Source organism: Sceloporus occidentalis, unplaced genomic scaffold (genome assembly GCF_023333645.1).
Source record: "Sceloporus occidentalis isolate IW3139 unplaced genomic scaffold, rSceOcc1.0.p SCAF_5, whole genome shotgun sequence".
Lineage (NCBI taxonomy): Eukaryota > Metazoa > Chordata > Lepidosauria > Squamata > Phrynosomatidae > Sceloporus > Sceloporus occidentalis.
The window spans coordinates 71,863,467-72,007,645 of NW_028316985.1; the positions used below are offsets into that span (position 1 = coordinate 71,863,467).

A 144,179-nucleotide genomic window follows, 5' to 3' on the forward strand; every position below is an offset into this window, starting at 1 on the left:
TTCTTTCTATTACATGCCAAGAATAGCTACAATATGGGAAGGAAGCTACAATATGGAGTTTATGGCATGATATATTTCATATACACCAATAATTTCATCATTCAGAATTAATGCACTCACAGAATATTTTAGAAAATAAGTTAGGAATGGGAGACACACTGGCCATAAACTTAAGAGGACTGGCTCCTTTGTATTTCTAGAAAGGTTACAGTGGTATTTCTACAAATATTTAATACAATATCATTTTGTGACCCTCAGAACAGAGACAAATTACCATTCATAATGAATGCTCATAACTGCAGATACTAACTTCTGCTAACAAGTAAAACCTATACTGATGGGACACTTGTTACTGCAGTATTCAGATTCCTGCTTTATGACCTTCCAAATATCTTGTCTTTGGGACAAAGAAACATAAAGCATAAGAACCCTCCCACTCAACACAGTTTTATACAGTTGTGCCATACAGGTCTATCAGCTTGTGCCTTTAGGAGGGAGAAACATGGAGAAGAGCCAGGTGATCTGTGTTTATAGTCCAGTGTTGTTAACAAGAGAAGGAATGGGTGCCCAGGCTGGATATGTATGGAGATTGTACAAAGGTGCAGCCCATGTCATGATAGCAAGCATGACAACAGCAACTCCAATGATATTTACACCCAGGCCTGCTTTGACCTAAAAAAGGAGATGAGAGGAAAAAGGGAGAAAATCTTACAGACAGAAAGTTAACAGGTTGCTCAATTTTTCCAAATGAATTCTGGTAATCAAATTATATATTTAAAAGCGCTGGTGAAATTTGCTTATTAAGTGTGGTTCAAATCTCAAGCCATGAATCCACTAGGCACTGTCTAAATTTCCTGTTTCTATAGGAACACCCAGGTTTAAATGAGTTGTAACATTCACAGTGTGATCCTTGGGTGGTGTCTTTAAACAGGTGGCAGTTACTGGAGTGAGATATAAGAGTTACAGGGAACACCTTGGCACCCTTTTGGCAAAGGAGAAGGCTCTAGAACTCCCCCTTTAGGTCCTGAGTCTAAGAGAGTAGGCAAAGAGACTACCCTAGGGGCTGGTCTGGGGGCTTTGCCCTGTGATCTGAGGATGGGGTTCCTCAGGTCTGCCTTCCAGTAGGTGAACATAATTATTGGGTTGTCCTAGCAGTGGTGTCCCGCACCAGGGTGTTACCCTGTGTGAGGGGTGGGATTTGGGGCAGAGCTCCCAACTCCTTGTGCCGCACTTTACTTCAGAGTAAAGCCATGCAGGATAGACAGGGGATGGAGTGCCAGGCTCTCTCCCTCCCTGTCCCACATGGCTTTATTCTAAAGTAAAGTTGCATTGGACAATAACTGGGGAGCATGGGGTCCTCTCCCTCTCTGCTGTGCAGGAAGGTGGGGCACTCACTGGGTGTCACTCCCTGTTCTGTGGTATCACCCCCCCCCCTTCAGTGATGTCACCTGGTGCAGTCCACATCCCCTGCACACACCCCAGTGATGCTACTGTGTTCTAGGGGATCAGGTGATACACTCAGAGAAAGGCTGAGGAGCACATCAAGGAAAGACACTTACATCAGCTGATCCCACACTTGGTTGCTGCCCCTTTTACTCCTTAACATATTTAATGCAGTCTAAATAGGTTCTAGGTAAAATAAAGTGGCCATTATTCAATCCAGTTCTCTGTATCTGATCTCATTATTCCATGGTTGGTCACGAATGGGAGAAAACTGTTAAATGCAGCCTTTGCTTTTGCATACTTTCAGGCTGGTAAATAGATTTCTAGAATTCAGGAAATAGAAGTCAGAACTGGAGGGAATTTTTAACTATCCTACTGGAGGTGTTATTATGCTCTTTAAAATTACTGACATGATCTATGAGAAGTGCCTTGAGTGCTGCTTGGGAAAAAGATGCTGCTATTGTCTCTAATATCAAGGATAAAATAATTCCATGATTTGCTGATAACTTACCATATCAATAACTGTCAGGTGACCATATGCAAATACAATTGCATTGGGTGGATTTGCTACAGGTAGCAGGAATGCAAATGAAGTGCAGAGAGTTGTTGGTATCAAGATATACAAGGGATTCACATGGATGGCTTCAGCCTGTTAGACAAATAAACACCATCAAAAATTTGTGTTTCATATTGGCTGAAAGACGTATCAAGCACATTTGGATATAATAAAGAATTACAATGCAAGTTCAAATGTAATAACTCCCATGATTGTAACGTCTAAAGTATGACTATATAGTCACTAGTATTACTAATTAAATAAGAACCTTAAGGTTACCTCACTCCTGAAAGAGCTGGCCAGCGGATCTGTATATAGGTTAAGTCTCCCTTATCCAAAATGTTTGGGACCAGGAGGGTTTCAGATTTTGCATTCCTTTGGATTTTCTAATATTTGCCAGCTGCCTGCTTCTGCCTTGCAACCAAACTACCAGGAGCACCATTGCCTTGAAGGCAGGAGCATGTGGCTAGAGGGCTTCCTGTAGAGTAATCAGATCCCTTATATCAAATAAAATGCTGTAATATTTGTGGAGTGCAGAGAGACATGCCTGGAGAAAGATATGAGATTTTTTTAAAAAACAACAACAACACCCTGCTTTTAAAAAAATGCATGTAAAATATAGTGAATTTATCAATGAGCAGGGCACAGGTGGTGGTAAGGGAAGGTGGTAGGAGGCAGGCTGGGAGGAAGCAAACAGCCCCAGAAGCTGGTGGGTGATAGGATGAAAAAAAAAAAAAACTGGCCTCAGCAGTACTGACAGCCTGTACAGTGATGGGCCCAAAATCTCTGGGGATCCCTCCAGCCACCTGCTTCCACCTTTGAGGTAGTGGTGGCAGTGCTCCTGGTTCTTCATTCACATCTATTTCCATCTATCTATCTCCTCACATACCTGTCTAGCCTCACAAGTGTAAATACTGTGCTATTTGTATTGTAGCTCCAAATGTAGCATTTTGGATTCAGAATTTCGGTTAAGGGAGACTCAGTTTGTATAATGCTACACAGTCAGAATCCACAGTCTTGTCTTTAATTATTAGGATGAGAAATTTGGATTAATTATGACGAAATGCATAAGGGGACCTAGAAAAAGAAATGCATTTCTAATTTATCCCAGAGACTCTCACAGGCTGTATTTTCAGGTCATGTGCCCCTGAATCCCCTGAATAGAATAACTGATGCTTTGTGTTAGACTCCTTGGTATAAATATTTATCTATTATTTCTGCACCTTTTCGTAGAACCTCAGACAGTGCCAACCTATACAGAGAACCACACTTTATTAATCTGGAATTGAGTAAATCATACAACCACCAAAATCCAAGTACATATTGTGATGATAACTTTATTAGGCCAAATACAAGGTGAAAATCCACCATGCTAGATTTCCAAGCCCACATTGTTTTATAGTCAACATGACTACCTCTGCATTTTTTAAATTGAAGGTATCAAACATCTTTGAGTTTGTATTTATGGCTGGTAATTCAGGCTCCTGTTCTTCCCCTTAGCATGTTTAAAAAAGATTGGGAAATCCATCTTTTTATCATTCATATTAAACCAGTCTGATTGTACATAGACTGGTTTAAAAAGAGTTTCAGCATGATTACTCACCAAAGGGGCTAGAATAGGCAAAAAGATCGTTATTGTAGCAGGATTGCTGGCTACTTCTGTGACCGAGGTCACAATCAAGGATGATATTAGGATAATCAGCCATATGGGTAGTGATCCCAGAGGAGTTAATTTGCTTCCTATCCAGGCTGAGAGCTTTGAGACCTGCAAAAAGGAATCTTGTCTTGTTATTAAATATTTTTAAAGTGCAGCATTTATAGAACCTGTTGATGATACTTTGCCCCCAACAAATGAATGTTTTATAGGAATAAGCCTTAGAGTACCAGGAGTCTGTGCATAAAGATCTAAATACAGTACAACTTAAATTATCATATTTTCCCAACCCAAATAACAGGTTTCTGTATCTAGGTTTCCTAGGGCTAAAGACTCTATTACAACCTTCCACATTTCCATATATTTCAGAACAATATTTTTCTTCACTGTAGTGGTTAATTCAAAGTCTGAAAAAAATTACATTTGAAGCACTAAGGTTTTAAAAAGTAGTTAGCTGCATTTTTAAAACTATAAAGAAACACATAGTCAGCTGTCTATATCCACGGATTCTGCATCCATGGATTCCACCACCCATGGCTTGAAAATATTTACACCAAAAAAATTATTCCAAAAAGCAAACCTTGATTTTTATCATTTTATATAAGGGACACCATTTTACTAAACCATTCTATATATATAAAATGGGACTTGAGCATCCAATAGATTTTGAAATCCACAGAAGGTCCTGGAACCAAATCCCAGCAGATATCAAGGTCCAACTATAGTTGCAGTTTTAAAAAGTAGCTCTTTACTTTTAATTGTATGAAACTAAATAAAACATTACTTTTCATTCCTTTTTAAAAATCTAAATGTTACAAGCTGCTGGCCTGAGGTACAATACATCTAAGTCACGTATGTCGTATCAATATGAGATTAAATAAAACAGTTAAATAACTGTTACCAGAAAAGGAGTGAACTTATACCTCATTGCACTGCAATCACAATATAACTTATTTATGCCTTAGTTTTCACCAAAACGAATTATTGACATGAAGCTTACTACTTGTAAAATGTTATTTTCACGCTATGATTTCCTTATTGTTACACTGCTAGAGAAATAACAAGGCATGGAATAACTTTGGAAAGACTTCAGTACTTTCTCTGTAATTTTCTTGAAACTAGCTACAGCATATTAATATTATTACTGTGGAATATGGTGTGGAAATTTGCATTACCTCACAGCCATCTGCCAGCGCAAACCCTCCACCAACAAGAATGGCAATTTCCCAGGGCATGCAGGCCTGAAATTCTTTCCAAGTTATCAGTGGTGTGTAATCAAAAACAACTAGAGGGAGGAAGATTTAAAAAAACATGGAATAAAAGCTTACTGCATTATCTTTGCATTAACATTCTTCTTGCTTTCACACACACAAGCACACACAAATACTCACACACATGGGGGAGAAAGAGAAAGAGAGTGAATATACATAACCTTCCCTGGCTGTTCCTTAAGATGACCAATGTGCCATCTTTGGCAAAGCCCTGCAAGGTCCCAGGAATGGGCGGGGAAGGATCAAGGTCCTCCCAAGAAAAGATAAGGGGAGTGCTGAGCTCCCTGAAATAATCTGGCAATATTTGACCACAAAAACCCCAATAAAGTTGAAGCTTTCCCTGGAATTGTCAATCAGAAGTGTACTAAATATTCAAGCACTAAAAAAGATTAGGGAGTTTAAGGCATGGAATTTTAATGCTGGCCTGGGCATGGGACGGGATCGAGCTAGAATGGGTTAAAACTGATTGTACTGAATGCAAAATTGCTGCTGCGTTGCCACCTGACCATCAACCATCCTCCAGCAGTGCCCTTTCATAACTACCAGAATTGACCTCCAGAGCACTGCTGGAGGACAGGTGATGGTTGGGTGGCAGCACAGCAGCAATTTTGCATGTGGTCATGCAAAAAATCAGTTTCAATTCTTTCTAGCTTGATTCTGTCCAGTGCCAGGGTCAGCGTTAAAATTCCATACAATAAACTCCTAGGGTCTAATCTACATTGAAGAAATAATGCAGTTTGACACTACTTTAACTACCATGGCTCAGTGCTATGGAATTCTAGGATATGTTGTTTTGTGAGATACTTAGCTTTCTATGTCAGAGAGCCCAGCCCACAAAAGCTACAGATCCCAGAATCCCATAGCACTGAGCCATGGCAGTTAAAGCAGTGTCAAACTGCATTATTTCTGACAGATACATTTGGCCTTTCCTACCTACGGATTCTTTATCCACAGATTCAACCATCTACAGTTTGAAAATATTAAAAATGATACAAATTCAAAACAGCAAATCTTGATTTTGCCAATCTATATGAGGGGCACTATTTTACTATGCCATTGTATTTAATGGAACTTTAGCATCCACAGATTTTGGTATCCACAGGGATACTGGGGTCCTCAGTGGATACCAAGGTCCAACTGTATTGTCATTGAGCTCTCCCAGGACTAATATTGGCCAGTAGCTTACTTGGGAGTAAGCTACTTGGGAGTAAGCTACACTGACCAAATGGAAAGCACTTTAAAGTAACACAAGGTGTGAAGTCAAAGGCTTTCATGGCTGGCATCCATAGTTCTCTGTGGATTTTTTTGGCTGTGTGGCTGCATTCTGGAAGAATTTTATTCCTGACATTTTGCCTGCAACTGGAACTGTGGAATGATGCAAACTTCAGGAATAAATTCTTCCAGAACATGGCCACACAACCCGAAAAACTCACAGAAAATTACACAAAGTGCTTCTCAGAATCTTTATATTTAAAGATAATTCAGTGATAATAGATGGAAAAAATAATTTACCCTCCCACTTCAAGCACCCTCAGGTAGGTCAAATAAAGAACAACCGAGGCATAACTGTTTGTGTTAACACTAAAGGCAGTTGGTGCTTCCAGGGAGGGATGATCTCTGAAACATAGGCTACAGTGCCTGATATTTATTCGTGGTCTCCCATTCAAGAACTAACAAGGGCTGACTCTGCTTAGCTTCCAAGATCAGATGGGATCTGGTACCTGTAGGGTATTTACTTTATTTTATACATTGTCAACTGGTACAATTCAGCAGCAGTCAGGGTGAATCTGAAAGAAGCTAATGATACTGATACATAACATGGCCCCCAGTAATCTCATGTAGTCTTACTTTATAAAAAGGCCTGATAAGTATATACTCAACTGTTTTGTCCATTTGATGTTCTAGACAAAGTTTTTGCTGGAATAATGAAGAAGAGGAGGCCAATGATTAAGGCAGCTGTAGAATCTGTAGCAAAACCTGGATATCTGAGGTGAGGAAAAAAAAAACAAGCAGTGTTTGATTTAGACAACAGACACCAAAACATTACAAAAATACACTGTTTAAAACTCTTTAGATAGTATTACTAACCTTTCCTGAATATGTTATAAAGTGATAAGAAATATTTAATTTATATTGAGGAAGCTATGCTAAATCTGTAAGAGTTACCATATGAAAAAATTAGAATGCAATAGTTTAGCTAGAAATAAATACTCTAAAGGGAAGATGAACAGAAATCAAATTCCTCAATAGTTGCACTGAAGCATTTTGTAAAGGAGCTCATCTCTTGACCTGAAAATCTATTCTATATACCTCCTTTCTCACTAGCTGGAAAAACAATCTCAGGGAATGCTGTTCCCGATATATTAGGGAAGCAGAAAGTAAAACAGAAATTAAAAAAAACCTTAGCATGCTTGAGTGTTTTATGATGTCATGCGCTAACTGGTGCATGTTGGCATGTGCCAAGAAGCAGAATGCTCAGTATACTCCTGTGCTATTCAAGACCTTCTGTACCACCCTCTGGCTCTGTTATTTCTGAGTCCTTCCTCCTGTTTTTGTTGGAGAAGGAGGAAGCTTCTAATCATTCTTTCTGGCGGATTTGTATTTCTGTAAGATATGGTGTCACAACATGGCTTTTCTTCAGCAGAAAGACAGCTTGAAATTACATCTTTAAAATATCTGTTTTTCCCCATTTTTGTATACAATTACATCTTGTAATTACAGTTACAAGAAGAACAAGCAACAGACCAGAAATTAAGCTAACCCATAACAATATGAGTTGGACAACAAAGGAGGAGCATTAAATGGTTAATATTCTCCCCTTCTTGTCTGTAGTCTAATGGGAAATTCAAGTTCCACATTGGAGCCAGAAAATGTTTCACACTGTCATTGGTTCACCAGTAGAATTTTACCATTCTATTATTTTCTTTTTTAAAATGGATGTCTCTTTGAAATACTTGGAGGAATAGATCGTAGGGAGGAATACACTGTAGGTGTCCTTCCCACCTACTCTTTCAAGAATTGGCTGGAAAATAAGGTTTTAGGTGCTGTGATATAAAATATCTAAAACCTGTTTTATAGCCAGCAAGCTAATCAGAAATGCCTGTAAGGAATGAGAATCATGGCAAACCTCACACAAGTTCCTCTGTTCAAGTTCTTATAATCACAAGTGTTGCTATAGTAACTCCACAATTTCCAGGAGTAAATATAAATAATGCTCAGAAATCAAATCAGCGCAGGACATTCATGTATTCTTAAGCATATTTATTAGTATATGGAAATGAGCCAAATACTTGAATGAACTCTCAAGTTTGGCACAAAAGTTCACGCTGCAGACAGAATAACAAAGATATTCAGAGGAATACTAACACTTAAAAATTAAACACTCAGGTAGGGGTTTTAAGGAAAATTAAAACAAGGGTAAACAGAGACAAATAAATGCAAGCAGGATCCAGATATTAAAAAAAGAAAAGTGTTTTTCTTTTATCTGGATATTGTAAGTGACTGCAGCCTTCTAATCCTATCAGGTCAATGTGGATATATTATGCTATAAAAACAATTTACTGTAATGCAGAGTGACATATCCTCACATTTTCATCTGAATGAAAACGGACTGTGGGGGAACATTATAGCAGTTAAAAGGATCACACTTTTTTTACTACCTGAAAAATGGAGTTCCCGTTTTACACACACACACACACACACACACACACCTGCCTCTTAAAGAGCTGAAAAAGAAAGCAAGAAAGGTGATTAAACTACAATATGTGGATGTATTGGATATGAATAGTATCCAATATTTGATGGGTAGGGAAAAACTAACACAAAACTCTGCCAAATGTAGGGGATCAGGTTTAGATACAAGTAGGGTTGCCAGGTTTTTAAAACACCAATAACATCCCTGTTGCCCAGCCACTACAAGACTGGGCAATACATGTGAATTAGGCCTATATAAAAACTATCTCAAATGTCATAATAATAAGACCTTTTTTGAGAGAGAGAGAGAGAGAGAGAGAGAGAGAGAGAGTAGGGATATAATTCTTTGCTATTTTTTTCCTGAAAGGTAGCTATGAATAATTTCAGCATTTCCCCCCCACTTCAAGAAAGTCTTCAAAAACCACAGCTTTTGAAGGATATTTGCAATTTAGGACTTATTCTGTGCAAACTTTGCACCTGGTTATTTTGTACAGAAAACATTTTCTCCATAGGAAACAGCATTTTCAGTGTGGAAAGTAATATTTCAATGAACAAATATTAATTCCTGTACAGAAAATCCTGTTTTCTGTGCAAAACAACCAGGTGCAAATTTTGCGCAGAATAAATCCCAAACTAAAAATATATTTTGGAAACTGTGTTTTCTTCTTCTTCTTCTTAAGGTACCATACCTTTAGCCATATGCAGCCCTCAATGCTTCCATCATTAGAAAAGTTTTCTTTTAAAAAGGAAAAGAAAAAAAACCCAGTGAACATTTATCATGTCCGACTTTTTTTTACACTTTCCCATCCATTTTTACCCATTTGTTGAAATGTGAGGAGCAACTAGTATGCAGTTCCATATGCTTCGTGCAATGCCTGTTTTATCACGTACTTTAGAAATATATATATATAGAAAATGTTAGCGGCACTTCCTGTACTCAGTTAAATGTCTAAAGAAATCTGTTTTCTCACCATCATCAATCTGGAATCATTTGCAAATAAGAACTAATGCAAACCTCTCAAAATTGTTCAGTTAGCTTACTCTGGGAAAAAAGAAGCCCAGCCAGGAATGAATCCAGGATCTCGCGTAAACCATAACAGGGCCATTAGAAAAAACAGCACCAGGGTGACAATTTCTGGATAGCTGCAAGAGAAGCACAGTGTCCGTTACTGTCACACTTTGAAGCTTTTTGCTTTGACATCATTGTACCATTCCCCCTGTGGTTTAGCCTTCTGCCTTACCTTATTGGTCCAAGTTTCTTGTATTCTTCTTTAATCACTTGGGCTGAAGCTTGTTCCCTTGCTGACTTTGGCCTGCCACACTGGAACATTTCTTTGAAACTGAAAGGGAAATGGAAACTCAAATAAGAATAACTAGTAAAGGCATCCATATGTTATGTCATATGCTTCTTTTCCTCTGGCTGAGTTGGAAAAGCTACTTGAAGCTTGGGTTTGCTGAAGACTGCATCTACATTGTAGAATTAATGCAGTTTGATACAGTTTTAACTGCCATTGCTCAGTGCTATGGAAATCTGGGATTTGTAGATTTGTGAGATATTTAGGCTTCTCTGTCAGAGAGCTCTGGTGCCACAACAAACTACAAATACCAGGATTCCCAAGGATGGAGGTGTAATAGTTCAAGTGGTGACAAACTACATTAATTCTTCAGCGTGGCAGCAGCCTGGGTGGAATGTTTGACTTTCGCACTTTAAGATCCTCTTCTCTCATTCTGTATCACAAACTGCTTTGGAAGTACATCTCCTTCTCAAAAGGGACTTGATCTATCAACCTAAGCTTTGAAAAACTCAGTTCAAAGCTCTTACATCTCACTTAGAATCAGACTTTCCCTTTGAGATCCAGACTAGCTCTCTGTGGAGGCTTCATTTTATTATCCTATAAAAGGAAGAAGGTTCTTTGTGAAGGCAACTTTACTGTTAGAGTTTTCTAGCTTACTGTGAAAAAATCTTGCTACAAGTGTAGAAGCAAATATTAGTGTCAGAGTACAAGCCTACCTGATGAATGAATTCCAATTAGGACAATGGAATGCTTTTTCTCTCTAGTAATTTCTGGCAAATCTTTATGAAAGAAACCATGCATTCTCTGAGTGATTCTGAAATCATGCTGCTTAACATTCCATGTACCATTCTGACCAACTTGGAAGCAACTAGTTACTAATAAAAAGTTACTTGTGATTAATCCCTTCCTTCAATAACAAAGCCATAACTAAGGGGTAAAACAGACAGGTAAAATAAAGCAGCTTCCAGCCGCTTTGAAGGCAGAGTGTTTATATGATGCACACCTCCAAAGTGAGTGGAAACCGAAACTAAGCTGCACCCTGCGGCTAAAAACTGGAGCAAAAAGAAGCCAAGATACTCCAGCTTAGCTTGGAAAATACACGTTTGTGCCTCCATATAAACAGCCTGGTGCCAGCACGGGACAGCAGCAAAGCAAAGAAATGAAAGTGCAACAACTCAATAGATATAAGTCTGACAGGGGGACATGGAGTGAAGGGGGGTGGTGGTCCATAATTGTGCTTTGCCAATGTATCACTCGCACACCAATCAACTGATGCCCTGAACAGGTGGATCATCACAAGTGCGACTGTGTGGCTGATCAAAGGGGTGGCTGTTCTATGGAAGGTATCTGGGGAGATACTTGGAGGTCGCATGTGGTGTGTTTGTGTGACAGTGTGCATGCATGGGGGGGGGGGAGAAAACAAGAAAACTACCCTGCAGTATGGCTTGACATGCTGCACCATGAGGTTAGACCATGAGTAATAATAATAATAATTTCCCACCTCTCCCAGATGGATCAAGGCGGAATTACAGTCCGCTAAAACACATACATCAGCAATAAAATACATATAAAAATACATCAATAAAAATACAATTACTTAAAAGTGAACTCATTTTCAAGTGGTAATGCAGTAGATTTATAGACTGGTCTGAAGATATCTCTTACATAAGCTCAAGTGGGTAAGCTCGCCGGAAGAGATCTGTCTTAAGTACCCTCTTAAATGCCTCCAAGGAGGTAATAAGACAGAGGTAATATTTGGCCTGTCTTGGGAGCAGGCCATGTGGACAATGGGGTTTCAACCTGTTTTTGAAAAAAACAGGGAGCTGCTTTTTCCTGCCCATCTGCTCCAGCCCTCAATCTCATTGTGAATTAACAGGGAGCAATATTACTCCTCTTGTGATTTAAAGTTTTAACATTAAATTTAATTGTATCATTAAAAGTTATTTTTTATAGCCTCACTAAACAATGGAAGAAGAATATCACCCAATTCAAGGGTTAACTCATACTGTACCTCCTTATCCATTGTGATGGGAGAGCTGGTATATATATTAGAGTGCATTTACACAGTAGAGATAATGCAGTTTGACACCATTTTAAGTGCTGGACTCCATCTTATGGAGTCCTAGGATCACTTGACGATGAGTTTTACAGTATGCCAAAGAGTGCTGGTGTATCACAAAGCTACAAATCCAAGGATTTTGTAGGATGGAGCCATGGCAGTTAAAATGGTGTCAAAGTGCATTATTTCTACAGTGTAGGTGTACTCAATAAGTAGAGAATTGCGAAATAAGAAAAAGCTACCTTTTTAAAAAAATAAACATAATAGTGATAACCTACTTGTGGTGTGTGTGTGAGTAATATTTAATTTCTTCTGAAGGAAATTTCTGAAGCTCTGATTCTAACTTATCTTCAGGTATCTAGATTGCATTGAAGATGTTACTTTTGTCTGTGCTTGCCAAAATGGAAGAGGACTGGTTGGGTGTTTTACCTTTTCCCTGATGACTGCCCTATGTCTCTTCTTACCCTTAGAACACCAAAACTACCTGAATCCCCAAAACAACTTGGTATGTTCTGAATAACTGAAACACTGATACTATCTGCAATGCATGTTTGAAACTTTCTGTCACACAACCATCTTCTTTTCCCAAATCTTACTTACTTTCATTACATCCACTCTTCCCTGCTTCTCATCTCCCATTCCTTCTGTGATGGTTGCTCCCACATCCAGACAACATAGTCAAACATATTTTCCTTTCTTACTCCCTCAAGCTACTTCCCACAACTGAAACTTGATAAATATTACCATTTCTTTTATTGATGCTACGCCAAAGTAGATGTAATTCAAATAATCATAAATTTTGCCCCCATCTCCATTTTTGCCCTTACTCTGTTGGTTATCCATGTCTTTTTCAGATGCCAAATTCCCAAGAATAGGGCCCTGTCCTAACTGTTTTTAGTAGAACTATAATGTATATAGATAATGCAAAAGAAATAGAAGAACAGTACTTACTCAAAACCCAAGAACAGCCACTGGAGCCAAACCCAAGAAAGTAACAATATAATAATAGTAACAGGGATGCAAAGAATAAACCAGGATCCAAAATTGATGCACTGGCAAGCAGGGTACCGCCTGTATGAAAATGAAAAAAAGAAAAGAAACCTAAGACATTAATGTACAGCAAAATGTTTGTTAAACAACAGCCCCTGGGAGTAGCTGCACCTCTTCTACAATTCTTGAGAAAAAACTATCCTGATGATTGGTCACTGCTCTTTCAGGAAGATGGAATACTGTTTCATCATTGTATTCAAGTACAGATAATCTCAAACATCTTCTCCCTATTGGGAGAGATAAACCCCTCCCCAATTTACTGGTGACTTCTTTTTATATCAGGACTTTTGTAAACAAACTAACAGACAAAAAAAACCACCAACCTGGTCTTCATAAAAAGGGGGTTTATGCAACTCTTCCTATATATTATATATATTCTTAAAAATCTTAAATTATTAAAGAAAAATTCACAGTGTGTGGTCATTTCCTTGATAGGGTATCTCAATGTGTCAGGATCCATTTTCTCTTTATGTAGTTTTGCACAAATCCCCCCTTTTTCTGCACAGAAAACAAGTTTTCTAAACAGCTAACAGTATTTTCTGTGCAGAAAACCTGTTCTTTGGTGCAGAAAAAAAAAAGATTTGCGCAAAATCACATGCAAGGATGTTTAAATACCAGGGGGAAAATCATGCAAAATTATCAGTGGTCTATTATTCCTCCTGACAGGCATTGCTATTTTCAACTGGGTAATAAATAATTACAAATATTATTTCATCCCTAGCTTTACTTACCTCTCAGAGAGAGGGGGAAAACCATTATTGCTGCATCTAAAGAATAGTATGGCTATTTCAGGAGGTTGTGACTTTCCTTTTTCAAAAAAGATTTATTTTAAAATGTGTTCATGTTATTATACATGCCGAGGATAGGGGTCAGATCTGTGTTATAGACAGGGTGATATGCTCTTTTATTTAGCGAGTGAGCAGGAGTAAGCAAACTATAGCCTGTGGGTTGTGAAAAGTCATAACTGCTGTTTTTGAACACCTCCCCATGATCCCATGTCTCCAAAACTTTGGGGAGGGGATTTTAACTCCCAGATGGAGAAATGTTTCTCTAAAACTTGGTGTGTGGCTAAGTGTGTGTGTGTGTGTGTGTGTGTGTGTGTGTGTGTGTGTGTAAACAATGGCATAGCTAGTGTATTTGGCACCCGTTGTAGATTATATTTTTAATGTCCACCTCCTCTCTTCAACAGCCTTTTCGGAGAATGGAGTTGCTGCTGGTTGGATGGGAAAGGGAGACTTCCTTTTCTGCCTCGCCAGCAAATCTGTCAGATCTGAAACCAGCTGCTTCCCACCAATGCACCTGATGACATCCCCATCTGAAGTATCATTCAGTGTGATCCACACCCCTGCACCCCATAGTGATGTCCCTGTATGCAAACATACATGGTGCTAGCTAGTTTGCCATGTTTATCTTTCTTGTGTTTTGGGGTCCAGGCCTTTTTTCAAAACAGGAAGTGATCTGACCCCTAAATTAATTCCAAGTTTGAAAAGAAAGGCTTGTAAGGCCTCAAAAAGATTAGAGGGGGCAAAATGCCTATAAAGGTAGCAAAATTATCACTAACATTAACCAGAAGTGATTGCGACTAGATTGTTTAGAGCACAAATAATTTTATTGTCCCCCAAAATTTGGAGGGACTGGACAGAATGGGGAATGCAGCCCTCTAGGATCAGATGTCCTAACTGCAAAAGAGGACAAGACACAGCAAAATATACAACATTCAAGAAAAATGTAGGACATTACAAAATAAAAACTCAAAATGCTCATATAAATGTAAATTCATGCTTCTCGGTCATGCTCCAAATGGAGGACATTTTGAAATTTCTCCTGCACAGAAGATTGCAATATAGGACATGGCCTGGGAAAGGAGAATGGCTTGTCATCCTGTCTAGGATACCCTAACCCCACCTCTTCAGAGGGACAATACCAATATGAGATGGTCAAAAAACACCCTCCTTAAAAATAGCCCCAGCCTCTCTGAAATACTGTATTTTGTACTTGCTGAAATTTTGGTTTTAGATGTTTTTGAATCTTATGGTTATAAAGTAAGACTAGTCTGCAAATTTCAGAGAAAATATAAGCTTAATAATCTATAATAATTATGATGATTAAGAATTAATATTTTAAAATACAATATTTGAGGTACACTGAAATGTTCCAGCATCAGAGCTAATCACATAATTAATTCATGCAGGAATTGGAATCTAATTATTTCAACTACTTATGATGAAACTAGTAGGGGTAGTTACCACTATTCTTGATGCAAGAATTCTTTTCTATATATAGGATCAAATTACCTATCATTCACTGTATGAACATCTAAATCATTCACTGTATGAACATCCAAAACTGACAGGTTAAAAAAAGCACCTGATAAGGAAAACAGATATATAACTAATTATTTTTAAAAGGTATTAAATTGCAAATGGTACCATAGAAAAATAATTTCATTGCTACCAATTTTGAAATCATGGAAACCATATCTTTCTAAGCAATAGGTTATCTATAAGTAATTACATATAATTATAAATAATTAGTTTCAGGAATGCCACCTGCCTGAGGAGAAAAGCGTAAAGCAAGCCACCATGGTCTTTTATAATTCTCTCTTTAACTGTGTGTGACATATAACAACCTTCTAAGACAGGGACATACAAAGTGATGCCTCTGAGAATGTTCCTTATGCATCACCTATTCCATCCTTCTGAATCTCAGTAGCCTGATCTCGCCATGGCTCAAAGCCAGACACAGATCAACAGCTTATCCGAGAAATTTTCTATAATTAGAACAGGTTTCATTAAAAGAAAGGCTGAGTTTGAATTTGTTCAGCTCTTCTGGGTTAAAGGCTTCAGACTTTATTTGAGTGTTCCTGAAAAAGTAAGACATTGGTGAAAACCCTGCATCACAGATGTAGCGATGAATACCTAACTACAGTCGGCCCTCCATATCCATGGAATCTATATGCATGGATTCAACCATCCATGGCTTGAAAAATATTCCAAAAATATATAAATTCCAAAACGCATACCTTGATTATGCCATTTTATATAAGGGACACCATCTTACTACACCACTGTATTTATTAGGACTTGAACATCCATGGATTTTGGTAAATACCAAGGACTCACTGTATATATCCCATTTTGACCCAACTCCTCAAAACTAGCTTAACAGCTAGTAGCTATACCAAGCAATGGAAGTGTATTCTGCTCATGATCAGGGTTGGTGAGGATAACATTTCCTGCCCCTTCAACTGGTGACCTGCATTGGGATGAAGAGTTGCAACAGGGTCATGCTTAGAGTCATAGAATCATAAAGTTGGGAGGGACCTCATCTGACATGGAACCTTACCGCACAGGGGCTCCATGGAACGGGACAAGAATGGAACGGAAGGGGCCGGGAACGAGTGGCGAACGCATTTTACTGCACATAGAAAGTCCCTCACTCATTCCGTTCTCTTCCCTTCTGTTCCCAATCCACCCTAGAGGATGTGATTTTTGAGAACAGTTCTCAAAAACTGCCTCCTCTGGAACGGATTGGGAAGGGAAGGCAAGGGAAGGGAAGGGAATGAGTGAGGGACTCCCTGTGTGAAATAAAATGCATCCCCCCACTTGTTCCATCCCCTTCCCAGCTCCTTTTGGACCGTTCTTGTCCGGTGCCAGGAACCCTGTGTGGTAAGGTCCATGGAGTCCAACTCCCTGCTCAGTGCAAGATCTCTCAGCCTCTACTGCCAAGACTCTGGTCCATGCCCTAGTGGTATTGGGACTAGATTATTGTAACCTTCTTCTGACAGGGCTTCCTCTCTCTCACCTCCATCCTTTAATCTCTGTCCAGCATTCAGCTGCCCGTATTATCACATCCCCTCGCCGCTTTGACCATGTTTCTCCTCTTTTCTCCTCCCTTCATTGGCTCCCCTTCCCCTTCCACATCCGGTACAAGCTTTTGTTGCTGTTGACTTTCAAAGCCCTCCATGGACTGCCCCCTCCTTACTTATCTGAACTTCTTTTTCCTTACATTCCTACTCGTACCCTCTGCTCTGGTAGTCAAGGTCTCATGTCCCAGCGAAGGATTGCCACTGCCCCTCCTGGATTTGTCCCTTCTCACTTGCTGCCCTTTACTCCTGGAACCTTCTTCCACCACGTGCACACCTCATCACTTCTCTACCCAGTTTCAAAATTTAGTTAAAGACTATATTGTTTAGTTAAAGTCTATACTGTCCCAAGATGCCTCATTTTAACTATCCATTAAGAAGCCAAGCCCTCCCTCCAGTCCATCTGCCTTGGTCCAGACCTCGGAGGCAGAGAAGAACTGCTGGACCTGATCCCCTTCCCCGCCACCACTCCCTTCTCCTTTTGTGTCGTGTCTTTTTAGATTGTAAGCCTGCGGGCAGGGAACCGTCTAATTAAAAAGATTGTATGTCCAGCGCTGTGTAAATTTACAGCCCTTTATAAATAAAGGTTAATCATCATCATCATCATCATCATCTCCATCTAAAGCATTCCCAGCAGGTTAGCTTCTACTCTCTTTTTGAAAATGTCAAACGAAAGCAACCCCACCATCAGCAGCAACTGATTCCATTGTTAAACCATTCTTACAGTCAAGAACTTCCTTCTAATGTCCAACTGAAATATACTGTCCTGTAACTTCAGATCATTAGATCTGATCCTACCCTTTGAGTCACCAGTGAATATGTCTCCCTCTCCTCTCTGTGACTGGTTTGAGGTATTTAAAGAGTAAAATCATGTATTCCTCAGTCATATTCACTAAGCTGAATATGCCTTTCTTCATATGTTTTGTTCTCCATACCTCTTATCATCCTCATTGTCCTCCTCTGCACCTGCTCCAATTTGTCTACTTAAACTGAGGTGCCCAGAAAAGAACACAGTACTCCAGATGAGGCCTGACCAATGCAGAATATAGTGGAACTATTACTTCCGTTGACTTAGAATGAATGCTTCTATTTATGCAGACCACAATAGAATTGGCTTTATTCCCCCCCCCCCTTTTTTTTTTTTTTTGCTGCAATATCACATTGCTGGCTCATGTTCAGTTTATGATCAACAATAATCCCAAAGTCATTTTCACAAGTAGTACTGCTGAGCCATGTATCTCCATCCTATATCTTTGCATTTGTTTTTTGTGGCTTAAATGTAGAATTTTGCATTTGTCATTTCATTTTATTTATTGTATAAATATTTATTAATTTCTGCCCAATTTTCTAGTTTATCAAGGTACTTTTGAATGAGATTCCTATCTTCCAATGTGTTAGCCACCCCTCCCAGTTTTGTGTCATCTGTAAACTTGATAAGGATTCTCCCCATTCTGCCATCTAAATCATTGATAAAAATATTGAGGAGTAATGGACAGAACCCTGAGACACTTTACCTGAGACCTACTTCCAGTTTGAAGTGCAGCCATTGATGATGATTCTTTGAGCATGGTTTTCTAAGCTATTATGGATCCATCTGAAAGCAATCCCTTCTATTCCACATTTAATTGGTTTGCTAATGCAAATATTCTGGGGGACCTTATCATATGCTTTGTTGAAATCCAAATAAATGACATCCACAGCGTTCCCACCATCTACTAAATTGAATGACCTGACTGAAAAAAAGATGCAAGATTAGTTTGATAGGATTTGTTCTTGACAAATCCATGCAGGCTTCTACTGATCACTGCATTGTCCTCAAGATACATGCAGACAGACTCCTATATAATCCAGTCTAATATTTTTCCTGGTATTAAGATTGGGCTGCAATTTCCTAGATTGTCTTTTTTGTAGTTTCCTGGATCTTCTTTTTTGCCTTTTCTTTAAAGAGTGGACTACTGCTTGCCCTTCCCCAGTGCTTTGGCACCTCAGCTTTTCTCCAAGATGATGGCAAGGGGTTCAGAGAATACATCAGCAAGTCATTTCAGTACTTTAGGATATAGTTCACCTGGCACTGCAGATTTGAACTCATTTATGTTAACTAGGTGATTCCTGACTAAGGACCTTATCAAACTAGATAAATCCCACTCAGAAATGAGATTTTAGAAGCAGAAAAAACCACAAATGCAGGAGGTTTTCCACACATGTTTCTGCAAACAGAAATAATACAAAAATAAAGTGAACGTAAAGGGGACAAAAATGACACCTTTTTACTTTCGTAACTTCCCGAAAGTAAAAAGGTGTCATTTTTGTCCCCCTGACGGGTCACTTTATTTTCACGTTATTTCTGTTTTGCAGAAACGTCGTGTGAAAAACCTCCCGCATTTGTAGGTTTTTTCTACTTTAAATCTACTTTAAATTCCATTTCAGAGCAGGATTCCTCTGGTGTGATAAGGTCCTATCTCTCTATCAGTCTTGATGCTTGCCAAGGTTGCTGCATGGGAAACAAACAATCCTTTGTGGGACTGAAGCAAAATAGATATTAAGTAGTTCTGCCTTTTCATTGTGATTCCCTAGCAATTTGCCATCCTTACTGAACAGTGGCCCCACTGTCTCCTGGGTCATTCTCTTATTATTATTATTATTAACCTTTATTTATGAAGCGCTGTAAATTTACACAGTGCTGTACATGCAATCTTTTTAGCTAGACGGATCCCTGCCCTCGGGCTTACAATCTAAAAAGACATGACACAGAAGGAGAAGGGAGTGGTGGAGGGAAAGGGTAAGAGGTCCAGCAGTTCCTCTCTACCTCCGAGGCCTGGACCAAGGCAGATGGACTGGAGGGAGGGCTTAGTTTCATAATGGATGGTTAATCTTCCAGGGAAAATACATACACTCAAGTAGGATAATGCATATACAGTACATAGCAATACAGGAAATGGTTTGATAAACAGGCACCAAAAGAACATCAAATAGTAAGCAACAATTATGCAATGCCTGGGAAGGCTTCTCTGAACAGGATGGTTTTCAACTCCGTTTTGAAGCTGGTTAAAGAAGTGATGGCTCTTGCTTGTGGGGGAAGAAGGTTCCAGGAGTGAGGGGCAGCAAGTGAAAAGGGGCGAATCCGGGATGGGGCAGAGGAAATCCTGGGCTGGGACAGCAGACCTTGACTACCAGAACGGAGGGCCCTAGTGGGAAGGTGAGGAGAAAGAAGGTCTGATAAGTAAGGAGGGGCCAGTCCATGGAGGGCTTTGAATGTCGACAGCAGGAGCTTATACTGAATGCGGAAAGGGAGGGGGAACCAGTGAAGGGATGCCAACACAGGAGAGATGTGGTCAGAGCGGTGGGTGGAAGTGATAATTCTCTTGTCCCAAATGTATCTGAAAAAGCCATTTTTGTTGTTCTTTGCTTGCCTAGCCAGTCTCAGTTCATTCTGTGCTTTACCTTTCCTTCATGGCAGTGGGTTGGACTTGATGATCCCTGTGGTCTCTAAGAGTTGGAAGATTCTATGATTCTATGATTCTATGATTCTATGAAAGATATCTTTCACCACTCGAGGGAGCACATGTCTAAGTAAATGTTAAATGTATAGTCTAGTTTGTCCCTGAAATGAATAGATAGCAGGCATTCATCTATCTGTAGCTAAATCTATATCTCAAAGCAACTAGAGATTGGTGAGAACTGAGTTTCAGGTTTTTTAAAATCAGGATTTGATGAGAATTCACAAATGTTCACATATGGGAGGAAATGAAACTGACAAATCTGTCCATTCCTTTTAAAATTTGTTTTTCTGATTAAGAAAGACCCTTCACACGCTGACATCTAGAAGGCCAGTCCATGACAAGTAACATCTACTAAGACGAAAAGTGATCTGTTCTCCATGCTCATTTCTCACCATTTCATTTTTTAAAGTAGTAACCCCTCTACAACATAACTTCCAAATAATACTTCTGCTTCCTGACATTTTCCCAGCAACGCATTTCACACTGTGACATCTGAGATTTAATATGGCCTTGAGGTCTAACAAAAGCTTAAAAGTTCTCTAGGGCATGAGAAAGAAAGAAAAAAAATGTGGAAAATGGCACTGTCACATTAGCCACTTTCCTATGTCACCTTTAGTGAGGAATCTAGGCTTAATTAAACCAAGATGAAAATGGGAAGCATGGTGCTCCCTGCATTCCATTTGTTATTGATTAATTTCTCCCTGTAAGAGCATATGTGAGCAAATCATGAAAGGATAGCTTCATGTTATGTCTGGAACCAGGATTGTGATTAGTAACAGCCAAACAGGCTAGAGCTGTGTAAATCAATGACAATCCCAGGCTGGAAGCTTGTTTACAAATTAGCTTGTTTGCAAATAGAATCAAAATATCAGATATAGGACAAAACGATCCACTCATGTGAAGGTAGAAGTGAATGAACTGCCTGTACAAACCCACATTGTAGTTTATTAAGACAGGATGCTTGACTTAAACTGTCATGTGAGTTCAGCTACAGTGGCCTTAATACAGAGCTTGAAAAAGCTTTGTGTTTGGTTTTTTTTACTGTTGCTCTGAGAATCTTAGCTGGCATGGGCAATGGCCATGTTGGCCTGGGGATACTGGGAGCTGTAGTCCAAAAAAGTAACATTCCAAAACAGTGGGTTAATGTACAATCAAAGCAGGATTAAGCAGCATATGTATATTAGAAAACACACAGCCTATGCTGCCTAGGCTGCCACTATAATGATATTTGATTAGGGTGATGGTAAACCAAACTATGAAAGATTAGCACTCGGTACTGGATCTGAAGCAGTGGGTTTATTTCCACAAAACTCATGCTAAAATAAAAACCAGTTAGTCTTAAAAGTGATGCAAGTCTTAAAAGTGATGCAACATGTCTTTCTTTCTCCCCCTCCCTTCCTCCGTTTTATGCCACAAGAGACTAACATAGGGCCTGTACAGACAGGCCAAAATAAAGCTGCTTTGGGTCACTTTGGAGGTATGCTGTTTAAATGACACACACATCTTAAGAGACCAGAAGCTGGCTCCAGTACTTAGGACTGAAACATGGCTTTGGCATGGCTTCTGGCTTCTTAGGACATGTGTGTCATTTAAACAGCATACCTCCAAAGTGACCCAAAGCAGCTTTATTTTGGCCTGTCTGTACAGGCTCATAGCTACTTCTTTGAACACTATAGAAATTACCATTGCTCAGGTAAGTACCCAACCAACATTTCAGAAAAAACGCTTTCTATCTTCTAATCCTAGAGGCATAGGCTACCACACTTGTTAATACAGTCCTATAGAAACAAGATTGGATTATTTTCTTTTCTTACAGTTTCCTCTTATCTCCATCTTCTTTAATGGTTGTTGCTATGTAATCTGCATATACAAGTTTCTATAGTGAAAATGATTTATCCGTGCAATACTGATAACGGCAAAACTTGATCTATCAGAACAGACCTAGAGATAATTGGCTTTGCAATAGGGTTATTATCTTAACAACATTCATAAGATTTTGTATCACTACATTTTTGAAAAGAACCTAAAAAACTATCAAGAAGAGCGAAACTAAATCACAGTCAAATGGAACACAAGGAAGCAATTATAGAATGGAAGGCTACAGACTCTGATGTTGTTCATGACTATTTGTTATAGTGTGTTCATGTTTGTATGTGTATGTGTTTTAATCCTGCACATTGTAATTTTCTCTTTGCCAGTTCATTGTCTTCCTATATGGCTATTTTACATTGCCTCTTCTGATTCTTGTCCTTTGTCCAGTCTCCATTTCCCACATTTTCTCATTTCTTGTCTCTTTTCATTTTACTCAATCTGTTCATTAGAATCTGAAATATATCTTAGATGGCCAGTTGAAGAATGTGCATGTTTTCTAAAGAGGGAGATGAAGTAGTTCAGCTGTGGCTGCTATCACTTGCTTACTATATATCCGATTAATGTTTCAACAAAATACTGTATAGATTTTAGAACAAATAATTCACTTACTGCTTACTACTTTTTAGACTAATATTTCAACAAAATATTGTGATGCACTGGAGCTCATGAAGCAGCCTTTGTCAGGTGGGATGTGACATGTGAAAGTCCACTCCCAACTACTTCTAAAACCATCAATCTTTTTCCTTTTTCTTTTTTGGTTTTGTTTCCATGTACACCTACATTGTTTATCTAATTTATTCATTATAATTTGGTTCCAAATATTTGACAGTTGCTCTTGACTTTATATATATATTTTAAAAAAATTCAAACTAGCAAACAAAATTAGCACATTTTAAAATGAGGTGATTGCTCAAGTAGTGAAAGATGTGTGTATACTGAATGATTGTCTTTACCTATGTATTTTGAATCTACCATTCTTCATTTTGTGTTCTGTCTTTGGAAAGTAAATGTACTTAATTTTCAACTCTGATTGCTGCAGCAGAAAGAAAAAGCATGCATCTGTGAAGTAATCCTGCTGTGGGACATCAAGTTCCCTTATTCCAAACAGGGGAATATGCCCAACATAAGGGACAAGATACCTTCCTCATGCCCAGGAAAATCAGAGAAGGCTTGACATTCATGTTCTGTTGAATCCAGTAGCATGCCTGACTAAATAGGCATTGGTTTATGCAGCTAGTTTTTTTCCAGAACAGAATCAGATAGAAAGCAGAGGAGATGTAGACCATCTCTGCTATGTTTTTTATTCCCTTGCTTTGTGTGTAATGAAGTTTGAAAGCTTTAATGCTTATTTGATCATGTGCATGCTTCTTCTTTCATTGTTTTAAGGTAACCATGATATACTTTTGTGTGCAAAATTCAGTTTGCCCTGATACAACTTTTAACAAATTACAGGTGGCAGACAGACAATATTCCAGGCAACTAGAAATCATTTTGCTGGGTTAGAAATAGGTGGGATTCAGAGTGATACTGACAGGATACTTATTGATAATGTGATTATTGCCTCAAGTACAAACATTGCATTTTCCTCAAAAATATCATTAAATTAAAACCTATACATCTTCACCTGCAGGAAAACTGTCATGGGGCCAACCTGGACCACCATCATTTATTATATGTTGCTAAACGAAGCCCCAGTGGATGCAATGGGATTGCTAAATAGAAAACTTCAGCTAACTCACACAATTATGGCTATAGCCTCAATTATACATTTGTACTGACATTCTGTTGTACTGGCATTCTGGTCAGGTTAGTATGTTTCAGACATCAAAGTGTATCTCTGTTAATGTCATCTTTATCTCACAAGTTCATGGAGCTCCAGTAGATAAAGTGGTGGATGGGATTTTTGGAGTTCTTACTTTAAATCTACTTTTCTTTGCTCTCAAATTCTTGTTTGTACATTAGAAATGTCAAGACAGGTTTAAGTTAGTTAAATGCTTTTAAATCACACTGACTTCAAAAATAGAGATTTAGGCACATTTTAAAAATGAGCATTAAGAATGCTTAACGTTAGCTAGATCTGTGGTTTCCATGTCTGTGAATCCCTTCTGAATGTCAGTCCAAATTTTAAACAAGTGTCAAACTCCATCCCTCTCAAAAGGTCAAAACCTTAAGTAGCCATAGTTATATAATTCATAGTAATCATATTTATAGGATACATTGGCAGGATCTGAGTTTTAATACTCATAATTTGTTGGCATATTTTGTTGTCTTCTTACTTTATAAAGGCCCAGATAAACGGATTGGGATTGTTGTTAATTAGATGGGGAACAACATAGCACTAGTTTGTAAAAAGGCTGTACTGGAGCTAACCTGTGTAGTCACCATATCACCCAGACAGCAAGTTGATCTGTGGAAGATTTTTATCACTTTGGAATAAGGAGATCAACTGACTTACAAAACCATTGTGTAAGTAGGCTTTATGTATGGTCAGGGAGAACAGCTAAATAAGGCTATTAAAAGGGACACACATTTCCAGATTTGTATACTGAGATTAAGCTTTTGGTCATCCCTAGAAGTGGGATGACAGTAGAGTAATTAATTCCCATTATGTGAGAGTTTATCAAAGCCATTAAAACTGATGTGTTCTTACATGCCTTCAAGTTGACTCCAGCTTATGATGACTCTACCAGGGGATTAACTTGGCAATGTTTATTCAGAGAAAGCTTGCATTGCCTTCCTCTTAGGCCAAGAGAGTGTGACTGACCTAAAGTCATCATGGATTTCCATGGCTGAATGGGGAGTCAAACCTTGAACTCTCAGAGACCTAGTTCAACACTCAAGCCATTACACCATGTTGGCCTTACTAAAACTGATAAAGGAGTCTTAATGTAGAGACGGGATCAGCACAGTGCACAGGAAAAATATAAACCATACTTAAATGAATGAAAGATAGGAAATGGAAAGAATATTCATCTTTAGGAAACAGAATAACTAATAGTCTATTTTCTTACGTATTGAATTGCTCAGCAAATATTAAGTTGGTTGAAGTTCCAGTGATGGTTGTCAGTCCTCCAATGGTAGATGAATAGGCAATACACAGGCACATGACTTTGCATATCATGTGGTCCCTTTGGTTTCGATATTTTCTTTCTGTTTCACTTGGTTCTGGCTTCTGTGAAGATATGAATTTGAAAGGGGGGAAATCACAATGTATTTACATTAGACTATTTATAAGCAAAACTTGCCCATCACCATTGGGAATAGGATGGTTTGAGGAAAATTCTCATAAAATATTCAGCCTTTTCCCAATAATACTTCAAAACTCAGGATGGAGGAAAGACTCCTTTACTTCATGACCTCATTCATCATTCTGTTTTTGTTTTTGCTTTTCTGAAAACTTAGATATTGAGAAGAAGGGGAGGGATCTTTGTTCATGAAGACAGACCCTATGCTCACAATTTGTTCAGCTTTAGGTTTGCTGTGTACCTTCAAGTTATTTCCAACTTATGGCAACCTTATCATGTTTTTTTCCTGGCAAGATTTGTTCTGAGGAGGTTTACCATTGCCTTCCCCTGAGGCTGAGAGCATGTGACTTGCCCAAAGTCACCCAGTGGGTTTCATGGCTGAGCCAGAAACCAAATCCTGGTCTCCAGAGTCAGGTAAATGCTCAAGCCACTATGCCACACTGGCTCTCCTTCAGCTCGAAATATGATAATATATATCTAACCCGATCAAACTCAGAAGGACAATAGATATTCAAATTGTTGCTGAGGTTTGTGAAGATAATTGGAAAAGATAACCCTCAGAGTCCACTGGTCTCATTCTGGTGGTCAATGACCACAATAAAGATCTATTCTATTCTATGGCCTCACTGTCTGAGTGAACTGAAAAGTTTAACTTTTCAAGGCTCTGCTCCTCTAAAACATTACTGGAAGATGCTTTTTCTTACTAAAGTACTACAAAATGGCTGCTCACTAGATTACCACACTACACTCTTATAGCACTGCTATTCCACTTTTACTGCTCTCACCGTCTCCTGTTACATTCTGGGATTTGCAGTCAAGGGAAGGGCATTTAAAATTCTCAGCCACAAATCTCTTAGGTCTCACTGAAGTGCAAACCCCAAAATGCAACAGGAGGCAGCCAGAGCAGCAAAAATGAAATAGCAGCATTATAAGAGTGTAGTGTGGTAATGTGGCAAGTCTCAAATGTGCCAGCACACAATTTCCATACGTTACAAAATAATTAGATCATTCTAGACAAACAAATCAATAACTTGAAGATACAGTGGCAATTTTTATGTGCCTTCAAGCCAACTCCAACTTATAGGAACTATTATGAAGGAGTTTCTTGACAAGACTTATTCAGAGGAGGTTTGCCATTGCCCTCTTTTTAGGCTCAGAGAGTATGACTTGTCAAAGGTCAACCAGTGAGTTCCCATGGTTGAGTGAGGATCTGAAGCCTAATCTCCCAGAGTTTTGGTTGATCTCAAATCATTATACTGCAGTGGATCCCATGGCAAATTTACCAACACATTTATTTATGAATGCCAAAGCAGAGATTAAAATTAGTAATAGCATGGTAAATCCATTTCAAAATTTAAAAACTGAGATAAGAGTAATGTGGATATCCATATCATATACAAACATAGTACAAAATGGATATGTTATACTACTGTAATAAATTTGTTCTAGGACCTTGTAATTGTTATACAGTCGGCCTTCCCTATAGGCGGGCTTGCCTTCTGCGGCTTTGAGCTTAAGTGGAAGGCAAGCCCCGGCAGAAGTAATGGGGTGCGTACCTATGCTGCACTGTTAGAGCACACTCCATTATTTTATATGAAACTTGAGCATATGCTCTTTAGCCCATACATGGGAGGGGGGGGTTGTTATTCCAGAACAGATCCCCTACATATGGGAAAGGTGGACTGTACGTTCAATTAATTTTATGTCTTTGATTTGAAAGATCTGATTATTTTTAAGAATAAGGAGGTTTTATCATGAAGCATCTGAGATGAAGAAGATGTCTATCTAAGTCTGTCAAAAATCCATGTGGCAACCAGTTCATAATGTTGACTGAAGCCAGAGTTTCTGTTTGGCAAAGGAAACGCTAGAGTTATTATGCATGCTAGTGGTAGTCCAGGTTTGGATGTAAAAAGTTGGATCTGAAGAGGCCCAGACCCTAGTTTAGACGTCTTGACATGCATTTTAAAGGACAGATTCTTTTTTGTCAGATATCATCACTTTTTGTTAAAGCAGAGCGTTGAAGACAGCAGAGTATTTGAGCTTTGAGGAAAAGAAGAGGCAGAAATCTTACTTTAAAATTTTCTTATTAGATCTTAGCTGCAATATTGTAGTTAATTGTGTGACCATAATGAAAAATTATATTCTAGTAATATAAAACATGGTAATGTAAATGCTGGATTTTTAGGAATATATTAATATTTTCACTTCAGTTTAGTTCAATTACCTTCCCTTTTGTAGATAAATTGGAAGTGGCAGGGAATAACCTCCCGCTCCAGGATTCACATGCTGTTCTTCAGCTGCAGAGGAATGGCCTGGAGCCAGGGGTTAACGGTGCTGATCGGAAGCTCAAGATAGGCATTCATGACTCATCATTATAAAGCAAGATCAAGGTTAGGTTTGGCACTGCAGACCTTGTTACAAGGTTTGCCAGAAGTTGGCCATTCAGACTTGGGCCAGAGTTGAACTGAGTTCAAAGAGCCAGAAAAAGAAGAGAGCAGCTGCAGAAATTCATGATTTGAAGGCAGTGGAGAGTATTGAGCCAAAACAATTAGTGAGAAGGATTAACAGTTGGAGACCAGAGGTCAAAAGGCAGAGCTTTTCTTTTCTTTTTAAAGTTACAAATCCCATAAAATCTACAGTAAGTCCCAAAGCTTGCTCACAAGCTTCCTTAAAAATTACAGAAGGGTAGAGTCTCAGTAAAAGGCGCAGTACAGACCTCGCAAAAAGGGAGGCCTGCTGGTACCTTTTTTCCCCCCGCAGGGAAGCCGCAGCTGCCAAACCACGCAGCTTCCCTGCAGAGGAAAAAAACCCAGTGAAATGTGGGTTCTTTTGCACCACCACTGTGACCAATGGTGCACTTGTGATGTCACAATTGTGGCGTGGCGTGCGGACGCTATGCACCCATCACATAACAATGGCGGTGCATGTATACACGGGGCGCTGCCATTGTTATGGCGCCATGCCATACTAGGGTTAGGGACCATGTGGTTGCCATACAGCTCCTTAACCCTAGTACGCCACCAGGATGGTGCATTTGGCGCATCTGTATCGCGCCAAAGACACAGAAGAAAATTTTGCCATACTATAAACCTTTCCTAATGAAAAGTCCCCCCCCCAAAAGATTTAGAGAATACAAAAGTTGCATATGATTTTGTGACATTTTCGTTAATATTAAAAAGGCAGATAACAGTGTATTTAGATAATTTAATTACAGTACTTCAGTATCACTTTAACTGCGAAGTCTCCATCCTATGCAATCCCGGGATTTATAGAGTCATCTGTGTACCACACCAAGCTACAAATCCATGGATTTCATAATATGGATCTAAGGCAGTTAAAGTAGTATTAAACTGCCACAATTTATTCTGTCATCTCAGGATTAAACCCCAGTGAGTTCAGTGGCAATTACTCCCAGGCAAATTGGTAAGGGACTGCAGGTTTATTATATTCTAGATTATTATCTATATTGAGAGAAACTGCTTTCTGAAAATATGTGCTGGGAATGATTTCTAAATACCTTTTCCTTGTCAATGTTGCACACAGTGTGAGCGGGATGAGCAGAACCATTGCTGTATCTGGGAAAAAAATTAATTTGCTGTCATTGCTATTCTGTGACCTTCAGCAAAGTGATAATAATGTCAGTGATCAAATATAGACATATTACCCATGAGCTTGTTTTGTTTTCTCTTTCCAGTTAACTGTTTCACAATCATTAATATTTTCTGTAATAAGAGAGAGATTGAGAGCAAGGTTAGTGAAGACTTCAAAACAAGAGCTTCAGTTTAGATGGTCTTTGCTTCAGTTTAGGCATAAATGAAGAATGTGAAAAAGTTCATCCTCTGTGCATACCATCAAGTTCCAGTGCAAGATTGGTGACTCCATTTGTATGCGTCATTTCTACAGCTTCAGCTTCAGCTTCAGCACTGATGATTTGCTGAGCCACGGCCTCTACAATTGGCATTACCATAGCAGCAGTGGAGGTGTTGCTAAGCCACATAGACAAGAATGAACAGCTGATCATGAAGCCAAGGGTGAGCCTGAAACAAGAGACACCTCCATGTATATCTGAGATTAACACCTAATGCAATAGAACAAAAGCAATTACTCTCCATGTTTTTTTTCTTTAATTGACTCTCAGTACACTTTTTAGTTTGTTGTTGTTGTTGTTGTTGTTGTTGTTGTATGCTTTCAAGTTATTTCTGACTTATGGCAACCCTAAGGCAAACCTATCACCAGTTTTCTTGGTGATATTTGTTCAGAGGGAGTTTGCCTTTGCCTTCCTCTGAGGCAGAGAGTGTGTGACTTGACCAAGGTCATCCAATGGGTTTCCATGGCTGAGCAGGGATTCAAATCCTAGGAGCTTATCGTACGGCACTTGGAGGAATGGGAATGGAACGGAACAGAATGGGGGGAAATGTGTGTTACCGCATGGGAGAACACAGCCATTGCCACTGGAAGTCCCCAAGCCGTTCCTCAGCCATTCCATGGCAGCTAATTTTGAAGGACAATTTTGAACTGTTCTTCAAAATCAGCTGCCGGGAATGGCTGGGGAACGGCTCTGGGACTCCCAGTGGCACCAACGACATTCTCCTGTGTGGTTCTCTCCCCCCCCCCCCCCCCGTTCTGTTCTGTTCCATTCCGTTCCATTTCATTGCATTCCATTCCCGTTCCTCCATGTGTTCGATAAGCTCCCTGGTCTCCTATAACACACTGGTATATTGTAAAAACAATTCAGATAATGACCTACAATATAGTTTGGATACCTGGATGCCTTGTTTTTCAAATGGAGTCTAATTATACTAAATATTTAGTCAACTGGTTCTACTGCAAGAGTGACTAATATCTTGATTGCTGAAGTAAATGGCGGGGAAGATTCACACACACATCAGGTCAAACCTTCAAAAGCCAGACCTCTCTTTAGACCAGCTCATCTTCATCTTCTGCTTTTAAATTAAAATGACCTCTTGTGCCTTCTAGAGGCAATGAAGGACAATTTTGCAATGGAGGGAGTCTGGCCTTCTTTCACAATTGGAACTAACCAGAAGCCACTTCTATTTTTGGGAGTGGGGAAACCCTAACATAGCTTGAGGAGATAAAATAAGGTGAAAATTTCCGCCATATCACTTATATGCTGTGAGGAAAAATGAACAAAGAAAGGAGGTGAGGGCATGGGTTGTGAGAATAGGGATGACTGACAAATGTGAATGGAGCCTACAGCTATACTTTGCTCTACTGAGCTGAAAGTTGATGCAGAGGATAATTCCATATTACAAGGTTCCCAGTTGCTGTGACATAACACAAAGTTTGTGCTCATCCTGTGTTGGCATGTCCAGACAAATGAAGCAAGATTATCATGTTCTCACTCTCCTTGCCTCTGAAAATACTTTATTATGGCTCTTGTGACATAATACCTTTAATGTAGCACTCTGGGCCACTTGGGCAGCCATTGTGCCATAAGAAAGGAATCTTAGGAACTTGCTTCAAAGCACATAAGGCTAATCTAAATCAGTATTGTCTAGAAAGATTGACAGTAGCTCTTCAGGATTTCAGGCATAACACAGCCCTACCTGGGATCTGCATGCAAAGCAAGTGCTCAGATGCCAACCTACAGTCTTTTCCTATGCCCAAATGGCTTAGCTCCAGAACTGCCAGAGGTCTTGCTTCCCTACATAAGAATAAGTCAGCATGGCACCAGTCCAATAAAAACAAAGTCCAGGAATGTATATTGAACAGAATAGAAACAAAATCCTGGAATATATTTTGAGAGAGAGAGTGTGTGTGTTCTTGCAAAAATAATTGCCTTTATTCTTCAAAGATCTGATACATTCCAAATTTTAAGCTATGGAGGTCTTTCTCAAGGAAGCTACATCATAATACAGTCATATTATAATTAAGACAATGATTGCTATTTTGCCATAATATATTCGTAAGATATTTGCATATAATGAAACCTGTTTTAAAAGATATTCTGGTTATAATCATCACAGTCTCTGCCCTTGTTTCCTTCCCAAATGAGTGCCTACTACATACAGTGACTGGGCTAAGATACTACTGCCAAGAAGAAAGGAAAGGGATGGCACTACTATTACATAGCAGGTTTGAGAGCAGTGAATTAGGCCAAACCATTTCAAATCATGCAGCTCTTTTCTAGGAGACTTGGTTGAGTCATTCTGAGAATACCATACATATTCCAAAGCAGGCTTGTATACTCAGTATATCTTAGTTTCTATTCTCTAGGAAACACAGCCTAAATTATATTCTAGTGTGCTGCATATTGAAGGATCTGTGTCTGATCCACATTCTGATAAGGCCCAGAGTTTTTAATGAAATTAATATGAAAATGAAAAAAAAACAGCCATTCTGTTATTGTGGTGTGTTTTTTTCTGTAAAAAGGCAACAAAAGGATGGCAAGTACGCAGCTGACTCTTATGTAGGTTTGACACACCAGAGCCAGAGTTGCATCATCAAGGTTTATGATGTGTGAGATTCATTCCTAGGTGAACCATTCTCACTGAACCATTCTAAATTGCCACCATTCACCATATTTAAATCAGTTCAGTTCTTAGAGCTTCTGTCACAGTTCTCACCCCTTGCCTAGTTAACAGGCATCACATTTTAGATCAGGTATTTCTGAGAACAGTAAACTCAGATCCTCTGCCTGGTTAATAAGCATTCTTTGAGCAGATATCAAAAAAGCAAGGGTTAAACAACGCCTTCCCTCTCAGTACCCATTTGTATGTGAGTCTTACAAATTGGTGTTCATTGTACTCCAAATCTCTCTGGTGGCTTCATCTACCATCATCCTGTCACTCCCACATTTAAGACTATGGATTATGAGACTGTAGTTTTACGGCATTCTTGCTGTATATGTTCCTCCTTCTGGCACATATTCCTCTACTTAGCCCAGCTCTCAGAAATATCCACTTCTGTTATCTGCCTTCTGCAATCTATACCTCATCCACTCTGCTTCCTCCATCCTGATCCAGAGAAATCTTTTGCAGATAGAAACTCCATCAATGTTATCCTTCTGGAAGAAATACCGAGACCTTAGAAACATTACTCTTTTGAACTACAACTGCAATCCCAAAGGTACATTGGTAGGAACATGAAAGAGAGGTTCTCAGTAGCTGCCTCCAGGCTCTGGAATTCCCTTTCTAGAGAGGTTAGATTGGCATCCTCCTTACTCTTTCCACAAAAAGGTCAAGACTTTTTTTTATTATTTGACAGGTCTATGAGGACTGATTGTTTCAGTCAGATGGGCTTTGTAAAATGTGTTGTATTTTCCATTTGCTATCTCTGTGTTTGCAGTTGTAGTTTTTGTGGTTTTTGTTTTTAATGCTTCATTTAAAAAAAACAACTTTTGTATTTTGTGAATTTTTAACTCTGTTTCTTAATCAGTTGTAAGATGCCCTGAGTCATGAACTGGGAAAAATCTTGGAGGAGCCTCCTCCTCCTCATCTTAAATAATTTTGTTACCCTGACTAGAGTAGGCCTGCTGAATCAATAGGATTTTCCAATGTGTTGAGTCACCATTCAGTAATTAATTTAATCGGTCCACTCAAGTTTGGACTAACCAACAGGATGCCTAATAACAATGACAATGACAACAATTTCCTAGCCAGTAATTCCCTACAATGGTCCTCCTCCTGCTTCTTTGAAGATTTCACTGTCAAATGCCTTTCTGTTGTCAGGTTCTGAATCTTCTCTTCTTATTGAGACATACTACAGTGGGACCTTGTTATCCACTGGGGTTTGGTTCTAGGACTCCCTATGGATAACAAAATCCGTGGATGCTCACGTCCTATTAAATATAATGGCAGAGCAAAATGGTGTCCCTTATATAAAATGGAAAATCAAGATTTACTATTTGGAATTTATACTTTTTGGGAATTGTTTCAAGCCGTGGATGCTTAAATCCGTGGATAAAAAAACCGTGGATAAGGAGGGCCAACTGTACAGCCTGTCACCTGAGTTTGGCACAACTGACTACCATGGTTCAATTGTTGAAACTGAATCTTAGCTGGGTATTTGTTGCTGTTGTGTGCAAGACATTTCCAACTTATGGTGACCCAAAGGCAACTCTATGATGAAGTTTTCTGGGGCTGAGAGTATGTGACTCACCTAAGGTCACCCAGTGGGTTCCATGGCCAAGTGGGGAATCAAACCCTCATCTCCAGATTCACTCAACAACACTACACCATGCTGGCTCTAGAGGTGTGGATTTCTGTAGCTAGGAACCTTCAGCAAAATGCAGAAGAGGTAGCACAGCACCACTATACAATAATTCACAGAATTATACTCCCCTTGGTATTAGGATAGTCATTTTGGACAGTGTCTTTTCATTATATAGGTAAACACATAGCGTGCTGTTTGAATCAGTGAAAATGGATCCCTGGTGACACCTCAACTTTCTTGTCTACATAATTAATGACTATTATGCAAATGTTTTCGATATGCTCTTCTTCTTTTTCTTTTTAAACTTGACACCAAGTGATCCCAGCATGGATAATATTTACAAAGATCTACAAAGACCTTTGGAATCTACATAGATGAAAAACAGTGCATAAATGTTAATGATTGTTTGACAAAGGGCAGACTTCTTTACAAAATGCAAGATGGATTCACATATTATTTTGTTAGCACTTTCCCTATACAAGCTTAAAGATGAAATAAAACTGTTTGCTTTAGCAAGCACCAAACAAAAATCACGCCATCTCAGTTCTTGACAATCTCTATCTACTTATAATGTTTATTTCTTAGTGAGCATATTACATAATTGTTCATAAATTAGCTGTATATGAGACCAGTTGAACAATTTTACTTTTTTTCTAAAACAAAGAAAAGAAGGCATAAGGAATGAAAGAAAAGAAAGACATGTGTAACATCCAAAATCAGGGATGGATAATACCATATGGCAGTGGTAGTCAAACCTTTTACTCTTGGGACTCTTCTTTATATCTACATTTGAATGTCACCCACCCACCCACTTGACATAATATATGAATAAAAATATGTTGTTTATTTACTGTCCGTATTTTCATTCACACATTCATGTATATACATACTTTTACATTTAATAAGAAAATAACATCATTCAGGTTAGAACAGTTTTAGTTAAGTAAATTCAATATTCAGCTCAAAGCATGTGCAAATTTTACATGTAAAAAAGTTTGGGAAATGCAGGAGAAGGAGGGAACAGAGCCTCCAAGTCTTTCACACATGCCTTTGAGCAACTTTTGCACCACCCCAGGGGTCCCATCCCACCTTATGGGATCCATAAAATATTGGATCTTTTGAATTTGTCAGAACTTTACAATGACTTGCACTGTAGATTAGTCATTGAATTTCTAGTTTGGCTTCATCAGGATTAGCTGGGCTCTGTCCTCTAACAGATAAATGCCTATCTAGATCTGTATTTTAGGTATATTTGTAAGTATTTTTTACTTCTTTTATCCATCCATCCTCAGACTGGGCAATGGGGTTAAAATCCAATAAGAAGGAAAGTTCCACAGATACTCTCCACCCCCATCTTTGTATCATTTGGGAAGGATATCAAGTAGCTCAATGAGCATTTGATTGGGATTGCTGGATCACTGGTCCTGTCATGGAATGAAAAACACTGATAAGCTGTTTCTATTTAACAAAACTTGCAATTCTTCCAAAATAAAAAAGAGGAGAAATAAAGGAACTGCTTCATTACAATTTCTCCTTGATGGCAAATGTTTGATAGACCAGTGTTCAAATGATCATTTTATACACAAGAGTATTAAATTATTCCCATTAGTTTGGTAGATAGAGAATGGATGGTTCTCATTGTAAAGCTGGTTTGAAAAACAGCCAATCTACTTCACCTCATTTTTCGTTCATCTACTCTGCTTACATTAATTTGAAATATGTGCTGAGGCTGGCTTTACTCATTACCAAGGAAGATGTCAATATTTTCGGCCCAGATAAACTGGGTGCCATTTTGGTAAAAAGGTGGGGTTTAAATTAAACCAACCAATCAATAATCTGTCAAATATTTGCAAAACAGAAAGTAGAAAATGTCTGAATTAGTGGAACAAATTCTGAAAGCATTTGGAAACTATAGTTCACAATTATGTGGTAGAAAATTCTATTTTCACCAAGCTACAGATCCCAGGATTACATAGAATAAGGCCAAGTTAGTTAAAGTGGGATCAAATTGCTACAATTGTGCATTGTGGATACACTCTTACTCTGATCATCTACTTGAAAATTCTGGTCTGAATTCTATTGAATTTACAGTGTTGACTTAGTGAATTACCATGACTGACTCAATGGGTCTCCTTCAGTTGGAGCAAAAAATAAGATTAACAACGAAGATAGATATGGATGCCTTAGCAAATTAAACATGTGTTTGCCAGTTCTGAAATTAATTTTTTAAAATTCCCATTATACCCAGAAGAGAGAATTTAAAAATTGGTAAGATATTATGTGGTGGCTTAGTAGTTAAGATGCCAATTCTGATGATTGGAAGACTGCAAGGTTGGCATTTGAGGCCCGAGTGCTGCATGATGGGTTGAGCTCCTGTCACAAGTCCCAGCTTCTGCCAACCTAGCAGTTCAAAAGCATGCAAATGCAAGTAGATAAGTAGGTACCACTTGGGTGAGAAGGTAATAGCGTTTGGTGCAGTCATGCTGGCCACGTGAACACTGGATCTGTCTTTGGACAACTCTGGCTCTTCAGCTTAGTAATGGAGATGAGCATTACCCCTTACAGTCAGTTACAACTAGACATTCATGTCAAGGGACTACCTTTACCCTTTTAAGATATCAAAAAGAAGCCAGGGAAATCTATTTAGGTTGTGGCTGGTATGTTGAACTGCACAAAAACAAACTAATAAGCCTGCAGCCACTGACTATACCAGGAGAATGCTGAGATCTTTCCAATATTGTTGAATTGAAGTTCCCGGAATTTCTCATTCACTATGCTGACAAGGCTGCAGGGAAGCTATAGTTCATCAACAGATTGGGCGCTACCCCATCCCTACTCCTGGTCTTCATCCTCTCTACAGTGCTGTGAACTATGCTGTGTATTGAAAATGCACACAGCATGGATTCAGGCTTGATAAAGTCCTTTGTTGCATTTTTCATTTCTCTTTTCCTTGCTTTTCTTCTTCTAGTGAAAACACCCAAACCTTTGACTAAGAAGAATAAGAAGAAATACTTCCTGGAAACAATGGCTCTTTTCTGCCATTTCTGTTAAACTTATATACAATGTTTAACTCTTTTAGGCTGCACTCCTACACATACATTAGAAGCTAACAATGGAATCCCATACATACCTGTTCAAATATTCCCTGGGTTCAATGGCACTTAGTCTCAGGTAGCTGGTAGATCATTGAAGCCGAAAGCCAGAATCCTCTTGGTGATTTTCATTTGTGTAACTGGGGGTTATGTACAGCCCTTTTTTATGTTATTGCAGAAGGAGATATCCAGTACCTCCTTACACAGTGATTTCGACTTGGTTGAGTAACAGCAGAGGGATGGACGTGGGACATAGTCCTGTCCCCCAGCCCAAATAAGCACTTATTGGCTGCAGGAGTTGGTGCAAAAGCTCCCTGTGTGTACACTACCATTCCAGCAGCAGTCCCCTTCTACCATCATGAATCAGTTTTCCTGCATAAGTATACTGACAGAGCTTTATGAACTGATGCTCAGTGTCAAAGGGGATCTTAGCCCTAGTCTGTACTTTATAGGCATGAGTTTTGTTTTTACTTTTCCTCCTTATAATCATGAAGAGATCCTGGATGTGTCCACACTGCACAATTATAGCTGTTTGATTCCACTTCAGCATCCATGGCCCCATCCTACAGAATCAGGAGATATGTACTTTGGTGAGTTCATAGGAATCTCTAGTCCTCTCCTCTAACCTGCAGCAATGTTTCACAAAATTACAGATCCCAAGATCCCTTATGATGGAGCCAAGTACTATAATTGTATTACCTAGATGCATTCCCCCTTTTGGGGAAAAGAATAATGATACTTCAGGTACTGTGTCCAGCATTTTACACATGGATGTAAAGCCGGTCCCTTAGCTTTGAATCAAGATACCCATCCACTCGCATTTGGAGATGTTGCTACCTTATGTAACTGTGCTAATTTGCTTTCATCAAACCTGCAAGTGACAACTTGTTTGTTTCCCATCACAGGTGCATCTGACAATTCAGAATCATAAAGCCACTTATGCTAGGAAGTTCCTTTTGTCTTGCTGACTGGATTGACAGAGGATGGCTGGAGCTCTCTGACCATTTGTGAACATTTCAAAGGAACACAACATGGTGTTTTACCTCATCCTTCTATTTGTAACAACTGTCAGAAACTTGGGGAAAAGGAGGGGCCATCCTGGGTAAGAAATACTGCTGAAACTACTGTAACTACACACTGAATTATAGCAACATAATGTATGAAATATCTCTCCAGTTGCTTAATATCAGTCATTAAGAATTATGAGTCAGATTTGCTCATTAGTTCATCTGCTGTTTTTTTCTGAGCCATGCACCATGATTGCCAGTAACAGAAGCCTTCCATGTAAGACTCATCTAGTTGCCCCAGAAATGTGGATAATTCAATTTAACAAAAGACTGGTCTTAGCACATTTTCCTCTTCAGCCAAACAGAGATGTAATTTTGCCTTATAAGCAGGCATTACTTCACACCCCAACTTGCCAAAATGTTACCACTTCATTTCTTGTGCCATGCTAACAGTTGCATGGCACAGAAAGAAAAAAACAACAACCAGGAAGACTTCTATTGCCATGGAATTGCAAGGATGAGGAAAACAACACCTGTTGAATTTCCTCCCTCCATAAGATCATTAAAGGAAAATATACGCTTTTAAGAAAAAAAGTGAAACTTTATCTTTATAGGAAAAATATTTCTGGACCAAAGGGATTTTCAGTGCCATTTTTCACTCACTAGTATGCTACATACCATGCAGGGTTAACTCCCACCAACATCACCATTTTCAAGGCTATTCTTTTGTGCAAATTCCATTTTTCTATGGATGTCGCCAAACAAATTACTCCAGTTAATAGCAGGTGAAAATCTTTGAAATAAGCAGATGCCACCTAAAAGCAAGATTCAATTTGTTAGCTAAATGTGTGCTTTTCAGCTACCATTATTCAATCTGAGTGATAGAATACATTGTTCAGTTTGTGTAGGAAAGAGATTTTTGAAAATGGAAATATGTGAAACAGATTGGAGAAATAAAAGATCCACAAGAGCTAAAAGAGATCAGTCCTTATGATCTCCTTTTAAAACCAACTTGATCATGAGTTAATGTTATTTAAAAAAACACTAGTGAAAGTCGGAGGATTGTTTGGGGGAAGCGAGAGGATAGGTTTGTGAGGTCACTTGCATTCCTGCTTTTACTGCAAAGCATGTTTGAGTCATAAAATCAAAATTGAATGCAGATTTGTAGGTTCACTTAGCAAAAGATAATTCTCCCCATAATGCTTAGAGACGTTGCTGAAGTTCATAAACCTTGGGTGCAAAACACAAACCTTTCCAGCCCTCAAATCTCAAACTTTTTACAAACCGAACACAGTGTTCTTCAAAAAATCTCAGGGCCTTGAGCATTAATGTTTTTGTAATGTAACTTTAGTTGTAATGTTTAAAAAAATCCCCACAAACCTCAGGTCAGTTATTGTTATTCTATTGTTACTCTGTTTTACTTTCCTGTGCCTCAAAAGTTACTACAATCATTATTTTCGTTACTTAGGGAGGAAATTGAATGGTTGATACTGAATGTGATATCACACCTCTGCTATTTAGTGAGATAACATCCCTGTAATTATAAAAGTAACTAAAGTTATGTCACACAAGAAGTTATGTTAATTTAAAATTACTATGATATGTAATTATTCCCTAGTTGTTTGGAAGAGGAATTAATTATGAGCTCTTCTGGAAGTCCCCTTGAGGTCAAAATAGATGATCCAATAATTTCACATCTGGTTCATGGATATAGTCAGATGCCTCTATAATCTGCAATCTATTCATTAAGCACAGAATGGCTGTGAGGCATACAATAAATCTGAAGGGGTTTTGGTCATTGTGGAGGGAAGAACCAAAATAAGATTCACAATCACATGGGTGTAAAGTTGTCTTACAGTGGTGTATTCCACTAATGGATGTCAACCTTGGATAGCTTTGAATTATATGACTGTAGTCCAAAATCACTGTAGTGATGTCCTCCTTAGGGGTGACCAATAAAACCCATCCTAAAGCAGATAGCATGAGGTGGCTGGACCTCCTAACCAATATTTTGCAAGCTACCTTGGACTGATGGGAAAGGCAGGATAAATAGATATAAACTTGCATATTGTGTAAAGGAGGAGAAATGGCCCCTTGCTACAGAAAGGAGAGGTAGCAAAGTTGGACCACAGCTCTAAGGAGCTCACCTCCCATGTTGGTTTAGGGATCTTGTGAGCTGTAGTCCCAAAATGATAACATTTTCCAAGCATGGGGTGATAACTGAATGGTGGGTAAAATTTTTGAAAAAATAAATTTAAAAGTGACCAGGACAGGGGACAAACTGTGTATAACATTATTCATTCTCTCTCTTTTCTTCACTGCTGCTGCCTCTTTTTCATGGCAAGAACTTGCCCTAGGAACTGTGAACAGGCAGCCAGCATCCCCTGCCCTTGAATGGATTAGCTGGGGATTACTATAAAGTAAAAATCCCTAGAGTGCACTGTAAACGGTTCATAACTTTAAAGAAATCGGAATGATACTAAAATACACATATAATTAAAGAATGTAAATACAATTGGAATTTGAAACAGAGAAATGAGTGGGGTTGAGAAAGGGAAAGAAAAGAATGAAATGTACCTCTTTGGAAGCCATAATCCCAAACATTGGAAACATCAAAGCAGGAAGCAATGCTGAAACAGCCAAGGGCAAAGCCTCTGTAAGCCAAAAGATGGCCACCACAAACAGTGTGTATGCACATTCTGCTTCCTAGAACAAACAGATGTAATTAAAAACTAAATCAGATTTTTATTATGCAATGCTAATAATCAAATGGCAAAAACAGAAGATTAAAAAAATCAAATTAATATTACAAAACCTGAATAAATGACAGTGTTTACTGGGAAATCTTTCCAGTTGCTTATAAACTAGATATATTATAGACCCCTTTCCAAACACATTTTATTTAACAACAACAACAACAACCACAGAAACTTCAACCTTTTGAAGGATTTCCCAAGAAAAGTCCACTAAAGGCAAGTTTAGCCATCAGACAAGACTATTTGAGTAACCACCACCGAACTCAGAATGTATTTAAGTACTTCAGAATAACTTTTCTCCTTTTGACATTGCTTATATCACTTTTAAGCACCATTTAAGTGATTTTAAAAAAGTTTTATTGCCTTCTTGTCTTTCACCCTTCAGGAAAAATGGGTTCTTAGCACTAGAAAATGAAAAGCCATATTAGCTTTGTTTGTTTAGCTTTGTTGCATTACAATCATGTTTCTTGCTAATGAAATAAAATCACCCAGATGGCAAGCAAAAGAGATGGAGCGCATGAGAAGGTACTGAGCCTGTTCTTATTTCTACTGAGATCCAAACCCATCAAACCAACAACTTTAAAGGAGTTATCTAGGCTGATAAACCTATTTGGGGGGGAATGGGTCAGCATCCTGGATAGCTTCTTGAAAATTCAGACTACAGCACAAGGAAGATTTACCATATCTCTGCATCGACCACAGAACACACACATTCAGATCCAGGTGTAATTTTGGGGTGAGTAGGAAGACCTGGGGACTTTGTGTCAATGGGTGGCTACACTATGGTAAGGGAAATAGCAAATACAGGTTGCGTTCCCCATATCTGAAATACTTGGGACCAAAAGTGTTTTGGATTTTGGAATTTTTCATATTTTAGAATACAGTGGACCCTCTACATTTGCAGGGGTTAGGAGCACAGGTCCCTCATCAAAGTGGAAAACCCACAAATAAAAAAGAACATGATTTTTTTTAAAAAAAAATCACAGAGAACACCTCTCTAGGAATCTCTAGGACTTCCAGGACCATTCTGTGGTCAAGATCTACCAGAGGTTGACTGTAAAATTGTGCATGAGTATCTACAAATGCCTAGATAAGGTTCTCTTTAGGAATCTCTGGGTCCTCCAGCATGACTTGTGGCAGAAGTTGACAATAGAGTCACACTGGAGGACCTAGAGATTCCTAGAGAGAACATATTAATCGAGTCCATGAATAATTAAACCCTCAAAATAAAAACCACAAATGTGGAAGACTGATTGTATTTGCATATATATAATGAGATATCTTGGACATAGAAATCCAAGTCTAAACCTGAAATTCATTTATGTTTCATTTACAACTTATACACATAACCTAAAAGTAATTTCATACACAATATTTTAAAAAAATTCTGCATGAAACAAAGTTTGTGTACACCGAACCATCAGAAAGCAAAGGTGTCACTGTCTCAGCCACCCATGAAAATAGTATTGGTATTTGGAATATTTTGCATTTCAGAATTCTGGATAAGGGCAACTCAACCTGTACCACACAGGAGGCATGTTCCTAACAAGCATTGTTCAATATATGTATTTAATTGCAACACAGTACAACCTTTCCAAGAGATTAGACAATACTGTAGTTTTGTTACTAGTTGTCTTTAGTTATAAAATTCAAGATTCATTTCATTCTAGCTATTCAGATGTATCCACCATTAGGATACAAAACAAACTAGTACAGAGATGGGAATGGTGTGGCCTTCCAAATTTGGGAAGACTGCAATGTCCAGCAGTCTGAGCCAGTACAGCAGTGGTGAGAAATTCTGGCAGCTGCAGTCCAACAATATCTAAAGGCCATGCTGTTGAACTGTATTACAGTCTGGTTACCCAATACTGATTATGATCTCATGAGAGTTCATGTAAGGTACAAGTCCAAAATCATCCAAAGGATTAAAACAGGCATGTTCAGACTGGTATTGTGCATGTTTGCTCATGGCGTTTAGTAGGGTATGTGTACCTAAGAGTTAAGTCCCTATTAGTAACAGCTTTCGATACCATAGACCATGGTATCCTTCTGGAGCGCCTGGCAGAGGTGGGAATCGGGGGCACTGCGCTCCAGTGGTTCCGCTCCTACCTCTCTGGGAGGTTCCAGATGGTGCAGCTGGGAGACGTGTGCTCCGATAAGAGGGCCCTCACAACTGGGGTCCCTCAAGGAGCCATTCTGTCTCCCATGCTATTTAACATTTACATGAAACCGCTGGGAGAGATCATCCGGAGACATGGTGCGCGGGGTTATCAGTACGCTGATGACACCCAAATAGTTTTCTCTATGTCTCCGACTGATGCAGTGACTGAAGATGGCGTCTCTCCTCTCGTGGCCTGTCTGGAGTCGGTAATGGGCTGGATGAGGGAAAACCGACTCAGTCTGAATCCAGAGAAAACGGAGGTACTTGTGATAGGTTCCCCTGGTCCAGGAATGGCGGTGGTTCCACCTGTCCTGAACGGGATCACGCTTCCTGTGAAGGACTCCGTGCGCAGTCTGGGGGTGCTTCTTGATTCGTCGCTTCACCTTACAGCTCAGGTGAATGCGACGGTCAAGAGCACCTGTTATCAGCTTCGGCTTATTCGCCAGCTGCGCCCATACCTGGCCCAGAGAGACCTTGAAACGGTGGTACATGCTCTGGTAACCTCTCGATTGGATTTCTGCAATGCGCTCTACATGGGGCAACCCTTATACCATACCCGGAAGCTACAGATGGTACAGAATATGGCAGCCAGACTGGTCACTGGTACTTCTAGGGCCAGTCATATTACACCTATACTCAAAGATCTGCATTGGCTGCCCATCCGCTTCCGGGCACAGTACAAGGTGTTGATGATAACCTATAAAGCCCTATATGGCTTGGGCCCAGGATACCTGAAGGACCGCCTCTCTCCATACATTCCGCCCCGCACCCTCAGAACCTCTGGGCAGCAACTACTGAGGGTCCCAGGGGCTAGACTAACCTCCACAACGAGGAGGTCATATTCCATTGTCGCCCCGGCCCTCTGGAATACGCTGCCCATAGAGCTCCGCTCGGCCACCTCCCTGGCCCAATTTAAGAAGGAACTAAAAACCTTCTTATTTCAATCTGCATTCCCCGAATAAAGTTCCAGCTGGTCTTCCCCCCCCCCCCCCCGATGACAATGGTGATCGGCTGATGGTGTTTTAATTTTGTTTTTAATATGACTGTATTGTATTTTTATGGTGTTTCTGTATTGTTATTGTGTTGTTCACCGCCCTGATCGATGGAAGGGCGGTATACAAATAAAATTTTTATTTATTATTTATTTATTAACACTCTAATAAGATACATAATATACAGTCGGCTCCGGAGCCAAAAGGGTCATCCTACCGGGCCCCAGAACTTCCCCTCCTGGTAGTAGCACATGGCACCGCTGCCCTCAGTCCTTCCTTGCTCTCAGATCTTCAGCCCCAAGGGAGGCCCAAGGCTCGTGGTTCCTGCCCCCCGTCAGACCTGGATGAGCCCCTCCAACTCCATCCTTCCCTCCCCATGGCACGTGACAGAAAAAGGACAAGGAATTGGAGGAGGAGGAGGAGGAGGAGGAGAGGTAGGCTTCGGGTAGCTGGGGAGGAGCCCCTTTTCCGGTTCAGATCTTCCCTGGGGAGCCTGCTCCTCTTCCCCGCCACCTCTTCCTATTCTTCCTTCTTCCTCTTCCTCTGCTGCCTCCCCTGGCTTTCCATCCATGGATGCTGGAATCTGCAGGTGGAATCTCCATGGATACGGAGGGCCTACTGTATCACACAATGAGGCAATTTTCCTTGTTTTCTGAAATCAAAAGCCTATTGGACTAAATACAACTTAATGTTGGGAAACAGGGAATACCATAGAAGAGTTCCTCCTCCCACAATTCTGCACTTGATCTTGTGGTTCCTAAGCATATTGTAGATGGTATTCCTGCTTACACTACTATTTGTTCTTTGGAAACATCCTGAATACACAAAATCCATCTAGTTGAAAGTAAAATATTGAGAACAGAACTGAAAGTTTAAAGATAACTATTGCAGATTCAGTCACCACAAATGTTCCTTCCTTCCTTAAATAAATGAGTAAGGTCGGTGCAGGTTCAGTAACTTTGACATTACCATGCTGATTTGGTATTAATGAAATATATCCGTTAATGGAAAAGCCACGTCTGGCAGAGGCTTTTCTAGGTTTATAATTTGGCAGAGATGCAATTTTCACTGGATCACATTCTGAGCATGTGAATGTCTAGTCCAGACGTCATGAAATTTCAGTGGAAAATTCCTATGCTAAAAGTGAATAATCAAAGTAGAAGGGATATACTGTATTCATTGCTCTACTGTAATGAGACTTCAAACCTCCCAATAAATGTATCTTTAGTTGCTCCCAACACAGTTTTACAAATATATCTCAGTGCCTTATACTGGGCATAAAGACAGCTGCTTGAAAATAAGTAAAATATTTAGTAGATATAATTACACATATAGAACCCATGTATCTTACAATTTATTGTGAAGTATGTTCACGCTCTGGATAAGGAATGATTGGACTTTGAGCCAAGAGATTTGAAGCCTCATTTCATTGCTGAATCAGTTATGGATTTACTGGCTGACTCTAGGAAAACTAATCCTCAATATCACTTTCCTCATCTCTAAAATGGGCATAAAGTAGAGAAGTGGTGCATCCAGTGCAATGGGGGAAAACAATTAAATCTGAAATAGAATCCTTAATTCAATGTTTAGTTGCAACTGGAATAGATCTGTAGCCTAAGAGCTAGCTCTGAGTCACCTTTCTGTGACCTTTGATATCAAGTCCATATCAAATAGGGATGTCTTAGGCAAGTAGCCCAAATGGGGGCTGTCCAGTGCAGGAAACTATCTATACCAGGTTGATCAGGATAGCTCAGCATGAGAGAAGACGAAGGCACTCAACCATGATGGCATCTCTCTAGATCAGAATCAGCATAATCCCTAGGCTATGGAAAAGTGTTAGCGAGTTGGATTGGGAAATTTTTTGCATATGACAGACAAAGGGAGTTTCCTTTTGGGAATGAAACTCTTTTTGTCTGGGAACATTCACATCGGTCCTGTCATTATTACATATTGCACACCATTCTTCTCCCCTGGAAAGTTGCTTAAGTCAGTCAACTGCTGAAATACTGCCCTTAGGACTCATTTCCATTATATTGGGGCTTGAGTGCGGAGGAGCAGCAGCATGCACCATTCATTTTTCTAACGGAAGGGGGGGGGGTCCGGACCCCAAACCCCCCCCCCCCTTGGCTATGTCCCTGAGACTCCTATAACAAGTATAGTCTCAGAGAGACCCATTTTGGAATCAAAGGTAAAAGGCAACAACTCTTAGAAAAGAGCAGAGACTTTGTGTTGAAAATGATGAACAACTACCACCCCAACAAGAATAAGAACTATCCCTAAAGAAAATATACCACAAACTGGCCATTAGAACTATAAAACAGGACCTGAATCCTTTATTGCTAGCCCAAGGCAGAATGGACACATTAAATCAACTGTTGAATGATATTTCAACACTGATGCAATTGGTCCACTCTAGTTAGAATTCACAATAGGATTCAAAGCTTGAAAATAATGTATGTTGCAAGTAACAGTGTAATGTGTAACAGGTTACTTTGGTTGAAATTCTGTTGGCTAGTTTGAACTAAAGTAAACCCATTGAATTAACTGCTGAAGAGTAAGTAAAAACTTAGGTATATACAACTGATTTAATGCATCTAGTCTAGATGGGGCTAGCAATGGGATTTAGGCTAATATGTAATAGTAAAGTAGTTTTTCTTTTATGAAATAACAAAATGACTCATAATGCCATTAATGTTTTGGTGGAATGAGTCCATTTGACTCATTACTTTCAAAACACTGTTATTGGGGAATCATTTCCCAGGAATTTAGGTAATTTAAAGTGTTTTTTTTAAAGTACAATGGGTCCTGGTTATGGGCTGGGATTTGGTTCCATGATTCCCTGTGGATAACAAAATATGTGGATGTTCAAGTCCCATTAAATACAATGGTATAGAAAAACGGTGTCCCTTATATAAAATAGAAAATCCAGGTTTGCTATTTGGAATTTATACTATATATATATATATATATATATATATATTCAAGGTGTGGATGCTTGAATCCATGGATAAAAACTCTGTGGATAATGATGGCTGACCGTAACTGTGTCAGGAATAATAGGGCCTTCCTGCAACCTATCCTATGCATATTTTCTTACAAGTAAGCTACACTGAACACACAAAAGAGATTTTGAAGTACACATTGTGCTTGTCAGTGTTTTCATATTTAAGAATTTTTCAATGGTAATAGATTAGACCCCCCCCCCCCCGCCCTGCATTTTAAAAACTGTTCTGGAGTCACTGAGAAGTTGTATCTATTGATATGGTGTTGCTGGTGTTTGTTTCAAAAATTGTTCTTGATTTGAAATAATTCAGGGATGTGGCAACAAATGTACATGTTATCTGCAATATGAAAATATAGACAAAATAAATGACAAAGCATGGGCCCATTCCAGCTGTGAATGGGTTATGAAACTGATAGGGGAAATAGTCTTTAAAATATTGTGTTTTTAGACACCTGTTAAGTACCGTCTTTAAATGACAAGCATATATATTAGAATATTTCTTTTTAATACAAACCTTTAAAATAAAGGTTAAATTGCCTCTGTCCATGGTTGAAAAGTGCCCTTTGAAGTTCATCCCTATCTAGTGTACATTCTTTTTCTTTTTTTTAAACTTGACATGTAGAAGACCAGCTTTATATCTAATCTTCCTCTTTGCATTTTTCAAACTGTAGAAAATATTCTGAGTTGTCATTTACTGATGTTGCAGATTAAATGAAGCATAAAAAATTGTTATGATTGCAGAGTCCTGGGGAGGGGAGCCAATAATTGTAGAGTGAAAAAAAGTTTCACCTCCTCTTTCCATTTACATTTTCAAGGTCCCTCTGATAGTAACATATGGTGAATCTGTGAATTACTGTGATCCATAACACACTTTTAATGTTAACACAGGGGCTGAACAGACAGGCCAAAATAAAGCTGTTCTGCGTCACTTTGGAGGTACGCATCTTAAGAGGCCAGAAGCTGTGCTAAAGCTGTGCTCCAGTCCTTAGGACTGGAGCGAGACTTTGGCACAGCTTCTGGACTCTTAAAACACACGCATCATTTAAACAGCATACCTCCAAAGTGACCCAAAGCAGCTTTATTTTGCCCTATCTGTTCAGGCCCACAGTTAAAATAATCAGGAATTCCCCCCTCCCCTTCTATTGTGTGCACAGGGTAGAACACAAAATTTTGCTATGTAGTCATGTTCTACATCACAGTTCAGCTGAGATTTTACTCTTTGGATCATACTATGCAATTACAGTAGTATGATTGCACTTTAACTATCTATGGCATGGTACAGACCATCCAAAAAGGACAGTCTCCTGGTGCCCAGCTTTAGTCTATGGGGAAGCCGCAGCCTCCAGACCATAGGTCTTCCCTGCGAACCAAAAAGAACCTGCAAAAAACGGGTTCTTCTTGCGGTGCCATTATGACACCGCAGTGTGCCAATGGCGCACTCGCAATATCACAATGACGCCATGATGTGCTGACGCTAGGCTTCTGTCATGTAATGATGGGGGCGCCCATCTGTACAGAGCGCCTCCATTTTGATGCTCTCGTCACATACGAGGGGCAAGGAGTGTCTAGAAGCGCCGCCCCTTGCATGTGATGAGTACGTCCTATCACGCCCGTCTGGACCAGGCCATTGTTACATCCTATGGAATCATGAGGTTCATAGCTTGGTGAGTTATTAGAAGAGGCCTCTCACTGAGAATCCTAAATATCTCTTCCTAAACTACAGATTCTAAGATTCTATAGGATGGATGATGGCAGTTAAAGTGGACTCACAGTGCTATAATTGCATTGTGTGGAAGGGCCCCCTGACTAACAAACAACTCAGCAACACAGAAAGTACACATGCCTAATACTTCCTATCTTCTCCATTGAGGTGGGCAACACAGGGATGCAGAGGCCTTTTTTTTGGGGGGGGGGGGGGGCTAACAATTTCTCAATACCCCCAAAAGACCAAGTAAATGTATAAATCAAATCTGAAAGTGGCTGACAATTCATTTCTGTTTTTCTAAACAAACAAATAAACTCTTTTGGTGGTGGTAGTGGCTGAGGAGTGACGGTAGGAGGAAGGAATATCAACAATCTAAGATATGCCGATGACACCATGCCACTAGCAGAAAACATCACAGACCTGGAACAACTACTAAAGAAGGTCAAGGAAGAAAATGCAAAGGCAGGATTACTGCTGAACATAAAGAAAACAAAAGTAATGACCAAAGAGGATCAACACAAATTCAACCTAGACAATGAAGAAATCAAAATAGTAAAAGCATTCCCATATTTTGGATCAAACCTAGATTAGAACAGGGACTGCGATCAAGAATTCAGAAAAAGACTAAGAATGGGAAGGGCAGCTATGAAAGAACTAGAAAATACCCTAAAGAGTAATGATACATAACTGAGCAGAAAAGTTAAAATCATCCAATCAACCATATTCCCCATCAGCAAGTATGGGTACAAGAGCTGGACAGTGAAAAAGATTGATAAGAAGAAAATCAATGCATGTAAGGTGTTGGAGAAGAGTGCTGAGGATGCCCTGGACTGCCAAAAAGACAAACAAATGGGTCCTAGAACAGATAAAGCTGGAAATCTCCCTAGAAGGCAAAATGATCAAGTTGAGGCTGTTGAATTTTGGCCACATCATGAGAAGGCACAACTCATTGCAAAAGACAATAATGCTAGGAAATGTAGAAAGAGAAGAAGACTAGATGCTAGATAGATTTTGCAGCACCTAAGCACAGCCATGGAGAATAGGGAGACTTGAAGTTGCATTCATGGGGTCTCCATGAGTCAGGAATGCCTCAAAGGCAGTTAACAACAATAACAACAAAGTGGATGGTAAAATGTGGTGTAGGAAAGAAGTTTTGGCAAGGAGGTGAAGTATTCAGGAGACTGCAAAAAGGTCCCAGGTGCAACATGCAGGCCATAAACTCCAGGATTTACACAGTGTTCTACACAGTGTTCTACTCCACTTTTCCATTCTTATTGATTGTGGCTTTATTTTTACTGCTCATGACATGGAATTTTAACTCAGAAGGCTTTCTTATGATGACCATACAATGAACAATGAGTGATTATGTGAAGCACAGGCAAACTGCAATAGTGGAGCACAGATGAAAGCATTAATGGCCCATAACATGTGCATCCTTCAAATGTAAACAAGTTCAGCACTTGTTGTCTTCTCCCTAAGAACCTTAGGTATTGCAGTTCGGGGTGAGGGAAAAGCTATGAGTGTAGAAAATAAGGCATATATCCAGTTGGCAGTGGCGTCACTAAGGGCGTGTGGGATGTGTGGACCGTACCAGATGACACCTTAAGGGGGAGGTGACACTGCTCCTCAAACATCTACTTTTTGGCAGAAATGGGCTATGGCATTCATCTGCTTCCCTTTAAAATGCTTTCAAAGATGTTGGGAGTGAGGTGATGCTTAGTGGGAGGAGAAGGGAGAGTCCTCAGAATTTTTAATTTTTTAAATTTTTTTATTCTTTTTAAATTTTGTTTTAAAACATCACATTTTAACCAAATCTTCACTATGCATTATCTAAATGCATTTAGGTTGTGCATATGATATTGTAATTTGAAGGTGTACTTTTAATTTTGCTAGTGTTTATGTTTATGTTTATCTCACAACTATTAGCATTGCATTCAGTGCTATATGGGAATTATGATTTATGAGGAACAATAGTGCAAAACAGCATTGCTAAGGATTCTGTATAATGTGAAATGGGAGGAAATCAATGGGGGGGGGGGTGACACCATGTGTTACCGCACCGGGTGACAGCAACCCTAGAGATATCTGAGGGTATCTGATGGACCGCCTCTCCCCATATAATCCGCCCCGCACCCTCAGAACATCAGGGCAGCAACTTCTAAGAGTTCCGGCGGCTAGACTAGCTTCTACATCAAGGAGGGCATTTACGATCTCGGCCCCCAGCCTCTGGAACTCACCGCCCACAGAGCTCCACGCAGCCACCTCCCTACCCCAATTCAAGAAGGGGCTGAAAACCTATTTATTTGAGCAGGCCTACCCCTGAATACTCCCCTCCAGAATTGTTCACCTCCCCCCCCCCCCTTTTCTCTGCCAGTATAAGAGACTGGCATGAGTTTGTAATGGTTTTAATAAGTTTAGGTGTTTTATTGTGAAATGTTATTTGTAATTGCCTTGTTGTATATTGTATTTGTATAATCTTGTTGTGCACCGCCCTGATTTGAAGAAGGGCGGTATAAAAATAAAACTTTTATTTATTTATTATTTATGCCACTGGCAGTTGGTAAGGTGTTTTAATCTAGATGCTCTACATGGTTCTTCATGATAAACTAAGATTATAATGAGTACTTTCTTTATTTTGCATTGTTTCCATTTTTGGACTTTATTTTTAAACCTATTAAAAATAAAACAAAATATCATAGAAAAAAGTATAAAGACATTCTAGTTTATTTTTACTTAAGACTTAACAGTTTGAAAACCAGTCTACATCTAGACTATCTGAAGCATGTGTCCAGAAAGATAACATTTTCCTTAGACCAGTAATTGGCTCCTGTGGAGAGTGTTGGGGGAATTAGATGGTGATACTTGTAGGCCTTCTGCACAGGTACCTACCATCACCTAAGACAAGGATAAGGCATATGTGGTCCTCCATATGTTGTTACACTGAAGATCCCATAATCCCTCATCATTGGTTAGGGTGGCTTTCAGTCCACCATCTATATGTTTCATTATATGTTTTCTCCACATCTCAATCTGTGAGTAATTTCCTCAAGTGGATTGCTTGTAATCTGGGTAGGGATACTGCAAACTCATGGGTATGGCTAGGAATGGGTGTCTTTCTTCTCTATTTTTCTGTCCTACCAAAGAGAGATGCTGGGGACAACCTTGGGAAAATGGCTGCTACATGATTATGTGTGAAGGAGGCCTAGTATGTGGTTCATAATTTCTAGTTTTTAGAGTTGGTTCCTCTGGAGCAGACTGACATATGGAATAATAATCACACAAATGATCCTGGTTCTGCTCAGTACCAGCTATGATTAAAGTCATCAACAAATCTCAAGTAAACCAAAGTGGAGAAAAATTATCTATGTATTAAAGCTTCTGCAGCGAGTCTTTATTCACCCCACCATTTGAACAATGTCTCAAATGATCATACTGCACAGACGTTATAATAGAGACAAGCTTAGCCAGAAGGATTAGTCATTAGAATAACAGATTGAGCATAGTTCGTTCTCTGTGCCTGAAACTATATTATCCATCTCTTATACAGGGATACATTTCAATAAGATTGTAAACAAGAAAAAAATGTATTAATCTCTCAGTTTTACTGCTGGTAATTCTTTAAAAAACCCACTTGCAACAACTATGTTCTTACACAATTACATTCCTTAAGGGGAAAAAAGAAACAGAGTAGTGTCATTTGTGGAAATTTCTTGCCTTAGGTGTGATGTTAAAACCAGTTATAGACATGGTGTGAATTGCCAGAACCCCCTGTATTTTGAAATCACTACCTTCTCCCTTCTGATCATTCATTCTTAATTGTATAGAGTTGCTAATGAATGGTTAGTTTGCAAACCTAAACTCTGCTATATCACTTCATCTAGTGATGTGCTTAACACGACTGGAAATTCCATGAATGAGAGCTTTGAGGACTAGTATTTGCATATCAAGCATAATACTTAGAATCAATTTGCTTGAACATCATCATCATACAAAGTAGTAGAACAGGGATGGGTGACTTGTGGTGACACATAGATCCAGAGACCATATATTTCTTTCTTCCCCAAGCTCCCCCTACAACTGCAGCGCCAAAATTCAACTGCACATTTTGCTGCTAAAATTTTGTGGCAAGTTGCCAAATTTTATTTTCAAGTTTAAAATAAACAAGACATGCTTCCTTTATAGGGGTTGTTGTGGTTTGTTGGCAAAATATAGTCCTAAACTAGCAAAACTCCTTTCAAAACAAGCACTCTCTGTTTCTTTAAAAGGCTTTTCCCTCCCCTGGCTGTTGAATTTTGACAGCAGGGTTGTGCCCTATGGTAGCTAGGTACCTAGTTTAAGTTGATCACCTCTGTGACAGAGAGCTGCCTTGTGCCAAATCATAATTGGAAGGTTCCACAGGTATGCCCATGGACAAGAATGACTTGTACATGGTAAAGCAAGGGTGACCAGTAGATCTGTTGCCACAAGGGTGATGAATCCATTGTTGGTTTTACATCCTCTCCTCCTGCAACCGCTCCAAGTTGTATAGGTGACATGCAAGTGCTCGAACCTGTTCCCAAGAGAGGTACCAGAAAGACAACCAAACAATCCAAGTATCTGTGGGAGGAGTGGCTGTGAAGCTGACAACTTTTACAGCTGTGGAACCACTAGCCACTCCTATTTTAATGGTACATAATATTGTGTCTATATTTTTCTTCCTTTTATTGCTTAACCTAACAAGCTCCAGCCACTTCAGTTCTAATTACAGTGTAGCTATGGAACAGAGTAGCAACTGGCTTGCATTCACATGCAAGCATTCTGTATGGACCAAAGTTTTTCTTTTCTTTTCTTGGTTTAAGCCAAGTAGTAAGGAAATAAAGACTATTTGAAAAATATTCAACAAAAACGCTGAAAAAAAATGTGTCTCCTGAGTGTCAGGAAAACCTCACCAGGAAAACGGGACTGATGAGAATCTATACATTTCAGAACTTACTCTACACAAAACCTGAATGTTTGGGGCACATTTTCCGTTCCCTGCATATAAAATGCTATTTTGTGCATATGAAAAAAACGCAGCAGAGATCCTGCACTGGGAGACATATGCAGACCATGTCACTAAGTCTCCCTAGCTGCATCTGCTGTGACAGGCATCTGCTCCTCTGATGTGTTATGACAGCCATCTGCAGGAACCTTCAGGGATCCTTGGGAGGTCCCTGCAGATGGCATCCTTTCAGTGCATCTAGCTATAGAAAAAGAGCTGAACACATCTCCACTGATCCCTCCAGTCTCTGACAACACAGAGAGGAAGTACTATTTACAAGGCTGGTTTGGGAGAGATCTTGGTCATTGCAAAGATGCAATGACCAAAGAAGTTAATTGCAGTAGTATTACAATTGACTTACACCTTCATAATTCACTAACAGGATGCTAGCCCATGAGTTGATTAATTCCCCAACTATTGCATTTCCTGTTCAGGAAACAGCATTTTCTATAAATATACCATGGGCAATTTTTGCACAAAATAAATCCCAAACTGTGAATAATCTTCAAAAACTGCCATTTTCAAAGACTCTCACAGCAGGAGGAAGCCTACTAAAATTATTTGTTGCTTCCTTCATGAATGAAATCAGCAAAGAGTTACAAGTGAGATTCAGTTATGGGTTTGCAACCTAGAGTTACAAATTCTTAAAATGAATTTGTATTTGCAAAGGCTACATATTCAATGTTGTGGCACTATTACTATGATTGTAAAAGTCCCCCAAACCTACCTTAACAGCCACCAGACACTGCAAACAATGGAGGTTTGTTCTTCTGTCAATCAGTGTGCAGCAGATGGAGGTTTCCATCTCAAGTCCTGCCAGAGACCTCCTGTGTTTGAAGTAATTGCCATAGGGATTCTGCTTTTGATTGCCATATTGGTGATTGCTGGAAGGAGGAGCGTGGAACATCTGTTTGTTGCAACCCCAATTGATAGGAGAACAGACATCCATCTCTTGCAGCAGCAGCTGATATGTAACTTTGTTAAAAATAACTAAATAGTTGATCTAGGATCTTGACCATCATCTCTACCAAACCACCAAAAAATGTCTGTTTCCAAAGATACAGAATACGACTCTCTAGTTCAGGGGTAGGCAACCTTTTTGAGCCTCAGGTGACTGGGGGGGCCGAAGGTGGGGGGTGGAGCTTCCACCCTCTGGGGGCGGAGCCACGTGCTGGGGTTGGAGCTTCCACCCTTGGGGGCGGAACTGCATGCCGGGGGCGGAGCTTCCACCCTCCGGGAGCCAGGCCTCCTCCTCTTTGCAGGCCCCTAACGGGACCCCAGGCCCCATCAGAGACCAGCAAAAAAGCCGGCAGGGGCTGCCAGCGCTGGAGGCCTCCCCCTCTTTGCCGGCCCCTAATGGGGCCCCAGGCCCCGTCAGAGGCCGGCAAAAAAGCCGTCGGGGGACGCCAGTGCTGGAAGCCTCCTCCTCTTTGCCGGCCCTTTTGCCGTCGCCGGGGCCCTCTTGGAGGGTCCCAGTGATGGCAACCGGCCTCCCAGAGGCCCCCTGCTGCCACCGAGGCCCTCTTGGAGGGCGCCAGCGACGGCAACCAGCCTCCCAGAGGCCACCGCCAATGCCAGCGAAGTCTCGCACGACCTTACTTGTGGTCGCGTGAGACTTCACCTCTAGGCGCCGCCATTTTTTTTCCAAAATGGTGGTGAAGTCTTGTGCAACCATGGGGGAGGTCCCACGAGATTTCGCCGCCATTTTGGAAAAAATGGCGGTGTCCGGGAGCGGAAAAAGCTGCAATTGGCGGCGGCGGCAGTAGGGGAAGGCAGAGGCCGGCGGAAAGGTCTCCGCGGGCCGCATCGGGCCCGCGGGCCAGAGGTTGCCGACCCCTGCTCTAGTTCATACAAAATTGATTTGGATCTTAATCAAGGTGGATATTTTCCCCTCTAGGCATGAGGACATATGAACTTCAACATCAAGAGAGAATCTGAGAGTTCAGACCTAGATTCAATGTGATGGTACTGGAGTAAAGAACTGGAGTAAAGTGTAATTGCTATCCTACTCATGGAATAAAGAGACCAGTAACAAAAGTATGGGTTAAAACAGGGCCATTTATTGACCTATTTATTAAGTTCTTAATGGAATTTGAACTTGTATCATAAGCAAAACAAATGTGGGAGACAGGGAAAGCTGCATACCAGTGTCTTACCTCGGACTACCTCTGCAGCTTATAAAGGATGATAACATCTGGGCCTTCAATGACAGTCCATAAGTTGGGTTGCCGTTGGACAGCCCGCATCATGAAGTCCACCAAGAAGTCCCCCTTCCCAATCTGCAAAGATTAAAGTTGGGGTATATCTTCAAGCCAGACCCAGACTGTCTGGGGGCAATATGACAATCCATCATAGGCCATACCCCCAGAAGCTCAAATGCCATGCAACACTGCCATGGTATGATTTAAACCCTGGTCTCTCACCATTGAAAGGCCAGCAAACAGCCAATCTTAGCTCCACAACCTCTGGTGTGGAGGGGGTGAGATTGCCATTGTGTTGAATTTAAGTGCTGTTACAAACTATTGTACACATGCATTGCCTTGCACAACTGGTTGCCCAATGGAAACTTGATTGGATCCCTCCCTTGTGTGAATGCTAGACATTTATTCATATCATCCAACCATTGTGATTTGTCAGGGACTGTCTTCAATAATTCTCTCTCTTTCCACTCTTTCGGTTGCTTTTGAAACATCCCAGTTTCTCTCTCTTCCTCTCACTTTCCCCTCTTGACCTCACCTTATTTTAGTTGCTACAAGCTGGGTTCAAAATACAAAAGTGGTTTGAATTCAATTAACTCAGCAGGGAGACAGAAGAAGAGGAATAGAATCTTGCCCTTCCAAATAGGCTCAGGCAAAAGCAAATTCCTGCAGCCGCTCCTAGCTTGTCTGTTCTTAATAACTTTTGCTGTCATGAACACACTTTGATGTTACTTGGCCACATGTTTCTGTGGAATATTGGAGGGGAGCCAGTGTGCTATAGTGGTTTGCACATTGGACTACAACTCTGGAGACCAGAGTTCATAGAAACCCACTGGGTACACTTAGACAAATCACACACTCCCAGCCTCATCGGAAGGCAAAAGCAAACCCTGCTCTGAATAATTTTGACAAGGAATCCTCATAATAGATTCACTGGTCACCATAAGTCAGAAATGATTTGAAGGCACAGGGTAATGTTCATTTCCACTACTATACAAAACTTTGTTAAAGCACAATGCTAAACTTATGAAGGGAAACCCTGTGTCAGAACACTTGTGAACTCTGGGTAAAATCTTGTAAAGGGTCTGCCTATTTTTTTAAAAAAAAAACAATGAATGCAAGCTACAGGAAAAGAGATTCCACTTAAACATTAGGAGGAACTTTTTGACAGTAAGAGGTATTCGACAGTGGAACACAGTGCCTTGGAGTGTGGTGGAGTCTCCTTCTTTTGAGGTCTTTAAACAGAGGCTGGATAGCCATCTGTCAGTGGTGCTTTGATTGTGAGTTCCTGCATGGTAGGAGGTTGGACTGGGTGCCCCTTGTGGTCTCTTCCAGCTCTATGATTCTATGAAATACTGACACAACTTAAGGGGAAGGTTGGATGAGGGAAAACAAACTCAAGCTGAATCCAGAGAAAATGGAGGTACTTGTGATAGGCACCCCAAGTCCGGGGAAGGAGTTTTGTCAGCTAGTACTGGACAGGGTCACACTTCCCCTAAAGGACAAAGTTCACAGTTTGGGAGTACTCCTGGATTCATCTCTACAGCTGTCATCCTAAATAGATGCAACAACCAGGAGTGCTTGGTAACCAACTTCAGTTGATACATCAGCTATGTCCCTACCTGGACAAAAAGGACCTTGAAACAATAGTACTTACACTGTTAATCTCTCGTTTAGATTTCTTTAATGCACTCTACATGGGGCTACCTATGTATCAAGTTCGGAAGCTTCAATTGGTTCAAAGAAAGGCAGCCAGATTGGTCACCAGAACACCTAGGTTGGACCATATAACACCTGTGTGAAAAACTCTTCACTGGCTGCCGATTAGCTTCCGGGCACAGTACAAAGTGTTACCTTTAAAGCCCTTCATGGCTTGTGTCCGAGTTACTCTCCCTACACAATCCACCCCGCACTCTCAGAACATCTGGGAATAATTTATTAGAATACCATAAGCCCAGGTTAATGTCAACTTCCCATAGATCATTTACGACCACAGCCCCCAAACTATGGAACAGCCTACCGGAAGAGATCCATCTTAGTACCACCTTAGATGCCTTTAAGAAGGCAATTAAGATGGATTTCTTTTGGCGGGCTTATCCAGCTGATCTCTTATAGGAGATCTTTAAGATAAAATGCTTTACTTCTGGTTATGATGTATATTTTCTAAATGTTTTAGATGTTCTAGATTTTTAGCTATTTTATGGAATTAATAATAATGACAGTGTTTTATTGATTGTATTTTATATCTGTACTGTGTTAATTTGTCGTTCCACAGGGAGAGGTGGGAAAATACAAATAAAAATTATTATTATTATTATTATTATTATTATTATTAAGAGCAGGAACGACATCGCTAATAAATAGCACTGAAACCAATAGCAATGTTGCCTTACATCCATATGCAGCCAAGATTTCAGCCATTAACCTTATTCACTTTCTCACAAAAGTCTTGATTACATAACAAGACAAAAGGTCACACTTCACCAGTAAACAAATTACTATTACTATTACCTACTTAATTTAACCTCCTATGATTAATGAGCATGAAGGTCTTTCATGTAAACACTGCTGTTTCCTACTTAGTTTATCCTTATGTGATTAGTCAACATTTCCAAATAGATGTGAAACATATTTGAATCTTGATTTTAGCCTGTTATTGTATATCATCCATATAGCATGCACACAAAATTAGTTATGCATTCTCTGAAAGTATCAGGTTTCAGAGCAACATGGCAAAAAGAAGTCAATGGCTGCATCTCCACTGCACAAACAATGCAATTTAATACTGCTTTAACAGAAGTCTCTGTGAGGGAGCTCTGGTGCCACAACAAAATACAAATCCCAGAATATAAATAAAGCATAATAATAATAATAATAATAATAATAATAATAATTCCACAGCACTGAGCCATGGCAGTTAAAGCAGCATCAAACTGCATTATTTCTGCAGTGCAGATGCAGCCAATAAGTACTACTAATAATATAATAAAATATTTATTTGTATCCCGCCTCTCCCTTTTGAGGATCGAGGTGGGTACTTTATTCAGTGTGCCACCATTCTCCACCATCCTCCATATAATTGTCTCCATATATGCAGTTGCAATTGAAAAATCAATGTAAGTGGCTGTTTCCCACCTTTAGTATAACAGAAGTAGAGGAGCTAATTTTCATGTGTTTGCTGCAGAATACATTGGGAAATCCTTGATAGTCACAGTGGACAAGGATGGGGAAAACAAAGCATGGGGAAAGGATTTATTAATTATTATTATTATGCTTTATTTATATAGCGCTGTAGATTTACACAACGCTGTACACACAAACAATAAAATAGATAAAGGAAAGTAAAGGAAAGAGTTCACAGCCTGCTAGCTCATAATATGCTGTTGTACTGTGACCGTTTCTGGCTGTGTGAACCAGAGGTGAGGATAGGTGCAAATGATAACAGTAGCAGAGTTGGTATTCATTTTATCAGTTGTTTCACACTGACACGCCTACTGGATTTTATACTTTCAAAAACAGAGATTCTACTATTCTTGAGTCTTTGTTCCTGCAAGCTTAGATTGCATCTGAAAATAGCAAAGCACCTAGGGAAGCCTATTTGGAAAGTCTGCTACATTCTACCAGATGATACCTTGGAGTATTTTGGATTGCAGTTCCCAGAATCCCTTTAGCATGGCCTCTAGGGAGTTGTTGTCCAAAAACCAACAAGTTCTATGTTCTGACCTTTAAACTGCAGACAGAGTAGCTTCAACATCAGCCAATATCCCTCCCCTCTTTCCTTCTAGGGTAGTGAACAATTCTAGAGAACATGAAAGCTTGCACACAATTCTGTGGCATTTTGGTAGACTTTCCAAAAATAGATTGCCATTATACAGATTTTTGGACTTTTCTTATGCTGTTGTTTTTAGCACTTAACTGGTGCTACTGAAATTATGGCTCAAATCTAATAATTCAATCAATAGGATTTACTTATATGTTGGCTCACCACTCCGCAATTAATTAAATGTGTCAACTCTACTTTGGACTAACCAATAAGATATAGGTTTACGGCCCAAAACACACTGCTGAAATAATCCAGTGTGAGACTGCTTTAACTGCCTTGGCTCAATGCTAGGGAATTCTGGGAACTGTCGTTTTGTGAGACATTTAACCTTCTCTATCAGAGAGAGAGCTCTGGTGCCACAATAAACTATAATTTCCAAGATTCCCTAGCACTGAGCCAAGGTAGTTAAATTGGTCTTAAACTGGATTATTTCTGCAGTGTGTTTTGGATCTATATTATATATAAAATCAGCCAGACCTTCTCTTAAAAATGAAAGACCAGTTAAAATGTATATCTTACTCATGTCTCATATATGATCATAAAAAACAAAACGCATCGAGATTTACTCATTTTGTCTTTATGACTGTGTGTGGTGCAATCAGTATGTTCAACCTTTTTATTTACAACAGTGGTCCCCAAACTGGACTCTTTAAGGGATTTTGGACTTCAGCTCCCAGAATCCCAGACTATTGGCCAACATGGCTGAGGCTTCTGGGAGCTGAGGTCCAAAATTGCTTAAAGGGCACAGTTTGGGGACCACTGATTTACAGAGTACTTCCAGACAGAGGATGCCTAATGTTCACAAAAGGTATGTGTGTAGCTGTCCCATCTTTTTAACTTAATAAGGTGTCTTTCCCACTGCACAATTACAGCAATTTAATATCATTTTAATTACCATCAGTCTATCCTTTTAAATCCTGGGATTTGTAGTTTCATGGGATACTTGGAACTCTCAGCTAGAAAGCTCTAGTGCCTCACCAAACGACAAACTACACAATTTTCAACAGGGACACTTAAAGTAGAATCATAGCACCATAATTACATATAAGATTATCACACTAAAGCATTGCTATTCCACTTTAACTGCTCTGGCTGCCTCCTGTTGCATTCTGGGATTTGCAGTTCAAGGAGGGGCATTAAGAGTATTAGGCCAGAGAGCTCTTAGGTCTCACTGAACAACAAACTCCAGAATGCAACAGGAGGCAGCCAGAGCAATTAGAGTGGAATAGCAACGCTTTAAGAGAGTAGTGAGATAATCTCCATAGTGTGAATTACTTTCTTTGTTAAGAAAAAAAAAACTGAAATGAAATGGGCATGGGCTGCTATTGAAGATATCATTGCCTCAAATTCTTTTGGAACTCCCATCAGCTTCCATGAATAAGATAATGCAAGCCTTGTCTGAAAGCATTCTTGGAATGGAATCCTATATGGTCTTTATCCATGTGCAAGCAACATAGTTACAGAGCTACGCAATGAACTGGGGCTCGATCCTGCATCCATCCTTACTGGGAAGCAGCCACTGCATTTGACTGGGGTCTGTTGTCACTCTAGAAGCTGTCATTTGCACCACTTCCATGAGTGATCTCCCTTGCAACAGGCTAAAGAAGGGCCCCTGTTACAATTCCCCCTTGTGCTGGAGATTCCTCACATGCGAAGTGGGTGGGAACAGCTGCCAGCTACTTCCCAAACAACAGAGGAACAGATTCTCATCAGTAACAACAGCTGCTTCATGGTAAGAAGTCCTGGTGGTATACTGCTTAAATGCTGGTACTGCAGCCACAGGGTTGTGAGTTTGATCCGAGGACTCCAAGATTGACTCAGCCTTCCATCCTTTTGTAGGACAATCAAATGAATGCCCAGTTTATTGGGGGCAATTCACTTACAGATTGTAAACCACGTAGAGAGTGTTGAGTTCACTATTCAGCACTATAGAAATGTAAATGCTACTGTTATTGCTAAGTATGGATTGGGGCTTTCATGGTCCCTACATAGCCGCTAAACTATGGGATAGGGGTTGTGAATTCAAAACAAGTGCATAACTCCAGGTTATGCATTCATTACTACCACACATAATTCTGATCATAGTGTCACATGTGGCTTTGATTTGGTTCAAAGGTGAATTTTTTTTTTCAAGATTTGAAATAACCTAGGTGCTGGTCTATCGGTTTTATTCACAAAGAACACACACATACACACATGAAACCACCTCTCAATAATGTTTATTAATTTCATATTGGATGATTTAATACAGAGACCAATACAACAAGAAACACTGGGAGCAAGCAAGAAGGACAGAATAAACATTTGGAATCATAATCATGTAAATCCCCAGTGAGGCACTTACTTTGGTTTTGATGATGAGTGGCAATGGAAGTAGTAGAAAGGGAGTAAAAATAATGAGCAGGAACCGGCGATAGATCAAGAGTTTTCTAAAAATCTTCATTGCTCTGGAACAGCAGCTTAGTTTTTCTGTAGAAAAAGTAAGCAACATCTTTTTACATGGAACCTTAAATAGATGTGTCTGATTAATATTTCTCCAAGCTATCACCTTTAGCCATTGCAACAGAGGCTTTAGTCAAACCAAGTTAAAAATAAATCTTGTCCTTTATTGTTTTAGTGTCTACATTAACATGCGAGATAAAGAAGCATATTCATCAGCAATCGAAGACTCAACATTTGTTCTTCCTTTAAGATAAGATATCTTACTGGGCTCTTTTTATTATTATTACTGCTGTAGACTTTCTTTGCACAAGAACTAGATTCTTGAGAAACCAAAGTTCCACCAGATGTCTGGGAGGTCTTCTTCAACCTTCCCTATAACTGAGCCTGAAGTGCCTTTACTCTGAACTTGAGACTTTATTTAGATTTATTTTTTCAAACTACTATATATAACAAAAGGTAAAATAAACTGAACCAAAACAAACTAAAAATGAAGTGAAATCCAAATTCCACACACACATACACCAAAATCTTTTTACATTGGATCTTAAAAGTTATTCAAAATTCTTATTTCATTTTTATCAACATCATCATACAATGCCCCCTCCATATATTATTTCAAACTGTGAGAAATGCATAATTTAAGTGCTGTGTATTCTGATACCACTGGGCTATGGATCAGCAATAACCATTGTACATTTGGGTTGTGCATATGATACTGTAATTTGAAGGTATAATTTTAATTTTGCTAGTTGTTTATGTCACAGCTATTAGCATCACACTCAGTGCTATATGGGAATTGCAATTTATGACTAATATTAGTGAAAAAAAAGCATTGCTAAGGATTCTGTATGGTGTGAAGTGGAAGGAGGTCAATGGTGTGTGTGTGTGTGTGTCTTTGAAAATGTAATGTATAGTATACAAGATGAGTATTCCTAATCAGAAATTCTGAAATCCAAATACTTCAAAACCCAAAATTGTCCACATGAGTTGCTTTGCTCTATGATAGTTTAGTGTACAGAAACCTTGTTTCATGCACAGAATTAATAATTCTTTTCACCTTTCCACCTAAGCCCTCCCTCTAATACTCCTTTTCTCTCTCTGTTGAGGACATCTCTATTCGACCAGTCCAGGAAGCCCAGAGTCTTGGTTTCATTTTTTATTCTTCTCTGTCATGTATCCTCCAGATCCAGGCCACAGCCAAGGCCTGTAGATTCTTTCTCTACAATATTGCTAAAATCCATCCATTTCTTTTGGTCTCTACTGCCAAGACTCTGGTCCATGCTCCAGTCGTCTCACAACTAGACTATTGTAACCTCCTTCTGGCAGGGCTTCCTCTCTCTTACCTCCATCCTTTAATTTCTGTCCAGCATTAGCTGCATGCATTATTACATTTGCCCACTGCTCCGACCTTATCTCTCCTTTGTTGTCATACCTTCAGTTGGCTCCCCCTCCCTTTCTGTATTCAGTATAAGCTCCTGTTAATGACTTTTAAAGCCCTCCATGGGCTGGCCGCTCATTTATCAGACCTTCTTTCTCCTCACCCTCCGTTCTGGTAGTCAAGGTCTGCTGTCTCAGCCCAGGATTTTCTCTGTCCCATCCCAGATTCGTCCCTTATCACTTGCTACCCCTCACTCCTGGAACCTCCTTCCCCCACAAACATGGGTCATCACCTCTTTAACTAGTTTCAGAACTGAATTAAAGACCATCCTGTTCAGAGAAGCATTCCCAGGCACCGCGTGACTATTATTTGCTATTTGACGTTTTTAATTTGTTGCCTGTTTTATTGAACCCTTTCCTGTATTGTTATTTATTAGTTATATGTATTATGCTATTATTTCTTAGATTGTACGCCATGGGCAGGTTTACTCTTATCTAGTCTATTGTTTTATGTACAGCGCTGTGCGAATCTACAGCGCTATATAAATAAAGCATAATAATAATAATAATAATAATAAGTATAAAATTACCTTCCGGCTATGTGTATAAGGTGGATATGAATCATTAATGAATTTTATGTTTAGACTTGAATCCCATCTGCAAGGTATCTCATTATGGATATGCAAATATTCCAGAATCCAAAATAATCTCAAATCCAAAACACTTCTGCTCCCAAGCATTTCAAATAAGGGAGACTCAGCTTGTACTGTGTAAACCACCAGCTGTTTCCCTCTGTAAAATTGCTTCTACAAAAGGTTTCTGCTATCCACTTGTCTAGCATAGTGTTTGTAATAAATCATTATGTGTAGTAGCAGTGGTAGATGAGAACATGGACTCGTTCAGCATGGAGGGTAATGGCTACCATTTGGGTTGACTGAAATTACCATGAGCATGACTGACCTATTGTACTTTAAGAATGCTGTGTGGGGTATTTTTTTTGGGGGGGGGTGTCAGCAAATGCTTTCAATACTACAAGAAGAGGCTGATTCAGATTAATTGTATAGTAAAACAAAAAACAAAAACACGAAGATGACACGCAAAGGTCTAATTTCAACAATAAATTGAAAGCAACTATTTTGTTAAGATGTAGATATCCAGATATCAAACAGCAACTTTAGTTTGGGTGAGTTGTGTATGGTATTATAAACTGTTCTGTTGAACCTGGAGGTTCTCCCACTCAGTCATGCACATCTCTACACATATGCTGCTAGGAACTTGATATGCCTTAAATGTTCAGTATATCATCTAGTGTTCTGTACAAATACTCTCTTAAGACTAGCAAATTGTTCATGGAGGGAAGTTTGTTTTGTTGGCACTAGCCCAATATGGAGAATTAGGAAAAAATATATGACAAAAAAGGAAAGAAAGTTAAGCTTAGAAAAATCTTAAATATTTTAAGAAAATATTGTTTAATTCCTATGTAACACCTGCCCAATTATGTGCACATGAGGGACAGAATTGCTTCTGCAGAGTTATATAGCTGTGAAACAAGTTTTAAGAGAGAAGCTTAAGAAAAACTGATCTGGAAACCATGAAAATGCATTTCCTATGTTCATTTTTACACTACTGGGAAGTCTATGCAACCACTATACTATACAATTAAGCATGTTCAGCATTTCTAAGTGGAAAGCCTTTCTCAGCTAAATTTGACAACACTGGGCATGTCCCCAAGCTAATGGATATTAAGGTCCTTGAGTTTTCCATAATACTTTGTTCTAGAGTTTGAGGCACAGGCTCAGAGAGTCCAGAGGTACTAGTAACTGCTGTAGCGTGACCTATAATTCATTTCTCTAACCCATCTGTTTTCAGTACAGGGGATGAGAAACATGCCATCCATGTCAGCAAGAGTTAGTTTGAAATTTTTTTCACTTGGAAAGCAAGTTTAACTCTAAAGGGCAATGGTGTAGTCAGTTCTTGTCTGTAACAGGTGAGAATACTTTTCCAATTGGATCTTTTTCCTGAATTAATTCCAATGTGTTGGTTTATTTGCTGAGCTTAGAAAACCTACTTTGGGGCACAGGGGACTAGAGATTCAGGTATTCCTCAGCCTGCAGAGCAACTGACCATTTTGAGTGGCAGATTCCGGGAGACCATACCCTCCAACTGTCCCAGTTTGACAGGGACAGTCCCAATTAATCCTCTATTGTACTACTTTCTCAACTACTTTTAAAATGTCCCAGTTTCTCTCTCTTGCTCCCACTTTCCCTCTTTGTCATCATCTTACTTCAATTGCTGCAAACTAAATTCAAAGTGCAGAAGTAGGTTGCTGTCAATTAACCCAGCAGGGAGGAGAGCAGGGGGTAGAATCTTGTCCTTTTCTGTAGGAAGAGGCAAAAGCAAATAGCTGGAGCCTCTACTAGCATGCATGTTTTTCCTCATTAATACCTTTTGCCATCTGGACCACACTCTGATGTTCCTTGGCCCAATGTGTTCCTGTTTTCATCTGTGAATGGGCATAGGAGTCACAGGGCCTAAAAGAAACTTTTCCAAACTTTACCTTTATTGATACCTTTATTGGATGGACCAAAATTGCACAAAATACATGATACAAGATTTCAACACTTCGAAAGCTTGCACCATATATTTTGTGCATTTTGGTTGGCCCCATAAAACTATCATTGTTTTGTGGATTTGGGATGTTATTGTACTTTGCTATATGGCCAACATGGCTACCCTGAATATGTCTTCTTCAAATTATGTTCCTTTGGCTTTGAACAATCTGTCTCTTGATTCTGATTGATATTCTAAATGATTAGACTTGTTGATTTTTTAGTGAGGAAGAAGAAGAATATCCTTCCAGGGCTTACAGAAGTATTTGGTGAAGTTGTAGAGATCTGCCACTGCATTCAACAGTTGCTAGTGTTTCCTTAAAGCTGGTAAAATGAATGGTTGTAGATAAGTTGTCAAAAGCTGTAGCAGGGCATCATCAATATTCCATTTACAGGAAGGGCCTAACATGTTTTGGGATCATAGAATTATAGAATCATAATCAAGATACATAGTACTCAAGCTGGTTGAGTTACATTGGCACCCAAGACAGAAAATACCAGAAGAGTACATTTGATGTCTATTTGCTTTCTTTTCAAACCATCAGTATTAGCTTGAACTGCTCATCTCACTCTTATACTACACATTTATATCGTTATTACTCCATTATGGCTGCCTCTAGTTGAATCCTGGGATTTGTAGTTAGGGGGACTTAGAATTCTCAGCCAAAGAACTCTTAGGCCTCACTAAACTCTAAATCCCAGAGTTCTACAGGAGGCATTTATAGCAGTTAAAGTGGAATAACAGTGCCATAACAGTGTAGTGTGATATTAGAGACAGGCCACCTCTATAGCTTATACAGATGTATTAGCAATGTACAGAAGCAGCCATGCTGTCTCTTACAAAATATTTTTTTTCACCCCCTGACTTTTTCCAATGCATTCATTTTACAGGCATCTTTTCATCATCAAATAATATTAGTGCATCAACGATATTTATCTGTGAGCCAATATGTTAGTCTTCCTAGAAGTATTTTGCCCGCAACTAAAGTCCAGAAAGTTTTTTTTTAAGTATTTTTTTAAAAAAATTCTAATTCCTTCCAAAACCTGAAAAAGTAATTCACGAATTACACTTTATAGCAACTTATTAAATAATGTAATGTTTGCATGTTACTTTTTATTGCTTTAAAAAACGTAGGTTTGATAAGAAAATGAAAAACAAAATCTCCACACAAAATGCCCAAATATGTCTTTTAAAAACACCCTTTAAAGGTAATATTAAAGTAAATAGAAACTGTTTCTTAGTACATACTTCACAATCACACAGTTCCTACTTGTTATATTATTATTGCTGAAATGTCATATCATAGTCTATTACAAATTGTTAGATTTATACTAATGGTATTATTTGTAACTACTTTCAAGTTCTGCAAGCAGCAATGATCAGCTCTATGCTACATCTTCAGTGGTGAGGGCTTGGGAGAATTGTCTTCCAAAATATTTGAGCAGTGGCAGTTTCCATGCCATTGCAACAGTAAATCCATTCTGGATTTGAGTTCAAACTTTTGAAGAGCTATCCAAGAGGCTGGACCTATTAGCGTATAGGATTCAGCCCTTTGAACAGCTCCTTAAAGGTCCAGATGAAAATCCTAGAGCAGATTAATATCCCACTGAAACAAAAGTTACCAATTGCTGATCTGATTGTTCCTCACAACTAGCAGAAATCATCACAGACCTAGAGCAACTACTAAAGATCAAGAAAGAAAGTGCAAAGGCAGGCTTATTGCTGAACATAAAGAAAACATAAAGAAAACAAAGGCCCGTTACAGATGGGCTAAAAAGTATGCGTGGAGCGCGTACTAGGGTTAAGAGGGGGTGGTGCTTCCGCACCGCCCTAACCCTAGCGCATGCTCTACGCGCACAAAATGGTGGCGGCCGTTCCACACGGCCGCTGCCATCAATATGTGACGACCGCGCCGCCTCCAAACGAGGCGGCGCAGTTGTGACGTATTGGGGTCGCGGCAGAGTGCCTAGGGCACCCTTTCCATGACCCCAGTGGACCAAACGGCCCCTTTCTTCTTCTCCCCACCGCCGCGGGGTGTCCTTGGGGCTTGAAGCCCCAAGGACACTCCTTTCCAGGCTGCGGGGAAGGGGCCTTTTGCTGCTTCCCCGCAGCCCGAAAAGCGGCGGATCGGGGCTTCAGCAGCTGCCGCTCTGGCTGCTGAGGCCCCGATCCGGCGGGGAAAGGTGCACCTACAGGCCGCCCCTAAGGGGCGGTCTGTAACGCACCAAAAATAACTACCACAGAGCATTTACACAAATTCAACCTAGATCAGGGCTGCACAATATATAGCCCACGGACCACAGGTGTCCCCCAGAAGGGTTTTTGGAGGCCTGGGGGCATATAGCCAGGAGGAGGTGGATGTCCTGTGAGTTAAGGGGCCTGTTGGTTTTACTGGGGGGGGGGGGGCAGGGTTGGAGCGACCACCATTGCCACTGCATTTGGTGGGGCAGCCTAGCAAGCTGGAGGCCTGGGCCCTGGTGGCTTCACTTGGGTGCGTATGTGTGTGTATTGGGGAGCCCACCACTTTTCCTGCCGCTGCCACTTTTGGTGGGCAGCATAGCGAGACCTGGCCCCCGTGGCTTCACTGGGGTGTGTGGGGGGTGGGAAGCCCGCTGCCTTTCTCACTGCTGCTAATTTTGTCAGGGTGGCCTAGCCAGGTCCTGGGGCCTTCTCTTGGCTGGTCAGTTGGGAGCGAGATGGAGGAAGAGGCCGGCGGCGGAAGACAGAGAAAATCATCTTTTTCAGCAGAGCCATCTGTCCTGCCATCTCCTGAGTACTTAGGAACAGGCTGACAGCTACAGATTTGACTACCTTTCCTGTAATTATGCCAGCTAATAGGATCTTGGCATTATATTTCTGTTCAGGCCTCAGAACATGCAGGAAGAGTTTCAAGAAGTGGAAAGAGAAAAGGACACACCTTAGATATTCCATATACAAGAGCCATGCGTGACCTGATATTACATGTAAACTGTCCGTCAACCTTTAAACTATTTCTTGCAAATCTTGATCATCTGAAGATTGCCTCCAGATGCCAGGCTGCTGAGCTAGCTTGCCACAGTTTGCCAGTCTATGCTGTTCATATGAACAATTCTCCCCTCCCACTCTCTCATTGCAATCATATATTGCCGAATCACTTTTGCTTCAGTCATCAAACTTTGGCTCAGCCTGCCAGTTAATCCAAATTTTAATTACATTGCAAACACGTGCCCTTGCTGACCCAGGTGCCTGTTCCTCTTTGCCAGCCGTAGCAGCTGCCATAATTTTCTTGTTTACTGATGGATGCCCCATGTTCTTCATCCCTGAGAAGAAAATGTACTGCAGTGAGTGACTACAAAACAGTGGAAATTTTTTTAAAGTTAATTAATCAGATTAATTAACCATTTCAACCAATGTAACCATTTGCTTGCACTGCAATAGTTCCCCATGTCCTCAGTGACTGCAAGATTAATAAAAATTAATTGTTTAACTTGGTTGGCATTGGATGGTCGGCATTGGATGGTCAAGGACAAAGACACAACATTGCACAATACATCTGTAACTATCCTTTAACTCATCACAAAATCTTAATGGGATGCTGTATTTTTTAACATACAGATATTTTTGAAGTTTATGTTTGCTTAGGTATACAGTATATAAAGAACCATATCACAAGCACAGACTGAAAGCTCCTTGCTCATCATGTGATAATGTGAGCTATGTGTTGTTCAGGGTGTTTAAATGCCTTTGTTTCGTGGCAGAACTATTTATACTTTTACTGCATTTTTATCCCATTTTAACTATTTTTAAAAACCTTTCAAGGCAGCTAAGAGTATCATTAAAAACAAATTAAGCAAGGTGACCAATTAAAATTATTATCAAACTATTTAAATAATGCAACTGTTAAAATCACTAATCCCTAAATGTCAAAACAGTTTTGAAGGCCAGTTTTAAAAGGTGGCTCTTCACATCTGCAAATCAAGTTTGAGCTGGGAATCAGGCAGCTGGCACTGTGGCTCAGTATGGTTCCCAGTTCAGCTCCCAAGCCTCCTATATTTCCCCATCACTCTCTCCAAATTTTGTTCATAAAATAGAGAATTGTGCCCCCATTAGCCTCCTGGAGGAGTGTTTCTCCATTTTAAGGCTCCCATGCAGCCATTTACATGTATTTGTGGCCTCTATTTTATTTTATTGTTATTGTTTAATGCATTGCCGTGTTACATTTGTTTTTTAATTCATGTTTATTGTTATTGCCTAGTATTATCCCCTCTGTTGTAAGCCACCCAGATTCCCAGTGATTGGGCAGCATATAAATAAATCCTATTATTATTATTATTATTATTATTATTGATATTTTTCAAATATGGAAGTGACCACTTACAGTTTTGGAAAAATAGGTGGACATCATATGAGGCTTATAGAGGAAAGTAGGAAATAGGATTGGGGTGGCACCTTGACTTTTTGGAGCTGCACACGTCTGAGATGAAAACTATGGCCACTTCTCACAGTGTGATTTCCTTACAAAGAGCTGTAATTAAGCTGCTTTCCAGAATTCTCTCAGCTGTGAATCAGAACGTCAGTCATTCACCAGATGTTCTCTGAATATTTAAACATGTGCCAGATATTTGCTGAATATTTTATACCAATTGCACAGGTGATGATCGTTCAGTTCATTATTTCACTTGGCTATTGAACAATACCTAAGTTGACCCTTTTAAACATTATTCTCCTCATATGATTTGAATTGTGTGAGGGGGAAAATAGAGAAATGTTTGCTAGCACCTGCCCCTCTGTTGCATTCCCAGAAGACACATGTTGGAGGGCAAACATTTGTAGTAGCTAGTCTGATAAACCTATATAGCCCCTTGCAAAATTTGGAACTCTTGTGCTTGTGCCTTCGTGTCAGATTGTATATTTTTGCAGGCATACAGCATGTTTTCTTAGTGGTGGCCCAGTCAACATTTGCTTGGCCCCTTCAAGTCCAGGCATTCAAGAAGACCTTGAAAAGTGATACTCCTTAAATGAATTGATGGTTGTGTGAGCTATGCCATTTTCCATATATGTCTATTAATCGTGACTTGTGCTGACTAACTTACATGTTCTGCCTGATATTCTGTTTCACTTTGAGTATGTTGCTTGATGAGGGCTTGACCCAATCAATGTTTGCAAATGCTGCTTTACTAGATCTGATTTCTCTCTTTATTTCAGATCCAGCATTCTATTTTCATAGTGGCCAACTAGATGGGAAGACCATCACAGGATTATGAGAGCAATAGCTCCTTTCTGCTAGTAGCCCCCCAGTAACTGTTATTCAGAACAAAATTTGGTATTTGCTGGAGGCTTCTGGGAGCTTTGGTCCAAACAAGTAACTTTCCCAAGCTCTGATTCAGAGGCCCATTTTATCTAATACTTCAGCCAGTATTGAGGTTTCATAATGAGAGCTAGCATGGTGCAGTGGTTTGAATGTTGGAATATGACTCTGGAGACCAGCCATGAATACCCACTAGGTGACAAGTCACATTTTCAGCCTTAGAGAAAGGTAAAGGCAAACCCCCTCTGAACCAATCTTGCCAAGGAAACCCCATGTTAGGTTTGCTGTAGGCAGGATACAGACTGCCCAAAAAGGGCTGTCTGCCGCCGCCCTGGTTTGCTGTGCAAGGGAGCTGCAGCAGACAAACCGCGCGGCTCCCTCGCACAGCAAAAAGAACCCGCAAAAACCGGGTTCTTTCTGTGGCACCGTTATGACACCGCAAGGCACCAATAGCGCGCTTGCAGCATCACAAAGTTGCCAGGACGTGCGGACGCTATGTGTATGTCACGTCAAAATGGCGGTGCTCATATGTACAGGACGCCGCCATTTTGATGCCCTCATCATGTGCGAGAGGCGAGTCGCGTGTCGCATTTGGAAGCGCCACCTCTCGCACATCATGACGGCGCCCTGTAGGGCCCATCTATCCAGCACCATAATTAAGAAATGACTTGAAGGCACACTTGAATAACAAAACCATTGGTAGCCTTGTCCTCCATGACTCCATTTAAAAGTCACTGCTATGTGGTTTAACTATGTGGAAGTATGAAAGACTTCTCTTTATCCAAAAGCAGCTGGTGGCTTCCATGTCAGTGGAGTGATGAATCCACACCATGAGCCTTTTCACACTGTCCAGTTCTGGAGCTATGGTTCAGTTTTAACTGCCATGGCAACATCCTATGGAATACTAGGATTTGCATTTTAGAGGTGGGCATTTAAAAGACAGAGTGCTCTAGTACCATACCAAACTACAAGCCAAGGATTCCATAGGATGCTGTCATGGCAGTTAAAGCATAATCACAGTGCAAGCCACTCTCTCTCAGCCTCAGAGGATGGCAATAGCAATCACCCTCTGAAAAACTTGCCAAGAAAATATAATATTTATTTTTTATATTTATTTGTATCCCGCTCTTTTCCAAGGACTGAAGAAAACCCTGTGATATGTTTGCCTTAGGGATGCCATAGGTCAGAAACAATTTGAAGCCACACTGCAACAACAACAGTGCTACAGTTTTGTAGTATGGAAAGTGACTCATGTTTTAGATTGAACTTTAAAGAAACTATCCAGGGTAGCAAACTTATTTTGGCAATAGGCCTCATCACTTTGGATATCTCTTTTAAAGATCAAAACCCCGAGCAGATTCATTTCTTTGTTTGTAAAGAAGTTACCAGCTGTCACTGCAATTACCTATCATGAATTATCACTTTTAAGATTCAGTGGATAACTCTATGGGTTGGATCCTATTAATTAGTTCCAACTAATTTATCCATTGGACCCATTGTTGACTGTGAATCAACAAGTAGGTAAATCCCATTCATTGTATGGTCCAGTCTAGATAGGTCCTGTCTAGTTGGGACTTGGGCTTGTATTCCAATATCCAAGAGAATAGTTTTTTGTGGGTTTTTCAGGCTATGTGGCCATGTTCTCAAAGAGTTTCTTCCTGACGTTTTGCCAGCATTCGCCATAGATGCTGGCAAAACGTCAGGAAGAAACTCTTCGAGAACATGGCCACATAGCCCGAAAAACCCGCAAAATCTATGGATGCTGGCCATGAAAGCCTTCGACTTTACATTCCGAGAGAACCTGACTTGCCCCAATGTGTATACAGTCGGCCCTTCTTATACACGGATTTTTTATACACGGATTTAAGCATACACGGTTTGAAAATGTTCCAAAAAAGTATAAATTTACCTTGATGTTCCATTTTTTATTAGGGATACCATTTTGCTATGTCATTATACTTAATGGGACTTGAGCATACACGGATTTTGTTATACACGGGGGATCTTGGAACCAAACCCCAGCGTATAACAAGGATCCACTGTACTTGTAGCCAGGTGAACAAAATATATGAAAATAAAGAGACCTTTGACTTCAAAATAATTTTAAGAACTCATCAGACTTATTATCCGGGTACCAGAAATTGCCAACAGGTAATGAAAATATCTGCACTGGAGCACCTAACAATCCTCCTGCCCCATGAGATTTTAGGCTTGCTTCTAAAGTTAGATTCCTATTAGGCTGGCGGTATGAAAATTCTAATAGGCTGTCTGTAACAATTTAAGCTATTGTGCAAACAAGTAGGCAGGGAAAGGGGAACATCTTGCTTATGCATATCAGAGAGTGTGGTTTCGATCATGCTGCACTCTTCTTCCCCGTAGAGCTGTTTTTACTTGCTGTCACAATGAATGCACTCACCAATATATTGTATAACAGGTCTCTCTGAATAATTTTGATATAGCACCATTCATTTGGAGTGTCAAAATGAGAAGGAAAATGAATGTGTTCCTATTTTTTGTCTCAGTTCTTGAAACCCAGAGAGGATTATTAGATAATTTGTGATCATGGGGAATAAAAACTAGGACTTGAAGGGGAGAATTGTACAAAAGTTGGCAAATAAAGATTTCATAGATCAGTTCTGACATGTCGATCAAACTGGAGCCATGTTGTGTCCTGGGAATAAAGTTAAATTATACCTGTGCAGACAAATGTTTCCAGTCTCCATATGTTCACTTTTTTCCAATTTTTGTGTATTCACTAAAAGATATGAACTCATCCTACACATCTTGGATGACTCTATAGGTAGAGTGAAACAACTGCCTCAGGCAGCAGATACTGGGAAGGGGGCAGCTTCCTGGCTGTATATCATGAACTCTCTACCTGTTGTCTTCTGCTGGAGGACCAGGCATACCAGACACTCTGTCCTGGGTCTCTTAAACTGGTCTTTTACCTCTGTTTTGCAGGAAATGTTTTGTCCATGCTGAAGTTTCAACTGCCAGGCCCATCAACTTCTTACACAAATAGAGGTGGGTGACAGCTTATCCTTCATTTCAAGCAGTACAACTTGGATGTATAGCTATAGACACAACGAGGAACCCTGACTTTTGCAGCACAAGGTTTTTGCTGTCAATGTGCACCCAGAAAGCCTGGATTTCTTTATGTTGTGGCAATAAAGCTATCAATCTCTGCTTGGGCAATGCATTAGCAAGCCAACAGAGATACAGGTTTTTAGGTGGCTCATTTTCCATAACAAGTAATGAATATAGGTTTCTGGGTAATTTCCTGTTCATCCTCTTTCCACTTATACATATGGTCTGTACGCCTACTGGTTTCATTGCTGCTTTCTGCTGGTGGTTTTATTTTGTGTTGTTGTATTACTGCTGATGTTTTTGTTTGTATTTCTCCTGTTTCTAATGTGCCTGTGCATTACCCAAAGTTATTGGCCAGTCTAATAGTAGTAGGTAAACAAAGGAATACAGCTTCACTGCCAACTGCAAGCATCTGTGTTCTGGAAAACTGAAACCTGTCAGATCTAATTTGGAATTTTATTAGCATCCCTAATTACAGTTCTCCCCGAGAATCACACCTATTTTTAAAGTTTTCTGTTATTGTATGACAGGTCTTGACTTCCAGTTGTTCTGCTTTGGACATGTTTATGTTGCCCCAGTTAAGCAAGTAACAGTCAAATCATTAATCTGCATCAGCCATTGGTCTTTGCTAGTTAAGCTAGCATATAGCATCTCTCTCTTTCTCTTTCTCTCTCACACACAAACTGTTTCACTAAAAATCAGAAAAAAATATTCTGCAATATATACCAGATATAAAACATTACTAAATTAATTCACACAATAGAATTTGTAAAAGAAACATCCAAGCAACAACTAAGAGTCAAGGCACTGCATTGGACATTATTTTGATAGTATTCACCCCAAATTTTGCAGTCTCATTGGAGTAAGACATCACCTGTATACAATTTTTAGAGACATTTTTCTGTGTTAGGGTTTTGTTTTTTTTACTGAAAAATTCATTGATTACATTGGGGACAACTTGAATTGTCTGAAATGGAAATATTTAAGTCATGTTCTCACAACACTTTTAGCCCTTTAGTTGAATAATTACTCTGGGAAATTAGCTGTCAATAAATTAAGCATACTAGACTTTTGGAATTTTCATGGTATTGAAATGTAGTATTCTCAAATGGAATTCAATCTCATGTCCAGCAATGGGTGCTAACAGAACAAAATATGGCTGGGTCAACACTTTTGTCTTGATAGTATATGTTCTCTCATCTATACACATTGTCCATGGTGGATAAAAGTACCAGAATATCACCATAATTGTGAGAAACAACAATAATAAGCAGGAGGAAGACCTAAACCTGAAAAAATATTCCCAAGCGGACCAATGAAGATTGTGTATATTCTTTGACTAGAAAATACTGTGTGCAGTCGGTTAGGGAGGTCCAGTCAGGGCTTGCATGGTCAGAGAGCCAGAACTTTGAGATTAGGATAGATGATGCCTTACTCTGTCAGGTTTTCCTATTACCACTGCAATATTCTAAGTAGTGGTTTGTGTTTCTCTGAGTGTGTGCACATATGCACTGATTTTCTCCAGTAGCAATATATTGTTGTGAGCAGCCCTTGCATATCCTCCAGTTGTTCCAGTTTGGCAGGAACATCCCAATCAGTCCTATGACATCCCATATCTTCAGATGCTTTTAAAATGTCCTAGTTTCTCTCTCCTTTTTTTTCACCTCCTCCCTTTGGTCCCCAGTTTATTTCCATTATTGAAAACTGGATTCAAAGTGCAAAAATAGTTTGTACTCAGTTTACACAGCCGAGGAAGAGGAAAGGAAGACCCTTGCTCTTGCCAGTTGGTTCATGCAAAAGCAAACTGCTGCTGTCTGTACAAGTTTATCTGTTTTTCCTCATTAATACCTTTTGCTATCTTGATCACACATGTGTCCCAGCTTCCATCTGTGAAATGTTGGAGTGGATCCAAAGTATCCTGATATGACTTGATCATGAGTGGACAATTAAAGCTGTTATTGGTGGTGGTGGGGATATGCTCCAGGTGAAGAAGGGGGCAAAACACTTCTAGAACTGGTGTGCTGATAAGAATGAAAATAGCTGCCCATAGATCTAGCCTCTTCTTGGAACAAAGCTGCCATTATATATGCTTGCACTTCAGAATTTATAGAACATACTGTTTCTCAATGCATCTAGTTGAAAACGTATTTTCTTCATTTGTTAGCACAGTTATCAGGGGAAGTGTTTCTAATCTAGCTTTCATCTAACATGCTTATTTTTTAGGTGCTGGAATTTTAATTTGCTCCATTATTATTCTTGTGGATATAATTCAGTCATGAAAATTCATAGCCTCCTATGATTCTGTAATAATCCAACCTAAATAAGTCTTTACTTCCTCAGCAGAATTAGAACTAGGCCAGGATTTTTGCTCATTCTTTCTTTCTTTTTCTACAAGCAATCATAGAAACTAGAGCCTACTTTTGTTTCCAAAATATTAGGTGGAACTTTCTCAAGGGAAGAGCTGTTAGACAGTGGAATATACTGCTTCAGAGTATGATGCTCAAAGGCTTTAGCACAAAGTCTAGATCTGCTGGGAGTACTCTGATTGTGTGTTGCTGCATGGAAGGGAAGTTGCACTGGGTGGCCCTTGTGGTCTCTTCCAGCTCTATGATTCTGTGATTCAGAACTGCCCAAACCTCTCTTTAATTTGTACATACAATGTAATACAGACTGGAATGGCCAACACATGCTGTCAAAGTGAGGGGATATTCTTGCAATTTGTGTGCATGGTAGGAAATTTGCTTGGGTTGGCATTAGGGTTTCCACAGCCTAGATTCCCACTCCCAGTCTCAGGACTTCCTTCTGTCGCTCATATTCTTTCCTCTCCTCCTCCCTCTTCCACTTAAAACTTCACACTAAACATCTTCATCTTCTCTTCTTTCCCCTTCTAGGACCTTATCATATGAGAGAATAAACTGAAATTAAAGCAAGATATTATCTTATGTGTACTTATGGTACAATGCCATGTCTATTCAGTTGCTGCTTTGCATTTCCTTTATTTCTGTAGTGTACCCTTTGATTGACCAAGAAAATCCATCAATAGGCTCCTTATATTGCTCTATTTCAATAGTCGCACTGGTGCGTAGGCCCCTTCCATGACAGCAGTGATTGACAGTAGTCATGTGGCATGACGGCAGGATTCTCCTCTTCTTCCCACTCCCCCTCGCTATTCCTAGCAGTTTTTACTCCATGCTTATCTTTTTTTTTAAATATGTGATTGCATAATTACAGCAAAAAATAAAATGAAATACCCAAAGGAACTGAGTAAAAACAACCTTAGCAAAGGCATGCATGTGCTGAAAGACATGGAAGGCAAAGTTACAGAGCCAGTGCAGAAGGGACCATGACTTATCAAAGCAACATAGTAATGTAATTAAGGAGAAGTGTGATACCGAGTTTTCAAACTGGCATGTTCCCATTTGCTTCACTAACACAATAGTTGTAAGAATAAAAAGGCCTGGAGTGATAAGGTCCCCAGTTGCACTCATTTTTTCCCTCCTTCTCCAGTCAAATTTCTTTATTCTCTTTCCCCTTTTCCCTTCCTCGCTTCTCCTGGCTACATTTCCCCTCATTCCCTCTCACTCCCCACCAGGTTTCTGAAGCTTTGCTTTCATCAAAACAGAAGTACATTCAAGGATAGATTGGTGCACAAGTGCACGTAATGAAAAACCTAACAAAAACTTAACTTTTACAGTCCACATGTACTGATGAATTTAGCTCATCCTGATATGAGCTGATTCGAACAGCCTTTAACTACAAACAGCTACTCCTAAGCCACAGTGGGCTTTCTAGCATTGCAGTAACTTAAAATTTGAGCTTAGCATTCAATAAATACAGTTCAGTAATCCAAGGAACAGGGACTGGCACAGTTACCAAGGAAATGCAAACATAGCAAATAGAAGAGTTCTGGGTGCAGACAATTTTCAAAGTTTCACTCTCCACAATGTTAGAAATTTGGGAGCTAAAAGAAAATTTCATTTGGTGGGCAGAATTCTTATTTGAGGAAGGCAACACTTCCTTCATTGTGCCTCCTCCCAACACCACACCTCTGGCAGAAGCAACAGGTATAAACATATTGGCAACATCATCCTAAAACTAAGGGTGCAATCCTATGCTTTCTTGAACAGAAACATAACATTTTCCATTTCCATTTCCATTTGTACTTTTTGGGGTAACATAGTATCATGATGTAAACAAAGATTTACACACACACACACACACACACACACACACATTAATATAATATATAATATGATCCAAAAATATCAAACAGCCTTTTAACATATAATCACTTCCAGGTGAGGTGTGTTATTGGGGAATGTGCTGTGTTTGATTATGTTTTTAACTTTTGTATTTTTAACATATTTTATATTGTTTTAATGAGATGATTTTAAAATGTTTTAAAATTTTTATTGTTAAGTTTTAAATTAACTGGATCTGTGAGCCACTTGGATCCCACTCCTGGAGAAAGGCAGTATATAAAATATACAAACAAGCAAACATCTGGAGGGCAATCTGTGGCCCTCCAGGTACTTGTTTGTTTGTTTGTTTGTTTGTTTGTTTTATATACTACCTTTCTCCAGGAGTTTAGGAATTTAGGAATTCCAGGGGTTTAGGAATTTATCACACCATTTCTATTCTCACAGCAATTGTGTTAATGAAGGGAAGTGCATACATACCATTTTGGAAGCATCCCCTACCACACGTCCCTCTATTAGCATGACCACTTGGACACTCTTCTACCCTGATCCTGAACTCCACCTCCCTCCCCTATGTCCTACCCAGCATGCCTTGCATTTGCAATCCTGGAGTTACGCGAATGCACTTTAACAAATAATAATAATAATAATAATAATAATAATAATTTAAAACAACAACAACAAATGCTGTTCTGGAATAGCAAAGGGGGGCAGGGGGAGAGGAAGAGACACTGATACCACATGACTGCACAATCCCACATTTCTGCCATGAAAGTAAGTTCCCAAATCTGAGGACTAGTGCTGTACCAGCACTGTTGGGATCTTATTGATGGATTATTCCATCAGTGGAAATGTGTGGGCTAACAAGACTTCATGGACTAGGCAGCAAAGAGAGGGAGATGGCATCATGCACTAGGTATAGCTAAAGTCACGATTATCACACTTTCATGGTGGTTTAAAAGCTGTGTGTAATAAAGTCCTTAAAAAGGTCAGTGTAAGGATTATTTTTAGTGTGTGTTTGTCCACTGACAATTTTAGATTGTGCCAACCATGATCAGCCAAAGATTGTTCACTGGATCCTGTGGAATTTTCATGACAAGCTGATCTACAATGGCATTCCTTTCTCATTCATTTAGCCCCAAAAGGCTATTATACAAGCTGTAACTCAGCAGCAAGTAGCAAAAGAACACAAAGCTGAACTTTCTTTGGGTGTCCTTTATCCTGCTGCTAATAGATAATGGTAATGTAACAATCTTCTAAGACAAAATACTGAATAATTTGCTATGGATTTCAATAGAACATGAAAATGCCTGGGTGATTCTAGGAACTGTAATCCAAAAAATACAAACATTTCCCAAGCTTTGAATTTTAAAAGTGGCACACATAACCATTCTAGATGTTTCTCCAGCATAGCCTACTCAAACCTGGCATCACATAAAAGACAAAACAATAAATCCAACAAACAGTCTGAGAGATTGCTTTCAGCTTTTATGCATTAGCAGAAGGATCCTGAAACCTGTTTTTCCCAAGCACTTGCCTGTAGTTTTAGGAACAGGTGTGCATCAAATGGAAATGTAAAAGTTTAAACACCCATATGGTGCAATGTCCATGCACCAAATATGGTTTGAATTTTTAATTAAAGCTGGTGCATAGGTGTTTAGTCCTTTTTAGGAGGAACAGCTGTATACATAGCCTCTGCCAGGACCTTCTTACTCATAAAATGCTGTAGTAAAGAAGCTGGACTTTATACCTTGTTTATATAACAATAGCTCAATTTCTATCTCTCCCTCCTTCCCCATATGAACCTATAGAGATTAACTAAGGATTAATCAAAATGGAAATGACAGCCAAGAAATTCTATAAGACTTGGAAAGACAGCTATGAAGGAAGTAGACAAGATTCTCAAGTGTAAAGAGATATTAAATATCAAAGTCAGAAACATGCATGCCATTTTTTTCTAATTTCTGTATATGATTGAGAAAGCTGGACAGTGAAAAAAGTTCACATGAAGATCAATTCATTTGAAGTGAGGTGCTGAAGAACAGTTATGAGAATACCACAGACTGCCAAAAAAGATAAATAAATGGGTACATCTTGAACTAGAGTTCAAGATGACAAAATTAAGGCTATCTTACTGTGGAAATAACACAAAACAATGAAAATGTGATACTACCTGGTAAAGTGAAATGTAATAGGAAAAGAAAAAGAGTGCATCACAAGTGGATTGATTTGATCAAGCCCTGAGCGTGGCGGACTTGAACAGATATCTTGACGAACAGGATTTCTGGAGGTCTTTCACTTATATGATCATCATAAGTCAAAGCTGAGTTGACAGCAAAGAAAGGACTATTTGACACACCACATGAACCTTAAACACCTTTTATGACACAGAAGGTGCCTCTATTCTGGGAAGAGCAGTCAAAACATTTTTCATTACACAGCAAAACAGTGATCCTCTCTTGACAATACTTGATATTGTGGTTAAACTACATCCAAGCATGGAAAATGCAACAGACTTTCTGGCACATCCGTGTCGTAGTAAGAACAAAGGGCAGCTACTGATATGGGAGCTGAGGCTAAGCTCCAGTATCTACTCTCAGCAGCTGCTGCTCCTTTGATGTGTTTTCTCATAAGACTGAGCTTTGTTGTTAACTTCCATCAACTTAACTTTGACTTATGGCAACTCTATGAATGACAGACCTTCAAGTCACCCTATCATCAACAGCCCTGCTCAGATCTTGCAGACTCAGGGGCATGGCTTCCTTGCTTGAGTCCATTCACCCATCTGTAATGCAGTCTTCCTCTTTGCCTACTGCCCTCCACCTTACCAACCATTATTATATTTCTAGTGAGTTATGCCTTCTCATTATATTGCCAAAACACAACAGTCTCAGTTTAGTCATCTTGGCTTCAAGGGATAGTTCAGAGTTGATTTGCTCTAAGACATATTTATTTGTCTTTTAGCAGTCCATGGTATCTGTAGAACCCTTCACCAGCACCACATTTCAAATGAGTTGATTTTCTTCCCGTCAGTATTCTTCACTGTTCAGTTTTCACAGTTATACATGGAAATTGGCAATATATGACATAGACAATCTTAACTTAACTATGGCCCGTTACAGACGGGCCTAAGAGGCGTCGTGATTACGCGCGGGGGGCGGCACTTCCGGATGCGCCTTGCCCCTGCGCATAACCGATATGTCAAGATAGCGGCGCCCTATACAGATGGGCGCCGCCATCTTGACGTAGCGGACGCGCTGCGTCCGCACGTCCCAACCCAGAAGAGACGTCGCGAGTGCGCGCTTTGGCACTTGCGACGTCTCTTCCGGGTTCCTGGAAGGAGCGCGATTTGCGTGCTCCTTTTTTGCTCCGTGAGGGAGTCGCGCAGTTTGGCTGCTGCGGCTCTCTCACGGAGCAAACAGCAGCGGCCCAAGACCGCCCCTTTTGGGCGGTCTGTAATATATTAATCTTTATACTTCAGGATCCTGTCTAGCAGCTTCATAACTTCCCTTCCAAATCCTAGTCTTCTGATTTCTTGACTGCATTCTCCATTCTTATTAATGACTGTGCCAAGATAGGGAAAATATTTAACTATTTCAGTGTCCTCATCAACTACTTTAAAGTTATGGAAAACATCTGTGCTCATTATTTTTGTTTTCTTAACTTCGAGTCTCTATATTGGGAGAAAGGTGGGATATAAGCAAATAACAACAACAACAACAACAACAACAACAACAACAACCCAGATGTATGGGAAAAGAGACAGTAAAAGTACTTAATGCCTCCTTTACATTGCACCATTCGACCCAGCAAGCATACTCAATTTCTTTAATTTGCTGTTTTAGCCTTTGGATGTTTCTTGCAGGTGGGATCAGTTTTCAGCCATATTTGCTTCTTGAACACATGGGTCCATATGCTAAATTGCCTGAATAGTTGTGGTGTTGTTTGCCCTCAAGTTGTTGCTGACTTATAGTGATCCTAAGGTGAGTCTATCACAGAGTTTTCTTGGCAAGTTTCTTTAGAGGCCAGTTAGCATTTCCATCATCTAAGGCTGCGATTATGATTTGCCCAAGGTCACCCAATGGGTTTTCATGGCCAAGCAGGGATTTCAAACCCTGCTCTCCAGAATTATAGTCCAATGCTCAAATAACTACGCCATGTGCTTAATTAAATAACTCTTTGACAGACCCTTCAAACTTACTTTAATAAATAGTCAATAAATGTTTATTGACTATTTATTGCTACTGTTTTTAAGTATGTTTTAATCATAATTGGTTTAATTGTATTTTAAAGGGGGGATGGGACTAGGGAATGTTATGGAATGTATATTTTAATGTTGTAAGCCGCCTAGATTGCATCGTGCAAAGGGTCAGGATAAAAATAAATTTTATTATTATTATTTTAATAGCCAGCAGCTGCATCAAATGATGGATGTCTGTTCAGTTGGCAAAGAGGGAAAGCAGGATGATGTTTCCAGGTCCCTTCCACCAGTAAGCTGCAATTGGCATCCCGCTTCATATAGTCATACCCTCACCTACTGGTGCAAGGGGGCTGGAAATATTCCTCTGCCCCAGTCACCAGCAGAAGAGACCTCCATTACTCAGTGCAGCTCCTGGCTGTAGGAGGTAAGGAGACTTTTATGATAGTGCCACTATTGCCTCAATCATGCATACATAGCATTAGTAAATACTGAGCACTTATGGATCCTTAACTCAAGGTTACAAATCCATGACTGTAATACAGGGTGCCAGTCACAATTTTAAAAAATGTAGAAATGTTGATTCACTTCTGTAACAGCAGTCCTTTTCTAGATTCCCCCCCCCCTTCCCATCACTTGAATACCAACCATCTACTTAACACATATCCACTGCAATTCACTCTTTTGCTCAGTATCCACAAGAATGAAAATGAGAGGGAGTTTTAGATGTTGTATAGGATTAGGTGAGGTAGGGTGGTGTTAAAACAGAGGGATGAAGAGTCAGGAAACAAAACAATTATGTACCCAGCAAGCATCCTCATTAAAGAAAGGTTCAGAAACCTCTACACTTGATGGAACATTTTTCTCTTTCAGTTTTTTGTTTAATTTGTTCTCAGGACTGTTGCCATCCAGAATTTAAGCCAAACCTTATTCTGTTCATGGACTGTAATAGCTGAAAATATAACAGCTACCATGCTGGGCCAGACAAATGATCTGTGGAAGTCAACTTTCTGTCTCCTGATAGCAGCCAGCCAGATGTCAGAGGGGAATTGACATACAGGTCTTATCATATGTTAGTTGCTAATACCTGGTAATAAAAGGTGTTTATATAGTGTGTTTGACAAACGAGATTGCACTTTTTGCTGCTGTGGTTAAGAAGATAGTGGTGATGACCCTATCCTTTATAAATTTTTATCAGGGCTCGGAGACATTTTTTAAGACTACTTTTCACCTTCTCTTCAACAAGAACTTTACTGGAGCATTAACAATGGTGTAATCAGATTTTTAGCATTAATACTGGTTTGAATAATGCTGGTCACTAGTCACTGGTCATTGTTATTCATTAATTGTTACTTTACACTGCTTTATGGTTTCATAATTTGTCATTGCTTTTATAGCATGAAATATTTATTGGAAGCCAGCTAGGAGGGCTTTGACCTTTGCAGATGGCCTATAAACATTTTAAACAAATAGATAAATTTGTATCTGGAACGTCTCACCACATTCTACATATGGATGGTCACACTATAAAAAGCCCCCTCAATCCCACCCCACTGCCATCCAAAGGGTAAAAAAGATTCCTGGTCACAAAAAACTAGTGTGTTATAAAGAAGGAAAGACATACTGTTAGCCTTACATCAAGGAATCTATGTCAAGGATTTAAAAAAAATGTGGAGAGGCACTGAATCACTTGTGCTCTATGTCTACAGTGTGAAGGGGTACAGTCCAGACAATGGTAAACACTTTAGTTTCTGTGTTATTTCTTAAACCTCAATTCATCAGAATTAAGAATTACTATTAATTCTTATACTGACTCATTAATGTAGCAGGTGGATTGAACTGACAGGATGATGTGAATGGGCCAGACTTCACCCCCATGATTTGTCACATGTGGATGCATTTTTTAACATAATTGCTGTGACTTCTGCTTAGATCATTTGTCAATAATATCAGAGACAGAAAAAGAACAAAGAATTGTCATGAAATGTTTCCACAGTTTTACAACACTATTCTGTACATGCTTACTTACAAGTAAATCCTTCTAAATTCGGTGGTGTTTACTCCAAACCTTATCTACTTAACACCACTATTTAAGTTTTGTTGTATGCCTTCTGACTTATGGCAACCCCAGGGTGACCCTATCAGGGCTTTCTGGGGCTGAGAGTGTGTGACTCACCCAAGTTCACCCAGATTCATACCCTTGTCTCCAGAATCATAGTCCTCTACTCAAATCACTATGCCATGCAGGCTCTCTTTAATTTAATTTAACTTAATTTAAACCTATTCTATTAATTCTATTGAATTTACTATTCCCTAATACTGAAATTGAGGCAAGAAAAAATTGGGTAGGGTGGAAGCTCACTTTGGCAACTGGGGGAGCCAAAGTGATATCAGAACCATTGGCCGGCTCTTATAGATGTAGTGTCATGACCCCTCACTAACAGATTGTAACCTTTTGGTCTCTGAATGTGACACCTTAGTCTTCCTGCTCCTCCTCAGCAAATGTAGGGATTAGACACTTTCTAGGTGACAAAGGCTGCTGTAAGATCAATAAGTAATTTGTGTCAGAAGGCCAATAAAAAAAAATAGACAAGAGAAAGATGGGCAAAGGCTTTGGAGGAAATTAGGGAGCAGGGAGGTCCGGCAGAGAGCAGACATGGCAACAGATGCAGAATGTTAAGAAGTCAGAGCTAACTGCTTTCAGTCAATCAGAAAACTGGACAATGAGCATATCAGAGCTTTGAAGACTCAGAAAGGTAATTTTTTAGTAACCGTAGGCTGGAGTTTTATAAAGGTTATTTTTTGGGGTACGATTCCCAGAATTTCCCAACTAGGTCAGCATGGTCATGTGGTGGGAAGAGGGTCATGGATTAGTTTCCCCCAAAAAAGTAGCTTTTCAAAGTTCCCACCTAGGCACACTGTGATGTTTGTCCAAGGTACAATGCCCTGGGCTTAAAAGATACTCAATTTCTAGCCATGAGAACAGCCAACCCTTCACAACACATAAACACGTTTAGACTTTCTTCAGGGCTCACAGACGGCTAAGCTGTTCCCAAATCCACACAGAAGCTGGGGAGAAGGAGCCTGTCATGCTGTGAAGCCTCTGGGACTGGATCACTGACTTCTAATCACAGTGTGCTTTAAAGCATTTAAGAGAAAAAGCACTGCTTGGTCCATGTCCAGCTACACATTTCAAGCAAACAAACAGGACTCATCTTCCACCTACCCAGTATTCTAGGAAGAGGTACACAGACTACCAAATGAGAGCAGGGAGAAACTAGAAGATGATGGCCATCTGTCAGGGATGTTTGATTGAGATTTCCTGCATGGCAGGGGGTTGGACTGGATGGCCCTTGTGGTCTCTTCCAACTGTACAATTCTACGATTCTATGATTATATGATTCTAGAGGTCCTTACTAGCACAATCCTCTACTCCCTTGCATAGTAAACAGCATACAGGAGCCTTCTCCTAGGTCAGTGTTCCCCAAACTTTGGTCCTCCAGTTGTTTTGGACATCAGCACCAGCTAGGGCAGTGTTTCCCACACTTTGGTCCTCCAGAAGTTTTGGATTTCATCTCCCAGAATTCCTGATAGTTGGCTTAAATGGCTAGGCCATTTTCCCTAGCTGATGCTTTCCAGATATCCTGGACTCCATATACAAACTTCATCACCCTCCACAGCCATTAAGCATACTAAGAATAGAGGTTGTAGTCAAGCACATCTCCCTACAAGAACAAAATGAGATTCATCTCAGTCCTCCAACTATATGTTCTTCCTTTGGCCGCAGGCATTTTAGGACATGGCAGCAATGATCACATGTGTAAGTGTGCATGCATGTGTAGTTCATATCAGGATATAAATGAAACTCAATCTTTACATCACATTCAAAACAATGTCTTGGTTTTGCATCCAGAATCCTGTGTGCTTGATGTTGTTACCATGGCAAGGGCTGAAGGATCACAACTTAAACTTTATGACCTTTATTTTCCCATATAACTAAGCAGCTTTTTGCCAGCATGCAGGGAGTATAAAGGGTCCTTATGCAGCTCTCCACCTTGTTCTGTGTCCCCTGGTGACTTCTGAGCAAAAGACTCTTAAGCTCTTAGGCTACTCTAAGCGACTGGAGCAGTCAGCCCCCTCCAAGGGGGAGAAAAAACAGGGGAAGGCAAAGCAGGCAGAATTATTGACATAATTGTTTATGTTTGCACTTGTAGGGGATTACTTTTCTGCCACCTGTTTTCACACGAGGAGGAGGTGTGTGAAGGTCAATGAGTCATTAAAGCATTTGGGAGCAACTGAACAGTACTAAAGGCTGAATTATTGGCGGGGCCTAGGGAATTAACCATATGAGCCATTTGGCAAGTATTTTCTGATTGGCAGTGAGAAAACCAGAAGTCTAACAGTGAGTCAAGCATCATACCCAACACTTTGGTGCCATATGTATTACCTGGAAGGAAGGACCACTGGGATCTGCAGGATTCTGGTGTTCTATAACTACAGCTGTCACAGCAGAGAAGCCATAGCAGTGGAAGAGGAACATATGTGCTTTGTATTCTATTAGATGGGTGCTGTGAGTGTTCAAGCAGAAAAATATTTCCATAACTGAGGGTCTTTGATCAGGTTCTGTCAAGTATGATTAATCCAGTACAGCTCAGAGCTTGGAAACAGTTTTTGTTTTTCATTTTGACAGCAGCTCCCAGAATTCCCATTATGTCCACCATTCTGCCTGGGAGATTCTGGAAGCTGTAAACCAAAAAACAACTCTTTCAAATTCTACTGCAGCTCTGCTTGCAGTTTGCTGCTGGTTACGTCCTCTGTTCCAAGACACATGGAAAGGAACATATCAAGGTCTGAGATGATCCAGGAAACCAGGGCCATGAGAATGAGCCAGTAATTAGGAGTAAAGTCGAGTTTAATGGGAAAAGCAAGAGGCAGAAGTAAACTACATGTCCAGTTGACTTTGTTGTTCAAGCAAGCCTCAAATGGAACAGGGCAGTCTGTCTTCCTTCCTTCCTTCCTTCCTTCCTTCCTTCCTTCCTTCCTTCCTTTCCAGTATGGTCCAATGGCTAGCCTGGTTAGGTGGAATTAGTAGGTGGAATGAGACATTACCTGCAGTCCCCAAGATCATCACAAGGGGCACAAATTTCAGATCTCAGCATAAATCTCTCAGTAGCACATGACAGAGAAGAAAGCAGCGAGAAGCATATCAGAAAGTCTTTATTAGGGATGGGGACTTTAATATCCCAGAATCCCAAGAAGGAAACTTCTTATCCAGACTCAAATTTCTGGATCCAAGAGTTATACTGAACTCCGTACTGATTGATTGGGGGTGGCAGTGGGGAGTTAGTTCTCTGTTGTCCTAAAAGAAAAATCCCCAAATCCATATTAGGATGATACCTTTTTCAAGACTAGGGCATAAAAATCTCCAGTTATTTTTATTCTTTAATATGTTTCTAGAGAGGAGGGACCTGTTATCATGCTATCACTATGTTGTCTTGAGATATCATGGAAAAGGAAAGGTTTGTAGACATTTGGAAGAGATTCTATCAGGTGATGTAATGGTCTTAGGCTTCAGTTGGAGCTGCCTATGAAGATGCTAGGAGTAAGGAAGGTGGAAAGGTTTGATCCTCCTTCTCCTCCTTTTAAAATATAATGCCCATCTGTAAAGTGAGAATGATGGCTTCCTAGGATGTTGGAAGGTCAGACCTTCCTGGAAGCACTAGATACTGAACCTAGGGTTTTTACAGCTGAGCCACATTAATAAATTTGAGAAAAAATGGCCAATTAGTCTATGGGATGCATTATCTCCCTCTGAATTCAGTTTGATATGGATGCATTTTCCAAGAACTTTGCAATCAACCAACCATCTTCTGGGACAAAAAGATTTACTTGAGAGCTGATCTGTTCAAAAACTTAACTCTTGCCATCATTGCTTTTTATATATATGATTTTCTGACAAAATCTTTAAAAAGGGTGGTCATATTTAGTACAGAACAAAATTCCTTTTTTAAATAATATAACTACAACTACTATATCTATGTCCATCAGATTTGCATTGGTAGGGGATTTTATGGGCACTCATCACCCTGTTTTACTATGTCTAGTAACAGGGAGTTTAGCATTAGCCTCCAATGCTACAGTAGATACACAACAGCAGTTTCACTCTTCTCATACCTGAAAACTTGAGCTTGGAAGTAACCATCTACAGGCAATGACATTGCCCATAACATGTTTATTTGGGGTGGGTAAAGAGGGTACTTTCACTTTTCTTTATGCCACAAATACTGTTACTTGTTTTCATTTTTTTTTTTGGGGGGGGGGGGCTAAAATGTTTTCAGGGGCATTTTGGGCCCAATGTTGTTGTTACTGATGTCAAGTTGACCTCAACTTATAAGTGACCCTTTGAATGGGAAACCTCCAAGTCACCGTATCAACAACCCTGCTCAAGTCTTACATATCACCTGATTGAACATAGCCACCTGGAATGAAGTCTTCATTTCCTGCTGCCCTCTATCCTACCACACATTATTGCCTTTTCTAGTGAGCCATGCCTTCTCATGATATGGCCAAAGTATGACAGCTGCAGTATAGACGTCATGGCTTCGAGGGTCCATTATGCCAATGTGAAGTCACTTCTTGGTGTGGTGTACAGCAGTAGGACAGAAGAGAAAACTCTCTCTTTTGGCAGAGAAAACTGCCTTGCAAGCTGTTGACCATATTGGGAGCTGGCAAGGCAGCTTTTTTGCCTGAAAGAGGAGATTTTTGATGCTTCTCCTTTCATTGTGGTGCCCGTAGCTACTTTATATCTGTTAACAATACTGACGGTGCTCCCTCCTGCACTGGTATAGTAATACTAGGCAAAAGGATATTGGCCATTGAGTTACTAATTAATTGGGGGTAGAGGTAATATTAACAGTAACTGGTGTGTGTGTGTGTGTGTGTGTAACAAGTTACAGAACATTTGTTTTTCAAACGTAGCTTTCCAAGTTTGGATGAAAGCCCAAATTGCTTTTCTGGTTCATCTATCTAAATCATTTGTGGACTACACCTGACATCACATCAAACCATATTTACAGCTCACTTGGACTTTGACAGATGGTCTGAATCTCAAGAAAGTAGAACAAAGAGCTAGTGTGGCATCTCAGTATTTTGCTTCTGGGAGAGAAAGGGTTATCATAATTACTCTCTCATTTCTTCTGTTTAAGAAATCATAGCAATTATATGTTTTCCGTAATCTGGAGGAGGCAGTACAGAAAATGACAAGCATTTCATCACAATAGCTATGTGAGATTTTTCCTCATTCCTCCTTAGATAAACATGAAATAAATTATTACAGTCTTTGTTCCAAATTCCTTGGAAGTAACCACAAATGCAAATATATCACAAATTGAAATATTATCTGATGCCCTCTTCTTCTGTTACTGAAGATATTTATCACTCACTGTTGTGACCTATCTTCTGTCTAGCTTTAGGGAACAAAGACCTGCCTGTATTAAAGATACATACTCTAGCCAAGGACTCATTATTGCCCTGGCCCAAATAATGAGAAGCATCTTCACTACACTGCCTTGGTTCACCTGCTGAATATCTTATTTTTTCATTTCATTTCTACCATCACTCACAACCTTGATGCCCAGCATTTCAGATTATTTTAACACACATGGTTGATCCATGTCTGCCATGGATCAAAACCATGCCTATGATCCTTCCCCAAAATAAAGAGAAAACTAATAATGTAATGCTGTCTAGGCCTGCAAGTCTTACCAGGTTTCCCAATGAAGGTGACCTGCTGGGATGGCCCTGCCAGTGAGGCAAACCAAAGCAATAGTGTTCTTATACTTTTAGTCTGTTGTTGTTGTTGATGATTATTGGAATTTACTAAGGCAGTTATAAATGCATAACCACTGCAGTCATACAGCTGTGCAGCATCTCCCAACCTGATCTGACTCCCAGTGGTCACTTACTGGGCAGCAGCAACTGAGACTTAATGGGATTATGTTCTCCTGTTGATTGGGAAGTAGCCAAGTGACATTTCCACTTCTTGTGTGAGCATTATCTGGTGTGAGGAGGAAATGCCACTGGGACCTTGCTCCTTGGTGTTACAATGGAGTGGGTGGGAACATTAGTCAGTTGCTTCCTGATCAACAGGGGAACACAGACATCTATTGCTTACAGCAGCAGCTGCCCAGTAAATGGAAACTGGGAAGCTTTCACAATCCCTACATATCCCCTAAACTAGGAATACATAAGGATTGTGAATACAAGCCAGTCATGAATACATAACTCTAGGTTTCACATTTGTAACTGTCTTAGTGAATTCCATCCATTATTATTATATTCATTTAAAGCCTGCCTTTCCCCCAGTTTGGGACGCAAGGCAGATAATGATAGTCAAAACAAGCATCGTTAAAACGTCACAGCTTGCAAACATTAAGTAGCAATTAAACTATCATAGAATTAAAACAAGTCAAAAACATAAACTATCAAAGGAAACCACCAACAACAACAAAAAATCACTTCTCAAAGGCATGCCAGAATAAAAAATTGTTTTCCCTGCTTGCAGAAAGATTGTAAGAGAGACTAGCATATATGGGAAGGGAGTTCCAGAGACTGGAGACAGCCACTGAGAGGGCCCTCTCCTGTGAGACTGGTGGGACAGAAAGAAGGGCCTTCTCAGCAGATCTCAAAGTGTAGACAGGTTCATATGAAAGAAGATGGTATTTCAAATATACTGGACCTCAACTGTACAGGACTTTATAGCACCAACATTTCTAATTGTTCCCGGAAAAGGACAGGCAGCCAGAAGACTGTTACAACAAAGGTATTATGGCAAGCAAAAATTTGTAAGTGGACTTCATCCAAAGGAAACAGATTTTTGTGGGCTCTTGGGTATAAATATATATATATATATATATATAAAAGTTCTCAAATATTAAATATCTTTGGAGTAACTTTTACACAACTTTGGAGTAACTCAAAATAGAATTCATTCTTGTTTTCTTGCCTGAATACTAATACTAATTAGTAATTCAGTACTGATGAAAAGACTGCCAATGTTTCAAGGAGCAGTGCCAAAGGGGCAAAAATGGACAAATGTCCATAGGAAATGATGTCTGCCTATCTGTTTATGGAATCGAGATACAAAATAACTAGATCCATTTCCAGTTCAAGGAGCTTTTCAGGCCCTTCCTCCCATTCCCTCCACTAGAAATTTTACTGGAGTAAGGAACAGACGGAGAGGTCGTTCTTGTGTCATCACAAGCATACTCTCCATACTTAAACTGAACAGCCAGTGATATGAACTGAAACCTCCCATAGAATTTTATCACATGGAGGATGAATTGGTAAAATCCCAGGCAGAAACAGGATTTTAAAATCTGGGTGTTGTTTGTCAAATGTGTTTGGCGTGAAAGAGAAATAATGTGAAAATAATCTGAATCGAAAGCTCCTTTGTACTTTCAGCATTTAGCAAAAGTAAAAAGGAGCTGGTTTTGATGACTTTGCGTTTGGGTATTTTTACGTTATTTTTCTTTCAAACAAACATCATCTGAAAAACATGCCGCAAGTGCAGGGTTTTTTCAACTTTCTGTTTGGGTTAACCCCAAATGTCATCTGAAAAACAACCCACAAATGCAGGTTGTTTTCAATTTAAATTTAGTTTCTGCATAGGATTCGTCCTGTGTGATAGAGATCCATGATAGAGATTGTGGAAAGCTATAACATAGATTGCATTAACAGAAGTGTTCATATTAGCTGAAGCAGGTTTGGCATAGTTCCCTTAGTTCCCTTGTTGCCATTCCCACTTATAATTATAATATATATAATGAAACATTGAGGCCAGGAAGGTTATTGGAGTGCAGTTTACTAAAGCTATTCGAGAGAATAAAATGTTCAAAAACATACCAGCAGCCACAAAGGACTCGATCCAGAGCTTTAATCCAAGAGGAAGATATATGAAATCTCTCAGCAAATTGATGGGAGAATTCTTCCTGGAACTGGTTCTATGATAGAAACAGCTTGAACAAGTGCTCTGGTTTTGCCAGTCTTGGAAGCAAACCTTCATGTAGGAAGACAGATTAAATAGGAGGAGACTGATCCACATGTAGATGAAAGGTGTGTTGGTGACACAGTGAGACAACCAGAAACCACCTCTTGGTAAGCTATTGCTATACTTTTCTATTCTCCTGCAAAACTTCTAGCCCTCCGAACAAGGAAGTCTTTCATCCTGACTTCTGATTTCATAACAGGGATTGGCATGTTATCCTCAACTTACATTTGTCATTTTGGAATCAAAGTGTTCTGGACAATGAGAGGTAAAAAAAGAAAAAGAAAAGAAAGGATAAAGTTGTTGTTCGTTTTGGCCATGATCCACAAAACAATTTAAACCGAATATTTGGATTTTAGAGATTATTTTGATCCTTTATAATTAAAAAAAAGCCCTGGGTTTTAATGTTAATTTAGCTCTGTGCTTCTCTGAAAGAATAGGTTTAAACTTCAAGAAATAATGCAATTTGACACCCCTTTAACTGCCACAATTCCATCCTACAGAATCCTGGGAGTTGTACTTTCTTGAGGCACCAGCACCTCTTGGGCAGAGAAGGCTGCCATGTAAACCTACAAATCCCAGGATTCCATAGGACTCAGCTATAGCACTAAAAGTGGTGTCAAAGAGCATTATTTTTACAGTGTAGATGCACCCCTGTTTAACTCAGTCTAACCCAATATCTGTAGAACCTATTTCGAGAGGTTCCCTTGTTTATATCCCTGTTTAACACAGTCATCATGCAGAACCTATATCTAGACAATAATAAATTATTATCATTATGCAATACTTGTGTGAATGTTCAGACCACAGCAAAATAACTGATCTGATCTCCATGGTAAGAACTTGGTGACTCCAGTGACATTTCACATATAACACATTAAGCAGGAAATTCTCATGTGTAGCCAAGCAATGAGTTGGTTACCACCATCTTAACTATTCCTATTTGCCCCTAAATCAAGTGTCATCCCATGTGCAGAGAGCACTGGAAGCAGCTTTGGGTGTATATGAAGTACAGTCCATGCCACATTCCTTTTGAAAGAAGCAAGCCAATGAATTTTCCATTCTTCCAATGCTGAAGTCATTTCCATGGAGACAACTGCTTTCCAGTTGAAGCAAAAGCACCAAGCGACAAGAAAAGGGATAGGCCAACATGGAGGTTCGCTGAAGAACCCAAAATGTTTTAAATATCAAACTGAAAAGGAATTGTCTCCCTCTTCTTAAAACAAAATAGATCAGTGGGGAAGGCGTATGTTCAATAGCTGTGGAATTCTTGTGGTGCCTTAAAGACTAATAACTATTATTACAATATGAGCTTTCATGGTTTATGGCCTAATTAAGCAGATAAATGAAGCATTATCCAGAATTTCGCACCCATTCACATACAGAGTGCAGCACTTGGTTGCACATGGAACTGTAGACAGCGAGATCAGAGTGGAATTAAGCGAAGAAGGCACTAACATTGACAGTTGCTTTATTAACATTGGCCATTTACAAAGCTGTTGTTGATAACACCGACATCCTGGCAGTCGCTGAACCAATTAACACATGTAAAGTGATGAGGACCCATTTCGAATTCAAACCTCTCAAGATAAACTAAAATACCCTAATGGATTGTAATTCAGCAGCTTGCTCATGCTCTCTCTAATCTCCGTTTGAAATTTCTTCACTTTACTGCAGTTCCTTTAAGGAAGAAAGAAACTTCAAAGGGAGATTAAAGAAAGAGACTGTTGTGCACAGTGTAGTTACACTCTAGATTTATTTAGGGACAATATGATATTTGCACTTTTATTTTCAATACCTTTACCAATGTGGTCAACATTATTTTTGTCATATTTACATCAACTGCACAAGACACACTGATTGACCTATTGAAACCAAAAATTCCTTTAGGTTAGGCACCCTCGGCTCAGATCCTGTCAATGTGTGTGTGTAAACCTGGGATTCTCCTCCCCCCTCCAAGTTTAAGGAGTCTTTGGTGAGCAATGTATGCTTGCTTACATTGAATCACATTTGCCATTTTAATGCCATTTCCCTGCATTTGGAGATATCCTTCTGGAGCGCTTTGCAATCCATTTTTGTTCTAAACATCTTAAATATTTGGCTATTATCAACAAACCCAGACACCTTCCTGATCACTCTCAGTTCCAGACCATTTATGAAGGGGTTAAAAAGAATCCAACCCAGTACAGATTCTTGTGGGAACACAGTGTTTATTTCCTTCTCCCATTTTTACTTCTGCTCTATGGCTAGCTGTTCTATAACTTGTCACCAGTCTATAAGAGGATTTTTACTCTTATCTCATGTCTATTACATTTTTGGAGGAGTCTTTGGTGAGGGACTTTGTCAAAAGCTTTTTGGAAATTCAGGCAGATAATGGCTACCAGATCACTGCTATATGTCTGAGGTCTTAGCTTTGCAGAAACTGTTTGTACTTAGCAGAATATGTTTTTCTATATGCTTGACAATTTCATATTTAATAAGACTTCCCACCAATATCTTAAAAGAAGCATTACATTTCACAGTTTGCAGTTCCCTGAATGCCTGAGATCAACTTTTCAGAATTGGTGTTGTATTGGCCACCCTTCAGTATTACGGTAAAGAGACCTAACTTAGAATCATGCTGTGTATTTTATCAGAAATTAAGCAAATCAACATTTCATGTACTGGTCCCTGACACATTGGGAAAATATATATTTGCTGGACCCCCACATCAGATAACTCCGGAAGCACTGTACTATAGTACTTATTCAGTATAAGCAGGTGTTGTTGCTGCTCCACCTGCTGGTGAGAATGGGGGTGACTCTTGAAAAACAGTAATTTTCCCAGGAAAGTTGTGCGATTGCAGTGAAGATTTTCACACACATCGTGATTAGAAAGGACTTATCCCGGGAATAACCAGGGAATAACCAGCAACAAATCATTCTCAGGGCATTCATGGGGAAGTCCCATTAATGATTTGTTGCTGGTTATTCCCTGGTTATTTCAGGATAAGTCCTCTCTAATCGCAATGTGTGTGAAAATCTTTACCGTGATCGCATGACTTTCCTGGGAAAATTACTGTTTAAACCCCTGATTTTCCCCACGTCTGATAAACTCCTTAGTCTGAATTTTAAAGGCGATATCCAAGGTGTGGAACCTATTTTGGTGATACAGGGCCTGAACAGATAGGCCAAAATAAATCTGCTTCAAGTCACTTTGGAGGTGTGCTGTTTAAATGATGCATGCATCCTAAGAAGCTGGAAGCTGTGCCAAAGCCACATTACAGTCCTAAGGACTGGAGCACAGCTTTGGTGCACCTTCTGGCCTCTTAAGATGCATGTGTCATTTAAATAGCATACCTCCAAAGTGACCCGAAGCAGCTTTATTTTGGCCTGTCTGTTCGGGCCCATAGTTGTGGAGTCTTGGTGGTAGTTTTTGCCATCCCACTCCAGAAGCAATAACTATAATCTTGGAAAGTAAACCAGGATGGGGAACACATGGTTATCCAATGCAACTCTCAACTTTCCATACCTGGCTAGAGCTGAGGACAATCACAATCCAACAACATTTCACACATCTCCCCCCTGCCCCTTCTCTTACACGGCAGTTTTTCTGCCCTGAAACTAAGAGCTCCCTTGTTTGTTTCCCAGCAGAGCTATCAGATCTAGGCTCTATTGAGCTCCTATAAGCCTCTCTTTCCTCCTGGGATTCTTCCTGATTATTTCTCCTTTCCTTTATCTTCCTCCATTCACCTTCCCTTTCAATCATCACTTTCTCCCCATCTCCTTTGGAAGAAAATATAAATGAGTCTCCCTTATCCAAATGCTTGGGCAAAACAGAAGTGTTTTGAATTTGGGGGGCTTTTTGGATTTCAGAATACCTATATTTGCATACATGTACATAATGAGGTATCTTGGGGATGAATCTAAACACAAAATTCATTTATACATGTTATACACACAGCCTGAAGGTAATTTTATACAATATTTTAAAATATTTTTACGCATGAAACTAAGGTTGTATTCACTGAACCATTGAGCTGCCTTGGGTCCCTCCTGGGAGAAAGGTGGTATACAAATGAAGTAAATAAATAAATGAACCATCAGAAAGCAAAAGTGTCACTATCTCAGACACCCATGATAAGGGTTTTGGTTTCTGAAACATTTTGAATTTCAGAATTCTAGATAAGGGAGGCTCAGCCTATACAAGGTTTTATTCCTGAAACAGAAGGTTTAATACTCCATCACCAGCCTGTTTGATAAATTCTCTTTCCAGCAGCTGCTCAACATGGTTTCTTAGCTGCCATATAGCAAGGCTATTGTTGTTGGGCAGCAAGATTAGGGTTTTGTGCTTAAAGGCAACTTTCTGACAGAAGGTCTTAAGAACAACCTTCATCACTATTTCTTGGAAAGTACAGCTGGCTGCTGCATGGCTATACTCCCTGCTTTCTGGCCACGTGAATTACTCTCTCAGTTTAATGTGTACCAGTTAATTCACAGTGCATTCTTTGGGGATCATTATACAGGGCATGATAGCCTATTGCCCTGAGTCAAAACTCTGCTTGAAAAGCTTCCACACAGGAAATAAACAAAAACCAGGCTGCTGTTATCATTTTGTCTTTTGTCTTTTGTTTTGGTTTGCTGAACTGGCTGAGTGAGTTTACTGGTGAGTTTTAAGTGACAGAATATCCAATGAAAGCTTTAATTGCAGATTAATCTTGGCGGAGGAATTTTAATTGGCAGTGAGAAAATTTAAAGAGCACATGGCAGTTTGGCGACTAAAATGTGCCAGCTATCTCTTTCCTGGTCACTCCCAAGTCTGATGAAAGTGAAACCTGAGGATATTACTGAATCCTCAGGACTTCATTGGAAAGAAACTTGGTCCTTCAGGTTGAAGTTAACCACCATCACATCTTTAAGACTTATGTGTGAGCCGTAGGACTGATCTGATCTGAAATTTGTACTGTTATTCAAAAGTAGATTCAAGAAGATGGAGATCCTAATGTGCCATTGCAGGTGAAAAACAGGCAGAACACATGGCTAATCTGTGCTCCAGTGTGATTATCCAGAGTAAAAAGATTCCCTATTTGCTCCGAATTAGGCCAGAACCCAGGAGAATCTCCTGGGAATGCAGACTGAGTCCTGGTGCAGGGACACAGGGAGGTGCATTGGAATGCAAGCATGTGAAGAGATCAGGAAGAGGTGCCCTGGGCCGAGCGAGTTGCTAACCCAGGCAAGTGTGCAGACAGTGCTGCCAGTATCAATCCATTGTGGATGACGGTTTTGCAACAGCTCATCCTCCCTGCATATATGGAAGCCCTGACTGTAAGGTGGGTTTTCCCATCAGCCCAGACACAGCCTTGGAGATAGAAATGTAAGCACACTATATGCAAGGGAGAAAAGAGAGCTGTTAAAACATTCTGGGAATAGTTTGCAACCTGGTTCTGCTATGTTGCCCCTTCCCATCAAATCCAAAAAACATGATTTTAAACAAGTCAGTGAGGCATGCCTATACATTTTTCACGTTATGGTGCCCTTTCCACTTGTGGTGCCCACCCCACAAGAAAAATAACACAATAGGAAAATGAAAATATTAAACAACCATCATTTTTATTTCAGTTATCTTTATGTATATATTTCTCAATGTATAGTGAACACTGGACAAACATAGCTACAAAGACTATAGAAAGCAATTTATTTTGATCTAACATATACAGCAAGTATTAAGGGACTGAGTGCATGTAGTATAGAATCATAGCTTTCATGCTGTAGTAATCTTTTCCTTGTAGGTCAGCAAACTCTTATAATGATCCAGGAGAACATTATGGCTTGGGTGTGGGATGTATACTCTACATGCTTCAGAAATGGGCCTCATACTGTATATAATCTTTCAGGTTTTGCATGACCTTTAACAACACTGATGCAGAACAAGAGTTCTTTTATTATGAATTGCCCCTAAAACACCAGAATGCAACTTTAGAAGATAAATTTTAATTTCTAATGATTGAAAAATCAAATTATTTCAATGATTTGGCGTTTGTTTTGTTTTAGAAATGGTTTTAGTTACAAGAATATTATCTTTTGTCTGATTCCTGATCTAACTAACTAAAGAAATGGGAGGACAGAAATTTATGGGTAATTAAAATCCAGATCTTAAAATATCTGAAGACTTTTCACATCACACAATTATAGCACTTTGTCTGCATTTGCAGTGCAGAATTAATGCTGTCTTACACCACTTTTGCCTTCTCTGTCAGAGAGCTCCAATGCCACAATAAACAACAAATCTCAGAATTCCTAAGCACTGAGCCATGGCAGTTAAAGTGGTGTCAAGCTGCATTATTTCTGCCATGTTAACTGTCATTAGCTCCAAGTCCATTTTAACTGCCATGGCTGCATCCTGTGGAGACCTAGCTTTATAGTTTGGTATGGCACTAAAGCTACCTCATAGAGAATTCTACATACCCCTCCCTAAACTGCAACTCCCTGGTGTCCATAGAAGGCTGCCACAACAGTTAAAGTGTAATCCTAATACAACTGTGTAATGTGAAAGGGCCCAGGAGAATGATAGCCCTTCAAAATCACCCAAAGCCTTTTTGCAGGCTGAACATGCACTGGCAGCTTCATTTCAACTCCTTCATTTCATCACAGAATGACTGCTAGACAGAAGAGGAGGGGGGGAGTAATAATGTCAATCCATGTGTGCATAAATCATTCAAAAGTCAGCATGTATAAAGGCTTGAGTGCCCAGACAGCTTTCTGTCAGGAGCTAATTTTGGTATTTACAAAAGTCTATTTTTTATTTATCAAAACATGTCCATCCCACTTTTCTTTTAAAAAAATGACTCAAGGCAGCTAGGTAATTTCATAACCACCAATTGTCCTGATACTGGCCAGATAGTCCTACTTAATCTTGTGTTGCTCCACTTATTCAGCTCTTTTTAAAATATCCCAGGTATAGTCTATGGAGCTTATTGCTTGGCTTTTAAATTTGACTTACCTTGGCTTTTAAATTCGGCTTTTAGTGTTATATATTGTATATTTGTAATATGGATTTTTATGAGATGTGTTGTACTTGGTTTTATGTACTTGGTTTTATCGACTGTAAACCGCTTTGATCTTTGGAAAAGCGGTATACAAATAATTATTATTATTATTATTATTATTATTATTATTATTATTATTATTATTATTACCTCTATCCAGCTTAAAGCTTAATTCGGGTGGCATTTTGATCTTATCAGAAGGTTTTTGCCACTGAATTTGCCGCCCAAATACATCCTGGGTGTATCCCCACTTTCAGGAGTGTTCCACATGGCTCTTTTCGGATCCAGGAGTTATCTGGCTTAAGAAAATGGCCACCGGAGCACTCCTGGAAGTGGGGATGCACCCGGGTTGTATTCAAGCAGCAAATTAAGTAGCAAAAACCTTCTGATAAGATCAGGATGCAGCCCAAATTGAAATTTAAACCAGGAGAAGTAAGCCAAATTAATAAGCCAAGTAATAAGATCCTACATGTAAGTGAATTAATTATACAAGTTGCTGCAGGTATTTATACATTTACATTGTTGGTAAACTGTCTTCACTTTCTTGTATAAATTTGTATCTATTCAACCTATCTCTGTCAAAAATGCAACTGAAAAGCCTTTCCCCCCAGAGTTTAAGGAGTTTTGCATACACAAACACACGCATCCAAACTCCTACAAATTGCATGTGGCTAGATCACATTCTATTCAATTGGAATGGGGAGTATTTTAATCATGTAGACTGTTCCCAGTTTCTCTCTCCTTCTTACCCTTTCCACCTTTGCCTTACCTTAATTTCAATGCTACAAACTGAATTCAAAGTGCTAAAGTAGTTTATACTCTAAAAACCCAGCAAAGGGGAGAGGAGAGGAGGGGTGAAATCTTGACCTTTCCAGTAGGCAAAAGCAAACCATTGCAGCCTCTTCTAGCTTGTGTTCTTCCTCACTAATAACTTTAGCCACATTGCTCAGACTCAGATATAACCCAGCCACATGCCCCAGTTTGCACCTGTGAAATGCTGGAGGATATATAATTTCAATATCTAATTATCTAATGCGGTTTTACTTATCTCAGGAGTGGACAAACTTAGGGAATCAAGGGGCCAAATCCACCTCTATATCCTCCACAGGTCACATAGATCTTGCCCAAATGAAAACAGACATGTCCAGAAGTCTACTTCTATTTTTTAAATAAACTTTTAGGTAAGGTTTGTAGAAGGCACTTTGTTTTAAAGTAGAATCACTTCTCCAAATGTGCCAATTCAGCTTTTGGATGACCTTTGCTAGAACCCTCAGTCAGTTACTTCATCTTGTCTGTATAACCAGGGCTGTGTCTGCACTACAAAAATAATGCAGTTTGTCACCACTTTAACTGCCATGGCTCAGTACTATGCAATCTTGGCATTTCTAGCTTGTTGTGGCACCAGGGTTCTCTGACAGAGAAGGCTAAATATCTCATCAAACTACAAATTCCAAAATTCCATAGTATTGAGCCATGGCAGTTAAAGTGGTGTCAAGCTGCATTATTTCTGCAGTGCAGATGCAGCCTTAATAGCATTTCTTGGTCCAACTCCCCTCCCAGTTGTCCTTATGAGTGTGAGGGAAGTCCATTCAGGCTCCACTGGGGTGCAATGAAGACAACTTTTCCACTCCTTCCATGCCTGTGAGTGAGCCTGTGACAAGAACTTGTGACAGGGATGTTGCCTCCATTTGTTGCAGGCTCACTTGCTGGAAGGAGAGGAGGAGAAACATCATGCTCTTTGCACTATAGTAGGAAGCTAAATGGACTTCCTTTGCCTGATCTAACATTTGGCACTTGAAGTAGGCTGGGATCACATTTACATAAGTTTTCAGTAGGACTACATAGTCTTAATGGATACAGGCCAGTTACTAATCTGTAACTCTAGGTTATAAATCTGCAACTGTAGTACTGAACACCAGCCCTTATTTTTCAAGTGGGGTTGTTCAGGGGCATATCTGGCCTATTTATTACTCACCACAATCTGTTTGCAGTTAGATTTTAACAAATCCTTTTCTAAAATGCCTTGATAATAGCCTTCTAAAATGACATTTATGAAGCTGCTGGCACTACCTGCTGACTTTTGGATGGCAACAACTGTGAATGGTTACAGTTTTGCCTCGGGGCTTTCATTTAGTTTTAAAAGAGAAATAACGGCTGGCAGAATTTCCAGAGCCACTCACCCATCTATTTTCCAAGAAATATATATCCCACTGTCCCCAAAGCTTGTACATCTTATTAACATACATTACCTATGGCTTTTTTCATACAATAAGAGGTTGGAAGGGCAGTTTGAAAATTATTCACACTGCTCATTTATGGTTACTCTGTCTGAGGTACTGAAAGAGCTGGGCCTTTAGGATCATCAAATCTACTGTTTGTTGTGAGATTTGTAATCATGTGGATTCCATAGGTAAGAATCAGTAATAAAACTAACGAAGTGACCAAACCCATCCATATTGCAGGGGTGAAGAATGTTGTGCAGTCACTTGCATAGGCAAACTTGTTGTTTTCAACATTGAAAGCTTGGATCTGCAAAAGAAAAGGAGGAGGAGTGAGATGCCAAAAAACTGTACTTCATATTCTACTTCAACATGAAATGTGATCATTAACCACACGTCTGTGTTGTTTGTTTAACCACAGGAAAGCTGCAAGTCAAGCTTGAAAAAATGTCAGGTATTTTAAGGATATAACCCAGGAAAAACCACAGCACCCATTAACTTTCTCACTTCAGCATTACTAGACTCTCTCATCCAGCATGACCAGTGGCAAGGCCAGTAATCATGCTGGTAGGGGGATTTTGGCAGTTGTAGCCCAAAAGGTAATTTCCCCAGGCTCAGCATTCTGGTATCTAGTAACTAAAAGTAGAGCAAGAGTTCAACTACTTATTTATTTAAAGCATTTACTGTATATACTCAAGTGTAAGTCTAGAAATGTTAGTTTAAAAATGACCCCAAAAAACTTGGTCGATTTATGCATGGGTCAATGTAAGTGCTGTATTTTAACTCTTCTCCATATCTGAGTAGAGTGGCAAAAAGTAACAACTTAGTCCAGTGATGGCGCACCTTTGGCACACATGCCAAAGGGGGCACTCAGAGCCCTCTCTGTGGGCACATGTGCCATCGTCCCAGCACAGAGTTTGCCAGAGTTTGTTACTAGAAAGCCAGAGGGACATGGCACTTTGCAATAAATAAGTGGGTTTTGGGTTGCAGTTTGGGCACTTGGCCTCAAAAAGGTTCACCATCACTGGCTTAGTCTATCCCAGGAGCAACCAAAAGAAGCACCAACTCCATCTATTACTTTCACCATGTTGCTGCTTCTGGCCTTTTTGAATGCTTGGGAGGAAAAATGGCAATGGTGGCACCTCCTTGGTGCCTCCCCTCAAATGAGTGTTGAGAATAGTCAGGATTAGAAGGATCTGAATAAGACATTTATATATGAAGACAATAAACATAATTCTTTACATCTTTTGCTACATGCCCCTAAGTTTTACCGTCAACTTATCCATGAGACATATCAAAATCCATAATTATGGCCCTCAAACTTGCCCTTGATTTATACATGAGGTGGACTTATAGTCGAGTATATATTGCATCTTAGCCCATCTTATAAATATTTAATTGTACTGTGTTTTTAATGGTAAACCATTCTGAGTCCTAATTTGGGGAAAAAATCAGGATAGAAATGAATATCATCATCAGTGTGTGTGTGTGTGTGTGTGTGTGTGTGTGTGTGTGTGTAATGTTGTCAATGTATTGTGTGAAGGAGGGGATGAATTTTGAATGCCAGAAGTTTAACTTGGAATCTGATACCATACATAGTTTGCAGTTCACCAGTGCTTACACATGAAAAAGAATGTTATTTAATCGCTTGAAGTAGTATAATTCTGGCATGGGAATAAGGCATGTGTGAGAAAATCAATGGATTCAGCATGCTTGTGCGTGAAAGATGTATTTGACCTCTTCAGTGGGAAAAGTTCTAACCATTTCTTATCACAGTGGCATTATCTATACCATTAGATTCTTATCACAGTGGCATTAGATTCACTATGGCACAAAGCCCTTCAGGAAAGCTTCTTTTAGGACAAGTATGAGCTTATGTTGTGGGATTTTCTGGGGATTTTGCTCTCCCTCACACACTGACACATTCTCATAGGAATTTGCAGAGCCAAAAAATCTTTCATAATTCCCCATAGTACATGCTCACTTATCTTTTAATGATGATGCCTTAGGTTTAGCTAGGATGAAGAAATTAGGGGAACAATACAAATTTTGCCATCTTTATTTATTTACTGTGATATACTTCTCTCCCTCACATGAGATTCCAAGAATATGTGAAAAATATTCATTTTAAAAACCTGATACAATCTTAAAACCTTCTATCTAACCCCCATAATAAAAGACAGCAAAATTATACAGCTACCCTATAATGCTTCAGAATTTCCACTGGAATTTCTTTTTGCTGAATGAATTGTTTATTAAAAATATCTATGTTTGGTAGCAGGTATACTTGATTTTTCAAGCTGATATTTTCTGTTTCATTACCAAAATAGCCATTAGCATAAATCAACTCTTCCTACAAATCTACTACAGAGGACTCTAATCTGTGCTTGTGAATCAATTGATTTGTGATAGAGGGTTGGATAGAAGCAACTCTATGGTTAAATAATCCCATGACTAAATGTTCACTAACTTCTGAGTGTGCCTGCCTAGGACTGAATATTCTGAAAAATAATCATCATCGCACGTACATCTTATGAAGTCATAAGATTCACAAAAGGTTAATCCGAATAAAACATGTTCATATTTAAAGCACCACAAGACTATGTGTAATAATTAAACAATTGGTCTCACATAGACTAGTGAATGGAGTGGAATTGAATGGAAGAGCTGAGTATTGATTTACAGAAAAATGCACCCATTTGGGTCAGTCTTTTTAATCTCCTAGTGTTAATGTACTCTGTGAATTCCTTTCTGTTTTAGAACATAACTGCTTCTATTGTATTGCATTTATTTCATTTATATGCCACCTTTCTCATGGCATGAGAGAACTTTATTTATTTCTACTGTATAGGCCATAAAGTGGTGGTTAGAGCGAAATGGCCTTATCTATGCTCTGTACCTTACAACCTGGTAAACAAGGCAATGATGAACAGATTCTTAATAAAAGGTATGTGGAAACATATTAATATAGAAGTAGTTATTTAATTCAGAAGGTAAAAAAATGATAATCATTGAGTTGGCTCATGCAAATTTCTAGCTGTTTCTAGCTATGGTTGCCAACCTCTTAGTGTTATTGTCGTGTGCCTTCAAGTCATTTCTGACTTATGGCAACTTAAGGCGAACCTATCCTAAGGATTTCTTGGTAAGAGTTGTTCAGAGGAGGTTTGCCATTGCTTTCCCTTGAGGCTGAGAGAATGTGACAATTGGGTAACAATAGCCAAAGAAGAGGACAGGATAATTGGGGAAAATTCTCCAACATTTCACAGATGAAAACATTTCATGCTGGCCAAAATTATTAACAAGGAAGAACACAGGCTAGGAGAGGCTGTAACAGATTGCTTTTGCCTGAGCCTACTGGGAAGGGCAAACTTTCACCCTCACATCTCCTCCCTCCTCCTGTTGCGTTAATTGAGTGCATACTGCTATGGAACAACAACACACTTTGCATCAGCTGAAGTACACTCAGGACAAAAGGAGAAAGTAGGAGTAGGAAAGAGAAGCCAGAACATTTTTTAAAAGTATCTGGAAAAGTGGGACAACAGAGGATTAACCAGGACTGTCCCTGCCAAATTGAAGCAGCTAGAAAGTATGTGGTAAGTCTAATTCTAATACACACTTATGTATTCAGAGCTGGACACCTTGTCGCCACAGAAACCCCAGCTACCTGAACCATATAAACAAAGATTGTTATAATTAAATTGCTTTATCAAAAAGAAACTGAGAGGCTGATGACTGGAAAAGTGACTTTAGAGGATGCAGCAATATTGATCTTTCCAACAAAAAAATCAGACTGGGCTATTTCTATAAAACAGGAGCACTGAGGTTTAATTGTCTTCATATGCCTTAATTAGTTTTAATAATATTTTTGTGCTCTCTGCATTCAGGTATGTGTCTGAGAGAGACAACGAGAGAGAGTGATAGAAGCAGTTGTATTGTAGTGGAGGAAGATTAAACTCCCTGCAGTCTATCACTGACAAGCATAGAAGAGCATGTAAAACAGCTTTGATTTTTTTGTGTCTTTCAAACAAAAATTTCCAAGGTTTTCAAGCAAGTACTTTGGCTCTCATATTTAGCTCGTAGTATGTCTGGGTTGGATCCAGGATCAGCCTTCTGCTAGAAGAACAGCTCTGTTCAGAGAAGCTCCCACCACTCAGTTTTTGGGGATTTTATTTTTCCTCCCAGATCACAACTCTTGTGACCCATATTCCAAGGACAGGATTAGAGGTGTGAATGCTGGGGAGTGGAATGCAAATATATGAACACACTTAAAGAGAAAAACAACAACTCCTCCTCCTATTTTTCCACTGAAAAGTAATAAACTCTCCACGAGCGGCGGAGGGAGGAACAGAGGGGAAGAGCCCAGCCAAACACCAACCCTCCACAGGTGGTCCAGACGCGGAGCGCGGCGGGGCCCTTAAAAGCCCCAAAGCAGAAGCCCCAACACCGGCTCTCCACGAGCGGCGGAGGGAGGAACAGAGGGGAAGAGCCCAGCCAAACACCAACCCTCCACAGGTGGTCCAGACGCGGAGCGCGGCGGGGCCCTTAAAAGCCCCAAAGCAGAAGCCCCAACACCGGCTCTCCACGAGCGGCGGAGGGAGGAACAGAGGGGAAGAGCCCAGCCAAACACCAACCCTCCACAGGTGGTCCAGACGCGGAGCGCGGCGGGGCCCTTAAAAGCCCCAAAGCAGAAGCCCCAACACCGGCTCTCCACGAGCGGCGGAGGGAGGAACAGAGGGGAAGAGCCCAGCCAAACACCAACCCTCCACAGGTGGTCCAGACGCGGAGCGCGGCGGGGCCCTTAAAAGCCCCAAAGCAGAAGCCCCAACACCGGCTCTCCACGAGCGGCGGAGGGAGGAACAGAGGGGAAGAGCCCAGCCAAACACCAACCCTCCACAGGTGGTCCAGACGCGGAGCGCGGCGGGGCCCTTAAAAGCCCCAAAGCAGAAGCCCCAACACCGGCTCTCCACGAGCGGCGGAGGGAGGAACAGAGGGGAAGAGCCCAGCCAAACACCAACCCTCCACAGGTGGTCCAGACGCGGAGCGCGGCGGGGCCCTTAAAAGCCCCAAAGCAGAAGCCCCAACACCGGCTCTCCACGAGCGGCGGAGGGAGGAACAGAGGGGAAGAGCCCAGCCAAACACCAACCCTCCACAGGTGGTCCAGACGCGGAGCGCGGCGGGGCCCTTAAAAGCCCCAAAGCAGAAGCCCCAACACCGGCTCTCCACGAGCGGCGGAGGGAGGAACAGAGGGGAAGAGCCCAGCCAAACACCAACCCTCCACAGGTGGTCCAGACGCGGAGCGCGGCGGGGCCCTTAAAAGCCCCAAAGCAGAAGCCCCAACACCGGCTCTCCACGAGCGGCGGAGGGAGGAACAGAGGGGAGGAGCCCAGCCAAGCACCAACCCTCCACAGGTGGTTCAGACGTGGAGCGCGGCGGGGCCCTTAAAAGCCCCAAAGCAGAAGCCCCAACACCGGCTCTCCACGAGCGGCGGAGAGAGCTACAACAACCTTCCATTTCTTAGGGAGGGAGGAGGGGAGAGGAGGAGAGGGGGAGGCGGAAGAAAGGGAGGGAATTTTTTTTTTTCTTTTCCTCTTTCTCCTTCTCCCTTTTTCTCTCTCTTCTCTCCCTCTCTTCATTATATATTATCTGTACCCAAACAGTAAACAAATAATAACATCTCCTCCACTAGCCGCTATATTCAAACAGCAAGGCGCAGCAACTTTTTGTGTTCTGGCTAACCCCTCAACACAAGGAACGTAGTGAAGTATAGCTGTTGAGAAGTCAACAGCAAAAAGCCCAATTCTGAAGAATGGGCTCGGAGTCAATTACAAACTAGGTTTTTGACTTGTAGTTTGTTTTGTTTCTAGGAAGACAAGAAGAATTTTTCTATTTACTGGAAGGGGGGAAAAAGAAGGGATCTTCAAAACCCCAGAAGCTATGATCTTCTAGAATTAACCGACTCCACTACGAACTGCCACAAAAGGCACAGCTTCGCCATAATTCGGTCTATGTGCATCTTGATATCTAGAGTGAGTCCAGTTGATAACTGGGGAGTGGGAAGCTTCAATTCTAATTTTCATTTGAAACTGCCTGAAAATACTAGGAAAATTTTGAATTCCTGTAAATATTCTTATATTGATTACTCCTTTCTTTTTTCTTTTTCTCCTCTCTCTTTCTCTCTCTTTAATGTTAATCTAGACCCTGATCCGACGGTTTCTGTTAAGGTAAAGACTAGGAAAGGACGAAGGAGAGGAGGGATTTAATAAGGAAGTGTAAGGAGAAGTGCAAAGATAATATAATAGGGAAAAAGGGAGGAGGGGAAGAAAGATAAAGGGAGGGGGAAAAAAAAAGTTAACTTTAAATATCTAACTAATCCAAGGATAAAGTGTGAAAATATGTTGACAGAAACCGAACCATCACAAGTAATTTTATCAGAGAAACAAGCAAAAGAACCAATAGCGACCCAAAATATTAACTCATTAATTCTAGAGGAAATACAAAAATTGAGAGCAGATATAAGGGCGGAAATAAGAGCCGAACTTAAATCCGAGCTAAAAGAATGGAGGGAAGAAATTAAGAAAGAAATACAGAATGAGCTACAACAATTTAAAGAGGGCATTAATAATATCACAGAGGAGATTCAGGAGATTAAAGGGAAAATGCAAGATTTAGCTGGTGATACAGTGGTCTTAAAAGAGAAAACAGAACATTTAGAGAAAGCATTACAAACTGAAGAAAACTCCAGAATTTCTTTGGAATTCCGACTAAAAGGGAAAGCGCTAAGAATCAGAGGTTTGAAGGAAAAGCAGGGTGAAGACTTAGTTGAAAGAATCATCCCCCCTCTAGCCGAATTCATCAATTGGTTACCAGAACAACTTGATCTAGAGATAGATAAGATTTATAGAGTTAACTCTTGGGTTGCCACGAACAAAAATTTACCGCGGGACATTTTGATTCATTTTGTAAGGGAAAGAGTACGAGATCTTTGCATTGAGACAAATTATAAAAAAAATTTCTATTTAGAAGACCAAGAACTCCAGATTTTCAAGGATCTACCAACTCAATTATTGAGGAAAAGGAAACCCTATTCAGATCTAACCTTTTACCTAAGACAAAGCAATATAAAATACAAATGGGCTAGAACAGAAGGAGTGATATTTTCTATAGGACTCCAAAATTACCAAATTGACTCCCCCCAAAAAGCTAAAGAATTTTTGGAAACTTATTTGAAAAAAAATGAAAGGAAAAGATCTGAAGACAAAGACTCTAATGTAGAAGGGGCCAGTAGAGGTGACTTTGGGAAAGATCAAAAAAGACATACAAAACTAGCTAGAGAAAACACAGGTAAAAGGATAAAGGAAAAAACCCCTAAGAAACAAAGCGAGTCTGAGGAATCCGAAGAAGGGGAAATAGAGGAGGACTCAGAGGAGTCAGGATCAGAATTAGAGGAATACCCATTACGAAATACAAAAGGAAGGGTTAAAAACAAGGGAAAGAAACAGAACAACGGGGAAAAGATAAGGAAAAAAAAGGGAAAGAGATAAAACCCTATCTGGAAAAGTAAGAGTTAATTTTACAAAGGAATCTTATTCAAATTTGTCTGGTGCAAAATGTCTTGTAAATTGATTTCATGGAATGTGAATGGTTTGAATTCAAAATTTAAAAGAAGTAAAATTTTCCACTTTTTGTATAAATTAAAAGAGGATTTTGTCTGTTTACAAGAAACACATATTCAAAAAAAAGATATAAGACTATTAGAAAAACCAAAATTAGGGAAAGTATTTGTAGCTGCCAGTGAAAAACATAAGAAAAAGGGGGTGGCGACTTATGTAAAAAATTTAAATTCGGCAAAAGAGCTATTTGCAGACAAAGATGGACACTACTTAGCCGTAGAAGTTGAAATCCAAAATGAAAAAGTTATGTTACTAAATGTATATGGACCACTTGATCACAAGTCCAAATTCTACAAAAAATTACATAAGAAAATTCTTGAGTATAATTATCTAAAAGTAATAATTGCAGGAGACTGGAACGGGGTTATAAACCCATTAGTAGATAGGTCATCTCATAAGAGGAAAAAATATCAAGGGAAACTCCCACAAAGTGCACTGGAAATAATAAAAGACTTAAATTTAATAGATATTTGGCGAACAAGACACTGGAAGGATATGGACTTTACCTTCTTTTCAAACAGATATAAATCATGGTCAAGGATTGACTTTATTCTACTTTCAAAGATAATGTGCAAAGAGATACAGAAAATTGAAATACTACCTAGATTACATTCAGATCATTGTCCGGTGGAATTAATTTTCAACAAAGTTAGAAGGGAGTACTCATGGAAATTAAAGGAATATTTACTGTCAGACGAAGATATAGTTTTTAATTTAAAACAACAATTAAAATATTACTTTCAAGAAAATATGTCAGACAAATTGGAAATGCGTACTATTTGGGATGCGAGCAAAGCGGTGGCAAGAGGTCTATTTATCCAACAAGAAATTAGGGAAAAAAAGGATAGGGGTAAAATAGAGAGAGAATTGACAGAGAAAATTAAAAAAAATGAAAAAGACATAAAAAAAAATCCCCAAAATAAAGAACTAATTCTGGAAGGTAAAAGATTAAAATATCAACTAACCCAAAACTCTACAAAAGAACTACTAAATAAAATTAAATATATAAAACACTATCATTTCGAAAATGCAAATAAAACCGGGAGATGGCTCGCAAGAAGAACTAAGGAAGACAGAGAAAAAAATATAATAGTAAAGTTAACTTTTAATAAGAAAGAAGTAACGCATCAAAAAGATCTAAAAGACGTGGTAGCAGAGTATTTTGAGAAGCAATTTCAGATTAAAGAGGAAAAGAGTAGTCGTCTACAGGACATTTTAGAGTTTCTGAAGAAAGATACGATCCCCCCAATCTCCGATAAAGCTAAAAAAGATCTGAATGCAAATATTACTGTAGAAGAAATCGAGAAAGCAATCAACAACCTAAAAGATAATAAAGCCCCAGGACCAGATGGTCTTTCTGCAAAATATTATAAAGTATTTAAAGAAATACTTTTAACCCCGTTATTTAAAACATTCCAAGAAATAGATTCTGGCAAATATCCTATATCTTGGGAAAATTCATTAACTACGTTGGTATTAAAAGAAGGCAAAGATCCATCCCTACTGAATAGCTACCGCCCTATTGCTCTTCTAAACCAGGATTATAAAATCTATGCCTCAATCTTAGCTGAGCGTTTGAAAAAAATATTAACTGAATGGATAAACGAAGATCAAGCAGGATTTTTACCTGGTAGATACTTAAAAAATAACATCAGAACGGTGTTGGGCATCCTGGACTTCTGTGAACAAAATACCAACCAAAGAGTAGGCATGGCCTTCTTAGATCTTGAAAAGGCCTTTGATATGGTAAAATGGGATTTTATGAAAGAAGTATTAAAGGCAAGTGGAATTCAAGGAAGTTACCTGAATCGAATTAACATGATTTATAACAAACAGAACTCCCAGATAATTGTAAACGGAGAGAGAACAAGGCCATGTAATATAAATAGAGGCACAAGACAAGGATGTCCTCTTTCCCCGTTATTGTTCCTAATGGTGATGGAAATGTTAAATAGAAGAATAAGAGGTGATGCTTCAGTGCAGGGGATCAAAATTAACAATCAAACATACAAATTACGTGCTTTTGCAGACGATCTTGTGGTCTTTCTTGCAAATCCCAATCAATGTATAAATAAGCTACAAAAAATACTGGATGAATTTGGTGCAATAGCAGGGTGTAAAGTCAATAAAAGTAAAAGTGGAATCTTGACTAAAAATCTATCACCCCAAGAGACGGAAGACCTAAACAGCAAATCTGAAATTCAAACTATAAAACAGGTAAAATACTTGGGCATAAGAATAACAGGGAAAAATTCGGAGTTATATGAAAATAATTATATTCCTACTTGGAAAAAAATTAAAGAAGACTTTAAGAAATGGAATAAACAGCAGTTCTCATTAATGGGTAGGATTGCATGTATTCAAATGTGTGTTCTACCCAAAATGCTCTTTCTCTTTCAAACATTACCTATATTGAACAATAAGAAACCGTTTCTTTTGTGGAATAAAGACATTGCCAATTTTTTGTGGCAGGGGAAAAAAGCTAGAATCAAGTTTAAGGTAATGTGTGACTGTAAGGAAAGAGGGGGTTTAGGGCTACCTAACCTGGAAACTTATTTTAAATCCTGTGCACTGATATGGATTAAAGATTGGATTCTGTTACAGGATAAAAAGATAATTGATTTAGAAAGCTTTAATTTAACTATGGGATGGCACGCTTATCTGAATTATGAAGATTGTAAAGTAAAGAAAGAATTCAATCAACATTTCATTAGAAAACCACTCTTTAAAGTTTGGAATACCTATAAAAAATATTTCTATCCAAGACTTCCTGGGTGGCACTCTACCCAAGAAGCCCTCCATAAAGATCAGAATATAAAAGGAAAGCAATGGTTATGCTATAAGGCTTTACTAATTAAAACCCCAGGAGGAGTAAGAATCAAAACAAGAGAAGAACTTGAGAAGGAAGGAATTGTAATCCACTGGTTTAATTATAAACAAATCTTAGAAGAATATAAAAAGGATAAAGAAAAATATGGTTTTGAATATGAAGGGAATATTGTAGATAAAATATTGATAGGTGGTGAGAAGCATATGATTTCCAAATTCTATAAGATTTTATTAAAGATTGAAATGGAAAACGAAGTTGTGAAAAATAATATGGTGAAATGGATGCAAAATATTGGAAATAATATCTCTATGGATTGCTGGGAAAGATCATGGTTAAACACCCATAAGTTCTCAAAATGCACTAATTTAAAGGAGAATTATATCAAAATGTTCTTCAGAAGTTATTTAACACCTAGTCAATTGGCAAAAATTAAAAAATCCAACAATACCACCTGTTGGAAATGTAGAAAAGCTACGGGCTCGTTTTATCACATGTGGTGGCAATGCAAAGTGGTAAGAAAATTCTGGAGAAATATATTTAGGAATATTACAAATTATATGCAGAGTAGTGTACCTTTCACACCTGAGTTATTTTTATTGAATATAATTGACCCCGACACTTTGAAGCTGAACCAAGACGATTCTAGCAAGTTAATTTATATGTTAACGGCAGCCCGCATTGTTTATGCCAAATACTGGAAGAAATCTTATGGTCCCCCAGTTAAGGAATGGGAAGCAAAAATATATGAATATGCAGTAATGGACAACCTTTCTATGTTATCAACTGGTAGAACGATACAACAGTGTAAACGTAAATGGAAATTTCTGTTAGATAAATGAGGAAAAAGAGATGTTACCTCAACTATCACTTGAGATATTCGTATAACTGGAAAAAAAAATAGCAGTTTACTTCTTTTATGTCTATTTTTGTGTAGTGGAAAAATTTGTTTAATTGAAGATTTTACTGTTACACAAATGTATGTAATCATGTAAGAACAGAAAAGTCAATAAAAAACTATATCCAAAAAAAAAAAAAAAAAAAAGTAATAAACACTCTGCCCTTTCTTTTTTCAAATCAGAACAAATAATTTTTATTGACTAAATAATCACATTTCAGTTGATCTAGTAAAGAATGTGAGATGCCTTAACTGTGGTGCTTCTCCCACAACACTATAAGATTTGCTAGTTGAAGACAGACCTTATGGAATTGAGATATTTCCAAACAATTAGAATCGTTACTGCTCAGTGCAGAACTGGTCGACGAGGTTTTGTTTTGTTTTACTGTTAGCCTCCTAGGCACATGGAAGGGATTTCACTCTGATCACACTGGAAAGACAAAACTTCTTGCTGCAACCTAAGAAGACCAGATTGTCTACGGTGACCCAAAGGACCTTTTCTTCTGCTATTCCTAGCCTCTGGAACGGCCTGCCGGACGAAATCCATCATATTACCACCTTGGAAGCCTTTAAAAAGGCCATTAAAATGGATCTTATCCAGCAGGCCTTTCCAGATTAGCCCTCCTAGATTAGCCTCTCCTAATGCTACCATTGGCCCCTGTCCTTCCCCCCCCCCCCGCAGAAGAAAACATCCTCCCGCCCAACTTTAACCGCAATTTCTAGGGAACTCGCTGGGATCATTTTAAGTCAGTTTATCATTTAGTCTCTTTTTATGAATTTGACTATGTTTTCATGATGGGGGGAGGGTTGGGAGATGGAGCTGTGTTTTTTTTTTAAATTTATTTTACTGTACCATGTTTTATCTTTATACTGATGTAACCTGCTTTGATTCCTTGCAAAAAAGCAGAATATAAATAAATTGTATTATTATTATTATTATTATTATTATTATTATTATTTCATTTGGGTTTTCAGTGGGAAGTTAAAAAATTCTGCACAGTCTTTAATGCTTGAAATTGCACTGTTTAAATCATTTTAAATTGTATTTTTGCATTGTTTTAAAATGCTTTTAAAGAGTATTTTAATGTGTATTAAAACATGTTATGTTTATACTGTTTTAATTTCTTTTATTTGTTCATCACCTCAGGAGCCCTTGTGGGCTGGGAGATGATCTATAAATATCAGAAAGAAAGAAAGAATAATTTAAAATTTCATCTCCACTAGGGGAGAGTGTGTTTTTCATATCTTTTGTACTTTGAGACTTTTCTCCAAAATATTTTAATGAAAAACTGTCATGCCCCAAATCCTGTATATTGTTTTCGATATAAACTTTTCACAAAAATGTGTGAAAATACAAAAAGGTATCATGGGGGGGGGGGGGGTCAACTATTTTCTTGGCAAGATATCTTGATAGGCTAAGAAAGTGTTTCAACTTAAGAATGAGAAATTTATGAATATTCTTTACATTTTTATTGGTGAGAGTTTTGGCTTGGGAAATTTTGAGAACTCCAGAGTCCAGTCCCTACAGACCAATCTCAAGCTAGTAATTTTCTCTCAAGATGGTGGTTCTTGTGAGTATTAAATGAGGAAGAAGATCGTCATGTGCCTTAAATTCACTGCAGAAAAGGCAGGCTTTCAAATAACTAATAAATACATGAAAAAAATTGTATCAGTATGGATGAATTTTCAGGATTGGAGAACAGTTAGTTCTTTTTTATTGCACTCTCATGTTTTCATATTCTGCTTTCTGCACCTTCCTCGTCTATTGATATATTCACCATAGATCTGAACCAAGTATAGGAAATGGACAGGAGATAGCTTTGTATTAAATTTCTATTGAGAAAGAGGTACTGAGGGTGATGTTCCATATAAGCATTCAGAAAATTCGACTGTAAGTAATAACTCTTAGGATTGCCCCAGAAAAGGTAAGGTGTACTTACTTGGAAATCAGAAATGTCAATATGCCAGTCTCTAGCTTCATCACCATCTGGAATCAGAGTTATACCTTGGTGATACCCTGTTCCCACCAGTTGGCAATGAAATGAATACTCTGCAGGACCAGTGATGTCACTGACATTAAATTTAGCAAGACTCTTGTTGTCTTGCTGAATAAAAACAAAATCCAAAGTGAACCAGTTTCGAGCAGAGCCTTTATAGAACTTGTTTGTCATCAGAAACCTAGAAAGAAGATAAACATAGAATATATTGATTCAAAATGCAGAAGCATCTTTGCTGTAAGAATAACAACAGGTGGTAGACAGGATTACTTTTGATATGAATCTGATTCTATGAGATTTGGCTGTAATAGACTTCAAGTAATTGCCTTGTTCCAAAGTATGTCCATACTTGTCAAAGTATGGAAACATAGAGGGTAGAGGCTCATTCTTTCCCCAAAGATATAAAGGCGGCAGAAACAAACATTTCAGCAAACATTATGGAAAGTAAGTGTTTATAACATGATTTGTCTATGGGTCATTTCACAACTATGAGTTGATTATGGAGATTTTCACACGGGGACGAAATAAACACAGGATCGCTCCCCCATCCTTATCCTATCCTTAACCCGTCTGTGATTGCGATGCCATGAAAGGCTTTCAAATCATAGTACCGATCCTGCCATTAAGCTGTCATTAAAGAAACATTGCATTAACACAAATGTCTGTTATTGCAAAATGCCAGCCAATGTTGCTTTAATAACAGGTTAATGGTGGGATAATGACAGGATCTGCAAGACTTCATTTGAAAGTCTTTTGCACAATCACCATCATTTGCATTTCCTGGATGGGATAAGCACAAATCCTGTTTGAAAGTCCTTCCTGCGATTGCGCAGGAAGGATGGAAACATGACGAGAATATGATGAGATAGGGACAGGATATCCGTCATCTGATAACCCCCTCCGTACTATCAGTGGTTTATCTCTGTTAAAGTTTTCATAGGATATGAACCTGCACCATTATTACCATTATTCAGAGCCATGTGTAAAGCCATACCTCTTTGTTCCTACGAGAAGATTGTATCAACTCCCCCTCCCTTTCTCTCCTCATTTAGAATAGGTGGAACATGTACGGTGAACTGTTTTCCCTCGGAAAAATTCATTACTATGCCTGTCAGCAGAGACATAAGGGCTTTTCCTGAAGTTGGTAAAGTCTACTACAGCTCAAAAGCCTCTTCTAAATCTTACAGAAACTGAGAATGAGGAATACACTAGCAAAGTGGAAAGAAAGAACTGAAAGAGTTCTCCCATAGACATGTTTTTAAAACCCTGGGACATTTACCATTGTACATAAACTCCACTGTATTTTTAAGTGCAGTATCTCTTTTAATTAATGTAATTTTCATGAGCAGACACAAATACGAAGAAGACAATTGGTCATAAGTATTAAATAGTGTTGTTGATGGTGTGTACATGGGCTAATGCAACCATGGAGGGAGGGATTCCCTATTTCATTGAACTTGCCTAATTATTGATGAATAATCAGTTATAAGGGGGAAAACACTATCAGTACAAAGGCAAAAAAGAAGACATCAAATAGCTGTCAGGTGTATGGATCTCCACTTTTAAAGTCATTCAAATCTGATTTATGGGAACTGAGTTCAGTCTATCCAAAGAATAACTAAATTAGCAATCAGATCCATTCAGTGTTCATAAATACAGGGTACATAAAAGACTAGATCATTTTGGAACAAGTTGGAAAGTATTTTAGGTCCTATCTTAAGAAAACAAAATGGGAGAACCAAATAATCTTTATGCAGAATGCTACATTCTTATTTTACAGCCACTCATCACAGTTTAGTCAGAAATATTTTATTTGTAAATATACCTTATTTCCAGGCTCTTGATACTGGTATTCATTGGGTTGATGTACTTCAGTGACAATCTAACCAGAACAGAGAAAATGCTGTTAGACTGTTGTTTTCAAATGAACCCTTTTCTTCTTTTAAGGAAGTAAACAGTCTAAATTGGCAGGTAAGTATAAAAAGATAGCCCATAAAGACAGCAACAATAACAATTTCCCCATGTCCCTGAAAAACAAAAGGAGGAAAACACCCAAGACCTTGATCTACAAAGATATTTCCAGCTCAAGTTAATGGAAGCATTATCAAGGATTCCTTATAAAGCATTCTTACAATGAAATGATTGTGCGTGTAATTGTGTTGCTTAATAAACATACGGACAAGGTATGTCAGCGGTCAGTCATAATTAGTCTCTTAGAAATGAACAATGAAGGAATGACAAAAGGCAAAGCCTTGTTGGTACAGCCATGTATTTGTTCCTCACAAGCACATATGAACTAATAGTTTTATTCTTTTATCATGGAAATCACTGTATTGAGCGCAATTCTGAATACTTCATGAAGGTATTTGCAACTGGGACTGCATTCACATTGCAGAAATAATCAAGGTTGACATCACTTTAAGTGCCATGGCTCAATGCTATGGAATAATGGGAGTTGTAGTTTGCAGGGGCACCAGAGCTCTCCAACAGAGAAAGCTAAATATTTCATAAAGCTACAATTCGCAGAATCTCATAGCATTGGGACATGACAGTTAAAATAGTGTCAACCTAGATTATTTCTGCAGTGCAGATGCTGCCTAAGACACAAAATGAGACCTTTTGGGGCAGATGTTCTATTCTTTAAATGAACTTTTCCTACAATACCAGAATGTAGCTGGTTATTCAGTGATGTCAGAAAAATAATCTGCAGGTTTTGAAGTTCACAAATATACTTTTTTTACTTCTTTAGCGAAATACCATTTCAACAGGATGTGGGATTCAACTTTATGGAAAAGGCCTACATACTGCCAGGACAGCTTGACACAATATGGCAGTGTTGTTCCCCTCCAGTGCAAGAGCTTCTGCTACTATCCACATGACTGGAGCAAAGAAAGGGGTCTACTTGTCTAGTGGTGTGCAGAAATTAAATGCCTCCATGTATTAGGGAGTCTTATGGAGCCAGTATCTCCACTGGAGGAGTACTAAGTGTGTACACATGAGGACCTTGTCACATATGTATACCAAAAAATAAAAAATGGAGATAGTTGGGGCATGTGGGCTTTTATATTAGGACAAACTAGATATTAAAGTATGCATATCCCTGGCAATTAACATTTTCTCTCCCTCAAAGGAAAATATATGTCTTAGTAATCAAACTTTCAAATTAAAGCTATGTTTACTGTCCACAGGGAAATCACAAGACATAGCATACCTGTACTAGATACATGTGAGAAAAACACCTTGAATCTCATTGTGGGAGAAAGGCGGGATGCAAATTTTTGAAATAAAATACAGTGGACCCTTATTATATGCTGAGTTTTGGTTCCAAGATCCTTCGTGTATAACAAAATCCATGTATGCTCAAGTCCCATTAAATATAATGACACAGCAAAATGGTGTCCCTTATTAAAAAAAATGGATAATCAAGGTTTGATATTTAAAATTTATACTTTTTTGGAACATTTTCAAACTGTGGATGATTGAATCCATGTATTAAAAAATCTGTGTAAAAGAAGGGCCGACTGTAAAATAAAAAGTACATGCTAAGGGGCTATGCAGATAGCTCCTAAGGGGCAGCCTCCAGCTGACCCTTTTATAGCCAGATTTTATAGCCACAGCAGCCACACACTGCAGCCCTGATCTGGCCTTTGCAGGGCTCAAAAAGGAGCCACAAAAAGTGGGTCCTTTTTGCACCCTACAAAGGGCATGATAGGTGTGGCACTGTAGCTTTACGATGTTCCTTCTGCACTCCGTCATGCAGGCCCAGTGCCAGAGGAACACTGTGATGTTATATGCAGTGTGGAGCAGCGCACAGCATTACGACATCCTGGGATGGAGTTGGGGTGTGCGTCACCTATCCATCAACTACTTCATGGACCTATTGAACAAACATGTTGCTTGACCTTAAATACATGTTTGTGAACCAAACCTGACATTTATGCTTAGGCTGATATTATTGGGGGAGGAGATGCAACTGTGACACCGGATAGCAAATTTCAGCTTCCCTCACAACTAAAACATTTTCTATTTTGGGTCCATTTAGCATGGTTTATGGTGTGAAACATATTCTGGGGATTCCAAAGGCTATCATTCAAAGTTTTGTTCCAACCAGTTCAAAAGCAAAAACAGCAACCTGTAAATTATGTGCAAACAGGTAAATCTTCTAGTGTTTCCATATGGGAAAAGGCCTTCTTATGATTACCACTGTGTTAGGACTAAACTTGTCCTTTGCCTCTGGTTCACAATGCCAGGAGATACAAACAGTGTTCCTTTAAATCCGTGTTATCTATTGACGTTATCCCCAATTCTCAATGGGAATCACTGAACTTTATCTGCATAGCTCCACCAGCATAGACTACTGCTATAAAGGGCAGCAAGAAAAAGTTTGTCTTGAGACTCTGTTCAGGAGTTTTAAAAGGCTTTACTGAATGTACTGCTGATAAACAATCTTATAGGTCATGCTGTCAGTCAAAGAATAGCTTTAATTAAACTCAGTGAAAATAGTCTAATAGCCAAATCCATTTCACCTGCACTATTTTCTTCAGTGGCTTAAGCCTACAATAGTAGTAATTTGACTTCTACAGAGCTGAGCTCAAATTTAGACTTGTCTACAGTCACAGGACTTTTCAGAACACTCCCCCTTTTTTTTTGTGATAGAAGAAAAATATGAAACATCAGGCAGTAGTTATCCTCATAAAAGGATAAGAAGTCTGATGTCTAAAATCAGCCAGCACCAAAATGGGCTTGGGATATGTTCTGGATAAAATAGAGTTGCTGTTTTCCAACTGCACACATATATTTACCAGATACATGGATGGCAGAGACTTCATAAAGAGAAAATAAGGGAGAACTGTAAGGAAAGGAAGAAGATGTAGTGTGCTTTATGCCTTGTTTGCATGCTGTTTCACTAGTGGTTTCATCATAAAAGCTAGTTGTTATCTAAACAGTAACAAGTAATTTATGAAGCTGCCTTAGTACAGGAACAAAGAACAGTTCAGGAACAAAGAGCAGTTCAGTATCTATTTTGGCCACCATGCCAGACATACTTATTTATTTACTTGATTTATACCCAACCTTTCTCCCAGGGCTGGAATGTGAGGCAGCTTCCAATATAAAGAAAAAGTTCTGATAAAAGCAATAAATAAAAAAGTTTCCAATAAAAAACCTATAAAATATACATATGAAAACACCAGTTAAATTAATCATACTATTGTGGTTATGCCACCCTAATAATAAATAGGGCTTTAGAGACCACATATCACTGGTCTTTCACCAGCTCAATTAGCTTCTGAGATTAATTCTACATGCTGGGTTTGGTTTAAAAACCTTAAACTGCTTGGGGCCAGGATATCTGAAAGACCACCTCAGCTCATATAAGACTGCCTGGAATTTGAAATTTTCAGCAGAGGCAATGTCATGTGTCTCACACCCTCCATTTGGGGATAGATTGATGGGTACGCAGCTTTCTTTGCAGCAGCATCTTGTCTGGGGAACTCCTTCCTAAGAGTAGTTAGGCTGTCTCAATCCCTCTAGACCTTTCATACGGCCTTTGAGCCTTAAAACCAGGGTGACTTTTCTGATTGTTTCAATTATGTGTGTTGAAAAACCTTTAAAAACCACACAGGTGTTTTAGTCCATTGAGTTGATATTCAAATTTCCTACACAAATAATGATCTCTGGAGAGTTTCTAGGAGAGAAATGAACAATTATAGCTAATGAGCACTATATGGTAGTGGTCTCTGACACACTGGAAGTTAAAACCGCTGATCCCTTAACTGGGTGGGGTTTTTTTTGGGGGGGGACCTTTTACTTATTTTATCTGCTTTGATTTGCTCTACATCAGCTCAAGACACCACAAAGATGAGAGGCAATAAAGACTTATTTAAACAAATAAATAATTAAACAAACTTGGTTGCAGCCTTGATACTTTATCTCACATAATAACTGTAAAAATGAGTAATACCATGGTTGTAAAACAGTTCTCACATTTAAAATATGAAGTCCAGAAATAACCACAGCTAACTGAACTGTGTCACAGTTGTACTGTGATCAATCTGATCTCTCTTTCCTATCTCCTTGCTTGGCTGAATTGTAAAGATGCCTCTGGAAAAATGCCAGCCTATAAGTGGTGAAATCATGAATTAATATTACTCACACTGCACTGCTGTCAGAACAATTAGATGAACTGGTGTCCACATTCTGGTGCATAAATGTTAAATCAGTCAGATTTAGGTAAATCTGGTTGGTTGTAAGGCTAAAATTAGTAGCATAAAAAAGGATGCAAGTGGTCCCATTGACATCATTGGTCACATTTAGTGGACGATACAGATCATTCTCCTGATTTTCAGCAGACATTAGCTGTCGCCTAGTATGCCATGCTAGGTCAAGTTTCACGGGCACCTGGAAGAACAACAAAAAAGGACTCTTCAGATTATTTAAGCAAAACCAAACAAAAATGTGAAAGGGAACACAGATACCAATTCAAAGCTGACAGTTCAAATGCCACGCAGTGCTAATTATACCTGTATTTTAGTCTTACTCATTGGCACCTGCCCAAAATATAAAATGAAGATTGAACCTGCAGTCAGTCATTTGGAGTCCAGCAGTGACATCTGGCAAATCTGTTCAGTGGGTCTGACAAACAGGTGGCTTTGAACTGTGCTCATATAGGGTGCTCCCATTGCTCCTCATTTTGTTGGGAAAAAATAACTGTGGTGAAAAACTGCTAATAACACAAAAATGTTTCGTGGGAAGGGGCATGTGTATTCATTTATTTATTTGATTGGCATCTCCCCTTTGTCCCAGGACTTTTAATCATGATTGTAATTTCAACTGTTTGATGTTTTAATACCTGTTGTAATCCACCTTGATTCTCTATCGGGAAAAGGCGGAATAGAAATAAATCTGATGATGATGATGATGATGATGATGCAAGAAGGCTTTTGATAGAAGTAGAGTGGCAAATACTGTTGGAGCATAAAGCTCTGTTAGCATAGTCACACTGACAACCACAACAGTGGCAATGACAAAGAGCGTGCGGAAGCTTCCCAGCCAATCTGACAACATGCTATAAGCTGCTCCAGTTATGCAGAGAGGGGCTGGAAGGATGCTTGCTTTCCATGACACTGTAGGAGACTTGTGCAAGGGGGTATTGGATACCTCCTTATATTAGCATCTAACTAGTACAGCAGGAGGAATCCTACAATAAAATGAAAGGATCTTGGCTAATAAACTATACATATTAAAATATAAATTAAGTAATTACTATAATACTATAGTAGTATTACTATGGGCTATAAAAATGTATCAACTACTTAGTTAAATAGCTAATAAATCTCTTCAAGCCAATCTCTCAGATTTGATGGAAACATCATTTATCCACGCTCCAATCTCTGCCATAATGGATCTCCTTCTTCCCATGCAGTCAATGTCCAGTAATGTAAGTTTAGGATGGGAGTTACAAAGGTGGCAATAGTGTCAAAATTGTGACTAGGTAGTGACTGTGAATACAAAATAGTTACAGATGAGTAAATTTAGGTAACTATTTCATATTCATGGTATTAAAAAATTCAACACATTCATTTAACATCCTTGACTGTAACAAGCAGTTGAGCCACCTAAATAATCCAAAGGCGGCAGATCCTGTGGAGTCAGCCCTGGTTAGTAGATGGATGGGAGACCACCAACGAATACTGGACACTGTGGGCTCTGTTTCAGAGGAAGAAACTGGCAAAGTCACCTCTGAGCATTCCTTGTCTAAGAAATTCATGGGGTTACTATAGGTTGGCAGGAAACATGAAGACATACACACACACAAAACAGGTAGTCAGTTTCTGACCACATCAGGCAGTCAATAGATGACTGGTTTCTGATAAAGGAGAGGTGGAGAGTCCATTTAGGGACATTGCTAATGGTATCTGATGGTCAGGTAACCTTCATTAACAACATTAACATTAATAATATTGTACTTGATATGGTGCAATATGGGAAGCGGCTACTAAAAAACAGATACATACAACACAGGGGCTTTCCTCCTAGAATCATAAAGTTGAAAGACCACAAGGGTCATCCAGTCCAACCCCCTGCCAAGCAGGAATTCACAATCAAAGCACCCATGCCAGGTGGCCATCCAGCCTCTGTTTAAGACCTCCAAAGAAGGAGACATCATCACACTCTGAGCGCGTGTGTTCCACTGTCCTCGTGATAACTAAACAAAACTTTGTTATACATTACCAGTTACAAGCTAAGCAAGTAAGCAAAACTTTGGGCAGTAGGACAGCAGAAGTAATCTTTTTAAAAAATCTACCATAGTGCACCTTTTCTCCCACCCTGCTCCCTTCAAGGTGGCACAAGACAGAATTGACAGAGTTGACGGTAAAATACATAAGAAAAAAGAATACTGTATCGGATCAAAGGCCAATCCAGACCAGCATCTCATTTTTCATAGTCAGCAACTAAATGGCTACTGGAAACCAAGAAGCAGGACATGAGCACAATAGCGTACTCCCAGTTATGTTCCCTAACTACACGTATTTAGAAATATACTGTCTCTGACAGAAGTAATAAATGACTATCACGACTTCTGGCTTTTATAATCCCATTTAAAAACCACCCAAGTTGGTGGCCAGCACTCAAATTCCTTACTTTAACTTTGTTGTTCTTAACTGCCATCAAGTTGACTTTTGATTTATGGCAATCCTATGACTAAACCAACACCAAGGCTGCATCTATACTGCAGAATCACTATAGTTTGAAACTGGTTTAACTGTCGTGGCTCAATGCCAGTGGATCATGGGATTTTTAATTCTGTTAGTTATTTAGCTTTATTCTGTCATAAAGCTCTTGTGCAACAACACACTACAAATCCCTAGAATCCATAGGATAGAGACATAATAGTTAAAGAAGTGTCAGATTGCATTAATTCTGCAGTGTGGCAGCAGCCCAAGTCACACTGTCATCAACATACTGCTCAGGTCTCGTATACTCAGGGCATGACTTACTTGATTGTTTCTAGCCATCTGTAATAGAGTATTCCTCTTTTCCTTTTACCAATTGTTATTGTCTTTTCTAGTGTGTCATGTCTGTTCATAATATGTCCAAAGTACAACAGTCTCAGTTTAGTCATCATTTTCCTTCTAAGAAAAGTTCAGGCTTGATTTGCACTAGAACTCATTTGATTGTCTTTCCAGCAGTCCACCATATCTGTAGACCGCTTCTCCAGCATCACATTTAAAATGAGTTGATTCTCATCCTATCAGCTTTCTTCACTATTCAAATTTCCAGCTTAGTTTCACTGCTGTTGCTGTGTGCCTTCAAGTCATTTCTGACTTAGGGCAAACCTCCAATCAAGGGGTTTTCTTGATTTGATCAGAGGAGGTTTACCTTTGCCTTCTTCTGGAATCATAGTCCAATACTCCAGCCACTATGCCATGCTAGTTCTGTTTAGCTACACACAGAGCTAGAATAGTGTCGTGGTTTGAGCACTGGACTCTAGAGATGAAAATTCAAATTCTTGGACAAGTTACGCTCTGTCAGTCTCATAGGAAATGAAGGAAGGCAAAGGCAAATCCTCTATGGAATGAGAAATTCCAGTGGTGCCATCTGGGTTCAGGAAAGGAATAGGCATTAGGGAATCACACTTCAAACATACATTGGATAATGGAGCGCACCAATGAATTCCAGATCAGCATATGCTTTATTGAGTATCACAAAGCCTTTCACTGCATAAATAATGAAAATCTAAGGATTCCTCCTAAAGAAACGGGAGTGCCACTAGATTTGATTGTCTTACTGTATAACCTATACCTATGGAGAAGCAATATGGTTGCCAATTGGAAAGGTATCAGATAAGGCTGTATTCTACCATTCTATTTGTTCAACTTTTATACAGAAAATATAATTCCCAGAGCAAGTACTGATATGAAGGAAGGAGGAGTGAAGATCAGAGGAAGGAATATCAACAATCTAAGCTATTCAGATGACATCCTACTAATAGCAGAAAATAGCAGAGACATGGAAGAATTACTAAAGAAAGTCAAAGTGCTAAGGCTGTGCTTTTGAACATTGTTTTTTTGTTGTTAACTGCCCTTGAGTCAACTTTGACTTATGGTGACCCCATGAGAGACATACCTCCAGGTCCCCTTGTTCTCAACTGCTCTGCTCAGGTTCTGCATGCTCAGGCCATGGCCTCCTTGATTGAATCTGTCCATTTAATATGCAGCCTTCCTCACTTTCTGCTACCCTCCACCTTTCCTAGCATTATTGTCTTTTCCACGTTTTCTCATGAAGTGGCAAAGGATGACAGCCTCAGAACTGTTGAACTGTACCATGCAAGAAAACAAAAATAACGACCGTGGAGGATTTACATAAATTCAGTGGAAATTGAAACGGTTAAAAATTTCCTATATCTTGAATCAATCACTGATCAGAATGGAGACTGCAGTCAACAAGAAGAAAAAGAGTAGGATTGCACAGGCAGCTATGAAAGAACTAGGCAAGATCCTGAGATGCAAGGATATACAATTGAACATTAAAGTCAGAATTGTCCATGTCATATTTTTCATCACTGTGAATGGATGTGAAAGTTGGAAAAGGAAAGAAACCTGAAAAGAAAGAAAAGAAAAGAAAAGAAATTCAACTCTTTTGAGGCCTGGTGCAGGAGGAGAGTTCTACAGATACTGTTGATGGCCAAAGAGACTAACAAATGAGTTCTTGAACAAATCAAGCCTGAACTCTCAGTCAAAGCCAAGATGACTAAACTGAGGCTGTTGTACTTTGTCCATATCATGAGAAGGCATGGCTCACTAGAAAAGACAATAATGCTTGGAAATGTGGAAGACAGTAGGAAGAGAGGAAGTCCGCATACCAGATAGATAGATTCAATCAAGAAGGCCACTGCCCTAAGTCTGCAGGATCTGAGCAGAGCTGTTGAGTACAAGATGTCTCAGAGATGTCTCATTCACAGGGTTGGCATGAGTCAAGATCAACTTGAAGGCAGTAAACAACAAACAGCTGCAGCTAACTTTTGCTGGATTGTGACCAACAGCTATAAAGAAATAAAACTGCATCTTAAAAAACAAAACAAAACAAAACCCTCTCACACGTAAGTATTCATTTTTTAATTAAAATATTTAATCTCTCTTGTTGCTCCCAAAGTGTAACCATTTCATTTCATACACAAAAATGGCTATGAAGACTAAATTACACTGTGTTTAATCAACTGGCTGCGTGTTAAGGGAGAGTGGGGCCAGCACATTGTCTAGTGAGAATCTTCATACTAATATCAGAAAATAAGATTATGTTGGAGAAAATGATTGCTGAACTATGGGGAATCCTTTGATTTTAGAGAGGAGTAAAACAAAAACAAAAATATGTTCATTTACAGATATTCAAAGCATTTATATTCATAGTGTGCCATGATTCTTTTTGCAAAATCTTGCTTGTTATGTGCCTTCAAGTCATTTCTGACTTAGGGCAACCCTAAGGCAAACCTATCACAGGTTTTCTTGGCTTAATTTGTTCAGATGAGGGCTTGCCCTTGCCTTTCACTGAGGCTCAGACTTGCCCAAGGTCATCTAGTGGGTTTCCATGGTTGAGATAGAATTTGAAGCCTGTTGTCTCAGTGTCCTAGACCAATACTCAAACTGCTACACCACTATGTCTCTCCCTGATAAAGTCTAGGAATGCATCTACACTATAGAAATAATGCACTTTAACACCATTTTAGTTCCCATGGCTCCATCCTACAGAATCCTGGGGATTGTACTTTTGTGAGGTGCTAGCACTTTTTGGCAGAGAAGGCTAAAGATCTTGCAAAATGGCAAATCCCAGGATTCCATAAGATAGTGCTACAGCACATAATGTGGTGGTGTCAAACTGCCTTATTTCTACTGTGTAGATGCACCCTAGTTTTTGGTATACCACACTTTTTTTTAGTAAAGAAATGTATAATGATTCAATTTGTTGCTGTGTACTTTCAAGTCATTTCTGACTTATAGTCACCCTAAGGCAAACTTATCATTGGGTTTTCTTGGCAAGGTTAGTTCAAAGGAGGTTTGGCATTTCTTTCCTCTGAGGCTGAGAGAGTGTGACTTACCCAAGGACACCCAGTGGGTTGTGGGTTTCATGGCCAAGCCTGGATTTGAACCAACTTCTTATTGGGTCATGCTGCATGGAAGAGTGAGCTGCTATTTTCCTAGAGTAGACGATAAATAAAACTTTGATAATTGTATTAATGTGCATAATAGCATACTTAGTGTGGCAATGACTGCCACTGAGTAAACCTGCCTGAGCTAGAAAAGCCCAGTTACATTCCAGGTAAGAGAATAACTGAGAATGCATTTCAACACAACTTTTTTCCTTAACACAGGTATACCCCAAGGGCATATACTATCTGAAAAAGCGAAAGCCATGTGGATTTTGAAAGAAATGTCAGCAAGTAGTAGATTAAACTCCTGCCCATTTCTGCTAAGGGCACTATCCTGTGAAACCTGCCTGTTCTGCATTTCAGTGAACACTTTCTCACTTTAATTTGGTCAGGAGGCAAAATAAAGAAAATTGACTTGCAAAAAGTACTAACATCCTTTGAAATGATTGGCACTTGAAAATAACACATTAAAAGATTGAATTCCTTACAATTAGTTCCCTTTCACAAAAATCAAGTCACAACTAAGTTACAGAATGTAACTGATTATTTTAAATGTAACAGTAAAAGTAGTACTAAATTAATTACTAATTTAATAATTTAATTACTACAGTAAAAATGCTGGGCAAGAAAGATAAGAACTCCAAAAAAATATACATTTTTTCTTGTTATGTGCCTTCAAAGTGGCACTGATGTATGGTAGCTCTATCATAGGATCTTCCTGGAAAGATTTTTTTTCAGAGGAAGTGTGGCATTGGCTTCTTTTAAGGCTGAGAGAGTGTGACTTGCTCAAGGTCTAAATAGTTCCAAGTGTCTGTTGACTAGATAGTGTGTACAGGATGAAGCCGGCTTGGAGGGGACAAAAGCACTCTGGCCACTCCTAAATGTGCCCATAAAGCAGGGGCCACTAGTAGTACCTCATCAGTGATAAATCAAAACCAGTTTGGTTTTAGTCCAGACTTAAGCTCTTCAAGTTGTTGGACTTATTGTGAAGATAGGACTTATACCTTGGATAGCTCTACTGAAGTCTAGGGGATTGTTTACACTTGCCAAAATATCGCAGGCTGCCTCTGGAGTATTCTGGCCAACACATTCTCCCCAAATTCACCCCTTAACTTTTAACCTTTACTCATGAGTAAAGCCACAGATGACGGGGACTGAGGGTGCTGGGCCCTCTCCCTCCCTGTCCTGCATGGTTTTACTCATGAATAAAGCCAAGCAGGATAGTGACTGGCAGAGTGCCGCCATTATTACGTAAACGCCATGCGGCATCTGCATGGCGCCACATGGCGCTTACGTAATGGCTGCACTTTTCGAGAGTTCTTTTTCCACCGGCGGGAAGCCATGTGGTTTGGCAGCAGCGGCTTCCCTCTGGTGGAAAAACAGGCGCTGTACCGCACCTCTGCTTATCAGTGGTGATTTTTACTTTTAAAATTCATTTTCAAAGCATGTTGTAAAAGAAACCAGACACTTCTGATTTGCACTGTTTGGCTTCCAAATTAAAAGCACAGCCTCTCAGGCTAACCTTTGATTAACCAGAGAAAATGGCTGGGATACCACATGCAAACTGCTCAAACCCCTATTAAAGTTAACTGAGGGCCCATACAGATAAGCCAAAATAAAGCTGCTTCAGGCCTCTTTGGAGGAATGTTATTTAAATGACACATGCATCCTAAGAAGCCAGAAGCCATACCAAAGCCATACTCCAGTCCTTAGCTTTGACGCAGCTTCTGGCCTCTTACGATGTGTGTATCATTTAAATAGCATTCCTCCAAAGAGGCCCAAAGCAGCTTTATTTTGGCCTGTCTGTAAGGGCCCTGAGTTTAAGCCCTTTAACCATGTCACAATGGCAGCCTTCAAGCTTCTTTAAAGGAGAGAAGGACAGAATGCAACAGAAATCTAGTACGGTTTATTGTGGCGGTTTGAAAATAATGCATTTATTCCAACAATGTCATTTGGAAGTTGCTATAAATATGCCAGCATGGTATAATGGTTTGAGTGTGGCAGGAGGACCTTGGGAAACCAGGGTTCAAATCCCTGCTCAGCCATGGAAACCTACTGGGCAAACTTTGGGCAAGTCACACTCTCTCAGCCTCAGAGGAAGGCAAAGACAAACCCCCTGTGAACAAATCCTACCAAGAAATACCCGTGATAGGGTCACTGTTAGTCACTGCTGTTTTTCTTTGGATGTCTAAATTGTATTTCTAAATGCTCAGCTGAAATTTTAAGTTAGAACAATGCTAGAAATTCGGGGAGCATTCTTATGTGCAGGGGGAGTGTGATTAGAAAGATCTCCCACACAGAGATACTAATCAATTGCAGTTTGGGTTGAAATTTCAGGAGTGGGAAAAAGAATGGGGAGAGCTTCATTGAAAACCTTCCTCCCCCTAAGTTCTCAGGCTGACTGGTGTGCATGCAAGGCAGGGGGTGATCTTTCCCATCACAGGGGTCTGCTTTTGCATTGATCAAACAGAGATTTAAATTCTAGAATTACAGTCCAATAGTGGCAAACTTTAATTGTGGCACTCCTATGTTTGTTCCTTGAACCAAGATTACCCCCACCCCTACCCTCCCACATACACATACACACTCCCCATGAAAAAGGCGACACATAGAAGACTCTCTCTTGGCTCTTCATGCACCTGTAAATTCAATGCATTTTCATGTGCATGCCATGTGCATGAAGAATGATTCATGCTTTTTTTTGCACATTTTAAAGAAAAAGAGCTTATTTCATGGAATTTGTCTGAAAGGCTATGAAGTCTTGGTTTCTGAATACACGGACACACACACACAGGTTGAGTCTCCCTTATCTGAATGGTATAAGTGACCAGAAGTATTTTGGATTTCAGATTTTTTTAAAATTTGGGAATATTTGCATACACATATTGAGATAACTTGGAGATGGGACCCAAGTCTAAAAAAAGAAATTCATTTATGTTTCCTCTGTACCTTGTACACAGAACCTGAAGGTAATTTTATAGATTGTATTTTTAATACTTTTGTGCATGAAACAAGGTTTGTGCATGAAATAAAGCCATCAGAAGGCGAAGGTGTTACTTGTCTCAGCCACCCCTGAGGTCAATTTTGGAGTATTTCAGAATTCTGGATAAGGGATACTCAAACTCTGTGTGTGTGTGTGTGTGTGTGTGTATCTGTGTCTCTCTGTGTGTGCATGCATATATATATATATATATATATATATATATATATATATATAATTTCCAAAAGTACTGAATGTCACATTCCTTTTCAGAAACTGTTAGCCTATAGGACCCAGAAAAGATATTTTTTTAAAAAAAATTCTTCACAAGTTAAGCAAATGCACAATCATTTCTGATGTGCAACTCTTTTACAGCTCTAAAAAATGTCAAGATGAGTGAGTTCATGATGACACAAGAATGACTATCTGTACATAACATTAATTCCTGGCTATAGATGGAGGGTAAAATGCAACAGGTTTCTTTATATATATATTTCACATCTATCAAAGGATAGGCATGAAATATAAAATGAACAACAAAGACTGCTTTTCTCACAGAAGTATTTTATGTGGTGTTTGCTTCCTTTTTCTTCCTCCCACCCCAAACAGTGCCTTGAAATGTGCTCAAGAGACAATTCTTATCACATTGAAAGTGGGAAATTAAAATCTAGAGAGGGAGTGTGTGAGGTGCCCAAAATATATAGTCTGCCTTTCAACACATTAGAGATTGGCAGAAATATATGGAACAATATTGGAAGATTTATAAATTACAAAATCTTTTCAATAGATGATCAGAACATGTTCTTTCAAGCCAGGGACCAACTCAGCATAAGAATACTAAATATGGTCAATAAAAGTATATGAATAAAAGTTTCTCTGGTGCCATGGAAACAGATGTTTAAAACCGCTCACACTGCATACAATTATGGGATATTATTTAGAGGTCATTCAGAAGCAAAAACTAAGGCCGGGAGTGAATGTCTATCAAATTCAAGTAGAAAATCTGGCATTATTTTCCATTTTCAGACTTCTGACCCCACTAAATGGTTTCAGACTAAAGATGGATAAATTAATGGCTAGGTGACCAGATAAACATTTTAAAGATAATGCTAAATTCTGTTGGGAGCATGCTGGTCTCAAACATTTCATCAGAAAGGGATTAACATCCAACTACTTAATAAACATCATAGCAAAGCCAAGATTTGCCAAGAGCAGCTTGGAAGGTTAGAAGTGCAAATGGGGTGGATTTTTTTCTCCCAAGACCACTGCATTTCTTGACCACACTAAGTGAAAAAATAAATATATATTTTAGCTAGTTACCTGCCTCTTCCTTTACCAATACACAGTCAAGGGACATAATGTAAAAGTTTGTTTTCCCCCTTTCTGCAACAAGACCTTTCTATTCTTAAAATCAATACATCCAGCTTGAAAAGAAGTTGAAATATGAAAAAAAAATAATTAAAGATCAATATCTAGCTTCACAACTTATGTATGGCTTCAAAACTATCAATGCAGACTTGAAAACCTCTTTCTACAGCTGGATTGTATGGAAGATGTTTTTTTAAAAAAAAATATTGTTGCATGCAGGAACATGAATAGTGTGGCAATGTGTAGGAATCAGCATTTAGGTGAGATTGCACAGCCATAAAAGGAGAAAATGTTAGTCGCAAGTAAATGAAATCTCAGCAGTATGTATGGATCAGTGAGCCAGGTGGGTGCTGCTGCAGAGCATTAGATTAGAGGCTATTCACAAGAAGAAAGTAAAGAAAATTGAGGCAGTGGTTGCATATACAAGTGCACAGCAGGCTCTCTTTGTGTGTGTGTGTGGTTCTTTTTTCTTCTTTTCAAAACAGGATTCAGCATAACTTGTTGAAAATGGAATGGGCACTTTGGGTTTTCACAAAGATGAAATGAAACTTTAAGGAAATGTACTACTTCTGAAAAGGCACTCTTGCACATTCATGGGAGTTTATCGCACTGCGTTCTGAGACCGTTCTCATCACGTGATGAGAACGGAACGCATTTGAGTATACCGCACAGTATGTGTTCCAATCGGGTTCTCAGAACGCTTAAATGCGTTCCAAATGTGTTCCAGGAGGGTACAGATATGAATGTGTTCCCAGAGAGCTGGAACGGGATGAGAACGTTCCAACAGAGGTGTGTGCGGTATTCTTATGTGTTCTCAAATCCGTTCTCGCATTCCTCCGTCTCCTGATTGGCTGAAAGAATGACAGGCAGGGAGGGAGGCAGGCAGGCGAGCGACTGCAGTGAGGGAAGCTGTGTGTGTGTGAGGGGGGAAAGAAGGAGGGAGGGAAGGGAGGAAAGTTGGGACAAGTGAGAGAAGAGGAAAGAAGGGAAAGAGAGAGAAAGAGAGAGGGAAACAGGGGGGCCAGAGCAGAGATCAAGAGGGAGAGGGTCTGGCTGCTTCTGTGGGGGGCCTCTAGTGTCATGTCCAGCGGGGCTCCTGTGCTGGCAGCCTGCAGGAGGCAAGGATGGCAGGAATGCCCAGGACCTTCTCCTCCTTCCCTCCAGGAAGGAACCCACAAAAGCTCCTCTGTTTGGAGCAACACACAAAAGCAAGCAAACAACTCCCAGAATTCCATAGCAAAGAGCCAGACAAGAATTAAAGCGGGGAGGGAAGCTCACAGGCCCCACCTGGAATATTGTGCCCAGTTCTGGGCACCACAATTCAAAAAGGAGCGTGTCCAAAGGAGGGCGACTAAAATGGTGAAAGGTCTGGAAACCATGCCCTACAAGGAACGACTTAGGGAGCTGGGGATGTTTAGCCTGGAGAAGAGAAGATTAAGAGGTGATATGATAGCCCTGTTTAAATATTTGAAGGGATGTCACATTGATGAGGGAGCAAGCTTGTTTTCTGCTGCTCCAGAGAACAGGACCCGGAGCAATGGATGCAAGCTCCAGGAAAAGAGATCCCACTTCAATATTAGGAGGAACTTCCTGAGAGTAAGGGCTGTTCGACAGTGGAACACACTCTTTCCTCAGAGTGTAGTGGAGTCTCCTTCCTTGGAGGTCTTTAAGCAGAGGCTGGATGGCCATCTGTTGGGGATGCTTTGATTGTGATTTCCTGCATGGCAGAATGGGGTTGGACTGGATGGCCCTTGTGGTCTCTTCCAACTCTATGATTCTATGATTCTATGAAGGCACACATTACATGCGCACACACACAGGAGGCAAAAGGCTGACAAGCAGCCAAAATGGGGAATTGGGATGACAGCAGAGGACTCTTCTTTTCTAACCGGTTTAAAGAGCTGCTATGGCTCTGCCCTTGGCCCAGTCCCCTCCCTGGCAACTTGCTTTCCTTCGGCTTGAAGAGACCTGCATGGAGCTCCTCCTTCTTCCCAGCCTTGCAAAGGAGATTTGGGATGTAACTGGCAAGGCTCATCTCTCCTCATTTCTCTTTCTCCCAGCCTTCCTCCCGATCCCTCCTTCTTCCCTCCCTTCCCTCCCTCCTCCTTTCCCCCCTCTCTCTCTCACACCCCCCCTTCCCTCACTGCAGTCGCTCGCCTGCTTGCTTTCCTGCCTCCCTGCCTGTCATTCTTTCAGCCAATCAGGAGACGGAGGCGGCCTTGGTGGAATATGTTCTCGGAACGGTTTCAGGAATCGCTGTGCGGTAAAATGCAGTTCTGATCACGGTCTGATCACGTTCTAGTTTACTAATGCAGTAATATCTGTTCCAGGAAAGTTCTCATCACGTGATGATAGGAACGTTCTCAGAACGCAGTGCGATAATCTCCATGGCAATCTTTGGGCAGAACAGGCAATAAATCATTAGGAGGTCTCTCTGGCTAGCACTGTGGCTCATACATACTGCATTATTTTAACAGTGTAAAACTGCAAAAATAACTGTCACTGTAATAAATGAATGCAACTTTCTGTAGTAGGAGTATGTCTTCCCCCCCACACTTATGGGTAAGCCTTTCTGTTGTTGTTGTTGTTGTTGTTGTTGTTGTTGTTGTATGCCTTCAAGTAATTTCCAGCTTATGGTAACCCTAACTTATTATGGGATTTTCCTAGCAAGATTTCTTCAAAGGGGCTTTGCCATTGCCGTCTAATTCCGAGGTCACCCAATGGGTTGTATGGCCAAGTGAGGATTCAAACTTTGGTCATTAGAGTCCAAATCCAACACTTAAATCCCTACACCATACTGGCTCAACACATCCTCAGAAGCAACGCAGCTCTTAGAGGAGGCTGGGGGTATATGTGTTACTCTCAGTTTTGTAGCATGGCAAAAAGGTAGGAGTATAGAAAGCCTTGAAGAAGTCAGGTTTAAGGCTGAGCCATTTGTTTTCACAGAATCATCTGGAAGTTTTCCATGATAACTGGTGAAGTTTCTTTCCAGGGATTAAGAGCTAGTGTGGTGTAGTGGTTTGAATGCTGGACTAGATCTCTGGGAGACCACAGTTTAAATCCCCACTCAGGCATAGAAATTCATTGGGTGACCTTGGACAAATCCCAGTCTCTCAGCCTAGGAGGAAGGCAATGGGAAACCTCCTTTGATGAAATCTTGGCACAAAACTCCCATGATAGATTCATCTTAGGATCACCATAAGTCAGAGGTGACTAGAAGGCACACAACAGCTTCAGCTTTCTAAGATGTTTATCACATGGGAGGCATACCATGCAGAAACAGGATTTAAAATGGGATTTAATCCCCCCAAAAAACCCAGGAAGACATGCAAATGTGTGATTGATTTTCAAACATATCGGGGTTAATGCAATATCAAACTGGCTAGAAAGTTGACAAAACATCATTCTTTTTTTCTTCTGGAATTTTTCGGAAAGTAAAAAGAATAGTGTTTTGTCTACTTTTTAGCCAGGTTAATGTTACATTAATGCACCTTAAAAGTGATGCCATCTGAAAATCAATTGCACTTTTGCGTGTCTTTTCTACTTTCTGTCTGGGTTAATGTTGGGTTAACCCGGGCATCGTCTGATACTAAATCCATTTTTGCAGGGGGGGGGGTTCACTTTAAATCCCATTTTTGCATGGGATCCCTCCTAAGTGATAAACTCCTAAGTGCTAACATTATACATTTACACCAGAATCCAGTGCAGTACTTCTTTACCCAATGCTACCATTAATGGGACTTTATTTTCCCTGCTCTGCTGCTTTCTGGAGTGGCAAAAATCTAGCACCCTACAGGGTTTCCTAGTCTTTCAAAGTAGGTTTTTGGGGAGCACAGGGACCTGAAAGAAGGAGATGGACAAGGAGGTTCAGGTGAAAGCAATAACTTAGAGCTGGATGCTGATCATTCTTTGTGGCAATATTTCTTTCCTTTTCTACAGTAAGTATGAAAGGCCCCAGTCAAGAGCAGGACAAGCAGGAACAACTGAACTACAGTAGATTTAAAACTCCATCCATCTCTGTTTTATTTGAGCATTCATTTACCTGTATGGGGATTTCAAAAATAAATATTTTTACTGGCATAAAAACTGAATTATAAGTATGTGTTTAAAATAACTTTAGATTTTAAAAAACCTGCTCCCCCCCCCGCCACTTATACATGATTCAGATGTGGGGGACATGTGCACTTTACAGTAAGCAGAAGACACACACCTAGTAGTTTGAATGTTATTCTGTTTCCGCAGAAGTATACTCTGCTGCCTTGTATAGAATTTCTCAACATCTCTCCTTTTAGCCTGAGGCTGAACAAGGTGGAAAATTATTTAGGACAGGTAAATTGACATTGACCCAGACAAAAGGACTTTAAGTGTGTCTTTTTTTTCTTTCAACAGAAATTAGCACTTCATCTTTCAGTTCTCCCTAATCTTCCCCATTTTTCTCCCCCTTGGTCTCCTGGGAAATCCTTTCAGTTTGTGTAAAACTTTACAAGTCTTTACATGGGTATTGAGAGGAAATACAGGGAAACATTATCAGTGACATATGTGGGACACTTAAGTGATCTCTAATCTTTCTGGCAAAACATTAACATAATAGATATAAATTCTATTCTATCTCTTTGTGAAAATGAACATACCATTTGAGTAAAAGAGGCACAGCTTCTGTGCTAGGAAATAACTCCAGAGCAGAAATTAGTGCTTCCTATTATTTAGCCAAATATAATTATGTCCTGTGGACTGAATAATAAAAGACTGCTATCATTTCAGTCTCAGGGCCATGTGAACTGATATACTGTCAAACTGATGTTTACTTTCAGCTCGCTTCAACCAGCTCAAAGCAGTTCTTGCTGTAATTATTTTAAACTTGTCTTTATGTTCCATGTTGGAATCTGGCTGACCTAGCTGGGAAATAATTAAGTATTTTGTCTGCAACCACAAGTTAAATTTTAGTTTTTCAATGTAAAGCAGTGCTCAAAATGGGCAGAATGGAAGGAGGAAAAGGAAGGGGCTTTCCCCCCCAGTTTAGTAGGCCTTTTTATTTGTCTTTTTTAAAATAAGGCCACCTTTCCATTATGAGTAAAGGTAAAATCAAATCTTATACTATAACATTATTAAGAATATTGTTACATAAATTAATATCAAGAATATTATAATAATAAGACTGGGAAGGGCAGCTATAAATGAACTAGATAAGATTCCCAAATGTAAACATGTTTCATTTATACCAAAGTCAGAATCATCCATGTAACAGTATTTACATTTTCTGTATATGGCTGTGAAACCTGGACAGTAAAGAATATTGACAGGAAGAAAATCAATTCAACTGAAATGTGGTGCTGGATGAGAGTTCAGTTGGTACCACCTAGTGCCAAAAATAAAGCCAAGATGATTAAACTGAGGCTGTCATACCTTGGACATATCATGAGATGCTGATATGGGGGGAAATGAGAATACTTGGCAAAATGGAAGAAAAGGGAGAGTCTGCATTACAGATGGATTTATTCAATTAAAGAAACCACAGTCCTGAGTTTGCAAGTCCTGAGCGGGGCAGTTGATGACCAGTGTTCTTGAATGTCTCTCATTCATAGGGTTTCAACAATAACAACAAGCCACCTCTGCATTCACTCATAGGATCTCACTTAGCACTTTTTTTTGTTTTAGTTTGTGTAAAAGGCAGAGGGGAAGTGGGGCATGAAGAAAGCTAAAAAAATGGGGGGAGGTTGTGAGTTTTTCGGGCTATGTGGCCTTGTTCTATAAGAGTTTGTTCCTGACGTTTTGCCAGCATCTGTGGCTGGCATCTTCAGAGAATGCTGGCATGAAAATGAGTGTATATATACTGTGTGACCCTGGGTTGGGAGGAGTGATTTCCATGTTAATCTGTGTATTATTTTGTTGTTGAATGGTAAGGCCTCAGGGGGGATATGCAAAGAAGATTTGTGTCTGTATAATTAGAGATCCATTGTCTGCTGGGAAAACCCCTGACCCTGGGTAGTTTTCATTTGCATTTGCTAGGTCTTAATTTTAGTGTTTATCAGAACTGGTAGCCAAACTTTGGCCCTGTGCAGACCAGCCTTAAAGGTCAGCTTGGAGGTGGAGTCGGGGCATAGCATCCACATGATGCATGCTCCAATTCTGTCCCCAGGGTGGCATGACACCGTGAGATGCTCCACATGGTGCATGGCATCATGGCACTCCTCTGGCACTGTGTCTGCACAACACAGCACCGAAGGAGCACCATAAAGCCATGATGCCACAGCTATCGCACACTTTCCAGGGTGCAAAAAATAGCCGCTTTTTGTGGCTCCTTTTTGCATCCTGCAAAGGCCAGCTCAAGGCTGTAGCATGTAATTGCCACAGCCCCAATCTGGCTGTAAAAGGGGCAGCTGGAGACCGCCCCTTCAGGGCTGTCTGCAAAGCCCCTTTGCTAAGAGTTTCTTCTTTCCTGTTGAAATTGTCCAGGTATTTATGGATTTCAGTGGCTTCCCTGTGCATTCTGACCTGATAGTTGTTGGCATGGTCCAAAATTTCAGTGTTTTCAAATAGTAATTTATGCCCAGGATGGTTTATATTTCAAAAATGCTGTTTGAAAACACTAAAATTTTGGACCTTGCCAACAATTATCAGGTCAGAATGCACAGGGAAGCCATTGAAATCCACAAGCACCTGGACAACTTCAACAGGAAAGAAGAAACCCTTAAAGTTAGCAAAGTTTGGCTAACAGTCCTGAAAAACACTAAAATCAATACCCAGCAAATGCAAATGAAAACCACCCAGCTTTCCCAGCACACAATGGATCTCTAATTAAACAAATCCTCTTTGCATATCCTCCCACCCTGAGGCCTTAGATTAATATCTGTGTTAATCACTCCTTCTAACCCAGGGTGACTCCTCCTAACCAGGGCCACATTTTATATATATATATATATATATATATATATATATATATATATATATCCCACTCACTTCCATGCCAGCATTGAGATGGTGGCGAAATGTCAGAAACAAGCTCTTCTAAAACATGGCCACATAGCCTGAAAAACCCACAAAAAGCTATGTATGCTGGTCACGAAAGCCTTTGAAGCTGAAAAACATAATAAACAGCTTGTCCAATCATCATTCAGATCTCAATTCCATTACTCACTCCTAAACCTATTGGTTTTGCATGTTGTGAGAGCTGGTAAGGTCAGGTCTTCATTTTAAAGGAACAGTGATATAAATATCCTTAATGTAAACTGCAAGGGAACATCCCAGCTGTCAGTCATCCCCATCCACACACACACGTACCACACATCATAGAAATGAGGAGGAGGAGTTGGAACCAAGGAACCTATGGACCACAAATATTGAATCACAGAAGTTCCTTTTTCCAATATATCCAAGATTATTTTTTTAAAGAAAGCACCATCTGAGTAGGAATTAAATGTTCTTGCTGGTGCCAGGAATTGCCACCACATCATCAGGGACAACAGAAACATCTGTTTTAGAAAACACCTTGCAGCTACCAAACCTGTAACCTCCAACAACATATGACCACTTTGAAGGAGCCCACAGTCCTGCAGCTTTCTTTGATGCCAAAAGGGTAGGGCAACCTTCAAATTATCGTCCCTAATCTAACACAGTGACTTTCCTGCTTTGTAAATAAGACAGTTACACCCTTAGGGAAGGAAATGCACGTTCCTAATGCTAAATGATCTGTGTGCTGTAAATGAAATTACCGGGTATTTTGAGCCATTAAATTTAAGGGAACAAAGTTGGCTTTTGTAGAAGTTTTCTCCTCCTTTTCCTCATCCATATTTCTTTGTGCTTGCAAATATTTTGTTTTGGAGTTAGGACTCTATTTCTGTGTGTTCTTGATTTCTTGGACAAGTTACTTGTCTCAGATATTCATCAGTTTATCTTCTGTGAAATGAATTTAAGGCAGAAAACCTATAGGTCCAAAGCAGGTTTTGTGTTTAGGATTTCAACTCCAATTCCTTCCTCAAGCTTAGGCTCTTTGGCAAGTTACAGTTCTTTTAATCTTACAAGTTTGACATCTGGCTAGTGGGTGTCTTGTGACTCCCTGTGGTGATGATTTTAATAGATGATTCACAACTCTCCAAATTCCCTGTGTGCACTTTGGTCCAAAAAGGTTGGGACCCTTGCAATTGTCCTTATGAAGGACATAGATGATGGATTTAAATGTCATTTTTGTCATCAACATTCAAATTTTAATGCATACATCCAAAGCCTTAATTCTTTTCTTCTGCTGCCTCTTAAACACTAGCTGTCATCCTATTTCTTAGGATGAAGAATGTAGAGTGAACACACCCTTTTAATGAAATGTGTAACATCAAGCACAATATCCACCAGAAATCCATTATGTGCCATGTGCCCAACATATAATGGTGCTAAGCTTTGAAATTACTCACTCTTGAAGGTCTTCTTGCTGTATAAATGAATGAAGCCTGAATTCCTTGCTGCTGCAAAGATCTCGTAAAACTTCCAATTAATTGGTCTGTAAATAGAATGTCAAAAGAATATTTTAATGTCATTAACTTCACCCAGAAGTGGCAGAATTCATTTCGTTCTTTCAGTTAGTCTCAAAAGTGCTACAAGATCTCTCTACATACTACTTCACCCAGAAGAGTTGAAATTTTTAGGGAGGTCAGACAAACTGGGATTCAAACAGTTATCCATGCTTGTCAATATTTAAATATTCTTTGTTCCACAATGTGCACAACAATTTACACAAACAGAATAAAACAACTAGCTTGCCCTGAAGAGCTTAATGTCTACATCCTGTGATGAAAACAACAGCTCAGAAAAGGCACAGAGTTTTGGGGACTATTGGAGGTAATTTGAAAGCATGTTAACAAAATTGTTGAAGCATTTAAATGGAAAGTAACCCAGACAAAGGGCACTACCACACTGCAGAATTAAAGCTGTTTGACACCGCTTTAGTTGTCTTTATCCTGTGAAATTCTGAGATTTGTAGTTTCGTGAAGTATTCACCCTGATCTTTCAAAATGCTCTGGTGCCTCACCAAACTACAGGTCCCAGGATTCTACAGGATAGAGTCATGACAGTTAAAGTGGTGTCAAACTGCTTTAATTCTCCAGTGAGAGGAAAAAAATTGCAATGTGGCTACACCAAAGTATCAAGCAGGCACCCATCTACCAAACCCACAAACTACTGTACTAACATAGGGCTAAAACTGACAGAAATAAGACTTTTATAATGTGCAAGCTGGGTTATGGTATATAGTGATTAAACTATTCCATTTGGCAGCACACTGAAATCCTGACATTTAACACAGGAAGGCCCCTGGACTAGAATGTCATCACACAATTGCCCTGCTTCATTCACCATCTCAAGACTTTATTTTGTTTAATAGCAAACAGCACGCTCCCATGTTTAAAATCAAGATGTGTAGTGCTTAAAGCCAGCCAATTATTTGGATACATGGGAACGAATATCCCCAAAAGTACCTCTCACCGTCTCTGGCAATAAAACTATAATTTTAACCAAGGAGCTTATCCCATGGCAAATAAGCCACTTTACCTCTTCTGGCTTCAGTTCTGAATCCAGAACTGCCTGTCACTGCCTATCTAGCTGGGATGCAGCCATCTGAATGCATCCTGTGTCAAAGCCTCAGCCCACACTTTTTCAAAGTTGGGGAGCTTCCAACCTCAAAAAAAATGGTCGGCTGAACATAAGGTCCTAAATGGAGAGATTAAAACTGGCTCCCTTTTCATGACAGTCAAAATATTCTACCCGAAGTAGCTATATCATTCTCTCTAATGGCAGAGTGAACCTTGGAATAAAGACACAGTAATCTTCCACTTGTACACCCTACCATGTTTCCCTGCTTCTTCTTTTGCCTTTATACACACACACAAACACAGACACAATTGAGGAGAGAACAGTGGAATAATTGCACAATGTGTTTTGACTGGAAGGAGTAGCAATCATCTAGACAATTACTGGTGTACCTTTTACTAAAGTACCACCAGTCAGCTTTTAAATGTTTTTGCTATTTTCTATTAACCTCTCCACACATAATGGAAAAATCAGGAAGGACCTCAACGTATTTAGAGAGGCTTCAGTTTCAGAGGGAGCAATGGAAAGGTAAATGGCTGACACATTGAAAATCATTATGCATATGTGCTATTGTCCAGACTTAGACAAAGGTACTTTCAAAAAGGTGCCAAGCAGAACAATGTATTGTTGTGACCACTAGTAAAAGAAGGAGATACTATCCCCCTCAGTAAGGTTATCACTTTGGGAGTTAGCTAAAATGTGGGAGTCAGCTTCTGTATGTTCTATAAGGAGGTTTACAATACAGGTATTCCAAAAAGAAGATATACTAAGTATATATACTGGATTCATCCTGGTCCCAGTGTGACCTGTCCAGATAATGTATAGTCACATCCACAGCAAAACTACTTTTTAAAAAGTGTTACTCTATTTTAAGAGAGCACATCTTTCATTCCAGAGTTTCCAGGAAACTCTGCCATGCCTCCATTCTCTTGGGTGTCTGGATAGCTGGATTGAATCTGATTTGCCACAATCCAGTTGTCTAGAAAAACCTGGTACCATCTCCCTTACACTGTGCTGAGCAGTGCAGGGAAGCGGGTAGATCCTCTTTGGAGCAGCCACCACTGCCTTATCAGCTAAGCAGCTTTCTGTGAGAGCCTGGCCATTGTTGTCACTTCTTCTAAGGTCAGAATGGGGCACACATGTGACCGATATGGAGAGGGTAGAGCAATCTCACCTTGTTGATCACATGGCAGAGTGCTCCATTCTGACCTCAGCAGAAGCAATAGCAACAACTATGCTCTTGCAAGGAGCTGCACCAAGGAGTATTGGCCAGTGGGGCCAATATGGTGTTAGCTCAGCTGCCCCATGTGCACAATGAAACAGTGTCACACCAGATTCAGCATGTGGTAACCATAATGATCAATTCAGGGCTAGTCCAGGACATAAACTCCAGACTGATCCCAGGTTAAGTGGCTGGTGTAGACTTGCCCTTAGACATTCATGGTTAGCTAGCATAAATGACCTAATTGCACTCTGAAAACTAACCAAAGTCTGAACAAGGCAAGTGACTTTATGAAATCGAAGGCTTTCATGGCCAGCATCCACAAAAAAACAAGTGACTTTACATATTCATAATGGTAAGAAGAATCAGCTCCCCCCATATGTGATGGAACAGCAGAATTTTTATCAGCAGTGCCGATTCAAACGGATCTTATACAGCAGAAGAATATACTATATATGGAATTATTTTTCTTAATGCTGATCTTTCTTGCTTTATTGGGGCAATTCTCTATAACATATTCCTTGTGCATAACTTACCATTTTCCATGAGCTCTTTTTGATGGGAAAGTTCATTTGTTCTACATGAAGAAGATAGGGGGGGAAATTACAATATCCACATTTTAAAACACCCAAACAATGTCAATTTTGCAATAAATATTTAGAATTATTCACTGAAACCTTTTCATAACTTTTTAAGGAGGAGGAAACATAAAACAGAAGAAACTGAGATAAAAATAGGAAAGATACAACATGTTTGGCTGTTGTTGCTGTTTAAAGGTGTGTAGATTTGATAGCCAAGATACAATATATTCCAGATAGAAAAATTCTGAAGACTCTTGGTTCACCCAATAGAAGTACAATAATGCTAACAGAGGCTAGGTTGCACTAGTCAGTTGTTTTGGGTTGTTGCATTTGAAAACTGCTCTATCCATACACATAGGGATAACTTAATGCTGATGCCGTGTATCACACCCTCATCACTTTTGTGTTCTGATAGCTTAACTTGCACTGTTTTTTTCTGCGCTATACATTCCTCCATACTGACAATTACATTTCCACAAATCTTTTTGCTGCACTTTCTGCATCTTGATTGGTTTTTCCTTTATTTAATGTTTTATTTTGTCACAAAAGAATAATTTTTTAAAAAAAATATTATTTTTTTAAAGTGTCACTGTAGCAGTAACAATGTGGCATGTGGTACTTCAGGAAAGCAGAGAAGTGATCTTTGGAAATGATTCCCATGAAGCAAAGATGTCTGAGTACTTGTGACTTCCCAGTGTTAACAGGTTAGAATTATTCTATCATTTCCTTATATAGCAGACTTCCCACTGGTTCTGTTCCCCCCCTTTCCCGGCAGCAGATGGCAAAAAATATGGACGACCCTGGTACTATTCAATACCAGTGATATGTGCACAAATGCATCAGTGCATCTGTGTGCACACAACCCCACTGAATAATATGGGGTGTGGTCAAATCCATGGGCGGTCAAATCCACAGATTGCCACCCTATCAATATTAAAGGTCTACAATAACAGAAAACAATGTGTATTTAAAAATCACCCTGCAAAAAAATCAA

At 39.6% G+C, this 144,179-nt stretch overlaps 2 protein-coding genes across 2 annotated transcripts in view; both read right to left on the reverse strand.

The window, feature by feature from the left end:
- Positions 1 to 294: 294 nt before the first annotated feature.
- SLC13A1 (solute carrier family 13 member 1) lies at positions 295 to 61,879 on the reverse strand. The gene is made up of 15 exons (XM_089526844.1): positions 61,781 to 61,879; positions 40,355 to 40,483; positions 38,456 to 38,592; positions 29,353 to 29,540; positions 29,168 to 29,225; positions 29,021 to 29,078; positions 25,270 to 25,430; positions 12,923 to 13,042; positions 9,859 to 9,957; positions 9,659 to 9,760; positions 6,806 to 6,909; positions 4,829 to 4,938; positions 3,603 to 3,764; positions 1,955 to 2,092; positions 295 to 672 (listed from the first exon to the last, which is right to left on the reverse strand). Exons 1-15 carry the CDS (start codon positions 61,877 to 61,879, stop codon positions 529 to 531), a joined length of 1,809 nt encoding a protein of 602 aa, XP_089382970.1. The 3' UTR covers positions 295 to 528.
- Positions 61,880 to 100,087: 38,208 nt separating this feature from the next.
- Positions 100,088 to 144,179, reverse strand: part of LOC149312314 (V-type proton ATPase subunit S1-like) — a 79,414-nt gene continuing 35,322 nt past the window's right edge. The window contains exons 5-10 of the mRNA XM_089526845.1: positions 143,141 to 143,181; positions 140,212 to 140,297; positions 121,471 to 121,715; positions 117,142 to 117,198; positions 115,260 to 115,497; positions 100,088 to 102,234 (exon numbers count right to left, since the gene is read on the reverse strand). Coding sequence (XP_089382971.1) covers positions 102,025 to 102,234; positions 115,260 to 115,497; positions 117,142 to 117,198; positions 121,471 to 121,715; positions 140,212 to 140,297; positions 143,141 to 143,181 — 877 coding nt within the window. The 3' untranslated portion in view covers positions 100,088 to 102,024. The remainder of the gene's footprint in view (positions 102,235 to 115,259; positions 115,498 to 117,141; positions 117,199 to 121,470; positions 121,716 to 140,211; positions 140,298 to 143,140; positions 143,182 to 144,179) is intronic.

Excerpts from the sequence above, each read along its gene's own strand:
- SLC13A1 (XM_089526844.1), bottom strand. The coding sequence starts at position 61,879 with ATGAAGATTTTTAGAAAACTCTTGATCTATCGCCGGTTCCTGCTCATT. Across the intron at positions 29,226-29,352 it reads TCTTGCACTGGAACTTGATG|AAAATATTAATGATTGTGAA; the intron begins GTATGCACAGAG and ends CTCTTATTACAG. Across the intron at positions 29,079-29,167 it reads AAAACAAAACAAGCTCATGG|ATACAGCAATGGTTCTGCTC; the intron begins GTAATATGTCTA and ends TTTTTTTCCCAG.